We start from the raw sequence: 126,909 nt of genomic DNA, 5'->3' as shown, positions 1-126,909 counted from the left end.
TTTGACAGACAGAGATCACAAGTAGGCAGAGAGGCAGGCAGAGAGAGAGAGAGAGGAGGAAGCAGGCTCCCCGCCAAGCAGAGAGCCCGATGTGGGGCTCGATCCCAGGACCCTGAGACCATGACCCGAGCCGAAAGCAGAGGCTTTAACCCACTGAGCCACCCAGGCGCCCCTCTATTTACGTTTTGAGGCCTAACTCAATGTCATCTCTTCCTTGAAGCCCTCTGATGTTTTCTGACAAGAGAAATGCTTCTTTCCTGTAAACTCAGCAAATATTTTTATCAGTATAATTCTTGCAGTGTTTTGTCAGTTCCTTCCTTGGGGTGTTGCTACTTATTGAGATAGTATGTCCTCTTCATTAAATTGTAGGTGAATTTCCGGAGGTCATAGACTGTCTTAAACTCCCAACACTTATATTCCCTGCACTGGCTAACAGTCCAGCTCTCTGGACGTTAAACGTTGAATGACTGAATTTCTTTTTTTTTTCCATGTTAATTAATTGCATTTATTATTATACTATATATATTAGATAAGTAAAAATAAAATAAATGATTTTTTTTTGTTAGTCCAGTGAATGAAACTGGTTTTATTTTTTCGTATCTTCTTTCAATCTTATCTTTCATCACAGTTAGTTTTTTTTTAAGGTTTTGTTTATTTATTTACTTGAGTGAGAGAGAGAGAGAGAGAGAGGAAAGTGAGCATGAGCAGGGCGGAGGGGGCAGAAGTAGACTCCTCACTGATCCCAGGACCCTGAGATCATGACCTGAGCAGAAGGCTTAACCAACTGAGCCAACTGAGCCACCTAGGTGCCTCCCTGAATTTCTTCTTTATAAGAATCTGCATATTTGAAGGTTAGAGGGTACATTCATTTTGGATTTAAAGAGATATTTTTGCGTAGTGTATAGTTACTTCTGTGTATAATTGTTACCACCTTCAGGAATATCCCTCCTACCTCACCCTCTGGGCAAAGTCATGCCCTATTGTAACATGAAAGAGTGATACATCTTGATTAGAGATATCAGTTTATTCCAGGAGGCCTGGCACCTGAAGTGCATAGGTAATAGTGGGGAAACATAGTTTGAAATATACAGAGCCAGAAACAACTCTATGGAAAATTCTTCCACTCAGTAGGTGTTAAAATTGTAGGCAGAGGATTTGGTTCTCATTAAGCCTTATCAAAAAGGAAAATCTGTCTTGGTAGGAATATATTCAATATGCAATGTATACAATTATAAATGTACCATATAGTTTTAGAAAATCCTGATGGAAATCATGCAAATAGAGTTTATCATAATTCTTCCATTTGTAGTACAAAAACCTATAGCAATTATAATTATTATAAATATTAACTATTTTTAGTAGACTTCATTATTTTATTTTAGATCAGATTTAGGTTCACAATATAATGGGATGGAAGATACAGAGATTTCTCATATAATTTCTGCCCCACTCATGCATAGCCTCTCACATTATCAGTGTTCCCCATAGAGTGGTACCTTTGTCACAACGGATGACCCTACATTGACACATCGTTATCGCCCAAAGTCCATAGCAAATATTAACTTTTGAACCTAATTTTATAATCATAATTTTATATTCTTTTTCCTAATCAGGGTCTCCCCATTTTATATGCTTTAAGACCCACAAATATTTGCTTTTCAACCAGATGATTTAAGTTTTTCCTGAAGTTCTAATCTCTACTGAGAATTTTTTTCCTTCTTAATCAAATACATACATTTGAAATTTGCCCAAAGTGAACTCTTCTGTTTATGTATGGCCATTCTTCCAAGCTGTATTTCCATCTCGGTGGGAAATCTCATCAAGAACTGTTGTACGCCTTAGAGGGCAATGTCAATCATTATTATTATTTTTTAAATCAAACAAATTTGAGTATGTTGGTAATTAATTCACAAAAGAATGACCTGAGTTTCTTGAGACATCATTGACAACTGGTTTTAGTAAAATAAATTCTCAGTTTTGTAATCACAAAAGTAGGGATGGAATAAGGACAATGTTGACAAGTCCAACATACTCATGAAAAAAGAACCAGAATACAGACCTACTCCCAATACTTATGAAAGGCCACTGCCCTTAATTCCTCTTTTAAAATTGTTTTCATGGGGCACCTGGGTGGCTCAGTGGGTTAAGCATCTGCCTTCTGCTCAGGTCATGGTCCTGGAGTCCTGGGATCAAGCCCCAGGTCTGGCTCCCTGCTCAGTGGGGAGTGTGCTTCTCCCTCTGCCCCTCTCCATTGCTCATGCTCTCTCTTACTCATGCTTTCTCTCCCTCGAATAAATAAATAAAATCTTTTTCAAAATTTGTTTTCATGGTTCTGGAGTTGAGAATAATCAAGTCCCAACATCTTTCCAACCCATACCTCCCTTCATATTCTCTCCAAGTGTAAGACTGGGGTTTCATTGCATACTGAGGTCCTTATAGGGGTAGGGAATGAAAGAATTAAAATGGTTTGATGCCTTTTATCTAGTCAAAGCTCCAACATGTAGGTCATGATCTGAAATTTTAACTGTAATAATGTCGTGGAAGCTTTTTGTAAATCATAAGTCTTGTACAGATTTTACTTTGTTGATTACAAAGTTTAATATAATGTTTAATGATTTGTCATTACTATGGGGGGAATTCTTCATCTCTGTTAAGGACAAATAAAAAAGAATTAGTTAATTTTTTTTAGAAGAGATTTAGCTCTTTTAAAAATTTTTATTTGTTTTAGAGAGAGAGCATGTATGCAGGGGGAGGGGCAGAGGGAGAGAATCTGAAGCAGACTCTCCACTGAGCATCGAGCCCCATTTGGGGCTCAATCTCATGACCCTGAGATCCATTATGAAATCATGAGCTGAAATCGAGTCTGACACTTAACAGACTGAGCCACTTAGGCACCTGAGATTTAGCTCTTAATGAAGGAAAATCTTAAGTCTGAAATGAAGTAATAAGGGGTTTAATATTAAGGATATTTTCGAGGCTTTGACAGTGAAGGTCATTGTAGGGTAAGGGGAGGGATAAAAGACTAGAAATAATTGCATGTCCCTGCCTAATTAATTCGGGTCTTTCCAGTCTCTTTGAGGCTAATTTCATTAACCAGGAAATTAAATAATATTGATTATGGCCACACAAATGTATTTTGCTACATATAAATGTAAGTCAACATCCGCAGTATGGGGATGATTTGGAATGAAGGACAGATTCGCTCTAAGAAAAGAGTAAATTATTAAGAAGAACCTAAAAACAGTCAGGCTTTCTATACTTAACAGGAATGATCTACCTAGCAACTGTAATGAAGATGATTAAAACCTTAAAGACACATAGACAATACAAAAATGCCCTTTAAGACATGCTGTTAGATTAAGAACAAAATGTGTTTGTAAATCTAGTTCTACTATATTCACTTACTATTACTAAGTATTTCATTAAAAGGATCTCTTGAAAGAAACTATTGTGTTAGTTTAAAAATATCGCTGAATCAGAAATTGTGATTAATTAAAGGTATGGTTCAGATTTGCTTTGAGAATATTTGGGTGATTTGAGTTTATTTATGTACAGTAACATTAAGTTCTAGGATAAAATGTCTTTCTATCCTTAAAAATAGAAGATACCTATGAAAAGAGAGGAGCCAAAATACAGACCTGCTCCCAATATGAAAGGACAAACTATAGCCCTCAATCCCTCTTTAAATTTGTTTTCATAATTTCGGAATTGAGCCTAATCAAGCCCTAATATCTTTCCGACAGCTCCTTTCACATTCTTTTTTTTAAAATTTTTTTTCCTTTCACATTCTTTAATCTGCTTAAAAAATCATATTTTAGATTGCTCTAGAATTTAGCAAGTAAATATGATTTGTTCAAAATATTTCATGGTTCATAAGCCCCTCTTATGCATGATCCCAAAGCTGCAGTGAAAAGATTATTCCTGCAGGAAAAAGTCAGAAGAATAATTATCAATAATTTATATTGTCACAAGGTTATAAAACTGATGTATTATCTTTGCACAAATGCTGAGTAAATGTATAATCAGAGTAATAAAAAATAACCTGTTCAGCATTGTTAAAACCTGGGACAACTTAATAACAAATTCAACATAAACAAAAGAAACTTCAGGAACCGACCCACTTCAGCTGAGCCAATTTTATGGCTAATTTGTTTCTGGAACAAGGCAAATAGTTCTCTGCATATCTGCGTTTGGGTAATCAGACTGCCATGCTGACTTCATAGTTCAAGCCTCTTCCCCTCACTTCTCTTTTATTTTTTCACCTCTAATACAGTTTTTGAAAACTTCACATTAGAAAAAAGTAGGGAGGGAAATGCAGAGAACACGATTTTTAAAAATGTTCTTTCAAAATGGGTAGGACACTTGAAAGTGAAGAGACAATACGTGTGAAAATAATCCATTATGAAGAAAAGCTTTACCCATTAAGATCAATGCTAGTTTTGAGGACACAAAATAAATGACACGTGACCAGATTTCTCTTCCAACAACGGAAGGCATATTGAAAGGAAGTTAGTAAATAGACTGTAGTCTTAAAACACGTTTAAAAAAATAGTGTAATGTGTGGTATTGGCTTATTACATTTTTCTAAGCATTTTCACTATAATTCCCTTTAATCTTCACAACCACTCTGTGAGTTAGGTCGGGTGGGTCTTTCCTTTTGATCCAGAGAGGGGAGATGGAGACACGGGGATAGACGTCAGACAGGGCTGCAGTGGACCATGCGGGTCATTCCCAGATTAGGGCACCAGTTTTCTCTCTCCCAATTCACCTGACTCTGGCCCTTGGGACCTCAGACGCAGCCAAGTGAGAGGTTCCTGCTTCCCAAGCCCATCCCTTTCAGAACACAGATCATGCCCACACCTTGCAAGGAGAGCCAGCTGCTCTGAGGGAAATGTTAAGGTCCATGACGAGGTGGTGGCTAAGGGCACTGGCTTTGTGGCGTCGAAGTGATCTGAGTTGGAATCCCCAGACCTTTCTTCACTGTGCATGACTTTAGCCAACCTGAGCCTCAATTTCCTCATCTGGAGAGAGAGCATGCTTTGATTTATTCCAAGGGGTTTACTGACAATTAAATGATAATAAAGCAATAAAGGTCTTAGCCTACGGCCTGGGTTGAAGAAAACGCTGGTGATCTGGGACGGGGTAGATCACCATCTCTATCCGATTGCCAAATCTGCATCTGCAAAATGGGCGCAGCGTAGATCGCAGTCTTTTGGTAGCAAACACTACTTTGCAAATAAACCACAACAACCCCCCCTCCCCCAAACTCCCTGTGCCGCCCAATTCTGAATGAACCTTGTTTTCAAAATGTGGGGACTGGAAGACCGGATCTGGAACCTAAAGAAATGTTATTATCAACCAGGGAATTTATATATAAGCGAGAGGGCGGAAAGGGTGAGGTAAGGATGAGAAGGGAAAGACAACGCAGCCTCAGCTCTGCTCAGAAAAGCTGCGGTTCCAGGAGCATCCAGGTAAACCACGCACACCCACTCTCCCACGGGTCTTTGCTGGGACCCCCTAAAATGAAGCCCCGAAATCCCTGTTGGAACTCTGGGAAAGGAGGGGGAGGAGAAAAGGCGGGGAGAAGCCGAGAACGCTATGGCTGGGGGCGGGGCTCTAGGGGGAGGATCTATAGGAGTGCGAGGGGGAGGGACTATAGCTTGGGGGCGGGATCAAGGGCGGGACCTCGCCGAGTTCCACGGCTGCGCGCGCCACGTCTGCCTTAGCGAGAGTGTTGGGAAGAGGCAGAGGGAGGGAAAAACCGAGCGGGGCGGGAACTGTCTCTTCTCGCGAGAGCTGGCGACGGCAGCGGCGGTGGCGGCGGCGTGTCCGTGAGAGTGGCGTGGGGGCGGGGAGGAGAGGCGGCGGCAGCGTCCGAGCTACGCCACACAGGGCCGGGGTGCTGGGTGCTGGAGCGCAGAGCGGGGTCGTGGCGGCGGTGGTAAGAGGAGAGAGGCGGAGGGGGGGGTGCCATGGCGGGACAGCAGTTCCAGTACGATGACAGCGGGAACACCTTCTTCTACTTCCTCACCTCCTTCGTGGGGCTCATCGTGATCCCGGCCACATACTACCTCTGGCCCCGAGACCAGAATGCCGGTGAGTGCTGCCGGCAGCTGCCCGCGGACCAGTGCAGGCCCCGCCAGCCCCTCCGGGCCGCGCCGCCCCCGCCCAGCCCAACCCAGCCCCCCAGCGTCGGGGTGATCCAGCCAGCCAGCCGGCCGAGCTTCGCGTCCGAGGCGTCCGCCGCTGGCGGGGCCCGGGCTCGGCGGTGTTTCCCTCGGTTCCTCTCGGGGCCCCTCTCCATCCCCGTTTCATTGTCTTTTCAGGAGTTTCGCTTCGCTCCCTCTCACCCATTGTTCTGGGCGCTCCTTGCAGCCTCCTCCTGCCTCTTTGTCTTCTCTGCCTCTGATTTTATTGGTTATTTTTCTATATGGAGGGAGCAGGATGGGATGGGGAGGATGGGGATTGGGAGGTGAGAGAAGAGTTGGCGAAGGAGGAAGCCGAACGTGCAGGCGCTACTGCGAGCCCCTTAGCCACGGTCCTCTTCCCTCACACCCCCGTTTCCCTGTTGCAGCTGTCGTTACAGATGTTTTGGGCACCGTCTGAGCCGGGTGGCATGCTTCGGACTCCCAGCTGAGCTCACCAGCCGCCCCTCCCCCGTCCCCGTCCCCTGTTGCTTTTTCATTTGTTCACGAACACTGTGGGGTTGGAAGCAGTGCCGTTATTCCCCTTAGCAAAAATAGGCTGTTCTCTATTTCCTTTTCTTTGGAGTTTCCTGTTTATGGCGGAAAAAGTGCAAGTATGAAGGATTAAGTCGAGTAGGTAGTTGTGAGGTAGCTGGTCCATTCGCTTTTAGTTCTAAATCTTTTCACATTAAACACATGGGATTAGAGCACCAAATAACATACATTCTGTTCGAGGCATTTTATGTTGCGCTGTCCGGGGATATATGACAAGTGGTAATCTTAAAGCTAAGGGAACTGCCAGGCCCTAATAGCTTATTTAACAGTAACCAGGAGGTTTTGAGTGTTAACATTTAGGGAAAGCTTTCTGTTTCACAGGAGGTATGCTAACTTGATTAAACATCATCTTTGAAGTTGGGTGTGGTGGGAAGTCTAGGTTGTCCAGGTTAGATACTCTGGGGAGATTGTTAACAGGGAGGCATTGAATCAGCTCAGAACTTGTTATGCTTTAAGACTGGCTCAAAAATTCTGTAAAATTCTCGAGTTATATAATGGAATTAAATTGAATTTAGGATAAGTAACAAAGGATTCCTTTTTTTTTTTTTTTTTTAAGTATACGATTGTAAGTTTAAATATCCAGTAGGTGCAGAAATCTGCCCAAAGTTGCCAGTTTTCTTATTCAGTGGATAGTTTGTGAAAATTGGATTTTGGACTCTTGTGCCTTCTTTTCCTAAGTGCATTTAAATTGGTTTCTCTGGACAGTGGTTGTAGATAGATGATTAAGTCTTAATATTGTAAAGGTTTCTCTTATCTGCAAAACCTAGGCCATTCTAATAATTTTGAGTTAAAAATGCACTTTTTAGTAAAGTAGTTTATTTGCACTTAACCCTTTGTGTGTGCATCTGGTTGTGTGGAAGACTAAAGGGTATTGGGGGAGCAGGTGGATTTTGTTAGAATGTGTTTCTAGAAGCCATTTCAGAAATTAGTCATTTTAACCTACACTGGGATTTTGAACTTTGAAAGTTCTATTTTTGTGGTGGGTTTTGTATTATAAAATTTGCCTGATAACTTATCAGCAAGTTATACTTGAGCTCCTTCAGCATATAGTCCATCTTTGGAAAAGTTGTAGGGAATTAATAGTGACTGTAAGTTATGGCCTTCAAATATCACTTTATTTAATCCTCTTAAAACACACTGAAGTGTAGGTACTATTATTATTATCTCTATCCTTATGTGAAGAAACTCGAGTTCAGAGAGCATTCTCTAACTTTCTCCTTCGTGGGGGAGCCTGATCTGCTTAGCTTTAAGGTCTTGTATTGTCTCCTTATTGCTAGATAGAAAGGTGCTGATTTGCCCCTACTTTACATCTGGCTTCAGGCTTGCCTTAGTAAATGTGTACGTGTTAATGTATTTGTTTGGTCTTGCTCACAATTGCGCTGTGAAAATTAAGGTGAACACTTAAATGCTATTCTAATCATGAAATTGGTGGACACCACTTGGACTATTTTTGCGTATCTATCATAAATGAGTTGTTTTTTTAGGATTACAGTGCTATTAAAAGGATTTTTTGTCATAATGACTTCTTTCTGAAGCTGAGTTTGCAATGTCTTAAATATCAGAGAGAAATCTTAAAATTAATAGGTTCACCCAAAGCTCTGAAAAAGAATTTTTTTCAGGTGTTTGCAGCAAAATCGTATAGTGACTTGTATCAACAGAGGGTACTTAAAATCTTGATTCTTCTCACTTAGAAAATAGTTATTAATATGGCTGTTAATTTGGAATATTAATTTGTTTGATTATTGGTGCTGTTTTAGACCCTCAAGGGCTTATAAAGGTGGAGACACTGTAATGTCTTTCTGAAATCTTAAAAATTCTGTAATATTTCCTCAAGGGTATTGAATAAAGGATGTGGACCTATAGTAGTGTTTTTGATTAACACAATGGGGTATTTTAATATTTGATTTGAAACTTATTTTATTTCATTTTCCTATGAAACTGTAACCAAATGCAAAAATGTAGGCTAAGGAGTTTGAATTTCAGAGTTCTTATGGCAGTCTTGACTTTTTAGAGATACTCTCTGCAGGAAAGCATGAAAAGGGTTTTTTGCTAGTAAGTATACATTTTTGAAGTTCAGTGTAAGCAATCTTTGTGTAGTTTTTAAAATGGTGCTATATGTGGTTTTTTTTTCTTCTTTTTAGATTTTATTTATTTATTTGACAAAGACACAGCAAGAGAGGGAACACAAGCAGGGGGAATGAGAGAGAGAAGCAGGCTTCTCACTGAGCAGGAAGCCCAATGCGGGGCTTGATGTGGGGCTCTATGTAGGGCTCCATGGGGTGCTCAGTCCCAGGGCCCTGGAATTATGACCTGAGCCCAAGGTAGACACTTAATGATTCAGCCACCCAGGTAGGTGCTCCTTATGTGGGTCTTTTAGTTTCAAGGTTTAGTTATTTCAGTGTTGTTCTTCTAGAATTATTGGGCTCTTGAGTCCGCTAGAAAGCATGGAACCATTTCACAGATGGTAAAATCTAGGGTTTGAGAAAGAGAAGTAGCTTGGTCATTGGCATATTTGATATGATATGTTAATTGAAGTTACTCTATTATCCCGAACACTAATGGAATCATTTTGCCTAGATTTTTGTCTAATCTACCTGGCCAAGTGCACTTAAAATTAATACCCCTTTTAGTAGTTGAGGGGCCCTATTTATCTTACTCTCCTGGTTGTTTGCAAATTGGCTGAATAAGTTGACTGAATACTTTTTCAGACCATTATGGACAAAAGCTCTGGATGAGGTAATAACAGAGGGTTTAGATTTCTTTAAAACTGTGGTTCTCAACCCTGGCTCCACATTAGAATCACTTGGGGAGCTTTTAGAAACGCTTTTACCCACCCCCCAGATATTCTGAGTTATTTGGTCTGGAGTGGGTGCCATGTGTTGTTTTTTTTTTTTTTTTTTTTTTTTAAGATTATTTATTTATTTATTTGATAGAGAAAGCACAAGTAGGAAGAGAGGCAGGCAGATAGAGAGGGAGAAGCAGGCTCCCTGCTGAGCAGAGAGCCTGATGTGGGGCTTGATCCCAGGACCCTGGGATCATGACCTGAGCCGAAGGCAGGGGCTTAACCCACGGAGCCACCCAGGTGCTCCCATGTATTGGTTTTTTAAAAGGTACCTATGTGACTATAGATTGTAGCTAGCAAAGAGAACTCCCTTGGTAGTGGTCTTTTGCTGGAGTTGTCATTTTGGGAGATGGTGAATTTTTATATGTGCTCTTTCCTAAAAACAAAAATCACTAATGCCTTAGCCTTTTTGTTTAATATAGTTAAGAAGCACTTACTGTAGAACAGTTCTCTAAAGTTCTTGTAGTTGAAAGCCGAATATATTTGTTAAAACAACGTTAATAATGTAAGTTTACAATGGTATTGGACAAGAGAAAACTGCTTGTAATTATTAGAATTTCAAATAATCAAGAACATGCTTTTATTTGTTCCATAGGTGAAGGTCTATTGATCCTTTGAATTGAGATAAATTATATCATTACTTTTTCCAACTTTTTGTTTTTTTAACTCCTTAACCTTATTTTTTTTAAACTTCTTTGACCTTACCCCTTATTTTACTTTTTTTTCAAAACTGCCTGGTTTTGAAACCTGTCTAGATGTGCTGCTTTACTAACAGTGTGATCTTAGGTGGGTTATTTAACTTCTGTGTTTTTGGTTTACTCATATATAAAATAGAGACAATGGGTTATTTGTTTAATAGAATTAAAATGAGGATTAAACAAATAGTTATACTATACTCAGGTTTTTTTCCCCATGGTTTGAAAGAATTTATGAAACTTTAAAAAAAAATTTACATTTCTTTATTCTTTGCTTGTTCCCCTCTCAAACATTGATTCAGCTGTCCCCCCTCTCAGTGATTCAGCTCCTTGACTGGGGAATGTGAGTAGGAGTCCACTTTTAGTGCTCAGTAGTGTGGTAAGAAAACTCTGAATTTGGGAGTCAGAAGTTTTGGTTTTAAGTTCCAGCCTAGTCCCTATTTTGTTATTTCTGAATTCAGTCTCATTTTCAACAAATAATAATAATAATGATATGGCCTGTAAGAAGTGATTATGGATAAATGTTATCTAAACGTGCTTGCAAGGGTGCCTGCTGGCTCAGTGGGTTAAAGCCTCTGCCTTTGGCTCAGGTCATGGTCCCAGGGTCCTGGGATCGAGCCCCGCATCAGGCTCTGCTCAGCAGGGAGCCTGCTTCCCCCTCTCTCTCTGCCTGCTTCTCTGCCTACCTGTGATCTCTGTCAAATAAATAAATAAAATCTTAAAAAAAAAAAAAAACTTGCAAAATCAAACACACTGTAGAAATTCCTTCATTTAGTAGATGTTTACAGAGCATGAATTTTGTGCTAGATGCTGCTTCTAGGTGATGGATCAGACTTTTTAGTGCATATAACATTTTTCCTAATAAGTTGTGTATACATAGTACAGAAAAGCACACACACACACACACACACACACACACACAAAACAGAACAAACATTACTTGTAATCCCATCACTCAAAGGTAATGAAACATTTTAGTTTCATTACCTCTCTTTTTTTCTTCCGGTGGGGATGACTTTAGACATGGTCCTTCCTCTTGGTAGGTAAGGCCCTACACCCCACCTCCAGTTTGAGACAGATAATTATGATTCTCCTCATCTCAGCTCTATTGCTGTCCGTTTGGATATTTGCTAGCCCCAAGGTGGGTATGCTGAAAGCACTCAAAATAGCACTTTGAGCTAGACCCAGGTATTACCCAGTTTTATTAATAGAAGACTTAAGTCCTAGAGAAGGTAACCAATTTACCTAAAGCCATATAGCCTTTAATTGGAAGATTGGGTGTTGGATCCAAACCTGTTTTAATGCTAGAGTTTTTCTTCTTAACTATCACTCTTATACAGCCTCCTATAATTAATATAACACATTATAGTAAGTATTAAAATGGTAAGTGGAAAGTGCTATGGCAAGGAATGAATAATTTTGTTTGGGGATTTGGTGTTTCATGCAGAGAAGATGATTTGCGATAGGTCATAAAAGGTAAGTGGGGAAGTATATTCCTTATGTAGGAGAAAGTAGATGGAAAAGCATGGAGATGTTCAATACATGGTAAAGATTGAATATGCACTTAGAAGTAAACCGGCCAATTTAGGAAATTTATACTTTGTTTTGTAAGTTATTGGGTAAACAGTGGAAGGTTCTAAGTAGTTAATGACATGGTCAGATTTGCCATTTTAGGAAGCTTATATTTTATCTTGTAAGATATTAGGTAAACAGTGGAGTTTTTAAAGTAGGGTAATGACTTGGTTAGTTTTGCTTTTGTGGAACATTATGTGGAGAGTGATTTGTGGGAGGTGGTGGTTGCTGGGTAGGGAAAAACTGGATGGAGAAGAAGGACTCCTTTTCAGAGGCTTATTAGTCTGTTGAAATGCGGGGAATGTGCAGATTAGAAAATTCTAAGACAGTTTGGACTATTTATATAGAATATAAAAGTACCTTGGAGGCAATGAGAGAGTGGAGTACAGATTTAAAATTTTCGCTTACTTCTGTCTTTGCTTATTTCTGTCTCTCTTAAAAGCTGTTTGGTGATTGGCCCAATAATAACCTACTTTTATCAGTTTTGGGATTGAGTGCATGGAAAAGGATGGGGATGATCATTTTTATTTAAAATAAAATATTGACCTTATCTATTGATTTATCTAGGTTTCTAATTACAATAGAGTTGATTATCTCAAGCTCTTATTGAGTGTATTTGAATAGAAAAGAACTGGCTAGTATCAGCGTTGTGTTCACAGGAGTATACTTTATGAATGTCCATATTTTATTTAGAGCATATAGTCTTCATAAGACTAGATCATAAGACTAGATCTTCGTAAGACTAGATACTAGAGATCTGAGAAGTTTGAGTAATTTTTTAAAAAATTTTTAAGATTTTTTTTTTAATTTGAGAGAGAGAGATAGCAAGAGAGAGTACGAATGGGAGTGGGGGTTGAGGGGTGGGAGAGGGAGACGTAGGGGCTCCATCCCATGACCCTGGGATCATGACTTAAGAGGAAGGCAGACACTTAACCAACTGAGCCACCCGGGTGCCCCAGTTGAGTCATTTTAAAATAAAGTCATTCTCCTCTGTGTTCTACCCTGACAGAAAGGGGTTATCAGACATGTACTACATATGCGCTTAAGTCCTACACAGTAGAGGGGACCAGAAGGCACCTTGGCAGTATGAATTATGGTACATTTAGGCTTTGTAGATGTGGTGACAAACACTGGATTAGTAAATGCATTGTGTAAAATAGTTTTTATTTAAGTCTTTTTTTTTTTTTAAGATTTTATTTATTTATTGACAGAGATCACCAGTAGAGGGTGGGGGGAAGAAGGCTCCCTGCTGAGCAGAGAGCCTGATGAGGGGCTCCATCCCAGGACCTTGAGATCATGACCTGAGCACCGCAGGCACCCCTTGAAGGTCATTTTGCATACTTGCTTGGCTTTGGAAGAACCTGAAAAAACAAAGATAGGCTTATTTTCATTTTCTCAGATGTTTGTTCCCTTAGTCATACTTTTTATTTAGACATAGAGGAGGTCACAACAAATATATCTATATTGGACTTCCTTTTAAAGAATGTTTGCTATCATGAGATTATTGGTAAGAAATGTTGCACCATCTCACCATCACATTGTTTTCTTTGAAAAGTGTTGTTGGTTATTAATTCTCTTAAAAAGATGTTCCTTACATTTTGAGAATTGCATTTGAGAATTGATTTTTGAGAATTGGATTTTCTCATAGATTCCAGATTTTTTTGGCTTTAGGTTTTTTGCTTGTTTAGTTAAATCTAATAGTTGTTGATTGAGCCTTCATTGTTTGCCTATACTAGGAGGGCAGAAGATAGGAATATGAATGCAGTGTAAATCTTGTTTACAAGACTTTTTTTTTTTAAGATTTTATTTATTTATTTGACAGAGAGAGATCACAAGTAGGCCGAGAGGCAGGCAGAGAGAGAGGAAGTAGGTTCCCTGCTGAGCGGAAAGCCCGATGTGGGACCCTGAGGTCACGACCTGAGCTGAAGGCAGAGGCTCAACCCCCTGAGCCACCCAGGCACCCAAGACTTTGTTTTGATAGAGTTTGTAATCTAGGTAGGGTGGGAGGATTAGGATTAGATAAATACATGAATTATTTTATCCAGAGCACAACAAAAGAAATGTAAGAAAAGTGAAAACAAGTGCTATTCAAATTAGCTAGATAAAGTATTTGTGTCTAATTGGGAATGATATTGGCGATCAAGAGGTATTTTGTCTAAATAGTTCAAGGATAAGAAAGATTTAATGGGTGGAATGGTGGGGCTGGGTAGGGTGAAGAAGAAATCACCTGAGGGGGGCACCAGCCTGGCTTAGCTGGTGGAGCTATGACTCTTGATCTCTGGGTCATGAGTTTGCAGCCCACATTAGGTGTACAGATTACTTAAAAATAAAATCTTTAATTAAAAAAAGTCACATGAAGAAAAGTACAGAGACTGGAAAGCATGGAATATATTCAAAGTACAGATCCACTGAAGCAGAATTCATTCAGTGAGTAAGTGAGAAAAGGCTAGAAAAGTTAATTGAAGTCAGGTGGTAGAGAATCTTATATACCTAGCTGAAGAGTGTGTGATTTGGTTGACAGTATGTCATTTTTGGACGTTTTAGAACATATTTTAAAAGTTGTGCCGTGTATGAATTAATGTAATAGCATCTCATAGAATGAGAAAGAACAGAGGTCATGATCCTGGGGTCCCAGGATGGAGTCCCTTGTCAGGCTCCCTGCTCAGCAGGGGGTCTGCTTCTCCTTCTGATCTTCCCCTCTTGTGGTCACTCTCTCTCTCAAGTAAATAAATAAAATCTTAAAAAAAAGGCGATAATGAGAGTTTGAACAGTGGTGGTGGCAATAGGAAGATAAGTGACATACTTGAGATATTACTGATGTGGAATCTTTTTTTTTTTTAATTATGTTGGTAAAGTATATATAATGTAAAGTTTATAGTTTTAGCCATTTTAGATGAACAATTCAATAACAATTGCATTTACAATGTTGTTCAGCCATCACTGCTATTTACAATGTTTTTCATCACCCCAAACAAACTCTACCTATTGGGCAATAACTCCCCCCTTTTTTTTTTAAATCTAAAAAAATTTTTTTTTAAAGATTTTGTTTATTTGACAGATGGATAGTGAGAGGGAGCTGAGCAGGGAGCTTGACACCGGGCTCGATCCCAGGACTCTGGGATCATGACCTGAGTGGAAGGCATATGCTTAACAACTGAGCCACTCAGGCGCCCTGTAACTCCCCATTCTTTCTTTCCTCCAGCCCCTGAAAAACTCTTATTCTTTATACATTTGCCTATTCTAGGTATTTTGTATAAGTGGAATCATACAATACTTGACCTTTTGTGTCTAGCTTATTGCATTTGGCATAATGTTTTCAGGAGTCATCCATGTTGTAGTATGTATCTGAACTTCATTTTTATGGCTGAATAATACTCCATTGTATGACTGTGCCACATTTTATTCACCTGTTGATGAACACTTGGATTGTTTCCCCTCTTTGTCTATTGTGAATAATGCTGTAGTGAACATTGCCATAGTATCTGTTTAAGTCCTTGTTTTCAGTTCTTTTGGGTATATTCCTAGGAGCAGAATTGGCAGGTCATATGGTCCTTAGCTTTTTGAACTGTTTGCCACAGTAGCGGCAACATTTACATTTCTACCAGCAGTATACATGGGTTCCAATTTCTGCATATCCTCTTCAACACTTATTTTTCATTTTTGAAGAATTATAGCCATTGTAATAGATATGATGAAGTGGTATTTCACTATGGTTTTGATTTGCATTTCCTAGAGAATAATGATGTTGAGTAATCATTACTTTTCTCTGTTGGCCATTTGTGTATGTTCTTTGGAGAAATATCCATTCAAATCCTTTGCCCATTTTTAAATAGAGTTGTTAATCTATTTTTGTTGACTTGTAGGTGTTCTTCATATATTCTGGATATGATCCCTTATTAGATACATGGTTTGCAAATATTTTCTTCCATTCTGTAGATTGTCTTTTCACTTTCTTTTTTTTAAAATTTAATTTTAGTTATTATTATTTTTTATTAGCATATAATGTATTATTAGCCCCAGGGGTACAGGTCTGTGAATCACCAGGTTTACACACTTCACAGCATTCACCATAGCACATACCTTCTCAATGTCTATAACCCCCCCACCCTCTCCCTCCTCACCTCCCCCTGGCAACCCTCAGTTTGTTTTGTGAGATTAAGAGTCTCTTATGGTTTGTCTCCCTCCTGATCCCATCTTGTTTCATTTATTCTTTTTCCACTCCCCAAATCTTATGGTTTGTCTCCCTCCTGATCCCATCTTGTTTCATTTATTCTTTTTCCACTCCCCAAATCCCCAACGTTGCATCTCCACTTCCTCATATCAGGGAGATCATATGATAGTTCTTTCTCCAATTGACTTATTTCACTAAGCATAATACCGTCTAGTTACATCCACGTCATCGCAAATGGCAATATTTCATTTCTTTTGATGGCTGCATAGTGTTTCATTGTATATATATACACCACATCTTCTATCTTTTCATTTTCTTGATTATGTCCTTTGATGCACAAAAGTTTTTAACTTTGATGAAGTCCAAGTTATTTTATCTTTTATTGCTTTTGTTTTTGTTGTCATATCTAAGAATCTGTTGGTGAATCCAAGGTCATAAAAATTTATCCCTATATTTTTTTGTAAGAGAATTACAGTTTAAGTGTTGTTATGTAAGTTCTTTATATTTTGGATAATAACCCCGTGTTGGATATATCATTTGCAGATGTCTCTTCCATTCAATAGGTTGCATTTCCTTTTTGTTGGTTTTCTTTGCTTTTTATTTTGGTGTAATCCCAATAGTTTATTTTCAGTTTTGTTTTTCTTGTCTTCTATCTCTTCTTTAATGATTATTAGTTATTCCTTTGTACCCTTTTTAACTGTAGGCAAGTTACTTAACCTCTCTGAGCCTCAATTTTTTTTTAAAGTATACGTGCATACATATTCCCAGGACTATTAGAATGTCTAAATGAGAAAATTCATGTGTTTAACAAATATTTATTAGGCACCTGCTATTTGCCAGTGTTAGGTAGTGGAATGTGGGGTAAACAATATAGATGGGATCTCTATTCTCTTGAAGCTTATATCCTAGTATGGGGGCGATGATCGACATGCTATATATAAATAATAAAATACTACATAGTGCTATATACTGGGTAGAGAAGTAGGATCCTGAGAATGTTCCTTCAAGCCAAGTGACGTAAGGAAGCCAGTCATTCAGAAGTCTGAATTGTTCTTTTGGCCTATTACTGTGGATGAACAGTTGTGTGTGTACAAGAGCCTTCAAGGCAAAAACAAGTTGGGCATATTCCATGAACAGAGAAGACCCAGAGTGGTGGGAGTTTGCCAGGTCAGGAGAATAATCTGGGATAAAGTCAGAGAGGGAGCTGGGATGCAAAGCATGTCTGTAAGCCAGGGTGAGAAGCTTGGAGTTTATTTAAAGTTCATTGGGGAGCTATTGAAGGTTTTTAAGCAGAGAAGTGACAGGATCTTGACTCAATATGCTCCTATTTCTTAATGAGATGAAAATAGTTTTTTGGTCACTTTGCTTATGTATCCTTTTACAGATGATGTCTTTTCTACTTAAAATGTTTAATTAAAAATTTTTGTTTGCATATTTGAAAAGTCACATACTATAAAATAGCATATAGATTGTCCCAGGTTATAATGGTTCAACTTAAAATTTTTGGACTATAAAGTGTGAAATTGATACACACAAGTGGATACTGTGCTTTGAATTTTGAATTTTGTCTTTTTCTGGGCTGATGATATGTGGTACAGTACTCTTATGATGTGTGGCAGCAGTGAACCAGAGCCCTGCCTTGGCCCTGTGATTGTAAGGGTAAACAACCATTCCGTACTATACACACATCCTTTTTTTTTTTTTTTTTTTTCTCCTTTCAGTACAGCATTTGATAAATTATCTAGGTTTCTTTGGTGTAGGTGGCAGATGAACCCAAGTTTCTGAAACCTTTCAATTTAGGTAACCTGTGATTGGGTGTGCTGGCAGTGGTGACTCGTGTTTAGTCAATCCCCCTCTCTGTCCCAAATCCAGATGGTTGGTTCTGACCTCGCCTTGAGAATGACACATTTTGGCTACCTGTTCAGATTCAAGTTAAGATCATAACAGCAGCTTTAGTTTCTTTTAGTGTACTTTGAGATTAGGATGATTTAGGGAAGCTATGGTTTTGGTGGTCTAGAGCAGTGATTACCAGTTTTTCACTAACAAATTATCATTTTTATGCCTTTCCTCTTTTGCAACATTCTGGGAACCAAGCCACACTATTATAGTAAAATGTGTTTTCCTATTTTTTAAAATTAATAAAAAAAAATTGTCCCAATGGTGAGTGAGCCAGCGTCATCATGGTGAGGTAATATATTCTCAACCAACTGCAGAAAGACTTTGGGCAGCTAGAAAACTGATGTATAATGTCTTTTAGACTTTTTGGATTATTGAATATAACCTTTTGACTCTTGGTACTATTTTCTTGGACCCCTGAGGGATTTAGGAATAGTTTTAATAGCCACTGAATTTTGGAAAGAGAAATACGGTACTTTTTTCTTTTAAATACATGATGTCCTCTCTGTATCATTTAGCTTTATTAATTTAAGTCATCTATATTACTAGGTATGTTCTAAAATTTATTTCTCAGTGTTTTTTAAAATTTTCGAAATATCAATGTATTTGTATATTTATTTGAACTGAAAAAATGGAGTCATACTTTTTTTTTTTTTTTAACCAAGTTTGATTTGTCTAATTGATTTAACAGGGAGGGCTGCCTTTGCCAATTTAGTTATGTAGGGGATATTTTCTGTAAATTGAATATTCAAGGTAATCTACAGCTTCAAGTTTTAACAAAATTTACTTAAATTAGAAGATAAAGCTATTTTGTCTAATATTGGCAAAATGTACTTTTCACTTTTAAAAATAAATTTTGGTATTTATGGGATATTTATAAGCTTATAAGTGACAACATAGCAGATATTTTAATCTAATTTTAATAATTTATCAACTTATAATATTTATGCTGTCTTGGTAGCACCAAAAAAAGTAGCATCAAATTAACATCTAAAAGTTTATAGATGTCAAACCTGAGTATGATAAACTTAACTATGTTCTTTGGCACTATGTGCTAAAGCATTTAGAGGCGAAGCATATTGATGTTTTGCAGTTTACAGGAAGATAGTTCAGATAAAAAGGAGTGGGAAGAGAAAAAGGAAACTAGAGGTAAGGCCGAGAGTTGCAAAATGTTAACATTTGGTGAATTTAGGTGAAGGGTATTGTTCATTGTAATATTCTTTCAACTGTTCTGAAGGTTTGAAGATTTGTTAGGAAAAAATAGTCACGGGGAAGAAAAAATTAATTTTAAGAGGTATTTGTCAGTATTATAAGAAATGACTTATCAGGATAAAAATACGCTACATTAGGATAGAATTATGTGGGGGAAGTAGAATAAAGGGTTGATTTGTGCATGAAATTTTGTAAATGTATGATGATGGCTATGAAATTGCTGAGGTATTTAGATTGCATTGGTGTGTTTAAAAGTTATGGAACTATTCTATTTTAAAATGTTAACTCCATGTCAAAAATGACATCTTTTGCAGCTCTTCAGACTTCTTATAAAAAATTTGAGATGCCAAATTGGAAGTCTACAAGTAGATAATATGATTTTTAAAAATTCTTTTTGATAATCAGGCAAACAGGATTGAAAACTTCAGTTCTGGCTAGCATTCTTTCAGCTTTTTGGGTTCTAGGAATATGGTGCTAAGAGTTCACTGAGATATACTACACCCTGTCAGATCATTCTGGCATGGACAGATGGCTGTGACTATTTTAGCTAAGACATTGTATAGCTTATGAAGCACAACCATAATAACCTTCCCCCAAACCTGTACTGTTTCCACAGACATAAAAACTTTATGTTCAGCTGCTGAGAGCAATTATAATACGTTGTTACATTGTTTTTTAAACCACAGAGTTATGACTTTGTAGTTTCCCTTTTCTATAAGTGTGGATGATTTCTTTAAAAACTACTAGTTAATGGTGTTATTAATATAATTTTTACTAGCTGTGACAACTAGAAGTTTATAAATGAACTTTTTTTTTTTTTAACATTCTAAATATCTTGTAAAAAACATACTGGAAGGACTTCACTTGTGGTATTTACTTTGACTTGAGGTCATTCATGTAGAGATTTGGAATGTGTGCCTTGAATATTCAGTTGTGCTGGAAATCTAAATGTCAGTGTGTTACTGTGTAAACCATAGCTTGTAGTACTTATTGATTGATTTCAGTGTTATCCTAAAAGATTATGATCTTCTACATTTTGGACTGGAAGAGCGAGGCATAGAATGTACATGTACACGTTGTGAAAAACTATGGGGCTGAAAACCATGTGTACTTTTTTTGGGTCAGAGACATTGGGAGAATATCATCCCTTTGAATCGATCAAGCCATCTGGTTGATGAAAATTCAGCATTGTTTTTATAACCTTTTCAAACATTTCCTTCGTTTTAATAGTTGAAATGGGAGACTGTGGAGGCTTAATTGAATGAAATACAGATTTAAAAGTCACCAGTGATATTTTCAAAAGTGTCCATAATTTAACCATGAAAATAAAAATATTAACATTACCACTTCATTCTCAGACCCTCTTTGAGTTTTGTCTCAGTGAAGTTCTTTATAGCAGAATATCCAGTTCAGAATCACACATGACATTTAATTAACATCTTTCTTTAATCTCCTTCAGTTTGGAACAGTTCTTCAGCTTTTTGACTTTGAAGATTATAGGCCAATTATTTTGTAGAATGAACCTGAATTTGGGTTGTCTGGTATTTTTTCATGATTAGATTCAGGTTATATATCTTAGGCAGGAATTTTACAAAACTGATTCTGTGTGTCTCTTACTACATTCTATCAGATGGTATATGATTGCATTTTGCTCCAATGCTATTGATGTTCGCTGATCATCTGATTAAGGTAACATCTGCCAGGCTTTCTGTATTAGTTTCCTATTGTGTCTGTAACAAATTTCTACAACCTTAATGACTTATTGCAACACAAATTTATTCTCTTACAGTTCAGGAGGCTGGAAGTCCCCAAATCGCTTTCACTGTGCTAGTCATGGGGTTGGTAGAACTGATTCTTCCTGGAGGCTCTTGAGTTGAGTCTGTTTTCTTGCCTTTTCTAGCTTCTAGAGACAGCCTGTGTTAATTGGCTTATGACTCCTTCCATCGTCAGAGGACATCACTCCAACATCTGCTCCCATTGTCGTATCACCTTTGTCTTTAACTCTCCTGCCTCCTCCTTATAAGGACCCCTGTGATTATATTGTGCCCATCCAGTTAATGTAGAATACATCTCCCCATGTCATCTTAATTTAGTTGGCTTTGTAAAGTCTTTTTTGCTATGTAAGATAATGTATTCACCAATTCAAGGTATTAGGATGTGGACGTTTTGGGTGACAGTTGTTCAGCCTACTCTATTTTCCCACTGTAAAGTTATTCCTTTCCCTTTTATAGTATTTTGTGGAAAGACACTTGGACCCCTTGTTCCTATTTGTGGAGAATGGTATTTAGAAACTAGATCTGGATGTTAATATGCTCACTGCTCTTGATCTTACCACTGCTCCTAGGCTCCCTTAATAGTGTTAGGGAATATATATTTATAGAATACATCTGTATTTCTGTATTGAAAGATATTTGTTCATACTGATATCTTTAGTTCCTATTCAGTACCCCATGATTTGTTCTTATTTTCAATTTTTTCATATGTGTAACTGCCTTCTCTGACGGTGAAAAACTTGACTCCAGTTATCTTTTATGTGTTAATTTATTTGATCAGTCCCCCTGTGTAATACCAGTCTCCTTTGCTGTTGCCACCCCTTCCCATTTGTGGATCCTGCTTCACAGCTGCTTCTGATACCTCCTACCACATACCTCTCCTGTGTGGATGTTTTCCTCAAAGCATGGTGGTAACAGGGTATTTGGACTTCTTGCATGGTGGCTTTGGAGCCTTCTGTTATATGCAAAGTTCTTTTACTTTGTGGAACTAGTATTGTGGAAAAATTTCCATTTAGTATTAGCCAGCTGGATTTAGTGTAGGTGATCTCAGTTTTGTTGGCAACAACCAAAGCATTATAGTCAGGAGCCAGTGGACCACATGTCTTCTCCCATCAGGCTTGATCAGGGTGTTGACCTTGGCCTTGACAATGTCATAGAGGTTCTTCATAATCTGTTTGATCTGGTGCTTGTTGGCCTTGCCATCCATAGGGACCACAACAATTATTGTTGTCTTCTATCATCTTCATGGCTGACTCATTGCTCAGGGGGAACTTGATGGCATAGTGGTCAAGCTTCTTGGAAAATATTTGGGCTGCCTTTGGAGTGTCTTGGGCTACCAGAAGGTGGGTGACACACAGATTTCTTTCTTTTTTCTTACTTTTTTTTTTTGGTGGCTGTGGTTGTCTTTCAGCATTGCCTTCTTGGCCTTCCAAGCCTTTATTTTGGCTTCATCTTTGGGAGGGGGAGTGTTTTTTCCTTTGCTTTTCTGTATGCCATCTTCATGAAAAGGTACATTTTTATTTTAAAACTTAATTTTTTTAAACTTGGGAAAGTTATTCGAGTGACGATAGTGAGTTTAGTAAAATAATACATGGTATTTTGGCTTTGGTTTAATGTCTCTTTAATTGAATTGAAGATTTTTCCTCGCTACTAAAATAATGCAGTTTCTTTAACTCCTATATGAACCTAATTTAACTTCTTATGGGTTTGGGTGACTTCTAATTTAACATAATTATTCTCATAATTGAACAATACTATTTCTCTTTGGCTTCCTTAATAAGCTGCATGTTTCAACTATTTTATACTTTTTGTGTCTTCTGTAGTAAAAGGGAAAGGAAGGGAGCATTTCTCAGAAATTGCTGATTATGTGACTAAATATTTTGGGTTCAATTCAGTTTTTGCATTTTTTAACTAGAAATTATTTAAGTCACGCATGAAAACGATTGCCTGGTAGTTGAACAACATTATCCAGATTGATCATTTGTTCTGAGTGGCAGAAAAATTAACCAATATTGTCAGTTTTTCTTAAAGATTATTTGAGTAGGTAGTATTTTATACTTCAGTAAAATTTTAGCATGGTTAATAAAAGTTAGTATAGTATTAATTGGTTTTGCCTTCTGTGTGACAAATGCTTTAACTTACCACCTCTTTTTTTTTTTTTTTTTTTTGACAGAGCAAATTCGATTAAAGAATATCAGAAAAGTGTATGGAAGATGTATGTGGTATCGTTTACGGTTATTAAAACCTCAGCCAAATATTATTCCTACAGTAAAGTAAGTAATTGGTTTCAATTAAAAAAAGTACATAGTGCTTATTCTTTGCTGGGTAACATATAAAATATGGGTATAGTGATGAATAAAACATATGTTTAAAGAAATTGTAGCATTAGGTGGGGGTAAGATGTGAATTTGGGAGCTTTCTAAACAGAGTGATTTAGAAGTTTAAAGGAGAGAGAATGTACTGACTTGGGAAGGAAGGGAGAAGGGGAAGTCAAACCTTGAAGGAAGACCTGTGCATCTTGTCAGGATTTGGATTTTGCTTTAAAGACTATGGGGGAATCTTTAAAAGATTATCAAAAGCAGGGAGGTGACATAATCAAGTTTGCATTTTTTGTAGTGATATTTAAAGTTTATTGAGCACATACTGTATGCTAGATGCTGTGCTGGGGCTTTGTGTGTTATCTCATAATTTTATTATTAACTTCAGAGTAGATGTTTTTGCTGTTTTGTCAGATGAAGAAATTAAAAGGAAGAAGAGGTAACTTGACCAGGGTCCTGGAGCTAGAAGTGGTAGAGCAGCACCTTTTATTTTGGCAGGCCAGTTTGATTAAACAGGCCAGTAGCATGTTTAATTAGAGCAGGCCTGTTTGATTTTATAAGGCTATGGGGTATGCTGGTTTAGAGCCTAGGCTTTGGGTTTTCACTCTGAGACATCAATTTTGCAGTAACAGGTGAATCTGATAGGTGAAAGAGGTACCATTTTTGGAGGATTATATCTTATGAATTACTTATATCTGTCCATCCAGTAGATAGGGGAATTAGGGGAAGAACTAGCAGAGGAAATTAGTAAAAATAGAACCATTTATTTTTTAATCTGGGCTTAAATGATGATAGTTTCAACTTATCTGTGTAACTTCAAGGGGTTTAAATGGTTTTTCTTTGTAAGGTTTTACTTTGCTTAGTTTAGTTCCTCTGCAGACGGAGGGAAATTTTAGCTTTGGTGTTAAGAGTTCTTCATTGGTGTGAAACTAAAAGGCAAAATTAGTTTTTAGAAGAGTATTTTATGTTCACTGTTTATTCTTTGCTTTTGCTTCTCATTTTAAATTATAGTTTCAGGAGGTAGCAAGGCAAATATTTTTGGCCTCCCAATCTCTTCCTTTTTAGGTTTTGATCAATACTTTGTGGGTATCTGAACCCCAGTTTTCAAGGAAAAAACCCAACTCTGAAGTTCTGTTCAGTGATTAGTAAATTGCTTTACTTAAATGGAAGCACAGATTAAGGGATGTTTGTAAGTGAGGAAGAATTAAACAGATAACTGGGTAACAATTTAGATAAGGTCGGAAACATCAAAACCTTTGTGCTACTTAACCTTAAAGCATTGTTTCACAATTAAGCAGTCATGGTGTAATGCTCTAATTTCTGGAAGTTGACTTTTAAAGAAAAAGCGCAAGACTTCACAAAGTTGATCAGTGACGCTTTATGTAGGGGAAAATGTTTATCTTTTCACAGGACCTAAATATGTTTTTAAAAAATTGGGTGTAGATCATGATGAAATCCATTCTGTTTCCACATTTGCTTTAGCTTTCAGGAAATTAAAGTGTGATTTTATTGGTGGTTAGTTTTCATCAGCCTGGGGGCTTCTGGTACGAGCTTCTCTAATCCTCTCTTCCTTCCTTCTTCTCAGAGAGCCAGGTACAACATGTGGAGCATCTCTCATGGGGTATAGTTCATCCTAGGTGTTTTGATTTCCTCTCCCTTCTACCCTTGTTTGCTTTTAAGTCTTGTTTTAGTGATTTTCAGTTTTACTTTTATCTTTGTTTTCTGAGCTTTCTTAGCCTTTGGGGCACTGGCAAAACAAAATGTGGAATTATTAACTTCTAGATATTCACATGTTCTGTAGCATATCGAAGGTATGGCAGACTTTCGGGTTTGAGTTAAAAATTACCATGTATATTATTTTCATTTTCATTCAATAAGTAGTCATTGTGTGCCTATTATACCAGGAACTGATATATTGTGATTAACAAATAGATGTGGTTCAGCAACCTAACAGTTGTGGGAGAAACCAGCAAGTGAACAAGTAATGATAATAGAGTTTAGTAAGGGCTCTGGCAGGGGGGCCAGGGGTGCCATGACAGAGCAGAGGAAGGGCTTTCTGTCTTGGGACAGGAGGCTTCTCTGAGTGAGGTTTGGGTCAGACATACTGAGAACAGCTAACAGGAATCGATTGTTTACTATCTGTGAGGTACCTTCTAGGTGCTTTACATACCTAGTCTCTGTTAATTCTTAAACCCATCCTAAAAATTAGAAACTGAGTTGTAAAGCAACTTCAGAAGATCTCTAAGTTAAGTGATAAAGCTGGGATTTGACCTCAGGTAGATTTGTTCCAGAGCCTATGTTCTTAATTACCTCTCCCTAGATAGCTAAGTAAAAGCGGGAGTGTTCTAGGTAGAGATTCTTTTCCCTTTGGGGATATAGGTAGTATGGGAAGCAGTTTGCAGTATTAGGTACTTAATAAGGATTAGAACGTTATTTTGGCCAGATGGAAAGAAATTTGTATCTGAATGCCAACTTTGTTTTGCAAACTTTGTTTAAGCAGTTAGTCAAAATCTCAGTAAGTTAGTCAAAATCTCAGTAATTTAGTCAAAAATTCAGTAAGATCCTGTCCACGTGCTCAAGGAGCTTGCAGTGAGTTGGAGGAGAAAAGTCATGGTTTTTGCTTCTTTGTGAGTAACTCTGGTTTCCCCATTGATCACTTTGACAAGGGTAAGGATTGGTTTGAGGTGAGTCTTGAAGGATGAATAGTTTGGGTAAGCAGAAATGGGGAATGGGAATTCTAGGTGGAAAGATTGAAGAGTAAAAGCATGTTAGTAGGAAAAGCTTAGGGAACTTTGGGAGTGGGTTTTTCGGTTTTTGTTTTTTTAATTTGGGTGATAAAGGTCAGTAGGTGGATTGGAACTTGATCCTGAAGGCTCATTCCAAATAAACATATTTAAACTAGGTTTTGACCAAATGAGCTTAAACACATGTAACATTTTCTTTCTTTGAAAAAAAGGTCTCTCCAATTCTGTTTGATTAGGCTCATAGGATTCATTTTATGTGTTTGTTTAACAATTCGTCCTTAGCATAACAAATTGTGATATAAAGAGTATAAAAAAATAAAAATTACTCAATTTCATCACTGAAATATAGCCACTATTAAGATCATTTTCCTTTAATATTTTTAATAAACTTTTATTTATTAAAAATAGCATATTATACATATATCTTTGAAAGCTGATTTTCTTGTTTTAATTTAATAAGGTAGATAGTCTTCCACAGCAGATATTGTTTTTATTGGTTAGGTGGTATTTCACTTTATTAATATACCATTAATTTATTTGCTTACTACTCTATTGATGGGCATCTCTGGTGTGTTTTCTGTTATTATTTCTGTGTATTCAGTGTATTTCTGTTCTATATCTGTAATCAGCTTTTTATACTTTATATGCTTAATTCTAGCTTATTTCCTTCTAAATTCTTGAAATAGTTAAAAGTGTTTGCATACTTCTTTAGGGTTTTGATACCTTATTGCCAGATAGTCCTTCAGAGTGTAAAGGGTATGAGTGTTCCTTTTTTTCAGCCTCTCCAACATTAATAATGTCAGTCTTTTAAATATTTTTACTAAACAGCACATATTGGAGAGAACGAGTTAGGTTTTTTTTTCCAACTTCTGTATTCCTTTATATCCCTTTTTATCCTACTATTTACATCTTTTTATATCTGTATTGGCTAATTATTTGGCTGTGTCTTGGTTTATTAGTCTCCTATAAATGGTTTATTTAATTGGTTCCATATAAATGGATATTTAATTTGTTTCTTAAGTTTTACTGTTATAAACAAGGCTATTCATTCTTCATTGCACAATTGACCCATTATTTTTTGTAGTTTATCTTACTTAAAGTCTAATTATTAGGTTAAGAACAGCTCTTGTGTTTTTTTTTATTACATAAATGGTTTACTGAATACTTAGTATATTTTGATCTAATATGAGACCAATAAGTTAATAAATTGAATTAAGTTCTATACATAAAATTCTGCAAATAGTAATGAAGGAATATTACATGCAAGATTCTAGATGCAGACTGCTAGATTCTAGAGAATTCAGAGTAAAAAGTCAGAGGTTGTGACAGGAATTTACAACTCAGAGATTATGGAACTGAATCAATATCATAGCGATGTAAGACACTTTAGGTTGTTTTATAGCCTTGTTTGGTCATAATGTCTTTATAGACTCTTAAGGAAAACCATACAGGTATATTTATTTATACTTTACCTATCTTTTTCCCAAACAGGAAAATAGTTCTGCTTGCAGGCTGGGCATTGTTCTTATTCCTTGCATACAAAGTTTCCAAAACAGACCGAGAATATCAAGAATATAATCCTTATGAAGTATTAAATTTGGATCCTGTAAGTAGTATACAATGCACAGTAGTTTATTGACCCTGTGAAAATACTGTAAGCCCATATCCTAAAAGGAATTGGGTTATGCCTAAAGAAATCAGACTTTGGATATGTAATCCATTGTTACTCTAATGTATGTATGTTTTTTAAGCTACAGATGTTAATTTCCATCCTATAAGGCTTGGTTTGAAATTGCTAAATAAAGAATATTGAAAAATGAGATGAGAAGTTAGGATATTTTTAAAAGACTTTTGTAAGATTGGTTTAATGCAAAGTTAAAACCAGGAGGTTCATTTATGTTACTTGGAGGGTAAAAATCTCATGATCCTGTGTTAGTTGACACTAAAGCAGTGTGTTAAGTCTTTAGGTCTTACAAAGAACTGGTTTCATTGTTAGTGGAAATTGAGGTTAACCTTGGCTATACTCCCTAGGTAATCTCTTGATTGAACTTGATTGAGATGGGTCCCAATAGAAAATTAGTCTTTTATCAGTGGAAAGTTAGGACTGAAATGAATGCTGGAGACCATCTAGCCTTTTTTTCCAGTGGAGAAAATGAGGCCTGGAAAATTTGTGTCTTGTCTGGAGTCAAACTGAATCTAGTGCTCATTCCATTTTTTCCCCAAACCACTTTCTTTACTTCTAGTATTTGCTCAGTAGATGGCTTTATCCAGGTATTCATGTAATACTAATACAAAACATGTCTTCTAGTTTTCTGTTTTGGAAAAGCTGAATTTGCATCATATCTTCTGATTTTTCTTTTTGTGATGATTATGGTCATCAAGAGAGTTTTTTTAAGATTAAAAGATTTGGGGGGGCAATTTAATGCCATAAAAATCAATATGAAAATTTTTAATAGAAATTGAGTCTAATTAGGAAACAGTTAAGGTAAACTTCTTGAGTGTTTAATATTAAAATATTGGTAAACAAATGAAACCAGATATTCTTCTGATTATTTCTTAGAAAAGAAGTTAACCTTTGATTTGAGAATTTCTTGACAGACTTAATTTACTATGATCATTTAAATGTTACTATCCTTTTATTTTATTTTAATATGACATTGTGTGGTTTCATTCTTAAATCATTGGTGCCTAGTATACCACACAATATCAAGTGGGTGCTCAATAAAATAAACATTAGACAAAATAAGTATATTTTTATTTAAAAAATACATGGTATGAAACTTATGGGACAGCATATATATAGGAAGAAAACATTTTCTCTTTCTGAAAATGTTGAGTAATTTATGTTTAAAGTTCAAAATGGGATGAATTATGTTTTTACAGCATTGTGCTTATTTTTACTGAAACAAAGCTTTCTTTTTAGGGGGCAACAGTAGCAGAGATTAAGAAACAGTATCGTTTGCTGTCACTTAAATATCATCCAGATAAAGGAGGTGATGAAGTTATGTTCATGAGGATAGCAAAAGCTTATGCAGCGTAAGTATCATAGGACCCATTACACATTTTTAGGAGTGGTAAAGATAGTTTTTTATTTGAATAAAATAGTTATCATATGCTTTTAAATACTGACCTTATATGTTGAGTCTGTTATTTATGGAACTGCCTGACCAACCCTAAACTGCTAATTTAACTAAACTTGAATTCTAAGTATCTTAGAGTAGTGCTTTTGCCCTGTGAAGTTGGTTAAATTAAGTATATGCTTAGAAAATTAATTAACATTATTACCTAAGTATTAGGTACAATGAGAGTACCTAAGTAGTACATGATAATGTTAATTAATTTTCTAAGCATTCTGATTAGAAGAGGATATATTTATACCTTGTTTTCATTTCTAGCCTTTTTTTAGACAAGCTCTATTTCTCTTATTTTGGAAAAGTAGCTTGTCTCATTAAGTTATCTGAAGATTAGTTTAATTTCTGGGAAACAGGGTAGAGTATATAAAATTAGAGGTAGTTTTTCCTTGAGTGTTAATATGACAAGAGATAAATGTTAGCTAGATTCTTCAAGACTTATAGGCATGTCCTCATTCAGCTCTTATGTTAAATTAAAGAGTAAAATACAGACAAGATGTTGTCTATTTTTAGAGGACTCAGTGATGTATAATTTTGTGCTGATTTTAAAAATAAAAGTAAATAATAGGAAGGGTGCCTGGGTGGCTCAGTAGGTTAAGCATCTGCCTTTGACTCAGATCATGATTGCATGGTCCTGGGATCAAGAGGGAGCCTGCTTCACCCTCTTCCTTTGCCTGTCACTTCCCCTGCTTCTGTACGGTCTCTGTCTCTATGTCACATCAATAAATAAAATCTTAAAAGAAAAAAGAAGAAGTAAATAGGATACTCAGATGTGATAGCAAGTGCAAGTGGTATATGACTTATAGAAGTTTGGAAAATGCTCATTTTGTGCTTAATGAAAGTGTATTGACTGTGTCTCCTTTCCTTTCTTTTGTGAGTTGCTTGTTTTATATATATATATACATATATCTATATCTATATATATATATAGATATAGATATATGTATATATATATGATTCTGTGATAAAGCAGTGTCTTCAGGAACTTCCTAAAGCATGTGCTACATTTTGTTTTCTGCATAGCAGATGTTCTCCAGATTGTGTCTTTCAGTTGGTGTCTCCCCGTTTTTTCATTGTGTCTTCTCCAAGCATTTACTTTCATTGCACAAGTGTTTCAGTGCTTTAGTCGCTGTCTTCAGGTAATTTGAGAAAAACTGAAGATAGCTAAGATTGTTTTATTGGTAGTTTTAATTTTAGTGCCTTTGATTTTTTTCCCCCCTCTCAGTTTTCAGGTATTGTAACATTCTTAAGTTCATGATTTTGTTCTCAGGTTACTGGAAATCTGACTCTTTATCTTGTATGATCTCTATCCTAAAAAGTACAAAAGAATAATATTTGGCCTTTGGTTTTAACTTAATTGTATGATCAAGCTTTAGAATGTTTTTTTAAGTAGGGGTGCCTAGGTGGCTCAGTCATTAAGCGTCTGCCTTCGGCTCAGGTCATGATTCGAGGGTCCTGGGTTGGAGCCCGCATCGGGCTTCTTGCTCAGTGGGAAGTCTGCTTCTCCCTCTCCCACTCCTCCTGCTTGTGTTCCCTTTCTCGCTGTGTCTCTCTCCATCAAATAAATAAAATCTTTTTAAAAAATGTTTTTTAAGTAAAATGTATTAAATAGTTGATGGTCCATCAGACACATGAAGGAGTAAAATGATTATGGGACCCAGAACTTTGAGATCTTGTAACTTGTGGAAGTATAAATGGATTAGATAAATATAAGTTCTGGCTGATTGAAGTTCCCATTTTATGCATAGTCCTAGCAGCCTAAGTATAACTCAGGCAGCCTTTGGAATGCATTTACAGGCTTTGAACTGCAGAGTTTTTTTAGAATTTGCTTTGGCTATTCAGGATATTTTCTCTTCTCTTATTTGCCCATTATATTAACAAGCTGGGTCATTCCTATTGCTTCATACCGGTTTCTAACTTAAAGGAAAGGAAGTCTGGTTATTTTTGAAGAGTTAGACCAACTGTTGGATTTTCTGGTTCATAGTTTCTGGTTTCTTTTGGATATAGTTGGGATTTGGTATTGGGTAAAAACCCATGTTTAAGCTACTTTATAACAAGTGGAAAATGTAGATGTTACTTTAAAGCTCAATTTTTTTAAACATGTTTTCATGTGTTCCTATGCATGAATACGTAACTTAGCTTTATGTAGTGAACTCGGGGTCATTCACCTATAATTTAGTGAAAACATTCTCTAGATCAGGATATAAAATCTGGGGCCCCTGAAACTATATACAGAATTTATGTGTATTTGTAACTATGCAATTTTCCAGGGCCAGAAGGGTTAGAGACTTTTGTCAGATTTCTAATAGAATCTATGACACAACCTCCTACCTGCAAAGTTAAGGGATATAATCATGTTTAGGAAACTTTATACTCAATTGAATTTTTAAAAATTTTGTTAACATCATTGGTCTTGTTTAAGCTTATTATAAATGAATTATACTAAAATGACATGACTTTTTTAAAAGATTTTTTATTTATTCATTTGAGGGAGAGGGAGCAAGAGAGCCAGCACAAACAAGGAGAGAGGCAGAGGGAGAGGCAGACTCCCCACTGAGCAGGGAGCCCTACAGGGGGCTTGATGCCAGGATCTAGAGATCATGACCTGAGCGAAGGCAGATGCTTAACCATCTGAGCTGCGCAGGCACCCCTAGAATTACATGACTTCTAAGTGCTTTAGGTTTTAGGAATGGTGTTATACTGAAGCACTAATGAGTAGCCAAAAATGTTGCTTTCTTTAAAAAGTTTATGATGTAGTTCCTTTAATTTGATTGAGTATGGAGCATGGAGCCTGTCACACACCAGTTGTGCAAAGTTAGCTTAATGAGTGAATTATTGGAATGGTAATTAGCTGTGTGTGCAGTTTGAAAAAAATCAAGTGCTTTTATGATGTGAGCTATACTTTATTTTGCAAAATCTGAGGGCCTTGTATGAAGAATAGAGCAGTTTATTATGCTGCCATCATCAGAAAGAGCAGATAATTATTTTGGGGAAAAGAATCTGATTAGAAGAAAAATAATAGCAAAAGCCCTGGGTAAGTGGACAGTTGTACAGGGAAACCGAGGCAAAATTTTTTGAGAAATATCCCTTCCTTAGCAAAAAAGAGCCACTATAGGCACCCCTTCTTACAAACTTGCAACCTCTCTACAGTGCTTTTTGTTGGCTTCTGTATTTTTCTGTGGACTTAGATCAAATGGTATAAGTGGAGTTAAAGTTAAAAGGGGATTGAAGATGTCAATGTACTTGTTTTCATAAATGACCAAATTGTAAGTTTAAAATATTTTCAATCCCTGATGAACATAGGTACAGAAATCCTCAACAAGATATTACCAAGTCACATTCAACAATGCATTAAAAGGGTCATTCACCACAATCAAGTAGGATTTATTCTGGAGATGCAAGGATGTCTCAGTATTTGCAAAATCAGTCAGGGTGATACACCACATTAATAGAAGGAGGAATAAAAATCAGGTGATCATCTCAATAGGTTCAGAAAAAACATTTTGTAAAATTCAACATCTGTTTTTTGATAACACTCTCCCTAAACTCTTAGAGGGAATATACCTCAACATGATAAAGGCCATATATGAAAAACCCACAGCTGACATCATATTCAGTGGTGAAAAACTGAGCTAAGACAAGGATGTCCACTCTGACCACTTCTATTCAACATAGTACTAGAAGTGTTAGCCAAAGCAGTCAGACAAGAAAAAATAAATAAGTAAAAGACTTCCATGGTGGTAAGGAAAGAGTTAGACTGTGACCTTTTGCAGATGGCATGATACTATACACAGAAAACCCTAAAGACCACCAAAAGACTTCTAAAAGTAATAAATAGATTCACTAAAGTTGTAGAATACAATATTAATACCTAGAAATTGGTTGCATTTTTATGCACTAATAATGAAATAGCAGAAAGAGAATTTAAGAAAAAACAATTTCATTTATAATTGCATTAAAAAGAATAAAATACCTAGAAATAAACTTAAGGAGGTGAAAGACCTCTGTACTCTGTATAAAACACTTATGAAAGAAATTAAAGATGATACAAATAAATGGAAAGATATTCAGTGTTCATGGATTGAAGAATTAATATTCTTAAAATGTCTGTTTACCCAGAGCAATCTGCGAATCCCATATAACCCCTATCAAAATACCAATAGCATTTTTCACAGAACTAGAATAATTCTAAAATTAGATGGAACCACAAGAGACCTCAAATAGCCAAAGCAATCTTGAAGAAAAAGCTGGAAGTATAACAGTTCCAGGTTTTAAGATATACTACAAAGTTAAAGTAACTAAACTGTATAAAATAGAACAAAAATAGAACACAGATCAAGGGAAAAGAATAGAGAGCCCAGAAATAAATCTGCATTTATACGGTCAATTAATCTATTACAAAGGAGGCAAAAATATATAATGGGGAAAGTCAGTCTCTTCAAAAATGATGCTGGGAAAACTGGACAGTTACATGTGAAAGAATTGAACTGGACCACTTTCTTACATCATACACAAAAATAAACTCAAAATAGATTATAAAGACCTAGTTATGAGACCTGAAACCATAAAGCACCTAGAAGAACATAGGCAGTAATTTCTTTGAGATCCGCCATAGCAGCATTTTTCTAGATAAAAATCACAAGGCAGGGATGCCTGGTGGGTTCAGTCAGTCAATAGAGCATGCAGCTCTTGATATCAGGGTTGTGAGTTAAAGCCCCACATTGGGCATGGAGCCTACTTAAAAAGATTTAAAAAAAGATTGTAAGGCAAGGGAAACAAAAGCAAAAATTAACTTTTGGGACTACACCAAAATAAAAAGCTTTTGCACGGTGGAGGAAGCCAGTAAAACAAAAAGGCAACCTGCTGAATAGGAGAAGATGTTTGCAAAGATATATTCAATAAGGGGTTAATGTACAAAATTATATATAAAGAATTTACATAATGCAACACCAGAAAACCAACAATACAATTAAAAGAAGGGCAGAAGACCTTAATAGACATTTTTCCAAAGAAGACATATAGATGGTCAATAAACACATGAAAAGATGCTCAACAGCACTAATCAGGGAAAAGCAAATCAAAATCACAATGAGTTATCACCTTTCGTCTGTCAAAATGGCTATAATCAAAAAGAAAAATAAGTGTTGGCAAGGATGTGGCAGTTTCCATGCACTGTTGGTGGGAATGTAAATTGGTATAGCCACCATGGAAAATAGTGTGGAGGTTCCTCAAAATATTAAAAATAGAAATACCATATGAGCCACTCAATTGAGTGGCACTCAATGCCACTATTGAGTTTTTACCTAAAGAAAGCAAAGACACTGATTCAAAAAGATACATGCACCCCTATGTTTATTTCAGTATATAATAGCCAAGATATGGAAACAACCCAAGTGTCCATTGATGGATGAGTGGATAAGGAAGATGTGGTGCACACACACACACACACACACACACACACACACACACTGTTATTCATCCATAAAAAATGATGTGATCGTGCCATTTGTAACAACATGGATGGACCTAGAGGGTATTATGCTAAATGAAATAAGGCAGAGAAAGACATACCGTATGATTTCACTTATATGTGGAACTTAGAAAACAAATAACCGAAGAGCAGAAATAGACCCATTAAAACAGAGAACAAACTGAGGTTGCCAGAAGGGGCAGGGATGGGGGGATAGGTAAATTGGGTAAAGGGGAGTAGGAGATACAGATTTACAGAAAAAATAAGTCATGGGAATAAAAGGGGATTTTAAAAAATAAGTCATAGGGAACATAGTCAATGGTATCATAATGGCATTGTGTAGCGAAAGATGGTAGCCACACTTGTAAACATAGCATAACTCTTAAATTTGTCAATCTCTATTTTGTATGTCTGAAACTAATGCAGTATTGTGTGTTAATTCTACTTCAATTAAAAAAAAAATTAGGGGGCGCTTGGGTGGCTCAGTGGGTTAAAGCCTCTGCCTTTGGCTTAGGTCATGATCCCAGGGTCCTGGGATTGAGCTCCACATCGGGTTCTCTGCTCAGCAGGGAGCCTGCTTCCCTTCCTCTCTCTGCCTGCCTCTCTGCCTACTTGTAATCTCTGTCTGTCAAATAAATAAATAAAATCTTTAAAAAAAAAAAAAAATTAGGGGCACCTGGCTGGCTGAGATGGTAGAGTGTGCAAGCCCCACGTTGGGTATAGAGCTTACTTAAAAAAATAATAACAAATAGAAATTATGGTTTAGAGAATAAAAATTGAAATCACTGAAAATTTTTGCTATACTTTTAAAGGAACTTCTGTATTTTCTCTCTTGTTGAATAGAAAACTACATTCTATCCTATGTGTGTATGTTCTGGAAAGGTTAAAATTTGATTTGGACATAAACATAATCTTTTGCCACTTGGTCTTCAAAAAATGCCTTTCTTATGATGTTACTCATCATTTTGTGTGTGTCTGCCTTGTCTGCTTAATAACATTGTAAAGTTTTTGAAGGAATTGAATTTTCTTTTAGTGTGTTTTTAACATCTATTTTGGGACCTGGAATAAAACCACTTTCATTCTGTGCCTTGCCATGGCCCAGATCAAGAGTTATATTTCTTATTACGTGTTCGAAAAATCACTCTGTCATTTTTATATTGCTGGGTTAGGAAACTCTTGCTTTAGCAGGTATTTTCCAAGTCCTTCTGGCATTTGTTTTAGGTGAAAATTGTGACCTCAGCATAATGCAAATGACCTTTTCTATAGCAATGGAATTTTAAAGGTGTTGATTTTTTCCTTTGAGAATGTGGTACCAGTTTTGGAGGGATTATTATCAATTTCTATTAAGTTTATAAGTAGGTACATATTATTAAAGTATAAATAAGGGTCACTGAAGAAATTTTGGAAAATATATAAGGATATAAGAAAAAAGTCACCTATAATCCTCCCTGCCTTCTCAGGAAAATGTAGTAACTTTTAAAGTTTTATCTTCCAGCTTGAACTGGCAAAACTTGAGAACCCATGGGCCAACTAGGAATTTCTATGAAGGCTCAGTAGTTCTCATTTACTTAAATGTAGAACTCCTTGCTTTCCTCTTTTTTTTTGTTGATTTCAGAGAGGCTTTTCTTGATTTTCTAAAATTAATATCTATAAAAATGAGTTGGTTAGCTAATAGAGTTTGTATATATGAGTACTTTTCAGATATGGTTTTCTAATTTTGCAATTTTATTCTTTTAATGATAGTTTAACTGATGAAGAGTCGCGGAAAAATTGGGAAGAGTTTGGAAATCCAGATGGCCCTCAAGGTGTGGTAAATAATAATTAAAAATTACTGGTGATATGGTGTGTGTGTGTGTATTTATGTGTGTGTATGTGTGTATATATATGTATAAAATGAAAATATTAATAGATTGAAAGGAATTTTTTGATCTTTTTAGTTTGTGGATAAGAAAATTATAACTCAAGGAATTAAATAGATATGTAAATGAGTTCTCTTTAGCTAATTTTTACTTTATTTTTCTTTCTAGCAACCAGTTTGAAAGGTAGAACTTAGGTTGGATTGATGAGATGAGTAATCACTGTAATTATTCAGAATTTCCAGCTAGCAGTTGATAAAAGTTGTATGAAAACAATCTGTTTTTCTTTATTGACTTTAGACATTTTCTTGTATATTCATGGTGTTTGCATACCCAGGAATTTAGATTTACTAAGGAGAAATTCATGTACTTTGGTTGATTCTCTCTCCCCCTCCCTGAAAAATCCATTAACTTTTATGCAATGGGAACACATATTATATAATCATTCTCAAAGCTTTTTTGGGGGTGGGGGAAGTTGGGAGGCAGAATTTCAGGATATAACTAAATAATAAAACTGAAAGTGGAGATTCTTCTGAAATCACTCTTTCTATTTTAGCCACAAGCTTTGGAATTGCCTTGCCAGCTTGGATTGTCGACCAGAAAAACTCAATTTTGGTGAGTGCATGTAAATAAGACACATTATAATGTGTTAAATATATCTTAGTAATATAAAGAGAGCTATAACAAAATACTGATGTGCTGTTTTTAATGTAACTGTACTGTGAAAACTTTTTACGTGATAGAAAAAAGAACTGGTTCTCATTCAGTTGCTGTTTGGGCAGTGTGTTTTAAATGTAGTTTTAAAACCTTAAAGTTGTGATTTTTTTTTGGAGCAGTTTCAGGTCAGGTCTTATCCTTGGTTTGGAGAACTATGGTTTTATATGGTATCTTAAATAGTACTCAAAATTTAAATTATCCTTCATTTCGCATTTATCCAAGCTAAATTATAATGTTAACGTATACTAAATGCTGTATATATTCCCTGTGGTACTTAGGGAGGCAGTAGGATATCAGATTTTCTTTTTTTTTAAGATTTTATTTACGTGGGAGAGAGAGGAGGGGCCGAGAGGGAGGGACAAAGAATCTGAAGCAGACTCAACCAGCTGAGCCACCCAGGCACCCCAGGCTATCAGACTTTAATCAGTGGTAATGCTACAACTCTAAAACCTCTTAACTAAGATAAACTAAGAATAGATGTTTCCCTATTTCACATTTCTTAAAAACAATTAGGGGCTATCTTTGAAGCAATAAAAAACAAAATTCATATAGTCTGTAATTTGTTTAGAAAAATGGCTGTTTAATGTTATTTCATGGCTGACAAGCATTCATCATCTTCAGGGGTAAATGATTTTATATATAAAAGTCTGTCATGCTTAGAATTACTGTGGGAATACTGGAGAAGAGAAAGGTAGTTAGCTAACTGATTTGGGATCAAGTAGTAGTAGGAAAACCTAAGACCAATAGATAGAAATTACTTGTCAACAAAACATTATGAAGTTGCTCCTTGATTGGGAACTAGGCTTCTGTTATTTATTTCTAAGACACTAACTACTTGCTAAGGTGTGCATCTGTAAGTATCTGACTGGATGGAAAATATCATTTATAAAGCTGGTTTGATGGTGTTACCTACTCAGCAGATTAAAAGGTATTATAGTGGATAAAAGCATACATTTTTAGAGTCAAAATGCCTAGATTCCGCTCCTGGATCCACCGCTTAGTGGCTGTGTAACCTGTGTGTGCTGCAAGTTCTCTGTTTGCAAAAGAGAGATAATAATGGAACCTTTCTCACTAAGTTTGAAAATAAGGATTAAATGAAATAATATGTGAGGAGTGTTTCTGAGAGTGCCTCCCCCATGTAGGCCTAAAATATAAGTGTTCTTAAATGTTATAATTGACATGTGAAAACCATAATTATTTTCTTTTCAATTCTAGGTTTTACTTGTATATGGATTAGCATTCATGGTTATCCTTCCCGTTGTTGTAGTAAGTTCTAACTCTTTATTAACAATTTTTGGAAAGGGAATTGATGGCATGCTTTGGAGTCTCCCTAGAAGATTGCAATTTGTATTAGAATAGAATACATGGATCCTTGAATTTTAAGAATCTTATATTCAGCTAAACTTTAAAGGTCTTCTAAAGGTGATACCATTTGAGTATATTAAAGTATGTATCTCCTCCTGATACAAAAGTTAAACACAACTGAAATAATACAGGTGTATTTAGAGTTTAGAATGTCTTCCTTTATCGCCTTCATCAACTTCATTTCTTTGTTAGGATAATCACCAATAAGTTTGGTATTATCCCTTTGAGATTTAAAAATTTTTTTTTATTTATTTTTGAGGGGGGAGGGGTAGGGGGAGAGGGAGAGAGAGAATCTCAAGCAGACTCCCTGCTGAGCATGGAGCCCAGTGCAGGGCCGGTTCCCAGGACCCTGAGATCATGACCTGAACAGAAATTAAGAGTTGGATGCTTAACCAGCTGAGGCACCCAGACACCCCTTTCAGATAGTTTTCTATAGATTGTATATACAGACACACTTTAAAAAAAAAATGTCATCTTACTGTATGTATTGTTCTGTGACTTTTTTGTTTTCTATATTGGAGCTATAACATACAGAGCAACTTCATTTTTAAAAACTATTTCATAATACTCAATATGGAGATGACATAAAGTTTATGATTTTACTGTTTCTTTTGTGACTGGTGATTTTCTGTCTGGGCTTATAGTTCCTCTGAGTCCCTGTAGTAAGCTTGATAATTAACTCATCTTGCCTTCTTCATAGGTTTGTTGTGTGAGGATCCAGCTATATGGAATCATGTGAATGAAATAGCGTATCAACTATAAAATTGCTCCTGTACTCTAACTTACCAAATATTTATTAAATACAAACTGTGTCAGGAACCAGCTTGTCGCTTTTATGCAGTGGGTTGTTTTGTTTCTGTTTTGTCTTCAAATGAACCATAAATGTTTTAATGCTATGTATGTAGTGAGGTAGGTTGATGTTTAGGTGTTGGGCAGTATAAATACTAGCTGAATAATTTGAAATATGTAACAAAGCATTTGTTCTTAAGTTCAGGTATTGTTACTTGTTTTATGAACAGTTAGAAAATTTGACCAGAAACATACTCTGCATCAAACCTAATATTTATTGTGATTTTGATGCTTTATTTTGATGCTTTATTTATTGTTTAATTTTATTTGCATTTTAGGGCTCTTGGTGGTATCGCTCAATACGCTATAGTGGAGACCAGATCCTAATACGCACAACACAGATTTATACATATTTTGTTTATAAAACCCGAAATATGGATATGAAACGTAAGTAAATTTAAGTAGCTATGATTTTATTTTCTGAATCATTTATATGACACATAGTCAATTGGAGACATTTCATTTCAGTTTTGTATTCTGTTCATATAACTAAAGCTGGAGGAGAATGCTAACACTCTTTGTTCACATGTACTGTATTTCTGTTATTACCACTTACTCAGCTATACATATATATATATTTTTCCCCCTAGAAATTTTATGGTAAAGCTTCATGTGGTTAATTTTGTAAAAATACTAGCTAATATTTCTTGAGTATTTTGTTGTATACCAGGCATTGCTAGGGAATATGTATGTGTTAACTCATTTAATCTTTATTTTGCTCCCATAAGTAAGTTACTGTTTTTAAGCACATTTTATAGTTGGGGAAACTGAGCTTAAGGATGCATATAGTAAGTGGTAGAATTAGGATTGAACTCAAGCAGTCTGGTTTCCAGGCCCTAAATCAGTGCAATATACTGTATTAGTTTCAATAAAATAAGTAGAGGTCTTGGATATGTTGAAAGAAAATTGCCAGAGTGTTTCATTCCCAGAGTTTTATTTCAGAATTTCTTTATGGAAAAAAAAAGTTCCATCTAAAATACTTTATTTGATTCCATAAGGCTAACATTATAAATTTCATCCTTGGAGCATATAGTATTGCCTTTCAGAATCACTGCTCCGTAGAACTTATAGACCTAGACAAGCCCTCCTTCCCCTCCTTAGGGGAAAAAAAAAGGAAGATACAAATTTTAAAAAATGTTTGTTCCAAAACCTAAATGGAGTTTTCTGTAGTTTTGATTTGCCAGTTTTATTAATTTTTTTTTGATAGAAAAAGACTTCTCAGAATCTTATGACTATGTGAACAGATCTTTTATTTTTGGAATGAGCAAATCTTTTACTTCTGAGGAGCAAGTGGCTGTTACTTTCCATTTTGCACACATATATCACTTTTCCTTATGTTGAATTGAAGTATTAATATAGAAACCCTCTTATGGAAAGTGCTTCATGTTTATAATGTGTTTTAATGTGTTTTTTGCATCAGTGATCATGATTTCTATTTCTGATGGTGACACTTTTCCTTACACAGTTCTGCCTGAAAAGCATTGTTTAGCTGCTGGTAGGCTTGGTTATGTATCCTTGATTACTTTAGTGTTGGCATCATATATTGTATAGCTGTTTTAGGAATAGTTGTTTCATGAAACATTTGAGGGTAGTGATGGCATACACATATACTGTGCCTACTGTGTGTCAGGCATGTTCTTAGAAAGTGAGGCCCATAGAGAGGTGAAGAACATTGTCCTAGGTCATTTAGTTAGGGAGTGAAACTCTAGGGTCTATGCTGTTAACCTCTGTACTGTCCTGCTTTTTGTGAATACATTGTATGTATTTTCTGCGAGAAGGTAAGATTGATGACTGTAGTGCCAGTCTTTAAAGAGCGTGTATGGGCTAACAAGTAATGCTAATAGTATATGTGGCTGCGAATCATGTGTACATCAAAGAACACTTCCCATAAACCCTCCAGAATTCCATAATAAAAATTTCTGTAAATTAGAGTATTTGTTTACTTAAGACTCTGAGAAGTCATGAAGTAAAGGCACCTAAAACTCTTTTTAACTCATTGTTTCTCAGCCTTGCTTAACTATGGAGTCCCCTCTTTTTCATATAATAGTTATCAATAATTACTTAATAATTACTTATTAGTAGTAATTTAATAATTACTCTGTAATTAGCTAATAATTACTTAATAATTACTCTATAGAAAGGTTCAGTGGAATATATACTTAAGTCTAGAAACAAATGCTGTTTGAACTGATTTTCATGCATCCAGTGCTTCAGGGCCCTTAATTTGATGTGTATTTCTATTTACTTGTGATAGGTAATATTGTACGTGTTTTTAAAAGTGAAATGTTTTTTATGGGAAAAATGAATACTTGTTAGTGGAGTTCAGATGATTTTTAGCTTTACAAACAAGTGGAAAATTGCCTTAGTGTAGCATTAATGAAATATCATAGGAGAGGAAATTATTAGGTGAGCAAATGTATTTATTTACCTTCATATTACTTTTGTTTTCTCAGGTCTTATCATGGTTTTGGCTGGAGCCTCTGAATTTGATCCTCAGTATAATAAAGATGCCACAAGCAGACCAACAGATAATATTTTAATACCTCAGGTTAGGCCTATTGCCCAGATTCCTTGGTACAAGCATTTAGGTATTAAGGTTAATGCTTTTTTAGGTATCTTTTTTAATAATTATTTTATTTACTCTAGCTAATCAGAGAAATTGGCAGCATTAATTTAAAGAAGAATGAACCTCCACTTACCTGCCCATATAGCCTGAAAGCCAGAGTTCTTTTACTATCTCATCTTGCTAGAATGAAAATTCCTGAGACTCTTGAAGAAGGTATGATTCTAATATCTGCAGGGGTTTTTTTTTTTTTAAGACTTCATTTATTTTAGAGAGCACACATGAGCCTGGGGTAGGGAGAAGGAGGGGGAAAGGCTCTCAAGCCAACTTGAAGCTGAGGATGGAGCCTGGGGTGGGGATCCATCTCACGAACCTGAGATCATGACCTGAGTTGGGTGCTTAACTGACTGAGCCACCCAGGTGTCCCTCTGCAGGGTTTTAATGGTACAGAAGCAGTGCATTTAATTAGACCTCGTGGTGCAGTGTTTTGGTCCTGTTTTTTTTTCCTCAAATAATTGCTCAAGGACCTTTTAAAAAGAAATCTTTATGCTGCATAATTCACAAATATTTTGAAGGTCTAAAGTAAGATATTTTGATAAATGTTAAAATTTAGTATTTCAAGGTGAGAAAATACTTTGAGAAATGTTTATTCAGTTGCAGATTATATAGTAATTTCGAGTGACTTTTTCAAAAAGATTTTATAAGCTTTTCAAGCTGTTCGGGGGAAGAAAAATGGATTTCACAACAAATATTTCAGTCAACCGCCACTTCTACCATCACCTCCAGCAGTGATTCCTGATTAGGGTTTAATCTTTATTGAAAGCTTCCTAAATAGCTTGGAGCTTCATCTCTATGTAAAAGAAAAGCAGTGGCTAGGACAGTGCTTTTTCCAGGGGTGTTATGAATTTGTCATTTCTTCTTTACTTGGTATTACTTCATTTGAAGTTTCAAAAGAAAATTATTATTCTTAGGGAATAAATATTCTTTCTGAATAAAGCTCCTCTTCATCTGTCCCTTTTTGAAGCCAATAATGTAATCAGATGCTTCTGAAAACAAGGCTTGTTGATGTTCAGTAATTGGTGATAAGATAGGATACTTGTGATGGAATGAAGGATTGCTATTTAGGCATTGTTGGAATTGCAAATTAATCAGTAATTCTGATTTTCCTAATATTCTCTGCAGATGTGAATCCATCTCCATTTCTTACCAATTATCTAAGAAACAGGGAACAAATACTTTTTTAGGTTGAGTACTAACCACAATGGATGATCTTAATAGTTAACTGTTACATGCAGTAAAAATGAGTCTGTCGCTTTCCCCTTCCTCCCCCTTCTCTTTCTGCATTGAGTTAACTTTTATTCTCAGTCTTAGCCTTTGGACTTACTCATAGTTAGGTACACAAGAAGATTCTTAAGATTCTTAAATATAGTAAGATTAGAATTAAGTTTAAAACTGTTCTTCTAGAAAAGGGAGGTAACTTACAAAGCACGCCACCATAATACTAAAAATTGCCTTCAAAACATCTAATCTGAGCTAGGGTTCTCTGACTGATTTTTGCCATTGCTGCTTAGGGGAAACTGTTGTGTTCAACCTGTAAAATTCTGAGGTCATGTGAAATATTTTTGGGACAGCTTAAATTTAGTATTAGTCTAGGACTATAGGTGATAAAGATGTTTTAACTATAAAAGCGGAATGATTTGTTTCAGGTTTTCTATTGCTTTGCAGATCAGCAATTTATGTTGAAAAAATGCCCTGCCCTGCTTCAAGAAATGGTTAATGTTATCTGCCAGCTAATAATAATGGCTCGGAGCCGTGAAGGTGAGGTGGGAATGTAATTAATTATGTTGTCCTTTTTCTTGCAAGCTTCTGCAGAGTATACTTCATAGTTTCAGCATTTATGAGCACCAACAGTAATTCTGCCTATAGAGAAGTTGAATCGGCTTTCCAACTTCTGGTTCATGGTTTTTCTTACTTCTTTCCTATATTTTCCATTATGCAAAGTCTTTATCACACTCATGTTTTTGAATTTATTTATTGTCTTATTGTTTTGTCACTTACTGTTTGTAAAGATTTAAGATACCTTTTCATTCCTTTGAATATTTTTAGAGTTAGGTTTTTCTGTATTTTAACAATGAGTTTGAAATAATTTAAGTGATGATGACTCATCTGACATGTATTTTTCACATGAAGGGAAAAAAGATTGAGGGGAAAGAAAAAAGAATGACGAAGTTTGTGGTCAGTAATGGAAAGGGAGACCCTTAAGAAAGGAGATAATGGTTGTGGTTTGTTGTTATGGCCGATGTCAGTTCTTGGCATGGTATCAGTATGTTATTGATACTGATAATTTACTGTTTTGGGAGGAGATGCAGAGAATTATTCTGTTAAACCAATGCTTGTTGGATAATTATTGTTGCATTTGAACATGTTTATATATTTTTGGTATCTTATGACTTTTTTTTTTTTAATTTTAGGAAGTAACATACAGTGCAACATTGGTTTCTGGAGTAGAATTCAGTGATTATCACTTACATACAACACCCAGTGCTTATCACAACAAGTGCCTTCTTTAATACCCATCACCATTTAGCCCATCCCTCACCCACCTTGTTCCATCAACCCTCAGTTTATTCTCTATCATTAAGAGTGTCTTAGGGCTTCTCTCTCCTCCCCTCTCCCACTTCCTATATGTTCATCTTTTCTTTCCTAAGATTCCACATATGAATGAGATCATGTGGTATTTAATCTTTATCTGACTTTTATCACTTAGCATAATACACTCTGGCTCTGTCCACATTGTTGCAAATGGCAAGATTTCATGCTTTTTGATAACTGAGTAATATTCCATTTTGTATATATGCACACCACATCTTTACCCATTCGTTGATTGTTGGACATTTGGGCTCTCTCTATAGTTTGGCTATTGTTGATAATACCACCATAAGGGTGCATTCTCCCTTCAAATCTCTATTTTGTATCCTTTGGGTAAATACTTAGTAGTGCAGTTGCTGGGTCATAGAGTAGTTGTAGTTTTAACTTTCTGAGGAACCTCCATACTGGATCTTACAACTTCTAAAGGAAAATCAACACTATGATCTTAAAATTTGGGGTGTTAATGATATTCATATGAGTCATGTTTTTGTAATGAGTTATATACTCTGGAACATATAAAAAGTCCAGCCTTGTTTTTTCTTTTTCTCCTATTCTTTCTAAGAAAGGGAGTTTCGTGCTCCAACTTTGGCATCCCTAGAAAACTGCATGAAGCTTTCCCAGATGGCTGTGCAGGGCCTTCAGCAGTTTAAGTCTCCCCTTCTACAGCTCCCTCACATTGAAGAGGACAATCTTAGGAGAGTTTCTAATCATAAAAAGGTAATTCTTTGCCACTTTAAAATCTGCTTTAAACAGTTTGTCATGTTACTTAAAGGCAACACAAATGAAAAGTGTTCTAGAAGGGTTTACTGTGAATTTTTTAGATTTAGAATGTCTTAAACACCCTACAGTTATCCCTAAAGTGGTTCTGTTAGCATTTTCTTAACTGTGAATTTTTTAGATTTAGAATGTCTTAAACACCCTACAGTTATCCCTAAAGTGGTTCTGTTAGCATTTTCTTAATTAGGTGTTTTATACTATTTACCTGCTATAAGTGATTTTACTACTTTGGGAAGGTCAGTGCATTTTAGCAATTAAGACTTTATATTATGGTATCAGAAATAAATATACAAAGTAAAAATGCACTGTGTGCTTTCCAGTCATTTCATGCCTGGCTCTAATGGTTTATTGGTTGAATAGGACCAAAAAAAATCAAGTTCTCAAAACACAAGTAGATCAAATAAAGATACTTCTAGTTTAGGTAATATAATCTATAGTAAAGATCTGATAATCTTAAGATATGGCAAAAATATGTATAAATGAAAAAACTTGAGGAAATATAAGAAGAAGCAAATAATAATTCTGATAGGCGATTTTGAACATTACTTTGTATACATTAGACAAAGTGGGTGGAAGATAGACATTGGATTTGGTAGCATATTAAGGTAGAACTAATGTGTATTAGAGATTCACATATGGGTTCTCTGTCCTTTCAGTTAATTGTATTGCCCTTATAAATTTATTCACATTTTTAATTGAAAACTGTGTAATCAAAAAGTGGGCATTGTCCATTCCTCATGATCTAAGCCCTGTCTGTGAAAGTAAAATATTAATAACTAGTATCAAATGCCTGGAAATTAACACTTTCTAAGTATCCCTTAAGCCTCCATGGGTATTACTGCGGTAACAAACAGCTGTATTTAGAAAATAACAAAAATGAGAATATTGTATAGTAAAACTTTAAGGGTGTAGTTGTACTTGGAGATAAGTTCATACTCTTACAGGTTTTTATCATTAAAATTGAAAATATGGGTCAGCAAACTGAACATATCAAATGACAGTTGTTCTTGGTTGGGTCAAGATTCTATGAATATTACTGTTTTTTTCCCCTAACTTTATTTTTTCTAAATGAAAAAAATTATCCTGTATTAACTTTGTAATTAAAGAAAAATCCCAAATTTGAATTTCTTTGGATAAAAGGCCATGAAATGCTATAAAGTTGTATTTTTTGCTTTGAAATGTGTATGCAGATCTTCCTCAGCTTACAGTGGGGTTACATCCTCATAAAGCCATCGATCGTAAGTTGAAAATATCCTAAGTCGAAAATGCATTTAATACACCTAGCCTACCAAACATCATAGCTTAGCTTAGCCTACCTTAAACATGCGCAGAACACTTACATTAACCTACAGTTGGGCAAAATCATCTAACACAAAGCCTGTTTTTTAATAAAGTGTTGAATATCTGTCTCATGTAATTTATTGAATACTGTACTGAAAGTGAAAAACCGAATGATTGTATGGGTACGGAATGGTTGTATGGATCACGTGGCTGACTGGAAGCTGCAGTTCGCTGCTGCTCCCCAGCGTAACAATAGTGTGGTGTCAAATATCATTAGAACTGGAAAAGATCAAAATTCAGAGTACAGTTTCTACTGAGCACATTGCTTTCTCAGCATTGTAAAGTTGAAAGATTGTAAGTAGAACCATTGCAAGTTTGGGACCCAGTATAATCTTAGCATTTTTCTAAAAGTTTCTGGATTTTGTTTTAGTGAAACATGCTAATTTTCTTTTTGTGAAAAATTCTATGACTTTGGAATTTATTTTCTCTCTCTCTCTCTCTCTCTTTTGAAATTCAGTACAAAATTAAGACTATTCAGGATTTGGTGAGTTTAAAAGAATCAGATCGTCACAATCTACTGCACTTCCTCGAAGATGAAAAATATGAAGAGGTTATGGCTGTCCTTGGTAGTTTCCCATATGTGACCATGGATATAAAATCACAAGGTAAGTGGGAGGTTTCGCTGTTGACCATTTTCCCCCTTTTGATAGATTGGCTTTTGTTTATGTGGGTTAAAGTTCTCAAAGCGTTTGATATCATAATGTGTAATTAGACTTCCCAGAACTGTAGTTTACCTGTCAGATTGGCTGTAATGGAATATAATATATGCTTAATAGTTCTGAGACCACTGATAGAATCCCAAAGAATCTTACTTTTATCTTCCTCAGAATGAGATTAAGCCTGAGGACTCTGTTTTGTAGTTCACATTTTAGGAATATCTTAACTTTTCAAAGAATGAAAGATTTTCAGGTGCACTGAAAAAATACTTGAAGTGTACATTGTTAGTATAAAAGAAATAGCTGCTTACTTCTAAAATTAATTTTTCAAAGTCCAGTTTACTTTAGTAAGCCTTGGAAATTGCCATTTTCTGTGCCACATTTCATGTGTTTTTCTCAACATGTCTCTGTGTCTGCTGGGGTGAAAAATTGATTTTTCTACCTTCACAATTGTCCTATGAGTGCCCGTTTTAATAGCTGAATAATAGTATCTTATGGTGGTGACAGAATTAGAGATTGTTGCTCCCTGCCTTCATTGTAACTTTATCCTGCATTTTGACATTTATTAAGTTCCTGTTGTGAGAACAATTTTGTGGGACCAAGAATACAAGGATGTATTAGAAATGGTATCTGTCTTTAAACAGTTTATAGTGTAGTTGAGAAATTAGGATGTAGACCTAGGATTAAAAACAAAGAAACATAAGGCCAAGTGTTAAGTGAATGACACAGACTTTACGCTGTCTGTTCATTCAACAACTATTGAGTGCCACTCATTTTTCTCGGTTTTGGGGAAATACTAGTAAGGCAAACTTCTTCCTTACTGAGTTTGCATTCTAATGGAATTGAAAAGAGAAAAATGGCTTTCAAAGACTGGGGTGTTTGAGAGGTAAAGTAAATTGCGATCTGGTTTCGTTTTGGCTGGAGTGTAGGATACATGTAATGAAAACTGGGACTGTGGGGAGTTTGGATTTCCTTGTGATCTTACCGGGAAACTTCATGATGTATTTCATTCCATAGCATCTTGCATAGACATTTACTATATTTTCACAGTGCTACCCAAATGTGTTAATATGAGTAGAAGGGAGAGTAGAAGAATTTTAGAAGCAGGAAAGGAGCATCTTCAAGATCAAGTGCTAGAGATGGTGGATCACTTTCCCACATTGTTTAGAGGTTGTCTAGAATCTCCTGTAGGCTTTTTTCCACTTGAAAGCCTCAAATGGCAGGTAGATATTGTTAGAGTTGTTAATTCGCATGCGGTGTTCACGCAACTCTGAGTTGTTGTGCAGTGTTGACAGATGTGTAGCCCAGGTTTGATATGAGATAATGGAGACTTCCACATTGAAGAAAGGATATTTTATCCTTCTTTTTAAATAATAATTATTATTTTTTCTTTTTTAGAGCACGAGGCAGGGGCTGGTTGGTTACGGGGAGATGGCAGAGAGGGAGTTGGGGAGGAGCAGAGGGAGAGGGAGAGAGAATCTTAAGCAGGCTCCATACTCAGCTTGGAACTGACTCAGGGCTTGATCTCCATACCCTGAGATTGTGGCCTGAGTCAAGATCAAGAGATGGATGCTTTATAGACTGAGCCACCCAGGATACTGTATTGTATTGTTCTTGATGCCCACCTGTTGCACTTCACAGCCAGTAATGGAGAAGAAAGCAGTTTCAGTTTCTTGGAGGCTGTTCTTTTCCAACTGGCGGCGTGTTAATGTAGGCCAGAACAGAGTTTGCTAATCTAAATCTGTGTAAAATAAACATAACCAACTTAGAAAAATCTGTAAGGAGAAATACAAAGTGAAGAAAACTCTTAGAGATAAAATTTGGAGGAAAAATGGAGGATAAAATGGAGGAAAATAAGATAGGATAATTTATTTTATTTTTTAATCTTAACATTTATGTTTATTTTAATGTTTATTAATTTTAATGTTAAGTTTACTTCAATAGCTTTTAGCAATATGTGTAGCAAATGTGATTTCAAAAAAATTAAATTGCAAGAGCTTTTTAAGCTTTTGTTTTTACTGTAAACAAAACTCTTAAGTTCTTGCCTTAAGAAATAAATTTTTTTTTAAAGATTTTGTTTATTTGACAGAGATCACAAATAGGCAGAGAAACAGGCAGAGAGAAGAGGAAGCAGGCTCTCGAGCCTGATGCGGGGCTTGATCCCAGGACCCTGGGATCACGACCTGAGCCGAAGGCAGAGGCTTAACCCACTGAGCCACCCAGGCACCCCAAGAAATAAATTTAATGTGACTTGGAATACTAGTTCTAATTATTTTATTTTTGACAGGCAGACCGGCATTGATCATATAGGTAAAATCTTGTGAATACAAGGTTTGCACAATTTAATAGAGTGACAGATTTTATATCACTAAGAAAGAAAGCTGTGGTACAGTCGTCCTCACATTATACTTTGTTTTAAAAGACCAGGGTTTGAAGCTTGGCAGTGCCAGTATAGCCATGATGTGATCTCAGGCATTTCACTTTAGTTTTGAACCTCCCTTTCTTTAAAGTGGAAATAATCTTCAGAGAGCTATTTTAAAAATTATAAATGAGTGCATTGTTGAAGGCATCTAGTGGAGTGTTTTATATAGTAGACAGTCAAAATATTTGTTACTAAGTTTAAAATATATTTGAAATACTGAAATACCAAATTGAATTTTATTGTTTACTGTGATTTTTTACTCTCGTCTTGTAGTATTGGATGATGAAGATAGCAACAACATCACAGTAGGATCCCTAGTTACAGTGTTGGTTAAGTTGACAAGGCAAACAATGGCAGTAAGTGATCTCTTTTTATTTTTATGCTTTAACAGTTATGTGTTAAAAAAAGTTACATGTTGAGAGGTGAAGGGGAAAGGAGGTACAGACTTCTGATTATTGAATAAGTAAGTCATGGGATTCAGAGTATAGCACAAGGGTATTATAATACCCTTGGTTACATAGTGTAACATACGGTTACATAGTGTACGGTTACACAGTGTAACATACGGAGTTCTTGAATCACTATGTTGTACTCCTGAAACTAATGTTTAACATTGTGTGTCAACTATACTTAAATTAAAAAAAGGGGAAAAAGTTTTGTGTTAAAGTTCTAATATGTATTTTCACATTAATTCATAGTTTTTCACATTAATTTTTACATACAAAAAACCCTTGAAAATAGATTAATTCTTCATGCGATGATTTGTTAATTCCCTATAAAACATTGTAATAATAAGGTAATGTGAGTATAGTATTTAAAGTACTGTATAAAGATTAATTATTGATTATTGTTGGAAATTTCTTTACCTATTCCTTCTTGGGTCGACTCTGAATTTACTCTTAATTTTTTAAATTATATTGAAAATTTTTCTTTTTCTAATTATCTGAAAAAGTCATGCTGGCTGGGGAAAAAACTTCAAGTAATGCAGAAAAGTATAGGAAGAGATTAAAATTATCTAAAGTCCTGCCACTCAGATGATTGAACCTAATGCATGAGTACCTGTGGGGTTAAATGATGCTTTCCCTATCATGGATTCCTTCTCTCACCCACCTCCCTCAGGAAACCCCTTGTCAGTCTGAGAGGACCAGAATTGAGTCTTGTGTGTATCCTTTCATCTCTTTCTCTGAGCTCATATTTACTGCCTCGGCCTTTACACTTTATGTATATATATATATACCCTGGTACTTTTCTGATTTCCTTTCATTAAATTCAATCACATTGTATATGTTTCCTGTACATCTTGTTTTTCTTAGTTTCTGTTACATATTTATATTACCTCCCAAGTTAGAACTATAGTTGTAACTCATTTTTAATTGACTGTACTATTTTTAACTTTGCATATTCAACTAGTGGGAGATTTTAGCCTGTTCTACTCTGGAGCCTGTGCATATCTGCAGGAAACATACTCTGCCTTTAAACCCCATCTCTAAGACATCTGGTCGGAAAAGCATACTTGGTAGTAGGATATATCAAATCAAAGATGTTGATTTTATGGTAACAAGTGGTAAGGAAGCATTTGTGTTATGGACACTGGATGAGAAGTGGGAGAAGAGGAAACCTCAAAGCCAGTGGCTAGAATTGGACATAGAATCCAAATTTATATTACCTACATGCTTTGGAATTCCCAGTCTGAAAATGAGTAAAAATTGGTCTTGGGCTGTTGACACTTCTGGGGTGATTGGTAGGGAAAAAAAACCAATTGCCCTGGAGAAGGGAAAGAATCAAATATTTATCTTTAATTTCTTGTATGAACCGAACCTCAGAGTAATTAAGTATTAGAACCCAGCTAAGAAATGAAGCAGAAGATGGTAGAATTAGACTAGGGATTGGCACACTTTTTCTGTAGAGGTTCAATTAATAAATTTTTAGGTTTTATGGGCCACTTGGTTTCTGTAGCAACTACCGAATTCACAAATAGGCATGGTTGAGTTCTAGTAAAACTTTTATTTGAAAACCAGGCAATGGGCCATAGTTTGTAGACCCCTGAATTAGGCTAACAGTTTAAAGCCTAAGTTATCATTATTTCTATTTGTTAGCTTTAGTAAGTCCAGGACATTTATTAAACACAACCAACATCATTTATGATCTTCGAATATAGATTCTCACTGAAATGTTACTGGAATTTAAATCCTAAATTTATGCCTTTTATTCTGATCCTAAGTGGATTATATAGTGGATATGTTTTTAGATTATATGGGTTTTCTCAGTATTTCACCCTTTATGTATTTTATTTATATATGTAACTAATTTTAAAAAGATTTTTAAAATTTTGTTTTTCTTAAGTAAACTCTACCCCCAGTAAGGGGCTTGAACTCAGAACTCAGAGATCAAGAGTCTCACACTCTACCAACTGAGCCAGCCATGCGCACTTCCATAGTTATTTTAAACAATGAAATATTCTTGAATTTATAGTGAGTTTATGTATCTTAAGTCATTGCATTTGTAAATTCAAATAGAATGTACTTTTCAAAATGTATTCAAGACCGATGTGAGATATTTCCGAAGGTTAACTTTTGAAGTGTCATTTAGTAATTGCTGAATTTGCACACATCGTTTAGTAATTGCTAAAAATCTGATCTTCTCCCTACCCCCCCAGTTGTCACAAGTTAAAAAACTTATTGGTCATCTATTTTGAAAGATTACTTTATCTGAAAGATAAATATAGGTTGATAAACTTCATATTTTTCTTCCCTAGGAAGTATTTGAAAAGGAGCAGTCTATTTGTGCTGCAGAGGAACAGCCAGCAGAAGATGGGGTAAAGCTTGATTTTTCTTACTTTTCTTTCCTGGTGAAGGAAGTCTTTTGTTAGGTTCTCTGATTGATTTTTATTGTTATGGGAGAGTAATTCAGTTTGTGAAAGCATTTAGTTTAGCCATTTTTATCTAAAACTTACTCTGACTCCCAAATGAAACTATCGCTGTAACTTCTGAGTGTGTACGTGTGTTGTGATTTATAGCAGGGTGATACCAATAAGAACAGGACAAAAGGAGGATGGCAACAGAAGAGCAAAGGACCCAAGAAAACTGCTAAATCAAAAAAAAAGAAACCATTAAAAAAAAAACCTACACCTGTGTCCTTACCACAGTTGAAGCAACAGAAACAAAAACAGGCAAATGGAGTTGTTGGGAGTGTAAGTTTATTATTGTTATCATCATTGTCTTTGAGTTATACACTAAAATGCTCAAATTCTGTGTGTTTAGCTCCTCAAATTTTACATATGTATGTACCTGTGATACCCAGGTTAAGACAGAAAACCTTAGCACCCTAGAAAGCTCACGTGTGTCCCTTCTCAGTCAGTGACCTCCCATCTACCTCCATGCCTTCCAGTTCTGGCTGTTATTACCATAGATTACTTTTGCTTATTCTTAAACTTCATTTAAGTAGAAATCTGTTCGTCTTGCTTTCATTCAGCATTATGTCCGTGACACTCATGTGTGTTTTATGTAGAAGCTGTCCATTCTTTGTGTGTATGTGATACTCCATCTTCTGAATATACTGGTTTTTCTTTTCTTTTTTAAGATTTTATTTATTTGACAGAGATCACAAGTAGGCAGAGAGACAGGCAGAGAGAGGGGGAAAGCAGGCTCCCTGCTCAGCAGAGAGCCCAATGCGGGGCTTGATCCCAGAACCCTGGGATCATGACCTGAGCTGAAGGCAGAGGCTTTAACCCACTGAGCCACCCAGGCACCCCTACACTAGTTTTTCTATCTGTTCTGTAGGTAGTGGACATTTGGGTTGTTTCTAGATTTTGCCTGTTATTGGGTAAAAATGCTGTGCTTCATGTACATGTTGTTTTGTGGACATTTCATTGTCTTGGGTATGTACCTAGCGGTGGAATAGCTGGGTCATAAAGTAAGTCAGTGGTAACACACTGAAAGAGCCTGTTTTTCAAAGTTGTGCTATTCTATATTCCTACCAGCAAAACATGAGTTCAGTTGTTCCATATCCTCACTAGTGCTTGGTTTTATCATTCTTTTTTATTATAACCACTACAGTGGGATCTGTAGTGGTATCTCTGTGTGTGGTTTTTATTTACCTGATAACTAATGATATTGAGCATCTTTTCATACACTTAACCAGTCATTTGAATATCCACTATCTGTTGGGTTGTCTTATGGATTTACAGGATTCCTTTATATATTCTGGATATGAGTCCCTTTTTACCCTCTTAATGGAAACTTTTGATGGTACTTAATTTTAAGAAAGTCTTTCATTGACTTTATGGTTAGTGCTTTTGAGTCCTGTTGACATTTCTGCCTATCAACGATTTTAATATTTTATTTATTTATTTGAGAGAGAGAGAGGGTGAGCACAAGCAGAGAGAGTGGGAGAGGGAGAAGCCATCAAGCTCCCTGCTGAGCAGGGAGCCCAGTATATGGGGCTCTATCCTACAACCCTCAGGTCATGACCTGACCCAAGGCAGATGCTTAATCGACTGAGCCACCGAGGTGCCCCACAGTATTGAGTCTTTTTATTCATAATCATGCTTTATCTTTATTAACTTGGATCTTCCTTAATTTTTTCTCAGCAGTGTTTTGTAATTCCCAGTGACAGAGGTATGACACTTCTTTCATAAGATTTATACTTTTGTATTTGATACTTTCTGGTGCTGTTGCAAAAAACATTAAAAGAAACCCATTCTTCAGTGTTTATTGCTGATGCATAAAGTTACAGTTGTCTTCTAAATATTGACCTTGTATCAAGGAGTCTTGAACTGACAATATGGGTGTACCCTGTTTTATTGTGCGTCAGTTTCTTGCACTTGGCAGATACTGCATTTTTTACATATTGAAGGTTCATGGCAACCCTGTGTTGAGCAAATCTGTCAGCATCATTTTTCCAGCAACATTTGCTCACTTTGTGTTTCTGTCACATTTTGGTAATTCCCTCAATAATTTCAAACTTTGTATTATTGTATTTGCTATGGTGATCTGTAATCAGAGACCACAGCTCACTGAAAGCTCATATGATGGTTAGCATTTTTTTAGCAGTAAAGTATTTTTTAATTATTTTTTTTTTAGATAGAATACTGTTTGCATACTTAACATACTATAGTATAGTGTGAATATAACTTTTATATGTAGTAGGAAACAAAAAAAGTCATTTTGACTTTATTGCGATAATCTCTCTACCGCAATGGTCTGGAACCGAACCTGGAATATATCCAGGGTATGCTTGTGATTCTGACCATTAGTAGGTACTTTTAGATTTTCTGTGTACACAGTCATGCCGTCTGGGAATAAAGACAGTTTTTCTTTTTTCTTTTTACTTTTTTCTTTACTTTTTACTTTTTTCTTTAATCTTTTTGCTTTTTCTTCCTTTCTTACTGTATTGGCTAAAACTTTCAGTGTAATGTTGGTTAGGCGTAAGGACGGTGGTCACCCTTGTCTTCTTGTTTATCTCCAGGAGAAAGGAAACAAAGTACTAAGCGTGATGTTGGCTGCAGGGTTTTTGTAGATATTCTTTATCAGGTTTGCTGAGAATTTTTATCTTGAGCAATACTGAATTTTATTAAATGCCATCTCTCCATTCGTTGAAGTGATGGTGCGATTTTTCTCCTTTCTGTAATATAGTGAATTATGTTAAAAACATTTAGAAATTTTAAACTGTCCTTGCATTCCTGGAACAAATACAACGTATCATCCTTTTTCATATTTATCTAGATTTCATTATATTTGTTTAGGATTCCTACATTTATTTTATTTTTTTCCTACATCTATTTTTATGAGAGAATATTGTTTTCCTTTCTTGTAAATACCCTTGCCAGGTTTTGTATCAGGTTTATACTTACCTCATTAAACAAGTTAGGAAGTATTCTTTCTTTCTCTTTTTCCTGGAAGAGTCTGTTTAAGATTGCGTTTGTTTCATATTTGGAAGAATATCTAGAGAAGCCATCTGGGCTTAGAGTTTTTAAAAAGGGATTTTAGTTTTTTTTTTTTTTTTAAATATTTTATTTATTTATTTGACAGAGAGAGATCACAAGTAGGCAGAGAGGCAGGCAGAGAGAGAGGAAGGGAAGCAGGCTCCCTGCTGAGCAGAGAGCCCGATGCAGGGCTTGATCCCAGAACCCTGAGATCATGACCTGAGCCGAAGGCAGCGGCTTAACCCACTGAACCACCCAGGCGCCCAGGGATTTTAGTTTTAGAGTACACTTCTTTTTCTTCTTATTCTTTTTTTAAAGATTTTATTCATCTACTTGACAGAGAGAGACACAGGGAGAGAGGGAACACAAGCAGGAGTAGCAGAGGGAGAGGGAGAAGCAGGCTTCCCGCCAAGCAGGGAACCCAGTATGGGGCTTGATCTTAGGACCCTGGGATCATGACCTGAGCTGAAGGCAGACACTTAATGACCGAGCCACCCTGGCACCCCTAGAGTCCATTTCTTTAACAAATTCTACTTTTTTTCCTTATATCAATTTTAGTAAATTATACTTCCCAAGGAATTTGTCCATTTCTTCTAAGTTATCAAGTTTATTGACAGAGTAATTGATAACGTCCTCTCTTTGTAATTTCTTTTGGATCTGTAGTAATGTCTCTTTTATTCCTATTATTATATACTCTTTTCCTTTGATCAGTCTTGCCTAATAAGTCTTCTCTCAGTTTTATTAATCTTTTCAAAGAACCAACTTTTGGTTTTGTTTAGATTTCCCTTTGCATATCTGCCTTCTCTTAAATTGATTTCAGGTCTGTTTTATTTACTTTGAGTTTTTTTGTATTTAATTTGCTGTTCTTTTTTCTTCTTGAAATGGATTAGTAAATATTTTGTTTGGGATATTGGCTTTCCTTACTACATTATGCTGTATAAGCTATAGAAGATAATAAATTCTCAAAGCAGTACTTTTCTATGAGCTTTCCAGTTCCCCATTTCAAATAAAATACATTGTATAAGTGGGGTGCCTGGGTGGCTCAGTTGGTTTGGTATCTGACTCTTGTTTCTGCTCAGATCGTGATCTCAGGGTCATGAGATGGAGCCCTGTATCCTTAGGCTCCGTGCTCAACAGGGAGTCTGCTTGAGATTCTCTTTACCTTTGCCCCTCCCCCTTGCTTGTGCTACATGTGCGTGCTCACTCTCTGAAATGAATAAATAAATATTTAATTAAAAAATATATGTATTATATGTTTTATATATTTGATGAGCCATGTTGCCATTGTGGTAGTAGTGTACTTTATGCTTTAAAGATAAAATATTTTTTATTTTACGAACATGAAAAATAAGTAAAATAACTAACAATAGACAAATAGGCCAAATGTTAAAGTCTTTAGTCTGATTACCACATATTTATAAGTACGTGTGTCTATAATTCTTTAAAATTCTGTATGAATAGTGAAATTAGAATCTTGAACTCATTTAATTATAATGACATTAAGTTAGCTTCAGGGACTCACAATTCGCTGAGATATTCAGAACTTCTGTGGTTGCTTTTTTCTTTCAGGAAGCTGCAGTAAAGGAAGACGAAGAAGAAGTTTCTGACAAAGGCAGTGATTCTGAAGAAGAAGAAACCAATAGAGAATCCCAAAGTGAAAAAGATGATGGTAGTGACAGAGACTCTGATAGAGAGCAAGATGAAAAACAGAACAAAGATGATGAAGCAGTAAGACTTATAGGTTTAAATAATTAGAATTATATACCTCTGATAGTTATGTTTTTTGTTTTTCATTTGTGTACTTGTTTGTATGTTTGTCTTAAACAATACCAGTATATTTTATTATAATCTCTTATTTTGCAAGCATGTGTTCATGGGATGGTGGCCAGAATTATAAAGAAGAATAGTTTCTAACAAGGATTGGCTTTCTTAATTTTCTTAAATCTTAAATTGCTGTTAGTATAGGATGCAGATCTGAGGGGAAGTCAGTTTTGTGTCTTACAGTAATTTTCACCATTGGAGCTGAGTCTGCAAATCAGTTAGGAAAGGTGGGTTATGGTCTAAGCAGTTACTTAGAAGAGTCTTTCAAAAGTTCCAGGTAGTGTTTAAAAGTAAAGAAACATTATTGTGGACTCTAATGTCAAGAGGTTGGTTAAGGGGAAGACTAACATTTACAGAATGCCACCTTGTTTCAAGAGGTATATAAGACATTAAGGAAAGGAGGAGTCTCTGAGGGACTTATTAAGATTGTGAGGATAGAGAGAATAGAAAAAAAAAAAAAAGAAACTCATGGTGTGGCATTAAGTTGCACCTGGTTTTTAGATGGGCTGTAGAAAAGAGGGTTTGGTGGACAAATAATGGGTCCTTAGAGACTTACTGCAGATTATCTGTAAACTGATCAACCATTCCTTTGTTTGTGTTCTGTTGTTGTCTGACTGGGCTAAAAGTTACCTTTGTGGATTAGGAGAGAAAAGGGGATTCCCTGACTAGCCTGGGAGGCACAGGTAGAGGCGAAAAAGAGGATAAAAAAGTAAAGGGCAAAGGATAAAAGTATAAGGAATTGCAGGCATGCCTTGGAGATATTACAGGCTTAGTTCCAGACCACCACAATGGCACCAACATTGCAGTAAAGAAAATCAAATGAATTTTTTGGTTTCCTATTGGATATAAAAGTTATGTTTATACTATTTTGTAGTGTAGTCTAACACATGCCTTAACAACATACATGCTTTAATTAAAGCATTCTTTATTGTTAAAAAATGCTAACCATCATCTGAGCTTTCAGCAAGTTGTAAACTTTTTGCTGGTGGAAACTCTTGCCTAAGTGTTGATAGCTGCTAACTCTTCAGTGGTGCTTGCTGAAGGTTGGGGTGACTGGGGCAGTTTTTTGTTGTTGTTGTTTTAAGATTTTATTTATTTATTTATTTGACAGACAGAGATCATAAGTAGGCAGAGAGGCAGGCAGAGAGAGAGAGAGGAGGAAGCAGGCTCCCTGCTGAGCAGAGAGTCTGATGTGGGGCTCGATCCCAGGACCCTGAGCCGAAGGCAGAGGCTTAAACCCACTGAACCACCCAGGCGCCCCTGAGGCAGTTTTTTAAATAAGATGACAATAAAGTTTGCTGCGTTGACTATTCCTTTTAAAAATGATTTCTCTGTAGCATGACATGCTGTTGGATAGCATTTTACCCACAGTAGAACTTCCAGAATTGGAGTCTGACCTCTCAGATCCTGATGCTGCTTTATCAGCTAAGTTTCTATCATATTCTGAATCTTTTGTTGGCATTGCAGCAGTCTTGACAGCGTCTTCACCAGGAGTAGATTCCATCTCAGGAAGCCACTGTCTTTGCTCAGCCATCAGAAGCAGCTCCTCATGAGAGTAGCCTTTTCTCATGAGATGGCAGCAGTTCAGGCCCATCTGCAGGCACCACTTCTAATTCTTTACCTCTTGCTGTTTCTACCACATCTGTAGTTACTTCTCCCACTGGAGTCTTGAACCCCTCCAGGTCATCCGTGAGGGTTGGAGTCAGCTTCTTCCAAACTCCTGTGAGGACTGATATTTTGACCTTTTCCCATGAGTCATAAATGTTTTTGATGGCATGTAAAAGGCTGAATGAGAAGATTTTCATTATACTTTGCCCAGATCCACCAGAGGAGTCACTCACTGTGTGTGGCAGCTATCACCTTAAAAAAAGTATTTCTAAACTAGTAAGACCTGAAAGTGGTAGTTATTCTATGATCCATTTGCTGCAGAATGGGTGTTGTGTTAGCAGGCATGAACACAGCATTAATCTTACCGTGTGTCTCCATCAGAGCTCTTGGATGACCAGATGCATTGTCAATGAGCAGTAATACTTTGAAATTTTTAGTAGTTGATCTCAACAGTGGGCTTAAAATATTCAGTAAACCATGTTGTAGACAAATGTGCTGTCCTTCAGGCTAGGTTGTTCCATTTAGAGAGCACTTGCAGAGGAGATTCTGCATATTTCTTAAGGGCCCTAGGATTTTCAGGAAGGTCGGTGAGTAGTGGCCTTCACTGAACATCACCGGCTGCATTAGCTCCTAACAGGAGAGTCAGCCTGTCTTTTGAAGCCAGGCATTGACTTCTCTCTAGCTCTGAAAGTCCTAGATGGGATCTTCTTCCCATGTAAGGCTGTTCTTCAGTATTGAAAGTCCTGTAGTGTAGCCACCTTGGATTCTCCGAGCAGGATCCTGTGCAGAGCTTGCTGCAGCTTCTGCACCCACGCTCGCTGCCTCGCCTTGCCCTTTCCTGTTACGGAGACGCCTTCTTTCCTTAAACCTCATGAACCAACATTTGCTAGCTGCAAATTTTTCTTCTGCAGCTTCCTCACCTCTCTTAGTCTTGATAGACTCGAAGGGACAGGTCCTTGCTTTAGATTAAGATTTGGCTTAAAAGAAATACTGTGGCTAGTTTGATCTGTCCAGACCCCTAAAACTTTCTCCATACGTGCACTAAGGTTGTTTCTCTTTCTTACCTCTCGTGTCTTCCCTGGAGAGGCACTTTTAATTCCCTTCAAGAATTTTCCCTGTGCATTCACAACTTGGCTAACTGCTTGGCACAAGAGGCTTAGCTTTCAGCCTATCTCGGCTTTCAACTTGCCTTCTTCACTTCACGAAGCTTAATCATTTCTAGCTTTTGATTTAAAGTGAGAGACTCTCAGCTCTTCCTTTCACTTGAACACTCAGAGGCTATTGTAGGGTTATTAATGGGCCTAATTTCAATATTGTTGTGTCTCAGGGAGGCCCAAGGAGAAGGGGGAGAGATGGGGGACAACCCACTGTTGTTGCAGTCAGAACACACGCATTTATTGACCAAGTTTGCCATCTTATGTAAACATGGTTCGTGTTGTCTCAGACAGTAACTGTAGTACATCAGAGATCAGTGATCACAGATTACCATAGCAAATATAATAAACAGGCTTAAAATACTGCAAGAATTACCAAAATGTAACATAGAAACTCAAAGTGAGCAAATGAATGTTGTTGGAGAAATGGTAGCAATAGACTTGCTCAACACAGGGTTGCCACAAAACTTCACCTTGTGAAAACCACAATATCTGCAAAGCACGCAATGTGCAGAGTACAGTTAAGTGAGGTATGTGGTGGGGAGTTTGCCGTTGGGAGTGGTGGGGGAGAAAGGGATGACGTGTTAGCAGTTGCTGGCCCTTGACTGTTTTTGTACTTTGGGAATTAAATTGATTGCCAAGAAATTAAAGCCCATCAAGGGAATTATTTCTCCAGGCGTGCTTTGAGAAACAGTTGACATACTCCTTTCTGAGTATAGTATTAGGATTAGAGGTGACAGACTAGTTTCTTTAGATACCAAAAAATACATTCATTCAGTTGTCAACTAATTATACAAACAGTTATTCATTATCTGTCACACGGCAAGCACTGTGTTTGATGAGAGAGGAATGCAAGCCAAATGTAAAACAGTTTCTGCCCTTGACTGATAGGAGGCTAGTGCGGAAGGCAGACATGTAAGTAAACATTAGGGTACAAAAGAGATTATGCACAGTTTGTGCAAGGTACAGTGATAGCACAAAGGAAGGAATGATCGACTCAGTTGAGGGAAATTTCTGGTATTCAGGAGCTCCTGGTTTAGGTTTTAGCAGCTCCTGAAGAAATAATAGTAGGAATTTGCCAGGTTAGAGAAAGAGAAAACAAAAATCCAAACATGGTTTAGGAGGAGTGAAACAGCTTGGTGAGAAGTCAAGGTAGTTTGAAGTGACAAGAATAGAAAGTGCAAAATAAATAATAATAATGATGATGATAATTAAAAAAAAAAGAATAGAAAGTGCAAAGAGACAGGCAGTGACAGGAGACTGAAGAGATTGGCCCAGGTCAGATCATGACTGTGTAGTTCATGCTAAAGGGCTTAGATTTGACTTGTGAAATGATACGGTGTAACAGTTTTGAGCAGGGAAATGATCAGGTCTGTGGGACTGAACTCCATGGTAGGTAGCATTCATTGTCAGGAATAATAGCTGGAAGAAGGATGGAAACTCTTAGTGAGAATAATTGAAAACAATCTTGATTTCAAGTGTTTGATTTTTACTTTACTAGGAGTGGCAAGAATTACAACAAAGTATACAGCGAAAGGAGAGAGCTCTGCTGGAGACCAAATCAAAGATAACGCATCCTGTTTATAGTCTTTACTTTCCTGAGGTGAGTTATTCATGTTTTCCTTACTCCATTTACTTTCTCTTCAGGTATTTTTCAGTTGTTTGCTATCCCTCTGTGGTGTATACTGGCTCACATGTGCTAAAGATGATCCGTTCTTGATAGGCCACATTTTGAAGGATGCCTTTCAGTGCGAATCAGATTTAGTGAACGTGTTGTTTAATGGGGGGATTGTTAACTCTGTAAGTACTTCTGCGGTTTCCTGGGCTTCTGTCTTTTCTGTGCCTGGATGACTGGAGGTTGTGCTGATGATTTCTCTTCAGCAGTTCAGGCAGTCTTTCCGACAAGTGTGTATTTTTTCCTCATCGTAGGACTACATGGGTTTTGTGAATCCCTCACGCCTATCAAGTTTTGGGTAGGAAGAAAAAAGTTCTTAAATATTTTTCTCATGGGTATTCTCTGATGGTCCTATACTGGCCACCTGGAGCCATTATAGTTGCTCTGGCCCTCGTAATTGCCCCAGTCCGTGGGAATAGCCAATGGCTGTGGGACCAGCTAAGTTTGGTAAGAGTTGAAAGTGGCTGAGCCCCAACTTAGGACAGATTGATCAGTGCTCTTTGTTCTCTTGTCCTTATTTGGTTTGTGCTTTTGGCCTGCTCAACTGTGGATGTTGAGTTTTTTGTCTTTCCAGTGAATTTGGGAATTCCCTGAGGTTTTGCTTTTGCCACGGTTCTGTCTATGGCCAGAGGTCAAGAACTGGTTGTCTCTTAGTTCAGGGAAGCTGTTCCACAGACTGCTTCACAGCTTTGCCATAGAACCTTCTGCTCAGCACTCATGTTTGGCAGGTGATTTCATGTATAAATCTGCTTTCTGCTTTAGAATGTCAATCCAGAGTTGCTGGGGGCTGCCGAAGGCAAAATTCCCAAGTAATTTGGCTTTCCTAATAATAAATGAATGGCTCTGCACAGACTGTTGTTTTGACTTGGAAAGAAGTCAGCCCAGGATTCCACATTAACGCGCTTGCTGATCTTCTGGCGTGTCCTGAGCTTTAGCCCATCTGTTAAAGGCATTTTGCCCATTGCAGTAGTAGCCTGCCAACCCCAAGGCTCCCGAAGTCAAGCGAGTGAATTCCACTCATTGATTGGCTTTAAAAGTGCCACGGGATGTTATAAGCTGCATAATTTGTACCCTTATAACAGACAGTTCATTTTAGACTGTGCTTAGTTAATAAGCAAAACGTTCATTCACTGCCTTAGAACATTTAGCCTTGAAAATGCCTTTTTCTAATTTAAGCTACAACTGCACTGTAAACATCTTAAAGTACCATTTATCAGATAAAATTTATTTAGGATTTTCCTAACATCTACCTGTCTACCTTCCATGTACCTACCAGACTGTCCTAACAGCCTCACTACCCACTTAAATTGCTTTAAGTTTTATGATTATAATTGACTTACATGTTACTGAAACTCATTCAATGGCGAGGAATCTCACCCAGCAGAAAAACTGTTTCATCGAAGGTGCAAATAACTCATGCTACAACGTATTTTCCACTTTTGCTATGTGCATCAGAGTCTGTGCACAAGTACAATGTCATGGATTGATATTCACTTAATAAATATTCTTGAATGAATCTCATTTTAATCAAGTAACCTGGGAGATCAGAGGGAAAGGCATGCTCTTAGTGAAGAGGTAAAGAAGAATTGCTCATTCTTGAGTGCTGCTTATATTACATATACGTTCTGGTAATGAGATTTCAGGCAGTGAAATGTCAGAACTAAAATGATTGCGGTGTCTACCTCATTTCATTACTAATCATGATTATCATTTTCTTAGAAGATTTTTTAATTTAATTGACAGAGCGGGCTTGTGCATACAAGCTGCGGGAGGGGCAGAGAACCAGGCTCCAGGCTGAGCAGGGAGCCCACGAAAGGATGATGTGGGGCTCCATCCCAGGACCCTGGGATCATGACCTGAGCCAAAGGCAGATGCTTAAGGACTGAGCTGCCCAGGCGCCCCCATGAAGTTGCCCCCATGATTATTATTTATCATGATCGGTGTTCTAGACATTCTAACATTGCTTGTATTATCTCAGTTCATCCACATAACACGTCCCGAGTTAGGCACTCATCATTTAACAGAGAAGAAAAGTGACATTTAGCGAAGTGAAATAGTCCAGGTCTGTGTGGCTTTGAAACAGGCATTGGCTAAACAACAGCCTGCAGACAAGTCAGCCTCCCTGCCTGTTTTATGAATGATGTTTTATTGGAGCCCAGTCACACTCATTGTGTTCGTGTTACTGTGGTCGAGTTGAGTACTTGTGACTCAGACTCTGGCCTGCTTTGAGTCCATGTGTGTGCAACTTTGTGTTGCACTTTGTGCAACACATGGAGACAAACACACATATATACACATATATCTATTGTGGTAGTCCCCCTCGGGTTAAGCAGAAGTTAAACATGTACTTCTGACTTACTTATTCTGCTTATTAATGTTGTTGTAGTGCTTTGAAGTTTACAAGAGCTTTTAGTTGACCTTAGTGTAGCATTTTTAGAAAGGTAATCAAATTTTAATGTCTTGTGGATAAAGTAAAATAGAAAGTGCGAGTGATTTTGGCTTAAAAAGACATTTTCCCTATGATACTGTTTTCAGTAAAGAGTTATTTTTTTTTTAACTTTATTTTGGATAGTTGAAAATTTAGAACTATCTAGTGTTGTTTTGGTTGAGTGTTTACAATAGAATAGAGTTTGTTTATTCTTTAGCTCCAAAACATTTTCTTTAAGCCATTTTAGAAAGCTGTCTTCCCTGACCAATTCTTAAGCAGCAGATACCAAGAGATGACTAAACAGTTACCCATGTGTCCCGTGTAGCAGTACTCACTGAGCACATTAAAGCTTGGTGCTTCCAGACTGTGTGGACTTCTGTGGCAATTTCTTTACTGACCTCTTTTTCTATTCCTAATCTTTTATGAGGTTCTACTAAAGATGCTGTACTTATTAAAATCATGTGCAGTGAAGAGTATAGATAGACTTTTAAATCTGAGATGCTCTATTATGAGGGATGTATTTTAATGATTTCTGATTTGGTTGCCCAAGTCCCTTCCACTCCTACTTTCTGGCTTTTGCTTCTTACTAGGTAAGATTACCAAAATTATTTGCTAGATGATATTGTAGTGTGGTTTATAATGCTTTATTTTTAGGCTGTCTTGTGTCATTTAAGGCTAGTATAGGGCTTAATACAGAGGGCCATCATTAGGGCTTTTTAAGGGGCCATTTGAAACCCCGAAATTACATGCAGAATTCTTTTGGACAGCAGATCTACAAATGGTTAAGAATGATTATTCATTCAGTAAATATTAAATATTTATTTTGTACCAGGCACTGTATCTCTGCTGGAAATACTGCAGTGATAAAACCAGAACAATATGTCTAAGAGGAGACGAGGCAGAACAGTTATTTCTCTAGTTCTTTCTGATAACATAAACTTTTTTTTTCTTTGCAGGAAAAACAAGAATGGTGGTGGCTTTATATTGCAGATAGGAAGGAACAGACGTTAATATCTATGCCATATCATGTGTGTACACTAAAAGATACAGAAGAGGTAATTATCCAACAACATTATTTCAGTTTTTACAAACATGGCATCTCAACATCATGCTTCTTCATAAAGTCTTTCTTAGAAGTCAGCTTATCATATTTGGCTTATTGTATTTTATTTGTTAAGGCACATTTTATAACTGTTCTCTAGTGTCTTTTGGGAGTAGCCAATTAGAAATTTATACAGTGTTGTTAAAGGTAGGCAACTTGATCAGTGTTCAAAACTCGTTTTTAACTTATTTTTGGGAGTTTTCACTGTTAGTGTCTGAGAATATACGCCTTTTGTTCTCCTGTTCAGAACTTAATTGTATTTTACAAAAACTTATGATTTTTATCCTCATTGGATTAGTGCTAAGATAAATATCTTTGGTCTTAAAAACAAATTTAAGAACTGGTAATTAGATTTTTAGAATGGAATTTTTGATTATGTGGCTTTATTCATTGTTAATATCATCACTACTGTCTCATTGTGATGAGTATGTTTTATCTGTTTATCTTGTTTTTCTTGATTGTTTCATGCTGCTTCTCTAGAAAGAGCAAGGTTTTTTAGAATTTCAAGATAGTTCTGTGATACTGATTTTTAATCCAAAAATATTTTTCCCCTTTTATAACCAAGTAGTAAATGTATGAAGTAGTTTGTTGTTTGTTTATTTGACACTTAGAGTTAGTGTTAATGTAAAGGATATTTCTTGGATATAGCAGTTTTATTACTATTTTTAAAATTTAAGTTTCACCTATTTTTGAGCAGATAATAAATTCACCTAGTTAATATTTCATAAGATACACAAAAGTGCATCCACTGAAACATCCCTCTCAGTCACCCATTTTCCTTCCTGGAGGCCAATGATGTTAAACAAAATTTTTGTGTATTCTTCATATAATACTGTATATAAATTACAAGGGAATACACATATGTATTTTCTCCAATATTGCATACAAAATAGCATACACCTTACCTTTTTCTCTCTGATCTTTTATTTTAAAAAGTTTCAAACCTGTAGAAATGTTGCAAGCATACTATTGTGAACTCCCATATCCTTCATCTATACTGATCAGTTAACATTTTGCCTTATATTTAAGATAGTTTAGTATCTTCCTCTTCATGTGTGCCTGTAGACATCATGACATTGTAACCCTAAATACTTAAACATGTATCTCCTAAAAACAAAGGCCATCTCCTATATAAAGCCCAATAAAATTACTATATTCAGGATATTTAACATTAATATGGTATTTATCTAATGTGCAGTCCATATTCAGATTTCCTTAATTATTTCACTAATTTCTGTTATAGTTTTTGTTTTGTTTTCAAAATTCAGGATCCATTCAAGGATTATGCATTGCATTTCGTTGTCAGTCTTCTTTATTCTAAAACTCTTGGTGTTTTGTTTTTAAATTTTTCATGCCATCACAATTTTTGAGGAGTCCAGGCAAAATATTTTGTAGAATATCCATCAGTTTAACTTGTCTCATTGGTTACTCATGACTATATTCATCTTAAATATTTTTGGCAAAAATGCTACATAAGTGATATAACCTTATGGGGCACATTATATCATTTTGCCCCACACTGGTAATACAATGGTTAGACATTTAATTAAGGCTTTTCTCTACTATAAAAGGTATTTTTTTCCTCTAATCTTTCAGGTGATACTTGGGCACTATGTTAATATTCTCTACTAGTCTCTTATCTGCTCATTTTAATACACATTGATGATTCTTGCCTTAATCACTTTTTACTATGCTACTTATACTCAGTGTAAGTATAAATTTTGTATCTCAGGAGTGAAACTGAATGTCTTCCAGTGTATTTGAATTGTACTTATTTTTATGTCTGTTTTTGACCATTGTTCATTTTTGTTGCATTATTGCTCTTTAATTGGTTTGGGGAATTGTTTTAAGTGTTACATCCCTTTGTGATAGTTGTTGCAAATACCTCTCCATAGTTTGTTTTACTATTGCAGTTGTCTTTACCAAGCAAAAGTACAAACATTATTTATTTGGGTTTTTTTTGGTAGTGTGATTTAGTAATTTTTTCTTTTACGATTTCTGGGTTTTGTGGTATATTTAGAAAGTCAAATTGTGAGATTAATGTTAAAAAATAATATTCCCATGAATTTTTAGTTCATTTTTCCTAGTTGGTTTTTTTAATATATAACCTTGCCTACAAAATCTGGATTTTGGAGATTGGAGACAGATCACCAGAACATCCAAATGCCATCTTAATAATTTATTCTTCCTTTGTATGAGTGGAAACGAAATTTTTTCCTTAAGTTTTTATTTTAATCACCTGGTGCTCATCACAAGTGCACTTCTTAATCCCCATCACCTTTTCACCCATTCCCTGCCCACCTCCTCTCTGATAACCATTGCTTCTCTGTAGTGAGAGTCTGTTTCCTGGTTTGTCTTTCTCTCTTTTTTACTCCCTTTGCTCATTTATTTTGCTTCTTAAATTTCACATATGAGTGAAGTCTTATGGTGTTATCTCTCTCTCTGACTTATTTCACTTAGCATTCTACACTCTAGCTCTATCCATGTCATTGCAAATGGCAAGATTTCATTCTTTTTTTGTGGCTGAGTAATAGTGCATTGTATGTATGTGTATACCCCATCTTAATCCATTCATCAGTTGATGGGTGTTTGGTCTGCTTCCATAATTTGGCTATCGTAAATGCTGCTGTAAATACAGGGGTGCATGTATCTCCTTGAGTTAGTGGGTTTTGTTTTATTTTGGTTTTTTGTTTGTTTTTTTAAGATTTATTTATTTTACAGAGAGAGAGATAGTGTGAGCAAGGGGAGGGGCATTGGGAGAGGGAGAGAGAATCCCAGGCAGACTCTTTGCTGATCACAGAGCCCAACATGGGGCTTGTTCCATGACCCTGAGACCATGACCTGAGCTGAAAATAAGTCAGATGCTCAACTGACTAGCCACCCAGGTGCCCCTGAATTAGTGTTTTTGTACTTTTTGGGTAAATACCCAGTAATATGATTGCTAGATTGTAGGGTGCTTATGTTTTTAACTTTTGAAGAACCTCAGTGGTGTTTTTCACAGTGGCTGCACCCGTTTGTAGCCCACCAACAGTGCAAGAGCGTTCTGCTTTCTTCATATCCTTGACAATACCAGTTGTTTCTTATGTTTTTGATTTTAGCCATTCTCACAGGTGTGAAGTGATATCTCATTGTAGTTTTGACCAGTGTGTCCCGATAATTCATGTTGAGCATCTGTTCATATGTCTGTTGGCCATCTGTATGGCTTTTTTGAAGCAATGTTCATTACTGCATCACGGTCGACACATCCAGCTACATCCGTTCAGCCATCTCTCACCAAAATGACTAGGAGGAGGAATGCCCAACAGAAGAAAAATTCAGAGGCTGGGCCTTCTGTAACAGAGCTAATGGCTATCGACATAGACAATATGTCAGAAAGGGAATTTAGGCTAACAATTATCCAGGCAATAGCTAGGTTGGAGAAAGCCATGGATGACAAAATGGAATTGATTAGGGCAGAACTTAAAGCCGCCAGGGATGATGTTCACAATGTTCTCAATGAGTTCCAATCTAATCTAAATTCTCTAAAAGCTAGGGTAACTGAGACAGAAGATAGAATTAGTGATATGGAGGACAAACAGATAGAGAGAAAGGATCAGGAGGAAGCCTGGAGCAAACAGCTTAGAAGCCACGAAAACAGAATTAGGGAAATAAATGACGCCATGAAACGTTCCAGTGTCAGAATTATTGGAATCCCTGAAGGGGAGGAGAAAGAAAGAAGTCTAGAAGATATAGTGGAACAAATTCTCCATGAAAATTTTCCCAATCTCGCAAATGGAACCAGTGTTCATGTACTAGAGGCAGAACGGTCTCCCCCCAAGATTATAGAATCTTGAAAGTCCTCGAGACACCTGATAGTAAAAATGAGGAATCATAATTGTAGACAGGCTCTCTTGAAGGCAGCAAGGACAAAGAAGCTCCTTACGTACAGAGGAAAACCCATCTGAATAACGTCAGACCTGTCCACAGAAACCTGTGCAAGCCAGAAAGGGCTGGCAAGATATATTCAGGGCACTAAATGAGAAGAACATGCAGCCAAGAATACTTTATCCAGCAAGACTGACATTCAAAATGGATGGAGAGATAAAGAGTTTCCAAGACCGGCAAGGCTTAAAAGAGTATGCGACCGCCAAGTCGGCACTGCAGGAAATATTAAGGGGGGTTCTATAAAAGAGAAAAAATCCTAAGAATATCATTGAACAGAAATATGGAGACAATCTACAGAAAGAAAGACTTCAAAGGTAACACAATGTCAATAAAAACATATCTATCAATAATTACTCTCAATGTGAATGGCCTAAATGCGCCCATAAAACGACACAGGGTAGCAGATTGGATAAAATGACAGGACCCATCCATATGTTGTCTAGGAGACCCATTTTGAACCCAAGGATACACCCAGACTGAAAGTGAAGGGATGGAGAAGCATCTTTCATGCTAGTGGGCCTCAAAAGAAGGCCAGGGTAGCGATTCTCATATCAGATAAATTAGATTTTAAACTAAAAAGACTGTAGTCAAAGATACAGAAGGACACTACATAATTCTTAAAGGGACTACCCACCAAGAAGAACTAACAATTGTAAATATCTATGCCCCCATTATGGGAGCAGCCAATTACATAAGAAAACTATTAATCAAGATAAAGAGTCATATTGATATGAATACATTAATAGTAGGAGATCTTAACACCCCTCTCTCAGTAATAGATCATCGAAGCAAAAAATCAATAAAGAAACAAGAGCATTGAATGACATATTGGACCAGATGGACCTCATAGATAGATACAGAACATTGACCCCTAAAGCAACAGAATACTCATTCCTCTCAAGTGCACATGGAACCTTCTCTTTTGTCCATTTTAATTGGAATACTTGTTTTTTGTGTATTGAGTTTTATAAGTTCTTTATATATTTGGATACTAGTCCTCCCCTCCCTTTTTTTAATATTTACTTATTTGAGAGAAGAGGGAGAGAGAGCAGGAGGAGGAGCAGAGGGAGAAGGGAGAGAAGCAGACTGCTGACTGAGTGAGGAGCCTGACACAGAGCTCCGTCCCATGACCCTGAGATCATGACCTGAGCCAAAATCAAGAGTTGGACACTTAATCAGTTGAACCATCCAGGTGCCCCACTGGTTACTAACTCTTTATCAGCTAAATCATTTGCAACTATTTTCTCCCATTCCGTAGGTTTTTGTTGATTATTTACTATACAGAAGCTTTTTATGTGATGATGTCCCAATAGTTTATTTTTGCTTTTGTTTTCCTTGACTCAGGAGACCTATCTAGAAAAGAGTTGCGATGGCCGATGTCAAAGAAGATACTGCCTGTCTTCTCTTCTAGGATTCTTGTGGTTTCAAGTGTCACATTTAGGTCTTTAATCCATTTGAATTTATTTTTATATGTAGGGTAAGAAAGTGGTCCAGGTTCATGGCCACGTTGCTGTCCAAAACCATTTGTTGAAGAGACTTTTTCCCACTAGATACTCTTTCCTGCTTAGTTGAAGATGAATTGACCATATAATTGTGGGTTTAGAGATTTTCTGTTCTGTTCCATTGATCTTTGTGTCTGTTTTTGTGCCAGTACCATACTGTTTTGATCATTTCAGCTTTGTAATATAACTTGAACTCTGGAATTGTGATGCCTCCAGCTTTGCTTTTCTTTTTCAGTATTACTTTGGCTATTCGGGGTCTTTGTGGTTCCATATAAATTTTAGGATTATTTGTTCTGGTTCTGGAAAAATGCTGTTGGTATTTTGGTAGGGATTGCATTGAATGTGTAGATTGCTTTAGGTAGTATAGACATTGTAACAATATTTGTTCTTCCAGTCCAGGAGCCTAGAATGTCTTTCCATTTCTTTGTGTCTTCAATTTCTTTCATCAGTGTTTTATAGTTTTCAGAGTATAGGAATAAACATCCTTGGTTAGATTTATTCCTGGGTATTCTACTGCTTTTGATACAGTTGTAAATGGGATTGATTCCTTAATTTCTCTTTCTGCTGCTTCATTTTTGGTGTATAGAAATGCAGCAGATATCTATACATTGGTTTTTTATCAGTTCTAGAAGTTTTTTGATGGAGTCTTTTGGGTTTTCTGTGTATAGTATGATGTCATCGGCATATATTGAAAGATTTCTTTCTTTCTTACCAATTTCGATGCCTTTTATTTCTTTCTGTTGTCTGATTGCTGTAGCTAGGACTTCTGGTACTATGTTGAATAAAAGTGATGAGAGTAGACATCCTTGTCTTCTTCACATTAGGAGCAAGGCTCTCAGTTTTACTCCATTGAGGGTGGTGCTAGCATTGGGGTTTTGCATATATGGCTGGCCTTTATTATGTTGAGGTATGTTCTGCATACCTACTTTATTGAGGGTGTTTTTGGTTTTGTGTTGTTTTGTTTTTAAGTAGGCTCCCCACCCAGCACAGAGCCCAATGCAGGGCTTGAACTCATGACCCTGAACTGAGATCAAGAGTCAGACATTTAACTGACTGAGCCACTCGGGTGCCCCTTGTTGAGGGTTTTTATCATGAATGGATGTTTTACTTTGTCAGATGCTATTTCTGTGTTTATTGGAATGATCCTATGGCTTTTATCCTTTCTCTTATTAATGTGATGTATCACATTGGCTTGAGAATATTGAACCAACCTTGCAACCCAAGGAAAAAATCCCACTTCTTCATGGTGAATGATTTTTTAGTGTATTGTTGGATTCATTTTGCTAGTATTTTATTGAGGGTTTTTGCTTGTTTTCATTAGAAGTATTGGCCTGTGGTTCTCTTTTTTTTGTGTTATTTTCATTTGGTTTTGGTAGGAGGGTAATGCTGTCCTAGAATGAATTTGGAAGTTTCCCGTCCTTTTCTGTTTTTTGGAATTGTTTGAGAATAGGTAGTAACTCTTCTTTATGTTTAGTAGAGATCTGGTCCTGGACTTGTTTTTTGATTACTGATTCAATTTCTTTGCTGGTTGTCATTCTGTTCAAGTTTTCATATTTCTTCCTGTTTTAGTTTTGGTGGGCTGTATGGCTCTAGGAATTCATCCATTTTTTCTAGGTTGTCCAATTTGTTGGTATATAGTTTTTCATAATAATCTCTTACAATTGTATTTCTGTGGTGGTGGTTGTTAATTTCTCCTTCTTCATTTGCAACTTTATGTATTTGGGTCTTTTTCTTGATAACTGGGTAGAGGTTTATCAGTTTTATTGTTTGTTTGTTTGTTTGTTTGTTTTTTAAGGACCAACTGTTCATTTCATTGATCTGTTTATTGTTTTCTTTAGTCTTCGGGGTCATTAATTTGTTCCTCTGCTGCTTCCACCCTGCCATTCATTCCATCAAGTGTGTCTAATTTTTTTATTGAGCTCCTTATCTCTGCTATGTTATTCCTTATCTCTGTGTTAATGGTCTCACTGATGTTTTCCACTATTCGCTTAAGCCCAGTGAGTATCCTTAGGATCATTGCTTTAGGTTCTCTACCAGGCATGTTCCTTACATCTGTTTTGCTTAGATCTTCTGCCATGGCCTCGTCCTTTTCTTTCTTTTAGGAGAGATTCCTCTCTCTTCTCATTTTGTCTGTGTCTCTGTGCCTGTTTCTCTTTGTAGGAAAGTCAGCTATGTCTCCTGTTCTTGAGAATAATGGCTTTACTTAGAGGAAGTCCTATATAGTGCTCTACAGTGTAGTGTCCCTTGTTCCCTAGGGCCTGGTGTCTCCAATGTGTGCTGTGTGGGCTTTGCTTTTGTGTTCTGGCTGCTTTATTTTTCAGGCCAGTTGTCTGCAGAGGGTCCCTTTGCCTCTTGGTGGGCAATGTTTGGTCCCTGGCCTGAATGTGGCAAGTTTTAACTAGGTGTGTTCTGGTCTGCTTGTGAAAGTCCTGTTGCCACCACCGTGGGAACTGAGGACCTGTCAAACTTGGCGCCCACTGTGCTGGGACTGGGGCAAGTGTGACTGGGAGGGATGGTTCCACTGGAGTACAGGTGTTGGGGGCTTGGTGTAAGCAAGTTAGGCAGTGAGTATCAGCCCATCACTGCTTCCTGCACGTGGCCCTCTCTTGTGCTGAGGGGTGAGGTGGGGGTAATGGCCCCAGAGGGGGGTCTCTGGTGCCCTCTGAGATGAGCAAATACCCTCCCCACTGTGTGCCCCTTGCGCTTTTCAGGTCGCTGTTTCCATGCTGTATGTCCATGGACCGTTTGCCCTGCCTTTTCTCTGAGAGCAGCCCCAGTGCCCTCTGAGCTCTCCCATAACCAAGCATGCTGACCATTAAAACGCCAGGCTTGGGGTGCCGGGATGGCTCAGTTGGTTAACTGTCTGCCTTTGGCTCAGGTCGTGATCCCAGAGTCCTGGGATTGAGCCCCACATCTTGCTTTCTGCCCAGCAGGAGCCTGCTTCCCGTCTCCCTGTTGCTCCCCCTGCTTGTACTCTCTCTCTCTATCAAATAAATAAATAAACATTTTTATTAAAGGAATAAATAAAGCTCCAGGCTTTAAGCCCTGCTGGTTGCAAGAATTCACGAAATTTGGGCTCTCTTGCTTTCTAAGCCCATTGCCGTGGGAATTCCTTCCCCCCCCCCCCCCCGTGCACTCCCCTGTGTGCTGGGTTGTCTCATGCCCTTCCCTCCAACTGCCACTCGCTTCCTACTGCAGTGGCCATGATCCATTTCTCTTCCAAACTGTGTCTCTACACTTCCTACCTAATCTTCGACATGGCCTCTTCTCTCTCTCTCACAGCCCTTAGCTGTTTGATTGCTGCGGTATTTAGAATGATTAGATGGTATCTAGTTGTGTACATGGGATGTTGTGAGCCTACCTACTTCCCTGCCATCTTCTTTCCCTGGAATTGAAATTTTTAAGAGTTTGTAACTCTTTGTGTATGAAGCTTATGATTTAAAAGGAGATAAGTATCTTCTTGACATTTTAAGGCACTAGGCACATTTTAAAAAAATTTCTTTCATTTGAGTATAGTTGACATACAATGTTACATTAATTTCAGGTATATAACAGTGATTCAGCTTCTCTATTTATTATACTATGTTCACAATGACTCTGTTTTCTATGCTGTACCTTTTGGTTACATGACTTATTCATTCCATAACTGGAAGCCTGTCTCTCCCACTCCCCTTCACCCATTTCGCTCAACCCCTCATCCCCCTAATATTCCCTCAGTCAACCGTCAGTTTCTTCTCTGTATTTATAGATCAGATTCTGTTTTTTGTTTGTTTATTCATTTGTTTTTAGATTCCACATAGGAGTGAAATCATGTGGTTATTTCCAGCACTGGGCATTTGTAAAGAAAAACTCATTTCTGTGTGTTTCTCATTTACTCACATTACTGTCACACAAGATTTTTGACACCAGGTGTGTGGGTTTTTCCCCATACCAAGCAGTTGTCTCTCACACCAGCTGAGTGTCCTGCATCTTAGCTCAATGCTGGCACTATATATCTGGAGTTAGCATCGGATCCCACAGGGTGAGGGCTCAGTTCCTTAAGACTCCACCGCCCAACCCCTCACCACGTGCTTCAGAATGCCAGTTGCAAGTCTCAACCAGCTGGCTATGAATTAGGGTTTCTGTGACCCCCCTCCTTGAGTCTGATAATTTGCTAGAATGTCTCATAGAACTCAGGGAAACACCTTTACTAGTTTATTATTAAAGAATATAATAAAAGACCTAGATGATGTTCTTTCTTCCATTTCTCAAAATACGGATTTTAAGTGCTGTTTTTTTTCTTCTAGGTAGAACTGAAGTTTCCTGCACCAGGCAAGCCTGGAAATTATCAGTATACAGTGTTTCTGAGATCAGACTCCTATATGGGTTTGGATCAGATTAAACCCTTGAAGGTAAGAATAAGTGACTCTTCAATAAATATGGTTGCCTATTTGAATGTATGCTTAATATACTAGGAAAGCATTTCTGGATCTGAAATGTAGAATAAGAGAGGGAAAAAGATGTCCTCTCATACTTTGTATATGATACACTCAGTGGTCTACTCTTTAAATAATAATCTAAACTTGTTGAGCTAAAGGAACATAATGCTTTAGAGCCTTGAGTATAAATTATTAGACTTATTTAGAATATTAAATATAGATTACTTAATTGATACTCCTAATATCCTCTGGTATGCTGTGACTTTACAGGGCCTCATCAACTGGGTTCTGGATTTTTGTTGTTGGGGTTTTTTGTATGTTTGCTTTTTAGAAAAGTACACATATTTTCCCACAGATTCTGTTGGAGTGTTCATTAGTTTCTGAGATTAGTTTGTTTTTAATCATCCTATACACTTTGTTTAAGTATTATCTGAAGCACGTTCCTGTCAGTGTTTACCACTTTCACTTGAAACCATAAAAGGCCTTCTGTTGTGTAAACACTGTGTTGGAGTATTATTGTGTGGTGCACTGGAGTCCCAAAGTAAAGGGAGCTGGTAGAGGCAGGCCTGTGTTTTCCCGCAAGGGTACTGTATTTCTTTCCATTGCTTATAGAATTTTACTTTGAGTATGGAGGCTGGAAAATACCTTTTTGAAAGTCACACTTGACATTTTCTTCTCTCAGCAGACTTACTAAGACACCAGACGCACTAAGACATAACTCAGTGTTCTTGCTCAAGAAGCACAATTAATCTTTCATTGTACAGAATTAATAGTATAGCTTCTATAGAATTAAAATGTCAAACCATATTAGAAATTTGACTATATTCGTATGTGAGTAGATTACCTTTTTATTTCTGGGACGAATATCTATTTTAAATAAGTGTGTTAAATTTGGAGTTAACAACCATTTATGGTCTATTTCTTTATAATTGCCGTGGTCAAAGAAAACCTTTTCTTTATCAGCTATTTCCCCAAATTTCTGATGTCTGCAATTAATTCTTCTTTGTAGTTGGAAGTTCATGAGGCTAAACCTGTACCAGAAAATCACCCGCAGTGGGATACAGCAATAGAGGGGGATGAAGACCAGGAGGACAGCGAGGGCTTTGAAGATAGCTTTGAGGAGGAGGAAGAGGAGGAGGAAGATGATGACTAAGCCATGCTCTGAATGGACCACAGTATTTGCAACTCTTTGCTGTTTCGGAAGTGTATAATAAACCAGAAACAGTACAGAACTGATGTTGAGGGAGGTATTAGTTCTTTACTAGAAATGGGTGCATAATATAACTAGGCCTTGGGGAAGCCTTGGTACAGTCTGAAAAATGCTTCAGGCTTGTTAAAGCCTTTCAGGTATGGGATGGTGCATTTATTTCATCGGCAAACGATAATAAACCCTTTGTTATAACTGTCCAGAGTGTGGGCTATGTATTATCTGATCAATTTATGGTCCCAGTAAAAGTAAAGGTACATGAAAACCAGTCTATAAGTGAGCAGTTTTTCTTTGTTTAGCTTTAGTTTTCAGCAAACATTAAAGGGTGATAAACACCACACAAATATTTTAAGTAACATCTGCTCAAGTTTTAATCTTTTGATAAGCTCTGTCATTCATTTATTGACATTTTGCAGTGATACAAGACTATTTATAACAGCTCCATTCATAGCTTTAAACTTTTTATTTTTACCTGTCTTGGTCATAAGTTGGCATTCTGTCACATTCCACATAATATAGAGGGCTACATTGGGGATTTTCCTTTTCTTAATTGCCCAGAGTTATCAGATTAATAAACATGGCTTTTAATGGCTTAAAACATTTTTAAGCCTCTATTTTAGCAGATCAGTGCAGGATCTAATTCTTTTTATAAGCTATAGGTCTAAAAACGATTGTGGGACCATATGTTCTCTGATGTTGGTGACTCATTTATTAAACCTTTTTTAAAAGGTTCACTATAAAAGCTGAAATACATTCTTAGCTTTTAATCTACCTGACTCAGAAGACTTTTAAGGAAAAAAAATAATAACATGCAAAGGAGGCATCTTTTTGTATTCATTTTGGACTCCTGTCAATAAAATAGAAGTTTGACTCATTTTACGTTTGTAATGGTGTGTGTCTTTTTACTTACAGGGAAAGGATATAATAGAATAATTCACTCTTTAATTTTCAACTAAAAATTTAATAATGTACATTACTGCAGAAGTGATCGCTATTTCTGTATGGTATAGAGAAACCCACGTGCGGGAGGGATTTCCCCCTGACCCATTGCAGCCCAGAAGATAAGTGCTTATAAAGAGTAGAAATGTATACATGATGAAACATTGAGGTAAGATGAATATTTTTATCACTAGACACTGAAGAAGCATGTGTCTGTAATATTACAGGACTGATTGTAATAATCCTCCCCTATCAAAATCTCCATAGGCCAAAGTGCTGTTGGAATACTAATTTGTGACCTTATTGATTTAAAAGGTTGCCACATTCCATGCAGAATTATCACTGGTATTTTGTTACTGCAGTAGTTGGAAATAAAATTTGAAAACTACCAAAAACATGAATGGTTTTAGGATACGATTTCTACAGTATTCTCAAAGCAGTTTCTTCACTGGAAATTCCATCACTTTTTTTTGTTGTTGTTGTTTTGTTTTGTTTTTAAAGGTGTTTAGGGAGACCCTTCCTTTTTAGGGTAGTGCCACTGAGTGTTTGTTTCATTTTACAAGTAGAGGGTGGGTTCACTTGTTGAGTCCAGTGTTTCTGGGGAGCTGCAGTGTCCGGCCAGACGGGAGGCCAGCCTGTAGCAACAAGCGAAAGGGGGTGCTGGGAATTGTGAGCGAACAATGTGTAATGTGCACACGTTCTGGTTTTCCTGAAAGATAATACTCAAGAAAAATATTTCCATTCTAGTGGCTATTTTGTCTGAGGTTTTATTCTTCCAAACAGCTGGCTTTCTGTGTTCAAGACTCCAAAGGGTGATTTCACAACCCAGTCACTCAGCACAGTACTTAGAAAAAACCAGCATCACCTTGACCTTAGAAGATCCCACCAGTCTGGTTTCCTTTCCCTTTGGGTGGTACATACGTACTTCCCAACCACACAAGTACATTACCCTCTAATTGGTACTTTAGGTTAAAAAAAACTCTTTCCACACTGCAATAGTGAAAGAACTGAGCCTTCAGTTTATGGCTCCCATCTCTCCAGCAAATCTCTGAACTCCATATCCCTTCTTCTTTTGATCAAGATTTGATAAACCAACCCTGGTTTGCATTTAATCTAATGGAAATTCAGTGTAGTTTTAGTTTTGTTTTCATCAAGAAACCGACATTTTTGTCAACAGAATAAATGAACACATAGGTGAAAACATTCAGTGTGTATACAAAGTGAAACTGGTTATTAATGAAATCAAGTTACTTAAATTGTATAATAATCTAATCTCTTTAAATTGGAGAAGAACCTATTAAAAGATAACTCTTCCATGAGGAGGCCACGGTGGAAGTTCTAGCAGTTGTTGGTTATGTGTGTATCTCAGTATCAGAAGTCAGATGTTCGTGTCCTATCTAAAAGTTGTTAGGTTTTCATGAATATTTTTAAAAAACTAAACACTTCGAGCAAGGTTCTCTGTAGAAGACAATACTCTCCTAGTTCTCCCAGCTTGCACTGAGGGGTGGAGAAGGACGAAACTGCCCACGGCCCTCCACTGCCTGGCAGGAAGCTCAGAGCTCGGTGCAAGCATCAGGGATAGGGGTTGCCAGAGGACTGATTGGGGGCAGGGGGCGGTGCGGAAGGATGTTGAGGAATGTAATGAAGCTCTCTGAGTGCATCACCGACCATGACGTTTATCTAGTTATTTGCTTTAACAAATCAAAACCAGATGCTGGAGTGTTCTTTAGCAACAATTATTTCAAAATGTGATTTAGCACTCTACATATTTTTTGAGCAGTTGTTCAACATTCATCATATATTCAATGAGGTTGTAAGAGCCTGGGTCTGTGATTGGATCCTGGGGCTATAAACACAAGAGAATCCAAGTTCTCAAGGACTCACTGGTATTAGGACAGGCAGAAGTGTGGCAAGCCATTCTAATCCATATGCATTAACTAAAGGCCATTGTTTGGAATGCTTTTTTCTTTTTTTTTTTTTTTTTTAAGTCTTTCCCACTGTAGGTGAGGATTTTTTTTTTTTTTTTTTAGAAGCTAGCTATTGGCTCTTTATTTTTTTAATAAGCAACCCTCCTCCTTTAAGTATTTCTTTAAAGCATTTTTCTCTCCAACTCTTCCTACTCAACTCCATGAAATCCCCTATTTAGTTTGCCTTAAAATGGAACGGCTATCAGTGAACCATAAACTAACATTTCACTAGCTGTGCTGTGATTAGTCCAAATAGGTCTGAAGTTAGCATCAAACATCTTCACACATTTAGCTAGATACTGGGGCTATTTTGCAAAACTTTAAAAAGCTGTACATTTTTCTGTAAACTGAGCTAAAAATCCAAATACAGCGATCATTGGCGTGCTTTAGGACTGTGGTTTCAGGTGGGAGTGTGTTCTGTCCCTGCGGTACGCAGATAATCAGTGCGTGGGGGAAAATGGGAAAATGGTTATTTGTATTTACTCTCATCCTTTTAAATTTCTATTTTTGTGTGTTTTATAATGTACATAATATATTGTACAATTGTACACTTCTACAATTCGTAAATAAATAAATACATTTATTGGTGCATTATTTTTTTTTCCGATTTCAGTGCATGATCGAAACATTTGGATACATTGCTTTTACATATAAATAGGGTGGCACTTAAGCTAAAATGAAGGTTTGCACCTTTGGCACTCACTACTTGAATTCACAATGTGATGTTACTCTGCTGGGAGCTGGCATTCACTCTGTCTAGCCCAACTGTAGTCCCTGGGAGCAAATGACACTAAGCTGAACTGAGTAGGTTTCATGATGGGGTTAAGAAATGAGGGAGGAGTTCTAAGCAGATGTCCATGGAGTGGAAGTGGGGCAGGTAGAGGTTGAAGTGCTAGGGACTGCTTGCTAGGACGTCCAGCAGAGGCGACAGCTGTTAGAGGTTTGTAATCTGGCTGCCACAAATTAAAGGTGAGTATGGGAAGGACTGTCCACTCTCTTCTGCACCAGGTGTTTCAGCATTAACCTGTCAGGCTGCATGTGCAAAGGGAGCTGTGTTCCTTTATCTTTCTGAACACCCGAGGTTTACACTTTAAAATCTGGAAAATGGTAGCAATAGATAACAGACATGGGAGCAGTTTCCCTAAGAGCAGCTTCAGACTATTTCCCTGTAGTTTCCAGCCTGGTTCCGGTAGAGGGCGATAGGGCTACAATTTTCATTAGCAAAGACTGGCTTAGCTTGTGGGACTAAACCAAAATTTAAAGACATGCTTTGTGATTTATTCCTATTTCCACCTTCTAGGATTACTTCCTTCCCCTTTACTCTTTTAGCCCTACCTAACCTTTGTCTTTCTTACATGTATCCTTTCATAGATTATATTTACGTCTCAGGTTTCTAGCTGGAAATGCTAGGTCCCTTCGCAAAAAAATCCAGAAGGCAATCTGTATTTATTCATTGTGCTGGAATTGTATTAGATCATTTGCGAGAGAGGTGGAAAATTAGGTCGGACTAAAAAATCCTGTTCTATTAAATTTAAATTGGGGGGGGTCGTTGGTATGAAGAACCTAATGAGTTAACCTGCCACAGTTAGGCTCCTCTCTCAGGAGAGTCCCGGATCAGGGGCACCGCAGGCTGTGGGAGCTTCACACTCCCCATCTGCTCCTCTTGTCTCCCCACTTCCGCGGGGCTACAGGAGCCGCCAGCTCAGGCAGATACTGCACATAAATATGCTTGAGTCACAGCTGAGGAATTTCTAGCATAGGAAGCCTAGTCTTTTAAAGAGTATATAAGCAAAGCTGTCCAAGAGGAAGATATTCTGTCCTCCAAGCTAGTTTCCTATATAAACATAAAAAGTCTGGAACAGGGGTGCCTGGGTGGCTCAGTGGGTTAAAGCCTCTGCCTTCGACTCCGGTCATGATCCCGGAGTTCTGGAATCAAGCCCCACATTGGGCTCTCTGCTCAGCAGGGAGTCTGCTTCCTCCTCTCTGCCTGCCTCTCTGCCTACTTGTGATCTCTGTCAAATAAATAAATATTAAAAAAAAAAAAAAGTCCGGAACAAAAGCTCAGTGCCTCTGCTCACAAGTTGTGCAGAAATACAAGACCCTTATGGAAAACTCTCAAAAGTTGGAATTCAAAATACATAGTACCTCTACCTACGGGGAGTCTATACATCGTACATCTACCTACGGGGAGTCTTTGGACCTTTGGTTAAAATTGAGGAACCTCTGAGATATTCTGGACAGTCGTGCTGGCACCTATGATCATCCTTTGAAGGAAGACTAATTTTTGGTTTTGACTGTGAAAAGTTGCCCAGAGATGATGCAGATGAATGGCGAGGGTAATCAAATTTGGTGATAGCCAATTTGATCAAGAATTAGGCACGTGACTAAAATTCAATGAGAGACTTAAAAATCTTGATCCCTAAACTGCCTTTGAGGCATCCAGTATTACCAAGATAACTAAAGCTTCCCCTCATGTATATGCATTAGTCTGCATCGATAGCTTTGTAAAATTAGTCTACTTCATAATCACATCCAAAGTTTCTCCAGCTTTTTCAAAAAATTCCAGTGTAATTAACATACAGTGTTATGTTAGTTTCTCTCCAGCTTTTAGATTTCTTGATTCTCTGCCACATTTTTAGGATTTCAGTCACTGGCTGTGCCCTATGTCACTTTCCAAATTTCTCCAAAAGCCTACAGTTCCTCTTGATGTGACAATATACACAGAAAGAGGGGGGAGCACCAGGAGGGGCGCCCTAGCTGAAGGGAGGCAAGGAGCCCCTTCCAAGGGTCTTGGAGCTCCAGCTCGCCCCACAATCCTCTCCTGGTTTGGAACTCTGCAGCTACACTTCTTCCCACCATCCCAAGGAGCTCTTGCCCCACTACCCCAACACTTGATCTGGGCCTATTATCATGGAAGTTAAAAGGATTAATGCGATTTTCATCAAAGTGCTTTTGAGAATTGGAGATCAAGCTATAGTGTTATGATTCACAGCATTATTTCTTTATACACCGAAAGCCCCCACATCTTTCAAGTCTGCTGACTTAATGACAGGGTATCTCAGTAAATGTCAGGAGTGACACATCAGGCGCAGCACATTTCATATGAAAACAGAGTTTTGAGTAAAATTTTGAATGTGTGTTAAAAAGAAAAATTTTCAGAGCAAGGAAAAAAAATCTTTAAGAAGCCTTCCTCCATCTCAGTAGTATTTGTCAAGTTTACTTTGCATTGGGTACCAGGGTTCTGCTCCCAAGCCCTCCACGGAAGCCAGAGCTGGAATGTAGGGCTGGGAGTGAAATCCCTGGGGTGCTGTGTTGGGAGCCCCCCACCACCCCATAGTCGTGGGGCCTCATGGGCATGGGAAGTTAGGGATGGTCTGCGCGGAGGTGCTGGGACCTGGTGAGATGCTCTGTCTGCAGGCGGAGGAAATGGCCCTCTCGGTTTGACCCACGCTGCTTCCTAGGGCAGAGCTGGCCGCGGGAGCCCCATCGTGAAGCTCCTTGCAGGCGCCAGCTCTAGGGGGGCTAGGGCTGGAGAAAGGGGCTATTGCTTCTTGGCCCAGGTGCTTGGAACCCAGAGAGAACAGGAACAGCGGAAAAAGATCCCTGCCCTACATTCTACAAGGGAGAAAAGAATGAACAAGAAACACGATCGATAAGTGGTGTGAATAGTACATTCGAGCGTGGTAGCTGGAATGGAAAAAGGAGTAGAGAAAGGTAAAGAAGGTAGCCCGAGGGCAGGGTTCAGTCTTCGGGGTCAAGATGGAGACTCCTCTTAAAGCTGACACTGGGGTCGAGGCTGGAAGGGATGAAGAAGTTAGTGGTGCAGGTACTTGGGGGCGAGTGTTCCAGACACGGGCTGTCAGGAGCTGTCTGGCCTGTTGGCAGATCACCAGCGGCCGCATCAGAGTGAATCAGGGGAGAGAGAATGAAGCCGCAGCAGGCTGGGCCTTGCAGGTCCTTGTACGGACATCCGCTTCTACTCTGAGGGAAGTGGGAGCCATTGCCGGTTTTTGAGCAGGGGAGCGATGGGATCTCTTCCTGTCTCAAAAGGATCCCTCCTGCTGTTGTGTTTAAAACAAAGACAGAGCGCCTGGGTTTCTCCGTTGGTTAGGCCACCGCCTTCAGCTCAGGTCATGATCGTGGAGTCCTGGGGTAGAGTCCTGCATGGGGCTCCCTGCTCAGCGGGGAACCTGCTTCTCCCTCTGACCTTCCCCCTTCTGGAGCTTTCTCTCTCTCTCACATAAATGCAATCTTAAAAAAAAAAAAAAAAAAAAAAAGACCGAACCAAAAACTAGACTAAAGAGAGAGGGGCTGAAGCAGGAAGACCCGGTAAGAAGGTTATTGCAGAAATCTTCTGGGAGTTTTTACTTACGTTCAAGGCAGCAGGTGCTGTGCGTTTGTCCATATGGGGGCTCCGAGAGGACGGCAGCTGGGGAGGTGGGGTGCGGTGTTTGGATTTGGGCCGCGCAGATTTGAAGGTAAAGCTGGCAGGATTTCCTAACGAATTGGATGTGGTTAAGAGAGAAAAGGAAGAGTAAGGATGCTGCTAAGAATGTTCCTGAGCAAGTGGAAGGATGGAATTTGCCAGCAGCTGAGAAGGTCAAGGCAAGATGTGGAACCAATCTGGGGGGAAAGATAGAAGTTGGTTTGAGATTCTTCAAGTGGAGAAGTTAGGGAGGCAGCTGGATGGACGAGTCTGGACGTGGCCAACAAAATCTAGTTAGGAATACAAACTTGGAGCTAAATGACATTACCATGCTGAATGAGAATCCCAAAGAAATAAAGACAGAGGTCAGGGCCCCAAGGGGGGTTGACATTATCAGACTCGGGGGGGGGGGGGGGTAAGGGCGGAGGAGTCAGAGAAAGAGCACACGGTGCGGTCACAGGAAAACCAAGCATGTGGTGACCTGGAAGACGCTGTGTCAGGAGAAGGGGTAGCTCCGGTGTCACCTGCTGCAAGTGAGGTGACAAGTGAAGGCAAGTGAGATGAACACTGGCCTTACCCAGGAAGAAGTGTTGCTGATCTCCCTAAGAGCAATTGCAGGGGAACAGTTGGAGACAAAACCCCGTTCCAAATGGGCTTGAAAGAAAATGGGAATTAGGGCAGTGTGGTACTGGGACAAAAGCAAAGAGATCAGTAACACAGAAGGGAAATCCAGAAACAGGCCCACACATGTGGACAGACTCATGCACAGGGTGTATGTGACAAGTCGGCGTCGTAGTACAGTGAAGGAAAAGAAGGCATTTTGAAAATATGGTCCTAGGAACAATGGGATACCCATTGGGAGGGGAGTGGGGAAAAATGCACGGGCCCCGTCTCATCCTTTATGCAACAATTAATTCCAGGTGGCTTGGAAGTCTAAATTTGAAAGGCCAAACAATAAAAGCTTTTAGAATATAGGAGATATTTATGACCTTCGGGTAGGCTACAAAGATCGTGTCTAAAAAGGAAAAAAAATTTTTTGAGAAATTGAATTACATCCAAATGAAGGACTTTGATTCTTCAAAGACACAATAAAGAGATGAAAAATGGAAGCCCTGGTGTGGGAGAAGATACTTGCCACACACACAATTGACAAAGCACTTGAATCCATACTAAACAAAAGACTCCTACAAACCGGTGAGAGAGAGAGAGAGAGAAAGACAACTCAATGGAAAAATTGGCGCTAGGCTTAAAAAGACACTTGGAGTCACAGATTGGGTCCTTCAGAAGCAGACACTGAGACGGGGTTTGCGGTTTCAGATGTTTATTAAGAGCCAAGATGTTTATTGTGAGCAAAAGAGGGAGGAAACAGGATGGGGCAAAGAAAGGAGCTCAACTTTGACGTAGGCCTAGCAAAGCCTGGGCCAACCCAGGAGGGTTGCTCAGTAGTGAATATTGCTTATTAGTATGTCCTGTGCTGGGCTGAAAAGGCTGTGTTTCTACAGTCCTGCCTTGCTCAGTGAGCTTGGACTCCTCAGGAAGAGCATGACCTTGCCAAGGTGGCTTTCTGTATCAAGGTGAACCCTGAAGGAACCGTTGGCTGGAGGCCGTGTGGCGACCACACTCCCTGCTGCCAGGCAACACGACCTTCCCTGAAGGAGGATCTGAGTGCCATATCTACTTCACAAAACACTATATCCGAAGGGCAAAACAAATACATGAAAAGCTGTTCAAGTTCTTTATCCATCAGGGAAATGCAAATTAAAGCCACAATGAGATATCACTACCTGTTCACCAGAAGGCAGAAGTTGAAGAGTTGGCGATACCAAAGAGTGGACACTTAGCACCAAAGATACCAAAGAGTGGACACTTAAAAATCTTACCTGCTCCCAATAAAAATATAAATCCTAGATCGCTTTGTGAAGCAGTGTGCCTTTGTTACTCAAGCTGAAGTTACGCACAGGCAGGGGCATAATAATTGCAGTTTTGGGTATTTACTGGACAGAAACACATGCACGTATGTACCAGTAGATATGTATTAAGAATGCTCATAGAAACTCTATTCGTACCAGTAGAAACAACCCAAATGTGGACTGATAATAGACTGGATAAATAAATTTTTCTGTGTTTATACAAAGGTTGTGATAGGTTTTCCTATCACAGTGATCCCCTGCCTCCCAGTGCTCAGATCCGGGGCTGATTCCCCTCCCCCACTGGACCAGCTTGGTCTGTGTGATCATTAGCATACAGCAACAGTGATGGTGTGTCACTTCTGAGATTCGGTTATTAAAAAAATTGCAGCTTCCATCGTGAGTTCCCTCCCTTATTTTCTCTTAGACTATTTGCTCTGGGGAATCTGTGTTGCAGGCACTCCTACGGAGTGGCCCACATGGCGAGGACCTAATCCCCTGTCAACAGCCCTGTGAGTGAATATGGAAGTGAGTGAAGGCTTCAGAGATTACCGTCTCGGGCAACAGCTTGACTGCCACCACTTTGAGAGACTATAAGCCAGAGCACCCAGCTAAAACACAAATGATTCCTGACTCTCAGAACATAGGTGATATAAAAAGTATGAAAACAGATGAAATGCAGTTACATATGTCAACATGGGTGAATGTTACCAACACAATATTATCCAATCACCGAAACCAATCACCGAAGACATTTTCCATCATCCCATTTTTTAAAGCTCAGGAAACAGGTAAAATCAAAGTGCAATATTTAGGGATGCATGCCGACATGGTAAAACAATCAAGTCCGTCAGGAAAGTGGTTTTCCTAAAAGGATGATGGTTACCTTTGGGGGCAGAACGGGGTCAGAAGTGAGAGGTCGTGCGAGGAAGGCTTCCATCCTCTGGCTAATGTGCTGCTTCTCCACCTGGATGGGGATAGCAAGGGAATTTGTTGTGGATAAATCATTAAGTTGTATGCTTATGTTTTTACCCTACTCCACCTTTTTTGTCTTTGTGTCAGTTTCACAATGAATAGGCGAGCAAAGAGGACAGGATGAGAGAAATGAGGGACAGAGAGCACAGATAACTCGTTAGAGGATTGTTGCAAAAACGACCAAAGAAATGGGATAGTATCCAGAAGAGAACTTCTAAGATTTCCAAAACAAGACTTTTTAAAAGATGAAACAACAGTATGTTTTATGCAGAAGGACATCTACTGGATAGGAAAAACTGGTAAGGCAGAAGGAGGGTATTGCTAGAGCCAAGTTGTGAACTGGGTGAGCGACGGGTCTGGCCTGAGTTGGGGACACTGCGATAGTCTAGAGTTCTCTAGAGATACAACCAAGAGAATGTATCTACTCACATCTATGTCTATTAATAAACCTATATCTCTATCTATCTATCTATCTATCTTTAGATTTATTTTAAGGAGTTTATGGACAGTGTATTTTAAGACTCACATGATGGTGAAGGCTGGCGAGTCCCAAATCTCCAAGGCCGGCTGGCAGGCTTGGCAAGTCTTACATTTCAAAAGATGGGATTCCCCTATCACACACATACTGGGACCAGCAAAGCATTAAGCTCCCGAATCCCTGCAGAGGAGACAGGCAAAGATACCCTGGGGAGGAATGAAGATCTTCCCTGGGGGACATGCAAGCGAGAGCTTAGTTCCGCCAGCAGATGTGGGTGACAAGGTAGGTCCTTTGGGGGAGTCTCAGCTGTTCCTAATCCGCGAAGACCCTGATAGAGGTGCCTTCGGAGGACATGGTCACTTTCTTCTTTCCTGTCCCCAGGGGAGGGCAGGAGCTGCCCCAGGACTCTGCCTACCCCACCCGTCTCTCGCCACCCGCCCCACCCGGTCCCCCCCCACCCCCCCCCCCACTCCCCAGTGCAAGTGCTCATTCCGCGGGCCCGACTGCGGCGGGAGCGGGCGACCCAGCTGTGGCCGCCAGGGGGCGCGAGCCGGCCGAGGAGGGCCCGGTCGGCGCGCGGGGCGGGGGATATGCCGTGCCCCTTCCTGGAGCCTGCGGGCCCCAGCGGGGCGGCTGGAGCTCTGCTGCAGGGTCCCCGCCCCCCAGCTCCGCCGGGCCCCCTCGGCCGCGGGCCAGGCCCCAGGCCCCCCGGAACCCAGGGCGGCCCCGGGCCTCCCCATGGCTGACCGACCATGGCCTCTGAGCGCGCTGCCAGCCCTGAGCTGCTGTCCCCGGACCCCGGACGCCAAAGGGAGCTCGGGCCGCTGGCCCGTTTGGCCTCTCAGATGCGTCGAGGTGCGCCCTGCTTCGTGCTGGGCCCTCCCCCTGTCCCCAGGCCACCCCGGGGGAAGGGGACAGCTACCTACGTTCAGGCCTCAGAGATGCCCAGTGAGCTTTCGGGGTCTGTCTCTAGAGCGGGGAGGGTAGCTTCCCTCACCCAACGGACCCCTCTTCCTTAGGACCAGCCGCACGCCCGGCCGAGCTGTCTCCCACTTGCTGGGCGACCGGAGCAGGGGTGCCGGGGCTCCGCTCCCACAGGAAGGACCCCGGGGTCCATTTGAATTTCGGATGAACAGCAAATTTTTTTAGCGTGTGTCCTGGGCAATATTTGACACATACTTACGTACTTGGGACAATACTTACCATATGTATCTATATATAGGTATCTCTCTCTGTATAATAGATATATCTTATACATTAAATTACATTTAACTATATCTAATTATATATTATATATTAATAAATTTAATTATTTAATACATCTATGATATATAATTGTGTTATATTCATTAATATATTATATACTTATAATTATATACTTATATATTATATATAATTATAATAAAATCTATAATATAGATATAGATATTTATATTATAGATATATGTCTAGTTAAAAAAATCCGACTTCTCTCTTTATTTCAGTTAAACAAAAATACACCACCCCCTCTCCCCCCGCAAGGGCATCCGCTTTCTTAACAGATTTTAAAAAGAAGCAATTTATCCTTATAATCGTGGGATTCATTCAGCTAAAGCTGCCGCCCTTTATGTCTGTGGAACCTTGGCCTTCAAGGATCTTAATGTTTTAGTGTTAATTTATTTTTATGGGCAACTCTATATTTTGCTGTTTTAGCATGGGTCAGACGGATTACAGAAATCGTGATAACATCTGTACATCACCCTGGAAAAGGCCGGGTGGGAGCCTCCTGGGGAACTTACTTCGGGGAAACCATTTCATACCTACTTGCCTACGGGAATGGGACACACACACACACACACACACACACAGTCTATGTGTCCATTATATTCAAATTTTGGGTCAAGAGACCACTGCCCTGTAAGGAACCAAAGCCCTTACGATATTCCTAGTAATACTGCTTGGCCCTTGTTGAACTCATTTCCCTCATTCCACTGTGGAACGCCATCCCAAATCCAACTGGCTCAGATGTAGATATGCTCCCCCTTGGTCCTGACTTGCTTGTCTGGGTGGACAGGAAGCCGAGGACATCAGTCTCCTGGGACCGCTGTGACAAAGTACCACAAAACTGGATGGCCTGAGCAACAGAAGTGTAGTGTCTCCCAGTTCTGGAGGCTGGATTTCCAGAATCAAGGTGTCAGCAGGTGATTTCCTTCTGAGGGCTGTGAAGGAGAGCCAGGACTTCTCCTTGGTTTGTAGAGATGCGTCTCTTCATATTTTGTTTTCCTCTGTGTATGTATGTCTCTCTAAATTTTTCCTTTTAATAAGGATACCAGTCATATTGGACTAGAGACCATCCGAATGGACCCTATCTCAAATAAGGTCATGTTCTGAGGTCCTGGGGGTTCGGATTTCAACATGTCTTTTTTGGTGGAGGGACACAATTCAACCCATACACTAAGGAAATCCTGATGTGAGGGAAGGTGCAGTTCATTGGTATCTGAGTATGACTCTTTGAGAGATCCTATCAACATCTCAGTAGACAAGAGTTTGGCCGTCAGGCTGGAGTTTTGGTCAGGAAGCCTCTAGAACCAGGAAGTGCTGACTTCATGGGAGAGCCTCCTGTTCTCGTTGGACACCTAAGCTTGGTCTGAGAGGCCGGCTGAGCTCCCAGGAGGAGAGATGATTTCCTCTCTACAGGAGTCTCAGGGAGGGGTCCTTGTCTTCACCAGCGCAGAGGCCCACTTGCCTTCTCTCACTGCAGGTGGGAACAGGATTGTGAGCGGAGCATTCTCCACAGACGTGTCCAATCCATGTGGCACCCGAGTTCAATGGGAAGCTGGGAATTGGTCCAGGAAAGAAAAACAAGGGCAGGCATTTGGAGGATTTGAGGTAAAAATTTAATAACATGTGTGGTAAATGTTCATAGTAATTTGGGTCTCATAAAACCCTGCCTTCTCACACTGTATCCCCTTACTCGGACAATAAAACTCTTATGTTTTCACACACAATTAAAAGCTGAGGGTTCAAAATAATACCTTGCCTATTTCTTTCTATGGCAGCACAGTCACTGAAGAGTTTCAAACTCAGATTTTGGTCACCTTATCATTCTCATAAGTTTTTTTTGTTTTTGTTTTTGTTTTTTAAGAGAAAGAGCGAGTACGTGTGCACACAAGCAAGGGCCGGGAGGAGGCGCAAAAGGAGAGGAAGAGAGAGAATCTTAAGCAGGTTCCACATCCAGTGGGCAGCCCAGTGGGGGTTTCGATCTCACAAGCCTGAGATCATGACCTAAGCCTAAATCAAGAGTTGGATGTTTAACCAAATGAGCCACCCAGGTGGCACTCTTATAAGATTTTATTTCTTTATTTTTAAAAGATTTTATTTATTCACTTGACAGAGAGAGAGAGAGCAGGCAGGGTGGTGTGCAGAGGGAGAGGGAGAAGCAGGCTCCCCACTGAGTGGAGAGCCTGATGTAGGACTCCACCCCAGGATCCTAGGATCATGACCTGAGCTGAAGGCAGACACTTAATGCACTGAGCCACACAGGTGCCCCTCTCGTAAGATTTTAATATTCTATTTTTTTTTTTTAAAGATTTTTATTTATTTATTTTACAGAGAGAAAGAGCACAAGTAGGCAGAGAGGCAAGTGGAGAGGGAGGAGCAAACTCTCCACTGAGCAGGGAGCCCAATGCTGGTCTCAATCCCAGGACCCTGGGATCATGACAGGAGCCAAAGGCAGCGGCTTAACCTACTGAGCCATCCAGGAGCCCCTAATATTCTATTGAGTAATAGGAAATCATGCAAGCAAGTGAGAAAATCCCAGTCCCTCTACTGATTCATGGAGAAGAAAGACTGAATCATTCTGTCATTTCCAAAGAACCATCACCTCTCCAACAGCTGCTAAGTCCAGTGTGAAAAGAGGCTATAGCCCCTCTGATCTTTCAGCATTCCTGGCCCCATGGGAGAGAATATCCAGGCTCCGACAACACTAACCTGGCAGTCAGGGTCATCACGTCGTGCTGTGTTAGGACAGATTTTTTTGACAACCCCCATACCCCACCCCACCGGCCCGTCCCAAGACTAATTTCAGACGGTCTTTTTTTTGCCAAAGTGAGATCCCTTGAATCACTATATTGGGGATATGATTTCTTAACCTCTCCAAAATATATGGTGTGTTGGAGGTGCGAAGTTTGGCACGTGAGCACATGGGATGGAGAACTGAGTGCAGGGAGGGAGACCCCCGCTGTGACTGCCCGTGCCATTTGGGGCTTCCGAGTTAGTTGCTTGGAAAATGAATTAGATTCTGTGCTTAAAAAATAAAGTTATTTAGCAGAGTGAGGAAGCCTTGATCCAGCTGAGAGCCACAGGAGCAGCTGGGGGCTTAACACCCTTCCGCACACCTCTAAAGACATTTGAGGCTTGTGGCTGCTAGTCTGGACCTGCAAATCATTTTAATCATCAGCTTCTGGATACAAGGGAGGCACATGAATAATTTTTTCTCAATGCCTTTCAGGGAAAAAGAGATTGCCAGGAGAAGCCTGTTTAATCTGATCCCCTGGGTCCCTGGGCACCAGCACCCTTTCCTCGGCCTTCCTTCTCTGGCAGCCTCTGGCTACGACCGATATCCATCACGCACATGTGAGTCAACCTTGTGCCACAAGGCCCGCTCGCCCTCCTGTAGCCAAGTGGTGCTTTCTTTCTGCTCTTCATTTCCTCTCCTCCATGCACATGCTCACATCTGTTTCCCATCATTTAATTATTCTGCGTCATGGTTTACATTTTACTTTTTCAATTTTCCTCCACCAGCCCACCTCCAGATTTCCTTCAGCAAACACGAACTCCTTTCATTCTGATACTGTGTCCTGGTAGTTTTCCCTCCTTGGTTCGCTTTTGTTGTTTCTTTTCTGTCTTTTTTAAAATGTTTTTTTGTGTTTGTTTGTTTTGTTTTGTTCTCTTTTCTTTTGTTTTTCTGTTGCTTTGAGTTTTTTCTCTCTCTCTCTCAGGGTCAGGGAAACCAGGGTACAGATGCCGAAGCTGGTCAAGAGGGCATCGCCAGCAGCCCGGGGTTATATCTGCCCATCTCTGTATTGGTGGTCTCTCTACTGCTTGTGAAAGCGGGGTATCATAAAGTCCCCTTCCCCCCCACTTCCAGGCCGGTTCACGAAGTTTGGGTGCGTCCTCCCCACTTGGTAATATGTCCAATCATCTTCTTCCCCAAGGTTGAGTGTGCCTGTGAGTACACTGTTTTCTACAATCTCCCTCTGCAATGTCTCCTGTGCTAGGGACAACATCCTCGATGTCACTGGCAGGGTCTGCAGGCCGAGGAAGCAGGTGGATGAAGAAGTCAGTGAGTGACAGAAGGGTACTCGTGTAGAGGGAGTTGTTTTCCCATGTTTACTTTGAATAAGGTGCTTCTCTGTACTTTGGAATATCTGGTTGTCAAAGGGCCTGCTACTGAAAGTTTAAAGATTTCAGCAGAATAGGATGCTCTAAGTTTGGTGAAGTCAATTTTAGATTTCTTTTTTCTTTTGCTTTTAATTTTTGGATTGGTGATCTTCTGAAAGGGCAGGAGAACGATGTTTCTCGCAACTCTGTGAGCATCTCTTGCCTTCCGCAGGGAATGTAATTTGCCTTTTCTCTTTGGCTGCCTTCAAGATTTCCTTTTAATATTTTATTTTCAGCAGTTTAAAAATGATATACCTCAGTGTGATTTTTTTTTAAAAGATTTTACTTATTTGTCAGAGAGAGAGAGAACGAGATCAAGCATGAGGAACAGCAAGCTGAAGGAGAAGCAGGCTCCCCACTGAGCAAGGAGCCTGATGTGGGACTCCGATCCCAGGACTCTGGGATCATGACCTGAGCCAAAGGCAGATGCTTCAGTGACTGAGCCACCCAGGTGCCCCATGTGTGTGATGTTTCTGCTCGTTTTCTGCTTCATGTTTTTGTGCTTCTTGGATTTGTAGTTTGATATCTGTCATGAACTTTGGGAAATTCTCAGCCATTAGTTCTTCCACTATTTCTTCTGCCTCATTCTCGCTTTTCTCCTTCTGGTATTCTAATTGCATGTATATTAGACCATTTGACATTGTCTCACTTAAAATATAGAACATAGATTCATTATGGCTAAAAGGATGAAAAATAAATAGCATGCAAACAGTAAAGAAAGCTGGAGTAGCTGTATTATGTTAATATTTGAAAAAGTAGACTTCGGAATAAGGAATATTTTCAAGGATAAATAGTGACACTCTATAATGATAAAGAGTTAAATCCTCCAGAAAGACCTAGTGATCCTAAATGTGTACATACCTAACAACAGTGCTTAAAAAAACACAAAGCAGGGGCACCTGGGTGGCTCAGTGGGTTAAAGCCTCTGCCCTCGGCTCAGGTCATGATCTCAGGGTCCTGTGATCGAGCCCCATATTGGGCTCTCTGCTCAGCGGGGAGCCTGCCTTCCCCCACCCTCTCTCTACCTGCCTCTCCGCTTACTTGTGATCTCTGTCTGTAAATCAACAAATAGAATCTTCTAAAAACAAAACAAAACAAAACAAACCCACAAAGCAAAAACTGCTAGAACTGAAAGGAGAAAGAGACACATCTAGAGAGAGAGACTTCAATGATTCATAGAAAAAGGAGAGAAAATCAGTAGACATAGAAGATCTGAATAATATCATTAACCAACTTGACCTAAGTGACATTTACAGAATACTGGACTCAACAATGGCAGAATACACATTCTTTTCAATTGCATACAGGAGAGTCACCAAGACAGACCATACCCTGGCCCATAAAGAAAACTGACCAACATTTGAAACTGGACATCTCTTCTTGACTCCTGGAGGTGCAACCTGTGGGTAAGAATGGTGGGGCCTCCCTCCTGGGTTCAAGGGCAAAGGGCAGGAAGAAAGTTTAAAAAAAAAAAAAAAGGAAAAAATAAAACCTCTCAACAAAGCATGTTCTTAGAGCACAATGGAATTAAACTAGAAATCAATAACTGTGAGATATCTGGAAAAATCCCCAAATAATCAGAAATTAAACAAAACACTTTTATATAATCCATCAACAAAAAAAGAAGCTTCAAGACAAATGTAAAAATAGTTTGAACAATTAAATATGAAAATTTATTATATCTAATCTGCAGGTTGCAGCTAAAGAGGAAAATGCATGGCACTAAAATGTTTATATTAGAAAAGAAGCAATGTCTCCAATCAATAATCAAAGCTTCTACTCTAAGAAACTAGAAAAAGAAGAGCAATTAAACCCAAAACAAGCAGAAGGAAATAATTAAGAACCTAAATTAATGAAATAAAAAAAAAGGGAAAATCTTCCCTATGTCCCTATGTACATTACTGGGTGCAAACAGAGGCACATGGAGGAGGAAGAATATATCGAATTACTCAGATCAGATTGTGTTAGCTCTGTCCTACCTAGGACCTCTGTGAAAACTACATATTATGAATGCCTTTTAAAAATATAAGTGGGGCTCCTGGGTGGCTCAGTCGGTTAAGCATCTGCCTTGGGCTCAGGTCGAGATCTCACAGGCCCTGGGATCAAGGCGAGCCCAGAGTCAGGCTCCCTGCTCAGCGGGAAGCCTGCTTCTTCCTCTCCCTCTGCCCCTCCCCCCATTTGTGCTCTCTCCCTCTGTCTCAAATAAATAAACAAAATCTTTTAAAAATATTATAAGCTGAGGATCAAACCCCGCATCAAGCTCTTTGCTCAGCAGGGAGCCTGCTCTCCCCGACCCCACCCCCGCCTGCCTCTCTGCCTACTTGTGATCTCTCTGTCAAATAAATAAATAGAATCTTAAAAAAAATAAAAAATAAAAAAATATTATAAGCTATCTATGTAATTTTAAAAGCTAGCACCTATTGGGAACTTATGACAGCCCAGGTACTCTTGTAGGCACTTGAAATGCTAGTTTACATCATCCTTACAAGTTTCCTATTTCTACTTCCATTTTAGAGATGTGGAAACTGAAGCTCACAGAAGTTAAATAATTTGGCAAAGATTACTCACCTAACGAATGACAGAGTCAAGATCTGAATCCAAGCAGTGTGTCCACAGAACTCAGATGTCAAGGAGTGTTTTTGTTGGTATCTGGGACTGTGAGGTCCATGATCCAAAAGGCCATCTTTGTTTCTCCCCTGTGCCTGGCATACAACAGCTCTGGGTAAGTGTCAGTTGGCTGATTTCCAGCTTGAAACCACTATAGAATAAAAGGGAAACAGTAGTGACTTTTTAAAAAAGTAACTTCAAAATTGCTAAGAGACTAGGTCTTCAACGTTCTTGCCTCAACCAAAAAAAAAAAAAAAAAAGGATCAGCAGCAGCAGAAGTAACTATGTGACATGACAGAGGTGTTAGCTAAAGGTCTCGTGGCAGTCATTTTGCAATATATAAATGCATCAGATCAGGATGTCATACATCTCATACTTTCCCCATGTTATAACTCAACTCTATCTCAAAAAACAAAAAAGGTGATGACTACAACTCAACGTTTTAAACTGTATGTACTGATATTGATCAATATAGATGACTCTTTATTGTTTGATGTTATATAGTGGGGGACAGAAGAGAGATGGTGTGTTTGCGGATTGAGTAGATCGGTGGGGAATGAAGTTTCTCTGATAACATCACAAAAATCCAGAAGAGAGCAGATAAATTCAGTCTCAAAAATCTTCCTATCCCTTCTTCAGGGTGACTTCCATTATGGCCACTCTGAGGCGCCAGACAGAGGTTAGGTAACTTGCCCAGGGCTCCTCTGCCAACATGCAGCGGGTGAGGGTCCCCTAGAGCGGATCCCCCGCTCACCTTCTTTCCACTACACATTGTGGTAGAGTTCTTGAATCTCCCTGGGCTCTGCCCCACTCCCTGCTTCCAGGTTCATTACATATTTGTGGAATGAATGAATGAGTGAAGATTCCCTTGTCGTTTCACCTGTAAGTTAGGAGAAGGACATTCTGAAGTCAAGACTGTGGTATCTGATAGGATAGGTAGCTCAAAAAGTGCCATGTTAATGAGAAAATCCCTGCTTATGACAAGGCATGTGGCGGCACATAGTGGCTCATGTTATTTCTCTCAAATCAGGACCCACAGACAAATCTGAAGCAGCCTCTGCCTTCAAGGAACTCTCTCCCACTCATTCAGAGTTCAAGCCAGGATACTAGATGTTCACAAGTATGAAACAAATTAGTATTTCTCATTCATTCATGATCATTTAAGCATGCTTAAAATGTTTTATTTAAAGTCTTTTACAACCAAAATTATGTGTGCATATATGTACGTGTGTAACTATCGAGAAAGATTTAAAAGGGAAATATTTCTATAAGATTTATATAAAAAATAGTTGTTTCCTATTCCCCCATCTCTTCTCTCTAATGACAACCATGGTTTTAGCTGTTGCTTCTGATATTTGCCTCGCAATTTCTAATTAACCTGCATATATTGCGATTTCTTGATTACTTTTTGGTTTAGATCTAGTTTATTGATTTCTTACTTTGGAAGGTGTGGGTTTAGTTGAAAACCTCATCTCATCTTTTCCTCCCTCCATCTCCCAAAAAAGTTATAGCATAATTTTTAGTGAAATCAATACTTAGTGATAATATTATTTTGAAAATGTGCATTTTATTTAGACTTGAACTCGTGTACTATGGTTATGCTTTCTCCTCCTCTGAGTTAAGAAGTCTCATTCTCTTTTTTATTTGTTCACTTGCTTTTCCAAGTAACTTCCATAAATGTATTTCCAAATTATCCACCAGCACTGTAACACTTTCATTATGTTTAAACATTACTTTATCTCCTACTTTTATTTTTTTTCCTTTGGAGACACTCCTCTAAGATGGACAATTCACTAGGTCCATTGATAACTTTCATTCTGGAATTTCTCCTCACCCTTATTCTGGAACGAAGCACTACTACCAACTGCCCTCTGATGATTTCTCCATCTTCAAATACTCCTGAACCAAGCCTTAGAGGACCATGGGGAAGAATTAAGGATGAGCCAGACCTGACATCATGTCTCTCTTACCACCCCTGGTATATGAGTTCCTTGACCACCGTCGCAGGCATGGTGGAGCCAGAATGCCTGTTCTGAGCCACTGGCTTCACCTAAAACTTGTACATTTCTTGTTAAATTTTCTTTTTAGTTTTTGCTATTTCTAGCCCCTTTAGTGTTCCTATATGGATTGTATTCCTTCCTACAATCTGGGAAAATAGGGTCTCTCTCTCCGGAGAGTCCCCCAAACTCTCTGGGTTTTGTTCTTAGTCCAGAGAGGCCATTCCTGGTCTCCATCACTGGAAGGTCAGTAAAGGGCCCGCTTGTAGATGGTGCTGTCTTGTCCTGTTGCTACCGGAGTCCCCTCGGTGTCCCTGGAGTCCCAAGCTGTGTGATGCTTGCTTGCCTACCAGCTGCTTCAGTCACTGCCCCCACCACCAACCCTGGCCATTTTTCTTAAGGCTTGTCTGTACCCGTGACATGGTCTAAGAGTCCAGAACTGACCCTCCCACAATTCCCTTCAGGCAGGGCCTGGCTCTACTCCACACCACACCACACCACATCACACCACACCACACCACACCACACCACACCACACCAGCACGCATGCGCAGACATGCCCACGCGGCCAAGGGGCTGACTGTGAAGCCAGTATTCTCTTAAATAACTCATCCGGAGAGTACCAGTTCCAGTCAAGCCTTCCCCTCCAGAAGATCCCTCCCCTTCATTAAAGGACACAATATAACTACATACACACTCCACTTATGTGACTCTAGCCCCTTTGTCAGCTGGCTGTCTTTCTGCCCTTTTTTTTTTTAAGATTTTATTATTTATTTGACAGAGAGAGATCACAAGCAGGAAGAGAGGCAGGCAGAGAGAGAGGAGGAAGCAGGCTCCCCGCTGAGCAGAGAGCCCGATGCGGGGCTCAATCCCAGGACCCTGGGATCATGACCTGAGCCGAAGGCAGTGGCTTAACCCACTGAGCCACCCAGGTGCTCCACACTTAGGTATTTTCTGTTAGGATTGCCTACACTTCCAGTTTCTAGAATAAAGTCACCTGGATCACCTGAGGCTTAGTTTCCCTTTATTTTACTTAACTAAAAGATTTTATTTATGACAGAGAGTACAAGCAGGGGGAGTGGCAGGCAGAGGAAGAGGGAGAAGCAGGCTCCCCATTGAGCAGAAAACCTGATTTGGGGCTTGATTCCAGAACCCTGGGATTATGACCTGAGTCAAAGGCAGATGCTTAACTGACTGAGCCACCCAGGCACCCTGTCTCCCTTTATTTGAGGGAACATCTCCAAGATAAGCTTCTTAGTTAGTAAAACTTGAGTCTGAATGCAGATGATACACAATCTGAAATTTTTCACTCTCTTTAATAAAAAAAAGCAGCTAGCTGGTGAATAAAAAGCAACTGGCTGATAAATTCTTAAGGATAACCAACTTTAGTGTGGACCATGTCTTTGATAAGCTCACCTGGGGTATAAACTGAACTCAAAAAGCTGGGTCTGGGCCAAGAGGAAAGAAGAAGAAGGAAGACTGCAAGGAACAGTAAAAACAACTCTAACTGGCTTAAAAATAAAAATCAGTCATTGGCAGAGTGTCCAGTGAGCTTTATGGTGAGGCTGATCTAACAACTCAGTGATGTCACCAAAGAAATGGTCAGACTCATCCTATGCCTGGCTTTCCTCATGGTCACTCTAGGGCGCCTGGGTGGCTCAGTGGGTTAAGCCACTGCCTTCGGCTCAGGTCATGATCCCAGGGTCCTGGGATTGAGCCCCGCATCGGGCTCTCTGCGCTGCGGGGAGCCTGCTTCCCCCTCTCTCTCTGCCTGCCTCTCTTCCTGCTTGTGATCTCTCTCTGTCAAATAAATAAATAAAATCTTAAAAAAAAAAAAAAAAAAGAAAATATCTAAGTGAAAAAAAGAAAAAAAAGTAGTCTCTCTCAGCTGTACCCCCTGCTATGTCCTTGCTACTTTCATGGGTGTGCTTGCGCGCGCACACACAGATACACGCGCACACACATGTCTTTCTAGAAATTTGGCCCAGGGGTGCCTGGATGGCTCAGTCAGTTGGGTGTCAGACTCCTGATTTTGGCTCAGGTCATGATTAGGTCATGATCTCAGGGCCATGGTTTCAAGCCCCACATCAGGCTCTGCCCCGCCCCCCCCTGCCCCCTGCTCAGGTGTTTCTCTCATGCTCTCTCTCTAAAATAAATAAATAAATCTTTTAAAAAAATAATTAATTAGGGGCACCTGGGTGGCTCAGACAGTTAAGTGTCTGTCTTCAGCTCAGGTCATGATCCCAGGCTCCTGGGATCGAGTCCTACCTCTGGCTCCCTGCTTTGTGGAGAGCCTGCTTCTCCCTCTCCCTCCTCCTGCCGCTCCCCTTGCTTGTCCGTTCTCCCTCTGTCAAATAAATAAAATCTTTAAAAAAAATTTTTGTAATGAAGAAAAAGTTAATTTGTTTCCAACAAACATGGCTCAGAGCAGAAGCGATCTGAAGGAAGTAACATTTTAAAAGTATAAAGGAGGAAGAAGATAGGAACTAGAAATCATCCTTTCAATTTTAAAAAATTAAGATTTTTTTTCCCTTTGACAGACATCCAAAGTCAATCACTTTTATCAGGGAAAAGGACTCGTGTCTAAAAGCTTATACTAAAATTGATTAAGATTAGGTTATTGTCTTTAACCCCTAGTTTCTTTTATTCATCAGCAGTAATCCTTTGTTGACTTCCTCCTCTAGAACAGACAACGCGTTACACGCTGCAGACCTAGTGGAGTGCAGGATTGGTGCCCTGCCATCTTGGAATTTACGGCTTAGTGACCAAAGAAGAAGCCCCTGCTGTCGTCCCCCTCAGATCTCCCAGCTGTCAACACATGCGCTCACCACACCACCCCTGTTAACAGACGCTGCCCCTGGGATGAGGGTCTCTGGGCTTTGCTGCAACCTGCACCGCCAGACCTTGAGACCAATATTTCCACTAAGTCAATCCCTGAATACCAGCCAGGACCACAGGCCCAGAGCCACAAAGAGAGGAGGCCCCACCTGAACGGAACCATGTTTTAGGCCCAGGAGAACTTGAATGAGTCACTTTTTCCTTGGGCAGGAGGGATTTTCACTTTATTCCATCACCTTCCGCGCTCCCCGACCGCTGGTGTCTGCAGCACGTGGCTTCGCTCTACAAGACTGAGTATTACCAGCCTGGGGAGGACCCCACAGACCGTGAGAGCCCTTGGGTGGGGAAGAGGAGGGAGCCCGTCCCTGATTTTGTATAGGCTGTGCTGAGTGCCCGGTGGGGCTTAAAGGGACGAAGAGGTGATAAGGCCCAGCGTGGAACACAGCAAGGACAGCTTCGCGAGGTGGGGACGGTCTCCATGATCGAAACACCACCTGAAGGCCATGGCTGAATGTGGCCCACAACCAGGTATGAAACAAAGGTTTTATTTTGATTCGTCACTTAAAAAAAAAAAAAAAAGAAATTCGAGACTTAAGATTCATGAGAACTATAAGCAAATATGTTTGTAGAGGTGATAGGAAACATTCCGTTGCTAATCCATTGATTCACATACCTTTTTATTATCACCAAAATGTAGGTCTTCTGTTGTAGAAAATATCAAAAGGAAAGATTAAGGGCACCTGGGTGGCTTATTTGGTTAAGCAGCTGCCTTCGGCTCAGGTCATGATTCTGGAGTCCCGGGATCGAGTCCCACGTCCAGCTCCCTGCTCGGTGGGGAGTCTGCTTCTCCCTCTGACCTCTCCACTCTCATACTCTCTCTCTCTCTCTCAAATAAAATAAGATAAAATAAAATAAAATAAATCTTTAATAAAGGGAAAGATTAAAAAGGTACAAAGTACTCATAATCCAATCACCAAGAGAACATGACCATTAACATATCTTCAACATTTTGCAAATTATTATTTTTTTCTAAGTGAAATTCCATTCTGCATATTACTTTGTAACCTACAATTTTTTTTTTAGCGATTGTATATCAAGAACACTTTCTCCTGTCATTAAATGGTCTTCTATGAAGTCATTTTTGGTAGTTACATTGTATAATCTATGGTGTGGAGACAGGATACACTTACTTAAACACTCTCTCTTTTTCAAAGATTCTTTTTAAGTAATAGTTATACTCAACGTGGGCTTGAACTCACAACTCTGAGATTGAATCACATGCCCTACTGACTGAGCTAGCAGGTTCCCCATTAAGTAATCTCTTTTCATTGGACATTGAGGTTATTTCCCATTTACCTTCACTCCGAAGAATAATTCTGTTTTTAATTTCGAAAGATCCCTGCTTGCATTGTTTAGACCAAAATCTGGCCCTGTGGCAGGCGGGGCTTTGGGTTGAAAGAGACTCAGATTGGAGTCAAGGAGTCTGGCGTCCCCTTTTTGTTCTGCCTCTCTTGGTCTGAATCATTAGGTTAATCATTTGCTGCCTCGATTTTCCTTTTGGCGAAATGGTCACATAAGCCTCGTGACTTCCATAACCCTGAAACTTCTGAAGCTCTTGAACCCTTAAGGAAAAGTCCGTGTTGAATAATGGGAAGCCAAGTCTTGTGGCCACTGAATGTGGGAGACTGGTCTCCCTTCGCTACTTCAGGAATGGAATCTCAGCCTTTACGACTCCCCTGTTTTTTTCTCCACGCTCTCTCCCTCTCCCTCCATCCCAAACTGGCGTTCCAAAGCAACAGTTTGCCGGGTTTTATTCTATTGAGAGAGAGGGTGCATTTTGTCCCATAGTCCTCAAAGCCATAGCCACAAGCACAGCTGAGTTCTCCTCCAACCCAAAGCACTGGTCTGTCCCTGCAGATAAAGCAGTTCATCAGACTGTAGAAGGCCAGACCATCAGGGACCACAAAGATGATAGTCACCTATATAAGGACTTATTTAGCCAGAGCGATTCCATCTTGGTTAAAAGCCATTTTGTTGTTTGCGCAGTAAAACTTACACTGACCCTGCCACCCCCCCCCCCCCCCCCCACCACCACCCAGAGAAACTTACTTAAAAACAAGTCTGGGAAACCAGCAGAATGTGGCCAGCCAGTTCCTAATAACAGAGCCCAGAATACAAGGCCAGGTCGGCCAGTTCTTGATAACAGAACCCAGAATACAAGGACAAGTCAGGCCAGGTGGAGACATCCACTTAGTAAAAAGCACACATATTGTCATCCTAACCACCAAAGAATGTAAACTCTGCCTTTTGGGCACCAACCTTGAGCGCCAATTCTGACCAGGGTAATAGGTTAGTTCAAACAGCTACTCTAGGGTAAATTGTAATTCAATTGGCCACTTGCGTGTGACCTAACATGACTACAATCTCATTGGCCACCTATGTGTGGCCAAAATTTTGCTCTCTAAAAGGTAGTCTGTAAGATTGGGAGGGGTCGCCCTCTTTGGACTGACCGATCAGTCAATCAATTCTTAAGCCTGTAAGCCAGGGCCGTCTCTGGCCGGTCAGTCTGACTTCTAATGCTTACCATAGGATAGAACTTTGAATAACTTTAACTTTGTTTCAGTCTCGTTCCCCTGGCCAATCAGTCTGACTTCTAATGCTTAGCATAAAATAGAGCTTTGCATAACTTTCACCTTGTCTCAGTCTCGTTTCGTTTAATAACGGACCTAACAATCTACCCCCGTACCGTGGTGCTGTGTAAGGACAGTGATTTGACCAATGGCTTTGAGCTAATGGCAAAGCTGGAACAGGGGTAATGCCAGGAGTCCATGTGGCGAAATGATTCATCTTGTGTCTTTGGGGACAGACTGGCTGGGGCAATCCTCTATCCAGCACTTCTGAGCTGTGTGAGCAACTTAGCATCCCTGCCTCAGTTTCCTTATCTGTAAAATGGGGATGGTCCTCATAAGGCTCACTTCGGAGGGCTGTTACAAAAGAGGCAACATATGAAAAAGATTCCTATGTAGTATTTCCCTAGTAAATGTTAGCTATTATTATGCTAATATGGTTGGTTTTTGCAGCTCCCACTCCTCTGCCCAGGGCACAGCTTTCACCACTTGATGCTTGCGTTGGAACCACAGCTTTTTACCAGCAGCTGACAGGGATTACTCTTCAAATGGATACTCCTCTGAGCGAGTTTGCATTTGGGATGCCCCCAAATTCACCTGCTCCCTCTGGCCGCCTCTTGCTAACCGCCAACCCAGAAGCATTTGTGTGGAAAGAGCGGAGTGTGCTGCCTGTGGTCGGAGACAGAAATGTATCCTTGGCGCCAAAGAAAATTGACAGCGTGGCACAACAAAGCGTCCTGATTCAGCACAGAGGGTACAAGACTGAGAGGTGTGTTCGCTGGGAAGGGCCCCATTGCTGCGCAGCACACCCCTTAGCCGGTGTGCAGCCATCCCCCCCAATTTCTTTTCCCTTACTTGTTTAACTTAATTTTTTTCTTGGAATTAAAAACATTTAGGATTTTTACAAACAGGGATTTCATTTCTTAAGGCCCACGTCCGGGTGCATAAAGAAAGAAATTCCAGGAGATATCTATCGATCAATTATCCATCATCCATCTCTCCATCATCTCTATCTTTCTATCATTTTTTAAGCAAGCCACCTTTTAGTTAACTTCCGTTTTAAGCCTCACTGCACCACTGACCTGTGATGCCGATGCCTGTATTCCAGACACTCCTGACTTAAGGACAGGCCACAAAACAGCACGTCCGGGAGGAGGTGAGAAGTGTGGACTTCAAGGATCCCAATCCCAGACTCTCACAGAGCTGGGCTGGAAAACCGGAAACTCCTTTCTTTCTAGCAGATTCTGCCCAGCTCCTCCCACCCCCCCTCCCCCTTCTGCCCAGCTCCTCCCATCCCTCCCTCCCCCCTCCTTCTCTTCCTTCCTTCATTTTACAGGATTTGACAAATATTCTGATTATTTAAGAAACATTTATTTTATTTATCTGAAGAAACATTTTAAAACAAACACTGGTCTAATGTCCCAGACCTCTTGAGGCATTTTGCCGATCGTGCTGTGGGATCACGCTGTAGGACATGTCGCGAGCATCACACAGCGGCTGGAACAGAGATCCTGGCAGTAGAAATCACCCTTTGGGTCCTGTTTTTTTTGCTCCACCTCTTCCTTTTCTTCCTGCTTCCTTTAATGAAATCAACTTATATTAAATAACTGATGTGAAAAACTACCAAACTTGCCTCCTCTCACACAAAACAAAACGACAAAATTAGAGGATTAAAAGAACTAAAGTAGCTGATTTCATTCTTTTTGTTAATGTAAGGCTTTATTTATTTAATTAGAGAGAGGAGAGAGCGCAAGCAAGAGAAAGAGAGCACAGGTGGGGGAAGGGGCAGAGGAAGAAGGAGAGGGAGAAGCAGGCTCCCCACTGAGCAGGGAGCCTCATCCAGGACCTGATCCCAGGACCCCAGGACCACAACCTGAGCTGAAGGCAGACCCTTGACTGACTGAGCCACCCAGATGCCCCTATTTCTTGCTCAATAAGTGCTTTGTCTTAAAAATTTTTGAATTTTTTCCTATGTTCATAATTCGAGGAGAGAGATTTCTTATTTCTTTCTAAGGTGACTCTGTATATATTCAGAAAAACCTCAAACTGCAATCTCTTTTTTGTCACTCTCAGTAACTGTCCAAGTTGTGGCCTAAGCCTTTACTGGCCCAAGGTCATGGTTAGTCCTAAACATTTGCTAACTTTGCTTGTTGCACATCCACAGGAGCAAGCCAGCGGGTGGCCCCAGATTTGCTGAATGGATCTTTCATCTTGTAGGAGAGACTTGGGAATAATACCCCAGAATGGGCGGAATGAAATGGGTGATGCGGAGTTTTGCTGCACTTTCCTAAAAAAGAAGGGGGGATCAAGTCCCTTGGCCAGTGTAAGCTGGTTTGCCACAAAGAAAACAATGGGGCACAGAGGCTGACCAGTAGCCTTTCTCCTGCATGAGGTCCATTCGAGCCCACGCACACTCCGATCACGGTCACAAGTGGACACGGGCTTCTGGGCTTACACACGGATTAGAGCCCCAGTCCTGGCTGCGTTCTCTGACCACGTGTGCTGCCCACAGCTGTCGAGTCCATCCGTGTGACTATGGTGTGTCCACCTGTGTAGGCAACACTGTGACAAACACATTCTCTCCCACACAGTCATGTTATTAGAATATTTTTGTCGTTGTCGTTTTATCTGTTTAAAGTCAAACACTTACTCGTCCAGATCCCCACTATCTTACAAGCCCGGCGCTGGCCCACACTGCTGTAGGACTGGGACAAAGAGATGATGTTGCAGTCTGGTTTCTATGGCAACAGAGGAGGGGCAATGAAAACCGAAATGTTGGAAACACCCATTCTGACAATTGTGACATAATTCAGGTTATTACAAGGATGTAACTACCAAAGAAGCAGAAGTGTCATTACCCTGCAGCTCATGTCGGCAAAAAGCTATACCACACGTTTCTCTGAGTTGGGCTGCTAAGAGGAAGGAAACACGAAACACACACACACACACACACACACACACACACACACACGCCTCGTTTTCTGCATGTAAAATGTGTGTGTTCTTTAAAAGCCAGTGGTTGGCTGGTTTTCCGGACATGATGTGGTTGAAGCTGTCATCGTAATGGAAATTCATTGCTGTAGCTATGGTAAATCGAGTTTTCTGCCTGTGCTGAATGCATTAGTCTAATGAGATGTTTGCAGCCGGAGAGCGGGGCTGCTGGAGACTCACTGTGAGCTACTAACACACGGGTGGAAGATTAGCTTTTGTAATACTCGGTTTGCATGTTCTGAAAGTCATCTGTCTTCTGAGTCAACATTCCCAGCCTGGTCAAGAATCTGATCAGGGCTCCGGTGCACCAGCCGTAGGTAAGGGAGATGCATAACTGGAGGGCGTGCCATTGACAAGGGATCTTTCTCTTTCTACTGTCAGCATGACAGGTGACCTGTTCCAGAGTATCTGGCTTGCATTCCTCCCTCCATGGCAGTGCCCGAGTGTCCTGCACTCAAACCACTAAGGCCAGCAGGTAACTTCAGTTCCTCCTACGCAGAACAAAAATGTTTGATTTCTTAACCAGATCGCAGAGAGGAAGAGGTCGTCTAGAATTATATAGTTTATAAATTTGGGGTACTTACACGTTCATTACTCTTTAACTCTGCATTGAAAGACATAGAAAGTTGTTTTTGTTTTCCCCAAATATTAACTCAAATAACTGTTCTACTTTTTTGCATGATGATTTTGCTTTGCTTTTGTTTGGTTTGGTTCTAATTCAAAAAGTGTTCTATGTCTTGGGATAAACATATTTATTTACTAAAATTTAATTAGTAAAATTAATGTGTTGTGACTCACAAGAGTACTTTTTAAAATTGAGTTTTATTATTTCTATCCCAGGTAGAATATTTTACAATGTCTTTGTAAATGTAATGTCTTTTTCTTAATTTATCAAGATAGATGAGAATACTATTTACTGCTAATAGCAGGTACTGGTTAGTTTTGGAGGAAAAAAAAAAACAGGTGTCTATGAAGCGTCAGGATCAGTTTTCCCAAGTTCAAATATAGAGTCACCTTCTTCCCAGGTGGGGTGTTGCGTGACTACGACCCAGTGCACAAAGCTTCCTCTCCAGGTTGCTTGCTGAGTAGGACAGGACAGTGGACGAGGGTGGTGTCAGCTGTGTGGAAATCATTTGACCCATAATTGAGGCACTAAGTCCAAGTTCTTTCCGCTACCCCTAATAGTAATGGAGAGGCGCCTCATGGTGTTGTCTTGGGATCCTCTGACCATCTCAAGAGGGTCAGACAATCAGTAGCTTTCTGGAAAGTGGCTTTTGGTTGGTCTCAGACACTGTGGTACTTGAAAAAGTGATCCCGGCGACACGTCAGAATAGAGACGTTGTATATTCTCGTGTTTTTCTTTCTTTTCAACCAGAGGAACCATTTTTGAAGAGTGGGAGACATAGTTTTTGTTTTGTTTTGTTTTTCTCAAGACTTAAAAAGAAAAAAGAATATTTGGAGTGAAAGCACAAAAATAACTTTGAAGGAATTTACAGTGTGGTAAAGTAAACTACCTAGAGGCACAATATTTGTGTGGAGCATTTGTGTGTGTGTGTGTGTGTGTTGCTTGGTAGAACCAGACTGAGAAAATAAGGGGGAGCAGTTACCGAGGAGTCGCAGTTGGGTGAAGATTACCTAGAAAGTCAGTAGTGATCAACTCAAACAAAACCTTAACATGGAAACTTTGGTTTTAGGGAAGTTGTTTGATGGCTTCAGATCTTTACCTTCTAAATCTATGCGTTTACGCAACTGTTTTTTTAAAAATGTGAATATGTTTTCTTCAGCTCTTTAAATTGTGTATGTAGACAGTCTCTGTGATATTTCGGCAAATCTCTCAGTCGGTGCACTTTGTCGAATCACAAGAGCAAATCCCACCCAAAACCCCAATTCTTCCGTGCTTAACACGTTTACATTTCTTTGTGGCACCAAAATGACTTTTATTTTACCGCAAAGGAAAAAAAAAAAGTAAATGAATGGTAATAGAAAGAAAACAATAAGAGAAACAGGAGTAAATCGCTTTCGGTCACTTATTTGCTTTTGGTGGTGTGTTTTCAAGGCAAGTGAAACCAGCAGAAGCAGTTTCGCTTTCTGGTTCTCGGCTGCGGGGGGCTGGGGTCGCGCGAGCAGCAGGTAGGACCCGCGGACCAGCTGCTGGGGAGCCAGCCAGCCCCACGTGCTGTCGTCCCGCCGCGGGAACTTTTCTATTGAAAATTCAAGAAAGTCATGACTTTTTCAACGTGGAGTCGTTCGTATTGGCTTATTCTAAAGATCCGAGCGATGCCCCAATGCACAAAGATAGAATTTAAACTTTTTTTTTTTTTTAATTTTTTAACTTGCAATGATGTGAAAATCACAAGCAGATGGCATCCAGCCTCTCTTAACTTGGTGGATGTATTGATGCCTCCATCTCAGTCGTGGAGCTCACACACTTCCAACCCACTGAAGGCAGCATCCCAGCCCTGAAGTTCCCCGAAATCCGAAGGAGGCACGCTCGGAGAGGAATACCCGTTCGTAGGGTTGGGGGAGTTCCCTTTCAGGCTGTTTTGCAGATCGGAGACGCATCACACACACACAGACCCCGACACGCTTGGGTCCAGGCAGGGGTGGGGCGGGCGGAAGCCGGGAGCGGGCTCCCGGGGGCTCCCAGGCGGGGCTCGGCGGGGCGTCGTCCCTCCCCGGCTCGGTGCCCCCCGGCAGCCTCGGCCGCGCGCGGACGCCCGGGAGCCCCGGGGCGCGCCCGCCGCAGCCCGTGCATCCCCAGCCGAGCGGGCGGCGACGCCGGCCGGCGCCGGCCTGGGGCTTCCCCTGCCGAGTCCCCTCCAGGTTCAGCCCGCGCCGCTCCTCTCCTACCCAGCCACCTGCTTTGACTCGGGGACGGCGAGGGAGAGAAGAGAAACGAGGGGGCATCTCACTGCGTCTCGCCACCCCAGGGTGTAAAATTCGGTCTCACATTTTGGAGCCGAAGTTTGCGAAGGGACAAGCAGTCCCTTTGGGTGTGAGCGTCCGTGGTTCGTCGTGGGGGTGGGCGCCCTGGACCTATCTAGGAGGGAGCTTTGTTTAAGCGCCTCCTTGGACATCTGAATTCAGCCAGCTCCCCAAAGGCTGGTTTGAGATTTACGCGTTTTTAATGTTTTTTGTTGCCTCCGAAGGCAGACAGGTGAGGAGAGATGAGGGGGATTAATAACAGCCCCTGGGAGAACAATCAAATTGTTTGGGATATATATATATATATATATATATATATATATATATATATATATACACACACACACAGAGAGAGAGAGAGAGAGAGAGAGAGAAGCCACCACTGTGTCTGGTAAATGACTCTAAATTTTAATTAATGAGTCACAAAAGCCACACCATAAGCTTTAAAAATTACCCCTTTATCAATAAAGTGATAATTAACTTTCTCTGGAATTAGCAATTCTCTCAGCCCCGGGCAGTATGCAGCCTAGGAAGTTCTCTGGAATGCTGCCAATTTTAAACAATCGGTCTTTTGGCAAATCTACTGGATTTTAATTCAAACATCTATTGTGACATTTTCCAGTGAGGTTCCAAGACCATTCGGATCGCCCCAACCACAGTTACATTTCCGAGATTGAAAGGAGTGTCTCAGACTGTTGAGATTGCCTGTGAATTTGTCCCTTTCTCTTTCTTCATTGTCCTTTTCTACCTCCGCTTTCTCCTTTTTCTCTCCCCTTCCCCCCCCCCCCCCCCCCCCCCCCCCCCGCAACCCTCTGCATTTCCAGGAGCGCCACACTCTAGTCTCTGCTATAAATCTCTGTGAGCCATCTCTGCTATGAATCGTGGTGGCAAAGCCCGCAGTTGTTGGTAGTCGCATGCGAGGTTCCAGGGCTCTGGCTGCAAGCCCAGGAGGTTCCGAGTGCTTTTCTATTGTTGATTTCATCTCGGTTTCAGTTCTGGCAAGGGTTCTTCCCTAATATTTCTGCAAACTCTCACCCACGGCTTGTCAGATGTTGAGATTTAGGTTGAGATTCAGAGAAGAGGAGCTGCGGGCAGAAGGGCCATTTTGGCTATGCTCGTGGCCGATTGAAATTTGGCTTCTTCTGACCTACACATGTTAGTGTCTGAAGAGGTACAGGAGCATTGGGCAGACAGAGCAGCTGGCTCCACAGGGAGCCCTTCCCCACAACGCACACAAATACTCCTCAGCGCTGCTAGTCACTGTTGGGTGACGTTCAGGGGAAGCCGGATGAGGGACGCTGCTATGTGGCCACAGTGGCCAGAAGGCAAGCAGCGATGAGTGCAAATCACTCCTCCAGAAGCCAGACCTCCCTCTCCTCCTCTGGGTCCTTCAAATGTTAGCACAGGTGGGCTTCTGCTTCTCTCAGCCAAGAGTCTGGCGAGGATGGCATGCTGGTGATAAAGTTTGCTGCTGGGTTCAGCTAGCAGCGTCGACACGGTCAAGAACATCCTTCAGGAGGGTGGGATGGAGATGAGCAGCGGGCAGGAGTAGTGCCTTTTGGGATAAATCAGCATTTTTCAATCAAAAGAGGCACTTTGCCACCACGAGGAGATAAAACACCTCTCGCTTCTTGCAATGATGACGTCGTGGACTACTATTTTAGGACAGAAAGGAATTTATTACCCGGTGACAGGTCTTACTCTGTATTAAGCTGAAAAGCATTCCACTGGGTCTCTGGGATGCCCTGGACCAAGGGGGATATATTTGGAAGCCACACTGTAGGCTTCCCTGCGATGGCTGTTGTTATCCTCAGACCAGGTATGTTTTAGAGAGAATCCAATGGCATAGAACCATGGGAAACCCTCTTGACTCTCCCACAGATGCAGGCATGTTCCACCTAAATTTTCATTTGTGGGGAAGCACGTGTGCATTTCTTTTTCAGCAGCTGCCTTGATTGATGGGATGAACGGAACCTGGTCCTGGTGTTGCTGATTTTCAAGAATGATTGCGTACTCCTGCCGGCTAGCTGTGCCAACCCTTTGAGGGAGGGGCTTGGCTGAGGAATGGTGTCTTTACTTTCTCCAGAAGGCATCCAATACAGAAAGAGTGGAGTTGGCTGTTAGGAGAAAATTGACGTGCCAGGGAAAGAGTGTCAATGCTGTGTTTTGCAAGGTGGTGACGTTGTCTAGTTAGCCCCATGATAGTGACTCAACTTTTGGGAGCTCAGTATTTGGTAACAAAAGCCTTTGCCCTTTTTCTCTCTCTGTGCTGATCGTTACAGAGCAAAAGCCATCGTAGTTTCAAAACAGAAACATATGGCTTGAAATTAATCCTAAAGAAACAGGGAAACTTTCATGAGGATGTACTAAACTTGGGAACAAACACTGGGCTGGCAGAGCAAAGAATTACCCTCACTGGGTCCTAGTCCAGCCATTGGAAAATGACCCTTAACAAAGAAGTAGTGAGATAAAACCCAAAGGAGAGAGCCTGTTCCGTGGCCCTTCCAACGAGTGCTTGACCACCCCTGCCCACCGACCCTCCCACCTCCAGTACCCGCTGGTGCAGTTCAGATCAGGCTCAGTAATGGCCAACAGGTAGCACAGGGCTGTCAGCTTATAGGGTTTTAGATGGAGGGAAAGGTTTTTTTCTTTTTCCTTTCACATTTGTCCACAAGTCATCCTGGGACATCATTGTTCTGATGAGAAAACCAGGGTCAAACACCAAGGCGTCTGCTTTTCCCAGGTGTGCGGAGCTGGGCCCGAGCCCCGCCTCCAGACCAAGGTTAAGATCACAGACGCCATATCTGAGGGTCTGCCCTGGATGCAGCCTTTGAGCTGGCTGGGGGGGGGGGGGGGCTCGTGGCAGGATTTTATCCTGTCTGATAGGCAACTTTGAACAAGGAAAGGAAGAACTGGAGAGAAAACCACAGGTGAAAGATAGCTTTGGCTCATTTGTGCTTTTTGCTTTGGAGACAGGTTTTAGAGGTCCCGTAAGGAACAATTTCTTTGGGCCTCGCCATTTCTACACTATCACAAGCCAACAGGAATTATTCTCTTTCTTTGCAGCCTTTTGAGAAAGAGCCTGGCTGCTTTTCTTCACAGCCCTTTGGGATTTGGTATCCTCACTTTTGGGAAGTTATGGTGATATCAATACTTCATCTAACAATTAGCTATTAAGCTATGCTATTCATCCCAAAGGGAATAACTCAAAAATGTTGTGGGAGGCACTGGGCTTATTGATCAGTAAAGAACGCCACTCCAGGAATAGATTTCGGTCATTTTTCAGTCTTGAGAAATGTGTGTCATTGGTTCATGTTGTTGCCATTGTTGCCTATGCTAGGGTGTTTGCCATGAGATCTGGGGGTCAGTACAGCACGTGCCCATCTGTGCATTTCCCCTTATGTTGGGAATATAATATAATATAATAATATAATATAATCCCATTCAGATGTCGTGAGATGCTCCAGCATATTTGATTGTATCCCTCTTAAGAACTCATTTGTAAAAATGCTTCAAGAGAATAGCTGTAGATAATCGACATTTGGGTGCACAAATTACAAAGCACACAAAGAGTGGGAGAAAAAACCCCAACTAGTTCTAGTGTCTGAAATCACTACCCACAGTATGAAAATACAGCGTTTGTTTTGAGTGTTTGTAACATAATTAACATTAAGTACTTGACATAAAGAAGGAGAGCAAATTGCACGGTGTGGTTATGTTGGTGCCTGATAGGGAAACAGTTAATTGGTCCCAGAGTGGGACCTTTACAGTTGTGTGTTGCCTTAATGAGACCAGGTGAATATAAACTCTCTCCAGGGAACTGAAGTTATAAAGTCAAGTTGGGTGTGATGTATGTGCCAATGTATGGGGCCAGTGATCTGAAATAGTATGGAGGACTGATCCTTTCTTTCTCTCGCCCTCCCTTTCAGTTAGAAGTCATTTGTCACAAACCTGGTAACAAATAAAGGGACTGAAAGCAGTCTGTTAGCAGAGTAAGGGAAAAGAACGTTTAGAAAAGTTTGTCTCACAGATGTTTCCAAATCAGCCCCAGCCTCTGCTAAGGTCAAGTGCTGAGTTTCTACTAATTGGATGGAGACCAGAGTGATGTAGAATAAACTGGAAATATAATCATTTAAAGATATATTTCTGGGCACAGGTTAGGTCACTGTTTTTAGGGACTATATTTCATGTTTTCATGCCCGAAGGAAAAAAAAATCCCATGGGACCAAAGACATGACTGGTCCTTATAGATTTCTAATAGTGGATAGTGTAGGTTACACAGCTTCCTGGACAAAGTCAAGCAAACCCAAGGCCTCCTTCGGCCAAGGTTTCCTGTATTCTGCTTGTGTACTTGGTAGATCATCAGTTTCCAGGGGGCTTTCTTTCTCTTCCATGAGAATACAGATTCAGGGCAGGTTAAGAAGAATTTGCATTGGGACCATGCAATTACTTAAGTTCCAGACCATGTTCAAGTCCATTCACCCTTCTTTGGAAGCTGGAAGGTTAAAATGTAACCAAACTAATGAACTTGAGGGAAAAAAACGTTTATCTGACATTTGGAGGGATAAATTGAAAGCAAAACCCTATACTCTGAGAAGTGGTCTCACAGTGATTCCTCGATTCTTAGATTGAATGGATTATAGAGGCCTTCCTCCCTCCCAGGGCAAGCCTCAGACTCTTCCCGAGGGTCTGCAAAGGATGCAGCCGACACAGACTCCATTCTTAAGAGGCCGCCCCCTCTGCCATTGTAGGAAACTTCCGATTTTTTAGCATGGACATTTTCCCCTCCAGAACTTCCCCTAGTTTTCCCATTCAGGAACTTCCTCCTGGGGTACTTTTGTCCTCAGAAAGGTAGAGAATAAATATCCATGGAGCAGCATGGATTCTGAGTGGGAAAAGTCAGGTGAACGGTCACCAGTGTGACCTGGGGCCAATAGGGTGGCTACCCTGGGCCTCCCTTCCTGCCTGGGGATGGTATTCCTGTCCGTCTCCACTGCTGAGCCCCAGTGGTTTGAATGTGGCAAGTCCTCAGTAAACATTTGTTGTGTGAGCGATGGCGTGATGGATAACACCAGCGTGGGTGAAGACAGCAAGGTGTTGTGGCAAGAACATGTGCCATTTTGGGTGTCACCCCGAGTTGATCAGATCATGGGATACAGTGCTCCGGAAGTTGTTGGGAAGGTGCTTTGGTGAATGCAAATAAAGTTCAAAGGAAATAGTATATGGGGTATTTGTAAACTGTACAGTGCTGGAGAAATGGGAATAAATACATGTTCCGTTTATTGAGCCGCGTATGCTCGGGGATGCCGAGAGAAGCGCTTGCCATGCTTTATCTCATTTGTCTGACTTGAACCACACAAGAAGTCACTATAAGGCTATTTTTTAAAAATCTCCATTACACAGGTAGGCAAATTGAGGCTCACATTAAATAATTTGTGGAGGGTCACATTGCCACATGAGGCCTGCTGAGTCTTTCCTTCAGGGTTGAAAAGCCAGTGGGGCGTCCATGTCTTTTCACCTGTGAGGGCTGAGGAGAAAGAGCTCTTTCATGCCCCAGAGCCAGCTGCTGCTGCTCAGCCTGGCTGGGCTGCTCCCAGGTCCAGCAGGTTCCAGAAAGGAAATGATTCCCTGGTGTTTCCACTTGGAAAAGCATTTTGGATCCACAGCAAACTTCCTTTAAAGCAGTAGGCTCTCAGTCCTGTCCGACTCAACCCTCACTTTCATTGCAAATGTTTTTAATGCCCTGTTTACAATCCCAGAGTGAAGTTCCCAGATAACACAGCCCTCCTGCATCCCTTATCAGAGAAAACCTGGTGTAATGTCATACCTGAACTATAAAGAGGAGTCAAAGCAAAGTAATTTATAATTACTTCCGGTGCAGGCGCCCTTTTCTGGGCGCCATAATGAAGCGGTTCGGTGCTTGACACCCGCTATCTCCACTGAGGCCTCAAACAGGGCTGTCGGCGACTCGGTTAACACAAGCTGGTCCTCCTGCCAGTGACGTGGTTTTCCCAAATTGTAAACAACCCTTGAAATCCTAAACAAAATAGAGAACAGGCTTCCCGTGATCTATGTATTATTTGCATTCCTGGAAAATACAGTATATATTACAGCTAAGTAAAAATATATTTGTATGTAGAATGAGGTGAACTCTAGGCTCACCAAAATGAGGTTTTCACTCGTGTGACCATATGGGGAGACAGTGCTCCATTGTGTGGACGGCTCCATCTGTCTGGCATCCTTGGTTTCTGCCCTTAAAGGTCAGGAGTGCTCACAGCACCCCCCATGGTACCAGGTAAAACCATCTCCAGCACATTTCCAAAATGCCCCTCTGTGGGGAGTGTTCCCACCACCGCTGAGCACCTGTAGGTCAGAGCATGCCAACCTGTCATGAATTTCGCTTTTTCCTACCTCCCCAAATGCCTGAATAATGGTAGTTTCAGAAAGATGGTGCTGTTCTGCCAGTTCTGTAGGTGATTGTTAAGTAAAGGCGTTTCGAATACCATGGCAGAAATTCGGGGGTAACTTGCACATTCCATGAAGCTGCTTGTAGTGGATTTCCTCTAAAAACTGGAGCTTTGAGGGGCACCTTGGTGGCTTAGTGGGTTGAAGCCTCTGCCTTAGGCTCAGGTCCTGATCCCAGGGTTTTGGGATCAAGCCCTGCATCGGGCTCTCTGCTCAGCAGGGAGTCTGCTTTCCTTCCCCTCTCTCTGCCTGCCTCTTGTGATATTCTCTGTCAAATAAAAAAATAAAATCTTAAAAAAAATAAAATAAAAACTGTAGCTTTGAGCCTGAGAAGATCCTTTCTGCCACATTTCATTCTCTTTCAGATTATGCACAGGTTTTATCATAAATACAGTATTTTAAAAGCAGGTTGGTGAAATCCTCACTATTCTCTGGGCCTGCTTAAAAGCATTAAAAGCCACTGAGGGACCTGGATGATGTAGGCTTTGTGCGAGTTATCCACACAATAGTCCTGGAATGTAGGGTTATTCTGCTTCACAGACAAAACTTCAGTCTTCAGTGAATTTAAGCAATGAGTCTCAGTGCTTCAGGGTCATCCATTAAAGTCCTATAACTGATTTCAAAGCCAAAGCCATGCTTTTGCTTCTGTATCAGTTTGGGTATATGGTATACACGTTTATCTGTGATGTGGAAATCCCATGTGTGAGAACTTTCTCCTTGTTGAGTACATAAAAATGCGGTAGAGGAATAAACATGACCACAGATTCTTTGACATTCCTGCCATGAGGCTGTGGGGTCTCATTCCCCTCTCCTTGTCTCTGGGCTAAGTGACTTGCTTGGTTCACAGAATGGCCAAAGTAATGTTCCAGGACTGATGTCAGGAGTCTTGCCATTCCCCTTGGGGCTCGGAATGCTCACCCTTGGAGCCCTGAGCTGCCACAGAAGAGGTTGATGGCTTCAAGGCTGCCAAGCTGCCAGGAGCCAAAGCTCTGTAGAAAACCCTGAACAAAAAGACATCAAGGTGGGGGTGAGGCGGGTAGAGAAAGAGGCAAGAAACATAGAGCTACTCGGTGTGTGGATGAAGAAACCACCTTGGAAAGCAGATCCTTCCACCCCAGCCTCCCTAGCTGATGCTCCACAGCTCAGAGACATACTGTCCAGTCCAGCCTTTCCTGAATTTCTGACTCACAAAATGGTGAGCCAAAATAAGCCACACACTTTGGAATAGTTTTACATGCGCTGATAACCCAAACACGTGTGAATGGTATTCTTTCTTTTGTAGTGTGCATTGTGGATTATTTTTGATGCCTAAGAGAGAAAGATTTCCCATTTCATTTCTTTAAAGATATTTATTTATTTATTTATTTAAGAGAGAGAGCATGGATGGGGGCGGGGAGGGCAGAGGAAGAGAGACAAGCAGACTCCCTGTTGAGTAGGGAGCCTGGTACAGGGCTTGATCCCAGGACCCTGGGGTCACGGACATGAGCTGAAGGCAGACACTTAACTAACTGAGCCACCCAGGCACCCAAGATTTTCCACTTTAAAAAAGAGGGTAAAATATAACTGATTATATAAAATATAAAATATATTATATAAAATATAAAATATATTTATATATTTATATAATTAATAATATAATAATAAATAATAATTATATATCACATATAATTTATATAATATATAATATAAATAATAATTACATATTTATACATATTTATATAAAATATAAAATATTATAAAATATAACTGATGTTGGGGTGCCTGGTTGGGTCAGTTGGTTAAGCATCCAACACTTGATGGTTTGGCTCATAACATAAGTCTTAAAACAATAAGTCTTAAAATCTATATAGTTGATCTCCATTTGCTAAGAATCAAAATAAGAGAAGTTTTATTCCATATAGAGTTACCATCAAAAGCATGTATTTTCAGAGGGACAAAGGCTGTACCTAAGGGATCTGAAGTTTGATTAAGCACTGCTTTGAGCCCTAGGCTGTCTGTGTCTCCAGTCCAGGGGTTTAGAACTAAAATCCAGGTGGTATATCTCCTTTACCCATAGGGACATGGTCCTCTGGGTCCTTCCCATAAAGTCTCTTGAAGTTATCCTTTGGTTTGCAGAGCAGCTTTTAGAGAATGTCCCTGGAGGTGACTCTAATTCTGAGGAAGTTTGAGCTATCCTTTAGATTTCTGGCCACCCTCTCAAGAGTGGCGGTTTCCCAGCATCCCACAGCTGGCCGCCATGTTTACTGTCAGTGCCTTGGGCGGCCCACCGTTCTACAGCTGCAGCTCAGGCTCCCTGCAGGCTCCCACGCAGGATTGCATGTCACAGCAGACTCAGTCCTCTAGTGAGAGAATGTCTGCCCTGAAAGTCCAGGTCACTGATACCCTGTCTCACTACTTAGTGTTAAGTCCGGCTCAGTGGTGACAAGGAGCTCAGATGTGATGTATATAATATGACATCATAGGAGCTGTGATCGGTCTATGTCTCATGGCCATGAAGGCAGCTAGACATTTTCATGTCCCCCTCTGGCCCATGCTTGTTTAGATGATGTTATGTAGCACCATCAATTTCACTTACCTTCTGTCCTATCTCTGTGGATTTGTGTCCAAACTGCCCCCAGAAACAGGAAAAATCTTAAGGTCAACAATTTCATCTCTGGCTTCTTTGGCTTAAAGTGTCATTGCAGAACAGAAAATCAATGAGTCCTGCATCTGCATGAGGTAGTCAAGCTTCATGGCGAGGAGACTGAGGGGCTCTAGTTCAATGTCTTGCTCCAGGATCAAGGACAGTCACTGGATTGGTACAAAAATCTTGCATTCTTGAATCGTCAGCCACAGTCATCGTCAACTGGCTCTGGCTGTTTTCCTAAAACAGTTATTAGCAATGCATGGTGTCTGAGCATGAGGAAGCTTGAAAATATTTGCTTTTAAAATTTCAACACTTGGGGTGCCTGGGTGGCTCAGTGGGTTAAAGCTTCTGCCTTCAGCTCAGGTCATGATCCCAGGGTCTCAGGATGGAGCCCCATATCCGGCTCTTTGCTTGGCGGGGAGCCTGCTTCCCCTTCTCTTTCTGCCTGCCTCTCTGCCTACTTGTGATCTCTGTCTGTCAAATAAACAAGTAAAATCTTAAAAAAAAAAAGAAAACAAAACTTAAAAAAAAAAAATTCAAACACTCTCCTCACTCACATTAGGTGATGTCCCAAATGTCAAGAGAAAGCACAAATGAGAACTGCCTTGCCTAAGGGTCAATGGATTTCCTGGGGGCTTGGTTGACAACTTTCTTTATCCATATGCCAGTGCCTCCTCCTGAAGGTTTCCAGTGGATTCTGGGTCCCGATGTGGCAGACAGTGTGGGGAGGGCTGTAGTGAGAGGAGAGAGAATGAGTGCCCTTGCCTTTGGGCTCCTCACCTGATAGAAGTGTGGCATCAAGACCGTTGTGTGAACCTCCAGGACAGAGGCCAATGGCCAAGTAGCTAGTGCCAGGGATCAGCTTTTTCAGCCCAGAAATGGCCTCTGCTTGTTAACAGCCCTTGCCTGCTGACACGTGAGAATGGGGCCTAGCGCAGAGAGGCGCTCCTTGCGTTTTTTAGATAGACTGAAGGACTCCGGGGCGGAAAAAGAGATGGGTCCCCACGTAAGGGGGTTATGTACTCAAAGTCTTACTTGGCTAGTTCCTTGGGTTCCAGGCTGGAATTCCAACTGTTTCAACAGCCACCTCCACCCGCATGTTCTATAGGCAACCTAAACTCAACGTTTCCAAAGCTGGACTTCTCATTTGCCCTCTTCCCCATAGTTTCTCCTTTATTCTGTCTTCACAAAAGCTATCACTGCTACTCCTCTGAAAGTAACAGTTTCAGAATCCCAAACTTTCCTTACCCCGTCCTGTGCCTTCCAAATGGAAGTCCTACCTGATGCTACTTTTCCAAAAGAATTTCCTGTTCTTGCTCCTTTTTCCGCCTCCACCCTCTCTGTTGGCCTTGTCCAGGTCCTCACCAGGCCATGGTCGTGGCCTCCAGCTCCACTTCTCTGCCTGCAGTCCTCCTCCCAACCCCACCTCATGCGTCACACAAGGTTACTTTTGTAAGACACCCACATGCTCTAGCCACTCAGTTGCTTAGAAATCTCAGATAGATTCCCTTATGTCAATGGTTGCCAAATATTTGGATCGTGTTCCCTATTATAAATAATTCCTCGAGTGGGCATCTCCAATGTATGTATCATAGATTATAAACATACTAATACCTTAATATGTTATACATAGTGTAAAACATGCAAAAATAGAAATGGAAAAGGCCATGTGAACCTTTTGATTCCCCATTGATTCTCGAAGCCTCTGTGTTTCTGCACTTTCTCTCCCCTCTTCCTTCACTTCTCCAGGTGATGAAATTCTTCCTGTCTTTCAAGTGATTGCTTACACATCACTCCCCTGCCCTTGATTCCTTACACAGACTGCCTCTATGCCCCCTTTTTATATAATACTTACATTCCGCCTCTTCTCCTGCGGCCTGACTTGAGAACATTTTTCTAGTAAGCAAGCGGAAAGGAGGAAGGTATCAGGATATATGTCCCTGTTGTTGCCAAGAACAAAATTGTAATGGTACATACCTTTCCTTCCTTGTCAGACATTCCAAAGAGGTGTTTGGTTTGGTTTGGTTTGGTTTTCTCCCTTTTTTTAACCTTCTTGTTACTCGGGGTAAAATACTTCTCCCCCAGACGAGCGCAGACGCAGGCAGCCAGACAGACCCAGACCGGGAGGGGGAGGAATTGAGGGAGATGCGCAAAAGTAAACTGAATTCTGCATATCAAGCAATTAGGCTAATGCGATTTAGAACAACGTGATGGGTGAAGTTTGTTTGTTTTCCCCTCGGTGTGTAATTAATTCTTGGTAGTGTTGTAGGTTAGGACATTTTGGTAAACGAATAAAGAACTGTTCTTTGACGTAAAAGCGGTGAACAGCCTAGTCCTTTCACAGTAGCGTCAGTGGAAGATAATTACAGTTTGAGGGACCGTCCCCATCCAGCGTGAGAACACTGGCGGCTTGTCTTGGGTGGAGGGGGAGTTGCTGCGAGTTCGAGTTGCAGGTTTGATGTGTGCCGCGCCAAGGAGAGAACTTCGCTCAATTTTTCGATATTCCGCCAGGGTCCTACAGGGAACTATGCTAATAAATATGACAATAACGCTGTAATGGGACAAGAAAGGCTGACACAGCATTTTGTTAATTTGTGTTCAGCATTAGCAGGGAGTTTTGCAACCCCTGGGCAATGAAACAGGAGCTACCGGTCGACTGTAGGCATTTTAATTAGAGGTCTTGGGAATATCCGTGCGCTATGCCCGCGGAGTGAGACGTGGCCCTGCAAACTTTAGCCAAAACTTTAATGGTTGCCCTCGGCAGCCATTAAAAGGTCTTCAGGTGGCAGGGGCTGGGGAATGGCAAAAAAAAAAAAAAAAAAAGTTTCTGAGAAGGGGAGGACTCCTGGTGGGCTGACGTCCAACACCAAGCAGCTACTCTGTTTTAACAGAGTGGTGGCAGAGATGGACAGAAATGGCTTGACCCAGTGATGGATCCCAAAGCATTTTTAAAAGGCTCTTTTTACTCTTGCTACCTTTCCACAGTTTGGTTTAAATACAATGCAAGAATAAGAACACCGTAAGTCAAAAGCTGTTATCGTATGTGACCCCTGAAATTTATGGGAATTAAGCAGAAAAAATTAGGAAAGTATAACCAAATAATTTTTCAGTCCCCTAAGACTCCTTTAAATTTACCTCCTCTCCACCCACTGTTGCTGAAGTGGATTTACTCCAGGGAAGCCTCTGAGCGCCAGAGTGGGAGGAGCCCGGGGTGGGAGGAGCCTGGAGTGGGAGGGGCCCATACTGGGAGGGGCCATAGTGGGAGGGGCCAGCTAACATTGGCACCTGAGGGGCAAAGAGCCAGGAAGCATGAGAAAGAAATGGCAAATGCCCTCGGTCAGTGATGCAGCCTTGGAAATGGCAGGGTCTATCAGTGCCGCTCTCCTTCCCATTTCTTTCACCTTCAGTCCTGGCACTGGTGGGGCACTGGGAGATGGTGGGAATAATTGGAGGTAAAAGGCCCACTGCCAGGCTAGGATGGGGACTTCAACGGAAAGCCGCCACTTCTGTGACCATTCATAGGTTGGAGGCCCAGTGCTAAGGTCAGGAAGGCAAGATGCACAGCCGTGGGCCACCGGATGGCAACACGAAGGGGCAGAACCACCAGGTTACGCCCTGGATGGTGGTTACAGGTCTCACTGTGTTCGTGGAGAAGTAGACACCCATTGGTGGCGTTATTTAAAATTGTTGGTCACTTTGACAAATAATCCTTGAGCCCCTCTGATGGGCAAGTCACTGCCTCTGGCCAAACAGACAGACAAAGTCAGGTGAGTAGCCACTAGGGCCAGAAGTGGTTCTCCAGCCCTCCAAGGATCACTTCTTCCAGAAAGCCTCCTAGCCTTCCTCCAGCCCCTGTCTTTACTCTTGGAGGGCCATTCAGGTCTGTATCTCAATCCTGCTTCCTTACATTGGGGTTTCACTGGGATGTGTTTGTGTTTGTGTGTGTGTGTGTGTGTGTGTGTGATTGTGTTTTCTTCTCAACTAAGGCTAACTCTGAGGACAGCTGCTGCCTCGCACACGAGTCTCTGTGGTTCACCATTGGTGTCAGGGCAGCCTAGGCTCTGCCCCTTGGTCCTGCCATTGCCTTATGGTCACGTGGCCTCTTTTCACCTCTGTGAACCTCAACCTTCCCACCATGAAAATGAAAGACATTAACACCTGGATCACAGGTTGCCATTAGGAGCAAACGAGCTGGATCCAACACTTTGTATATTGCCTGGCCCATAGGGAATACACAGTAAATTGAAGTTAATAGCATTATGTCATTGAGTACATGGAATGTCGACTGAGCCTCTCTGTTCATTGTCTAATAGGAACAAAATCTCATTTGACTGTCTTTCCTTCTCAAGATGAGAAGGGGCCCTGTAAGTTAAAAGCTGCCTAGGAAAACTAGAGAAGGTGGTGGGCATACGACTCCATTTTGTCACTTGGCCCTGTGACAAATCCTATTCTATTCCATGAGGAAAGAAAGAAAAAGGAGCCCATCCTTAGATATTTTTCTGAGGCTGGTGGGAATATACATGGTTATCTACCAAATAACCTTGACCTTCTCCATATGAATCCCTGGGCTCTCATGCTCTCCAATTCCCCCACAAGTCCTGGTTCTTCCTGGAGATAATGTCTGTCCATTCCAATGCCATTGTTCTTCTTATAATTAGGAATATGATATTTCAGAACCGGGCTGATTTCTCATCAGGTCTCATGGCCAACATCAGAGCTGCCATGTGCTCTTAGATCAGAGGGCCTATAAAACAGCCCACCACATATGTGAAACTTTATGTCATTCTTCCCTGAGCTGAGTTGGAAAATTTATAGTTAGAAGAACAGAGTCAAGTTGAAAATGTGGCTTTGGCCACATTTCTCTGGGTATAATTGGAGTTTTCAGGTATAGTTAAAATCAGTCTGGTTTTAACTGAGGGTATCAAAATGGCAGGATACAATGCTTTAAAAAGGCCACAATCCCCATCTGCCTCACAATAAGTGAGAACAGCATGCTGTTGAAAAATGTGCTGCCTGATATTTTCTTATTTATTCATCTTTTCTTGATATCTATTGACCTCCCTGTATTTTAGGCAATTTCCTGTAATAGAAAAAAGAGTAGGAGGTGTCTGAGTCCCCAGGCAGCTGAGGGAGTACTAGAAGGGTCAGCAAACATTTTCTGTAAAGGGCCACAGAGCATCTATTTTATCTTGGGGGCCATGTGGTTTGGATAGCAATACCCACCCCAGAAACTCCAGGCATTTCCCACAGCCCTCCGCTCTCCATTCATCGTGCTCTCCCTCATGCGGGCTGAACCCTCTCTTCTGTGCTGATACCCGTTGCCTTGACACCTGGAAGAGAGACCTTAACGCTTACAGCAAAAGCTGATTGTGAGGACAAACTGAACTAACGTGTGCAAAGCCCTTGCTCAGGCTCTAGCTGTCACTGACAAATGTTAGTCTGCCTCCCTCCTGTCCTTCCAGAAGAATCTGAGAAAACAAAATCCCTCCTGCCTCTTCCAGGTTAAGCCATCTACTCATGTCCCAACTTGAACCCAGACATCTTCTCCAAGACCTTAATCTACTCCGCTCTTTCTCTCAAACATCCAAGCCACCTCTCTGTCTTGTTCTGCTTTGCTGCAACACACTTAGTTATCTTCTGTATAAGATAGTTTTAAAGGAGAAGGAGAAGGAAGAGGAGGAAGAAGTAGAGGAGGAGAGAGGAGAGGAAGGTGAAGGGGAAGAGGAAAACTCGCTCTGACCTTATAGCCTCCTCCAGCTACCATTCCTTTTCTCTTTTATCCCAGGGGTCTCCAACTGCCTTCACTTTCCCATTATTTCTCTTTGTTCATTTCTGCTCCTTCCTTATGTTTTTCCTTCCCAGAGGCATACTGGGCTATGGAAAAGGAGTGCTCTAGGGTCAAGCACACATCTCCATGGTTCTGTTTGTGGTGTCACAGACCCCATGTAGCATACACAGCACCAAGGTCCTCATCTGTGAAACGGGAACAGTGAGGCCGCCCCCAGGAGAGGATTATGAGAGATCAGGGAGGTAATTGGTGAAAGGCACCTTGTCAGGGGTTGGCATGTGACAGGTGCCACTCAATGAATTCTGTTCTCTTTCTCTTCTACAAGCTGTTTAGGAGAGGCAGGGACCTCTGTCCTTAGGGAAATGAGGAGAGAATGGATCGAGACTATTTTTTTGTTCCAAAAAGTACTCACTACAGTCCCTTGAGTTGGGAAAACTTGCCTTGACATCTTTTTTTCCTTTTTCTTCATCTTTTATAAGACTTGCAAAAAATTGATGTGGGATTCTAGTCACGTAAGGGTGGGCAAGTGCCCAGGTTGATTTCATTTGTTAATTAATCACTCTACTCAACATATATTTATTCAGCGTCAGCTGTATGCTCACCCCTATGAGAGGCCTGGTGGCTCCTGCCTCAGAGAAGCTCTCAATCTGACTGGGGTACAGAGAAGTGAGCCAAGCCAATCACACAGGATTCCTGTGTTTTGGGGGGTGAGCTATGGGAGAGCCCACAGGGTGCCATGGGAAGGCAGGCAGGGAGAAGCCCTCTCTGCTGGATGAGGCAGGGAGTCTCATGAGGCAATGAGCCACATGGAAGGATATGGCAGGGCAGAGATGGCTGATGGCTGATGGATTCTAGGAGGCTGGACATCTCTTGTCTGTAGGTCAGTGATAGCCGGTCCTCAGGCTGGACCAGAGAGAAGTGAGGTGAGAAAGGCAGGCTGAAGGTGTGAGTCTTGTCTTGATCCTCCTCTAGGAACGTAGAGACTTCTTCTTCCCTAGGAAGGGAAGAATGGACTTTCCCATCCAGGGGGTAAGAGGTAAGGCCTGACGAGAGTAGTTTCTGGGAGGCAGAGTTCACATCAGGATTAGGAAGAATTTGCACTCAGTCATCTCCAGCAATGGGGGCAGGCATGTGCAAGCAGGAACCAAGGCATATGGAGGCAAGGAATGTGGGGAATCTAGAACTAGGACGGTCAGGAAAGATGAACTTGATTCGCAGCCCATACCTGGGCCATGTCCACCCTACCCCAACCCACACAGAGAGCTGATGCTGGCTCTCACACCACAGGTCTCCTCCCAGGAGAGGGCTCTGGGTCTAGCTCAGTTCGTGGCTGCCTCAAGAACTTCAGCTTTGCCACACGTTTTCCCCCTAAGGGATAACAAAAAGAAAGGGACAATTGGATAATACCTTCTGGTAGTAGGAGTTTACGGAGCTAGCCAATTTTTAAAATTAAATGGATGTGTATGTGCATATGTGTGTGCAGACACACGTATACACATTTACATAGGCATAGTATAAAATATACGATTTGATTCCAAATATTGTTATTCCAAAAATACCAATCATTATTATGATAGCATAATTATTTATTTTTACATATTTGTTGTTTTTATATTTCATTATATAAGAATAATGATTATTATTGATATTATTCCAAATTTTAAGTCTGTTTAGAAAGTTTAAACAAGTCACGATTTGCATCTGGCCCATATTGTCTCCTATCTCCTCTGGACTCCCCTTTGTGTACACTGAATCTAAAAGGTGGAAATTAACATGGAGAAATGGAACCCCAGATCCTATCTTGTCTTCCTGTGGGGTCTGGCCTCATGCAACTGTGAACATTCTGCCAGGACTTAATTTTGTAGCAGGCTGCTAGGGTTATTTATTTATTTTAAAATTATTTTTTCTAGTTATACAAGTTGTACACACACATATTCTTGTTTACAAAGAAAATTAGTAAGTTAGGACAGAACCTCCAAAGTTGTGTTCTACTCCCAGCCACTAGAGTAAGTTTGTAAAAATGTGAGTCAGATCATTTCTCTGCCAGGCTCGGAGGAAGAAGCAGTGATCTTAAGTGGCCTACAGGGCCCTCATGCTCTGCCGCACTCCCCACCGCCATTTTATCTCATTTTTCTCCCTCCCCTGCTCTGTCACGCTCTGTTCCATATCCTTACTGTCTTGTCACACAGCTATAGTTAAAATCAGTCACACACCCACCACAGGACTCCTGTAGTCGCTTTCTTCTCTGACTGGAACATCCTTCTGCTCACCCTCCAAGCTCCTTGAGGTCTCTGCTCAAATATTCTTTAATGAGAGAGGTCTTCAGACCATCATTATGGAATAAGCCCATCACTACCATCACGCTTTAGCTCCCTTAACCTGATTTTGTCTTATTAACATTTATCATCACTTGGCATATTATATATTTGATTACTTATAGTCTGCCTCTCCCTACTAGAACATAAGTTCTGAGAGAATGTAAGTTCCTTGACTTTATGTTGTTGTTTCTACTATATTCTTAGTGCCTGAAGCAGTAGCATGCAGTAGGTGCTCAATAAATATTTATTGACTAAATGAATGAATTCATGAAGACTATAGTAAGAGGTAAGAATTGCTCTCTCTTATGTGCTCACTCCCTTTCCATATTTCTCAGTTCTTAGCACTGTAACTGTATCCTTCTAGAAATTTTCTTTGCATGTGAAGCATACCTAGAGGTATCTGCTTCTAGTCAGGATGTAGTAGGTCATGGGAAGAAGCAGTGTTTTTCAATAGGACTAACAAAAAGTGGTGGGTGCAAGGAAATCCTGATGAATCATATCTAGAGAGAAATGATCCCTTGCCAGGTAGAGCAGGAAACTATAGCTTCCATACCTGGGGAATGGGCAGATACAGGTAGATGTAGAAGTGGGGAGTTTTCCCAGATGCAGATTCCTGTCTGGAAGGATGACTCTGAGTGAGGGAGCTGGGGAAGGGATTGCAGGAGTTGGGGAGAGTGTGTGCAAGGATTGTGCTGCCTTGGGACCATTGAAGGTGTGACCTGGGTATGGAATGGAGGAGTGGACCTGCGAAAGGCAGAGAACCAACAAGGAGAAATCAATTAGGCTTCATATACAGTGTGAGCTGGTAGGAGGGATTAGAATCTGAAAGACCCTTGGGTTCAGTCAGAAGGTATTAGCCATAGGCAAAGTTTGAACAAGGAAGATTTTTGTTTTAAGATTTTATTTATTTATTTGACAGACAGAGATCACAGGTAGACAAGGAGGCAGGCAGAGAGAGAGGAGGAAGCAGGCTCCCTGCTGAGCAGAGAGCCCGATGCGGGGCTCGATCCCAGGACCTTGGGATCATGACCTGAGCCGAAGGCAGAGGCTTTAACTGAGCCACCCAGGCGCCCCAAGTAAGGAAGATTTAATAT

The 126,909-nt window shown here is 39.9% G+C and overlaps 2 protein-coding genes across 6 annotated transcripts in view; both read left to right on the top strand.

Moving 5' to 3' along the window:
* Positions 1–5,792: 5,792 nt before the first annotated feature.
* Positions 5,793–77,399, top strand: SEC63 (SEC63 homolog, protein translocation regulator). Its single transcript, XM_059401151.1, has 21 exons — positions 5,793–6,096; positions 23,074–23,173; positions 27,454–27,568; positions 28,886–28,998; positions 36,307–36,368; positions 36,976–37,034; positions 38,352–38,402; positions 39,629–39,737; positions 41,804–41,898; positions 41,997–42,129; positions 43,639–43,731; positions 45,125–45,279; positions 47,138–47,285; positions 50,032–50,114; positions 52,514–52,573; positions 52,775–52,948; positions 57,251–57,409; positions 61,766–61,867; positions 65,324–65,422; positions 75,182–75,286; positions 76,323–77,399. Exons 1-21 carry the CDS (start codon positions 5,973–5,975, stop codon positions 76,464–76,466), a joined length of 2,283 nt encoding a protein of 760 aa, XP_059257134.1. The 5' UTR covers positions 5,793–5,972; the 3' UTR covers positions 76,467–77,399.
* Positions 77,400–105,725: 28,326 nt separating this feature from the next.
* Positions 105,726–126,909, top strand: part of SCML4 (Scm polycomb group protein like 4) — a 97,633-nt gene continuing 76,449 nt past the window's right edge. For 3 of the 5 annotated variants that reach the window (XM_059401148.1, XM_059401149.1, XM_059401145.1), the window contains exon 1: positions 105,807–106,010. The gene's annotated coding sequence lies outside the window, so the exon portion shown is untranslated. The other 2 variants (XM_059401147.1, XM_059401146.1) reach the window with 2 other exon arrangements.

The sequence above is a fragment of the Mustela nigripes genome, chromosome 5, assembly GCF_022355385.1.
Source record: "Mustela nigripes isolate SB6536 chromosome 5, MUSNIG.SB6536, whole genome shotgun sequence".
Lineage (NCBI taxonomy): Eukaryota > Metazoa > Chordata > Mammalia > Carnivora > Mustelidae > Mustela > Mustela nigripes.
This window is presented reverse-complemented; position numbering and strand designations above follow the sequence as displayed.

What these genes read in the sequence shown, in the direction of transcription:
- SEC63 (XM_059401151.1), top strand. Translation starts at nt 5,973, where the DNA reads ATGGCGGGACAGCAGTTCCAGTACGATGACAGCGGGAACACCTTCTTC. An exon ending in AAATCCAGATGGCCCTCAAG is followed by an intron (nt 36,369 to 36,975) that starts GTGTGGTAAATA and finishes TTTCTATTTTAG; the next exon opens with CCACAAGCTTTGGAATTGCC. An exon ending in ATAGTCTTTACTTTCCTGAG is followed by an intron (nt 61,868 to 65,323) that starts GTGAGTTATTCA and finishes TTTTCTTTGCAG; the next exon opens with GAAAAACAAGAATGGTGGTG.